This window comes from Delphinapterus leucas, chromosome 9 (genome assembly GCF_059928025.1).
Source record: "Delphinapterus leucas isolate spDelLeu-1000000601 "Yukka" chromosome 9, BTC_Dleu_Yukka2, whole genome shotgun sequence".
Classification (NCBI taxonomy): domain Eukaryota; kingdom Metazoa; phylum Chordata; class Mammalia; order Artiodactyla; family Monodontidae; genus Delphinapterus; species Delphinapterus leucas.
Window position 1 is genome coordinate 93291 of NC_143137.1, and position 121896 is coordinate 215186.

Consider the following 121896-nt stretch of genomic DNA (forward strand, 5'->3'; position numbering starts at 1 on the left):
AACAAGACAAGTCCACCCAGCACAAGACAGAGTGAGGAAGCCCAACCTTCCAGCAGGGCTGCCGTCAGCTCCTCATAAGCCACTTCTTGTCACTAGGGTGTTGGTAGCTTAGGGCTTAAAGATTTGCCCTGAGTATACTACTTTTATTTTGATATGAATATCTAGAAATTTTTAAGACCCAACAGAATGAGGCTAGAAGGGATGGAATTTCAGATACCATCTCAGAAAATGCACTTAGTAAGAAATCTTACATCTGCCATCAGTACTCAGGCATGCAAGTAGATGGTTATTCTCACTCTACAAACAGCAACTAAAATCGTTTATGGAGCCTCCATGAGGCTGAGGGAGTCACTGTAGGTCTGGCAAAATCAGCCCTACCCACATGCAAGTACACAGGTTCATTACTCTACCAAGTGGAATTTTAAAATTTATCCATGTTCCTGCTCCTGTACAGCAGTAAAACACTCAAATGATGATACTGTAAGTGTTCAACCTAACAGTAGGTGCGATAGCATCCTGTTGTTGGAATACAGATCATAAATACACGATGACAGACTGAACTCCTGGCCTCACACCGCCACCTCCCTCAGTGCGCAAGCTCTCTGCCATGGGACTCTGCAGTTCCTTCCATTAGAGGCAGGTGTACTGTCTCCACATTGATGTTAGGCTTGGCCCGTGCCTTGCACTGGCCAGGAGGACTCTGCAGCAGAGGTGATCTTACCAGAAGCTTGACATGGGGCTCATCCTCCCATGTCTCTGCTGACCCAGCCAGCTGATGGGTGGGGTAAGAGACAGGTAGAGCAGACCCGGACCCACCTGTAACTTGGAACCAACTAAACAGCCCAGATCTATTGACTTTCAGTCAATAACATGCTAAGGGAAGTGAATGACTGCTGTTTCAAACAGCAAGTGCTAACTGATAAAAATGCATAGAAGTTATTGGTGGTTCTCCATGGAGTGTACAATTACTGAAGATTGTTTTCTTCATTGTCTTTTCTGTGTTTCCTAAATATGCTGCACTTACATCAATAAATAAGATGTTGCTGTGATCTCCACCGGCCTTAAGTGACTTGGAACTGAGACGGGCACTGAAAAACGTTAGAGGTTTTCCCTGTGCTATTTCCCAAGGGCCCTGCTGTATTCCCAGAAGACAACCTTTGAAAACATGTGCAGTAACAGACATTTTTACTATTTCCACATTTGTACTATTTTCTCAGATTCGAGAGCCACAGTCATAAATTAGATGCATTGTTTTAAGTCCAAAACTTGTACCCACCATTAACTGTTGAACTTTGATTCCAAGAAGTATTTTTAGTGCTTACTTAAGAGGTAGAGGGGCATGTAGAGGAGGTCTTTCAGAGAAAGGCTGGAACCCCAATACAGATTTTCAAAAAGACCCCAGGTTTAAACTTGACGTTTCATGTAATTTACTGTCTTTCTAAACACCAGCAGCAGTTAAAATGTAATTACAAAGAACTACACATATAATCCTAATAAAAATATGAGCTCTCGAGAAAAAAAATCTAACAGATTATGTGCAAAATTCTTATGGAGAAAGTGATATAATTTAATTAAGTTCATTAAAAAGACCTTAATAGAAAATGCACCATGTTCATGGGTAGGAAGGCAATATTATTAACATTTTCCATAAAAATTAATTATAAATTTAATTCAATACCAATCAAAATCCCAAGAGGGTTTCTTTGGTGGTCTTTAGTGAGTCAATTCTAAAATGTATATGAAAGAACAGAAGAGCAAGTATAGTTAAGACAAATGCCTCCTAAGGTTAAAAATCTCACCACATGCAAGAATGTTGCATAAAGTCCTAGAGAATCACTTCAATGTGTACATTTCCTAACCTTGAAAAGTCAGCATGAGGTAATTTGATCCAAATACTATCAGTAACTTAATCCCACTCCCACCTTGATTAGAAGCAGGAAACCCCATGTGTTAAGTCCTACATTCTGTTTGCATTTACCGGCAGGATAGCTGGGACTCAGAGGACAGCTATCACTACAAATGTGAAGGACCGTCATGTGGAAGAATCCCATCCCCAGAATCCTGGAGTGAGGAAGACTTTTCTAACTATCAGAGTTTACAACAACTGAGGTGCAGCCTGTGCAGAAGAAGGCTGCCTGCCACAGACAACGTCTCATCCTCCCTCCATCCATTCACTAAACAACCCATTCAACAACTGCTCATTAAACACCTGCTGTGCACTGATGTAAACCATGTAAATACACTACAGAACAAAACAGACATGGTCTCCACACACGCAACTCACAGTCTACTGGTGAAGACAGCAGTATAAAGAAACAAACAGACACTGATCACATTCTGTAATTGTGTGCATATGTAATTACATATGCACATAGTTATATACATTATTTTAGACTTATATATAATTTATAATGTGAAATATATAATTAAATTAAATATATACTTAAATAATTAAATATATAATTGCATATATATAATTATTATATGGCATATAATAATTGTAAAATATATATAATTAAAAACATGAAAAATATCTCCGTGAAACCAACAGAACACAGTGAGAGTGGGTAATGAACTGGGGCCCTATTAGGGAGGATGTTCAGGAGAAGAGTGACTAATGTGCGAGGGAGGTGACCTTCTGGCGGCGGGCAGTCCCTGGGCAGAGGAAAGAGCATGAATAAAGCAAGGAAAGAGCTGGGAATTCTCAAGGAAAGGAGAGAAGGCCAGTGTGGCTTGAGCTCAGTGGGCAAAGGGAAAGTGGCAGAAGAGGAGGCTGAAGAGGACATACACGGCCTCACAGGCTGCAACCATCAGCTTATTACTCTGAGAGTAAAGGGAAACCACTGAAAGGGTTAGGCAGATAACAGTGCTGTCTGAGTTTTGTGGGCTACAGCTGGAGGGTAGATTTAGAACTGGGCAGGAGTAGTAGCAAGAAGACAGGCTCTTATCATTGTCCTTGGGAAACAGTGATGCCCTGGCTCCGTGAAGACATGACGGTGCCTGGTTCCATCGTGGTGGCAACTGAGGCGAAGGGCAGGGAATATAATGGCGATAAATGTAAGAGGGACAAGTCAGAATGCCTGGCTGGTGGCTTGACTGTCTGTTTTGAACAACTGGGATATACTGTTGTACCATTCGTCTTGCGTCTATTGTTTGTCGACTACTGCGTTACTTTCCAGGCACAGTGCTGAGGTTACAGTGATTAGTGAGATCAATACACAACAGTAAGGTGCTCCTGGTGGATATTAGAAAGGAAAACCATGTGACAGCTCGGGAGATGCCCTAGAGTATCTAGGATGAAGTGAGATGTGCTGTGGAGCCACTTGCAGGCTGTAAATAGTAATGGAAGATGGCATGGTTATGTTATGATTACGGTTCTACCACCTGATTCTCCTGAAATCTTACAATGAAGGGTTACCTTTCTCTTTTTTTTTGGCTCTTCCAGTTATTTATTTATTTATTTTTGTTTTTTGGTTATCTATTTTAAATATAGCACTGTGTGTACATGTCAATCCCAAACTCCCAGTCTATCCCTCCCCACCACCCTTCCCCACTGGTAGCCATAAGTTCATTCTCTAAGTCTGTGAGTCTGTTTTGGTTTTGTAGATAAGTTCATTTGTATCACTTTTTTAAAGATTCTGCATATAAGTGATATCACATGATATTTGTCTTTTTCTGTCTGACTTACTTCACTTAGTACGATAATCTCCAGGTCCATCCATGTTGCTCCAAGTGGCATTATTTCATTTTTTTATGGCTGAGTAGTATTCCATTGTATATATGTACCACATCTTCTTTACCCATTCATCTGTCGATGGACTTTTAGGTTGCTTCCATGTCTTACCTATTGTAAACAGTGCTGCAATGAACATCGGGGTGCATGTATAATTTTGAATGAAGTTTTTATCTGGATATATGGCCAGGAATGGGATTGCTGGATCACATGGTAGCTCTGTTTTTAGTTTTTTAAGAAACCTCCATACTGATCTCCATAGTGGCTGCACCAGTTTATGTTCCCACCAACAGTGCAGGAGGGTCCCATGAAGGGTTACCCTTAATTAACACCGAAACGCAGGGAATTTCTCTGGGCTGCTTCTGCCTTCCTCAGACCATCTCCCACTCCTCGGCCTCCCAGCTACCTTTCAATCAAACTTATTAATATGGAAGCTGATAAATGGCTTAAGGTATTATTCTTTCTTGGAGTTCATGGATTTGAAATATGAATTTTTAAACACAAAATATCTTAAAGTTCAAAAGGAACAAATTTATAATAATCGATAACAGTATAATTTCAGAATGTGCATTACTAGTACATGTATTTGGAGAAGGTCCTGGGGATTATTTTCTAAATATACCTTAGCTAATGCCCTCATTGTGTGCATACCTGCCCCAGGTACATAGTAGAAGCCCTAAAAAGAAGCAGACTTGCTAGGAAACGGGTGCAGAGTGACTCCACAACAAAGAAATGAGGGCTCTGAGCCCCTGGTTCCCCCAAAGTCACTGTCGGCTGCTGGTAACACCTAAACTCACACTCCAAGATACCTCAGTACCTGGGCATTGCAGGAGGGAGAAAGCGGAGCTAATAGGAGGAAAGGTCCAGAGAATGGAAAGTTTATGATCATAAAAAAGCAATTTTGGGGCTTCCCTGGTGGCGCAGTGGTTGGGAGTCCGCCTGCCAATGCAGGGGACGCGGGTTCGTGCCCCGGTCCGGGAAGATCCCACATGCCGCGGAGCGGCTGGGCCCGTGAGCCATGGCCGCTGGGCCTGCGCGTCCGGAGCCTGTGCTCCGCAACGGGAGAGGCCACAACAGTGAGAGGTCCGCGTACCGCAAAAAAAAAAAAAGTGAGTTATGTAAGGAGCTGACCTCAAAATAGTAAGGTAGTTCATTACACAGTGTTTGGGGCTTGTTGACATCAGTGGGCGAGGAAGCACGTGTGCTGAGGAAGAGAAGAGACACATTGGTTCCTCTTTAGAAGCTCCGTTAAGAAGCCGAGGAGGAAGAGCTTGAAGGCAGCTAGGCTGAGAGTACATTTGAGAATGTTTTACACTTGTTTGATGTCTTATTTATTCCCCCTGGGATGTAAATTATTTGAGAACATTAACAGCCTGAGGTAAAGAGCTAAGAGAGAAAGAAACGCTGACGCCTCAAGAGAGAAGAATAAAATGAAAATGATGCCAGTAGGCAGGGGAGGTTATGGAAAAGTCAAGATTCCCGAACGAGCTCTGCACACCCCCATCCTCCACGGGCCTCTGAGAGACTTGCTCATCAGCCAACTGTAAACCCTGGGAGTTTACAGCCCTTTTGAGAATTGTAAAAATGGGGAAACTTGGAAAATGGAAAGAACTGTAAAAATTGCTGTGCTTCCAAGTTTGGTATCTGTGACCTCTTTCATGTTTACCATTGCTCATGAGATGGTACGGGTTAGCATAGGTAAATAGCAATTCATATATTAATCTGGTTTGCCTGGAAAAATTGAAAAGTCAGTGAGAACTTTATGAAAATCCTCCTATTTCAAAACCAAATCAGAGACTTCCCTGGTCCAGTGGTAAAGAATCTGCCTTCCAATGCAGGGGACGTAGGTTTGATCCCTGGTCAGGGAACTAAGATCCCATATGCCACGGAGCAACTAAGCCCGTGCACCACAACCGTTGAGTTCACGAGCTTCAACTAGAGAGAAGCCCGCGCACCACAACGAAAGATCCTGCATGTTTCAACAAAGATCCCGCATGCTGCAACTAAGACCCGATGCAGCGAAAAACATAAATAAAATAAATTTTTTAAAAAAGCAAATCAATACTTGCTCTATGTGTCCCTTTTTAGGGGATGGCAGCTTGGACACCCTCTACCACAGAAAGTCGACAAAGAAGGGGATGTGGTTGGAAGATACAGTGGAGGCAATACTGAAAGAACATCAGGATCTAAACTACAACCCAGGTTAGTCTCCTTCTGAATCTAGTTGGCTGAACAGCCCTTGCATTTCATTCAATTTTCCTATAACATAAATTTGTCAGGCCGTCTGTTCTCATTTTATTTCAGCGCATATGGCTTAAATAGAAATAGGATTCTCCTTTTTTTCTACATTTCCATCTAAATGAAATTCTATTTTTATTCAGGTGAAAATTCATTGGTGATCAGAGTATGTCTGTTCTAAAGATAGAGTTCATTGCCTAGCGATTCCTTAGGTGGCCTCACCTCGGAGTGGAGCCTTCAGCCGCTATGCATGTGCGACAGTGGGTTTCTGCTGCGGGGCTCTGAGCCATCCAGTGCTACTCCTGAGGCAGACTTCATGGGTCGTTTCATTTTAACAACTGGAAAACAAGAGGTCCTGATTAACAAAACAAAATATTGGGACCACCTGCTTCGTTAAATTTATGTTAACATTGTCTCTATTTTCTGATTCAGCTGTACAGTTTTCCTTTCAGCAAACATGCTTTCTGTTTGCTATACAACATTGTATGGGGGATTCTCTGGTGGCGCAGTGGTTAAGAATCCACCTGCCAATGCAGGGGACACGGGTTCAAGCCCTGGTCCGGGAAGATCTCACATGCCGCAGAGCAGCTAAGCCCGTGTGCCACAACTACTGAGCCTGCGCTCTAGAGCCCACGAGCCACAACTATTGAAGCCCGCGCAACTACAGCCCGTGCTCCGCAACAGAAGCCACCGCAATGAGAAACCCGCGCACCGCAAGGAAGAGTAGCCCCTGCTCGCCACAACTAGAATAAGCCCACGCCCAGCAACGAAGACCCAACACAGCCGAAAATAAACAAATAAAATCTATATTTAAAAAATCGCACATATAGTCAACAATAACGTCTTGTGCACTTAAAATTTTCTTAAGAGGGTAAGTCTCATGCTAAGTATTCTTACCGCAATAAAATTTAAAACTTTAAATGTTATTTTTTTCAACTCAACAGGAATTTCTACCCTTCTCTGGCTTTAAATTTTTTCAGAGTAAACTCAGGAGCAACACATAGTTTTAGCTTTTTTTTTTTTTATGTTCTCAAATCTAAATTTTTAACTCCATCCTATGAAAGTGAGATTTTGTACAATATCTTAATATGACAATTTCTTTAGTTAAGAAACAAGACCTTATTATCATCATTATTAATTTTATAAAATCACTAGGTTTCCTTATCTGCAAGTGAACATGCATTTGTTTGGCGATTCCATGACGAGTGCCTTAAAGAAAAGCAACTGAAATGTTATGCCAGATTGGTAGGAAAGAAGAGTTACTTAAATATAAACTGTGCCTTTGGGGCCCATTATTCCTGCAGTATTTTCTATTTTACAAGCTCCATAGAATGCCGAGATGTGAAAGTGGCTGAAATGGGTTAACACAGGCTGAGGTCACTGTCCTCTCATTGTCCTGCAAAAGCCCTGATGCTTCCTACCCTCCAGGAAGCATCAGCATAGGTGTACGTGTGCGGAATAGGTAATTGGACCGCAGGAGATGTTTCAATATTGGGGGGAAATCTATTGGTCCTCCCAAATCCCAATATTACTTATTAAAATAGTTTTTTGGTTAATGACACATAGCCTAATGACCACAACTTACATTTATTCAATTTACTCTGTGCCAGACAAGTTAAAGTTCTTTCACAAGTTCTGACTTATTAGTTCTAGTTGAATAGGTAGAGTCCTGATGACACAGAGTTCTCAAGTGTAGAGACGGAGACAAGGGCAGAGGTCTTTCATGCTCTGCATGAAAAATGAGAGAAATGTAGAGAGACCTGAGGTGTTGGGACTGGATGGTGGGAGCGGCCGGGGAGATGAAGATGGCGCCCTGTGGGGCAGTGCAGACACAAAGCTCAGCAAAGGGTTTTTCACTCTCCACCTGTGAAATCAGGTTTATTTATGTTAATGGAATGATCTCAAGGTCTTGTTGGGGGGTGCACCTCGTGCTCACAAGGACCAGAAGTCACCTGTTGTCCAAGGAAGCTGGAGTGGCAGATGGTGGACCACTTTGAGTTTTAAATGCTCTGGGCTCTTTACTGTGCATCTCATATAATAAGCACCTAACAATTATATGCAGATTGAATAAATAAAAAGTAAACAAATCTATGAAAAGACTTAGGAAAATGTACATCAAAACATTGCAGATACAATCCCTGAAAGATAGAAATGTAGACAGTTTTAATTTTCTTTGAGTCTACCAAGTTTTCTACAATGAGCGTTTATTATTTTCATGATTAGGAAAAAAAAAGATTTAAAAACAGCATCAACAACAAACTCATCAAGTGAAAGTAGCATCAGGGTAAGAAATGATGGCAGACAGGGGGACAGAGGAGGCACCGAGCACACCAGACTCTTGAGCACAGGTGTCCTGGGTGTGCGGGGCTCTCAGGGCAGAAACTCGGTGCTGCGAGGTGACTGCTCCTGGCCAGGTGCAGCTGCTGGGCACTTGAAAATGCAGATGTGCTGTACGTGCAAATTACACACCAGGCTTCAAAGAAAAAATGTAAAGTATTTTATTATGATAATTCCATGCATTTATGGCTTCTTTAATTCTCTCTGCATGTTTTGTAGTTTTCACTATACAAGTCTTTCACCTCCTTGATTAATTCCTAAGTATTTTATTCTTTTTGATGCTACTGTAAATGGATTACTTTGTAATTTCCTTTTCAGATTGTTCATGGTTACTGTATAGAAATGTAACTGATTTTTGTATGTTGACTTTGTGTCCTGCTACTTTGTCGAGTTCATTAATTCGAACATGGGTTTTTTTGGTGGAATCTTTAGGATTTTCTACATATAACATCATATCATCTGTGAACAGAGATAATTCATTTCTTTTTTTTATTTTCTTTTTTTTATATATATAGCAGGTTCTTATCAGTTATCTGTTTTATATATATTAGTGTATACATGTCGATCCCAATCTCCCAATTCATCCCACCACCACCACCACCCCAGCCACTTTCCCCCCTTGCTGTCCATACGTTTGTTCTCTACATCTGTGTCTCTATTTCTGTCTTGCACACCAGTTCATCTGTACCATTTTTCTAGATTCCACATATATGCGTTAATATACGATATTTGTTTTTTTCTTTCTGATTTACTTCACTCTGTATGACAGTCTCTAGGTCCATCCATGTCTCTACAAATGACCCAGTTTTGTTCCTTTTTATGGCTGAGTAATATTCCATTGTATATATGTACCACACCTTCTTTATCCATTCATCTGTCGATGGCCAGTTACGTTGCTTCCATGACCTGGCTTATTGTAAACAGTGCTGCAATGAACGTTGGGGTGCATGTGTCTTTTTGAATTATGGTTTTCTCTGGATATATGCCCAGTAGTGGGATTGCTGGGTCATATGGTAATTCTATTTTTAGTTTTTTTAAGGAACCTCCATACTGTTCTCCATAGTGGCTGTATCAACTTACATTCCCACCAACAGAACAAGAGCGTTCCCTTTTCTCCACACCCTCTCCAGCATTTGTTGTTTGTAGATTCTCTGATGATGCCCATTCTATCCTGTGTGAGGTGATACCTCATTGTAGTTCTGATTTGCATTTCTCTAATAATTAGTGATGTTGAGCAGCTTTTCATGTGCCTCTTGCCCATCTGTATGTTTTCTTTGGAGAAATGTCTATTTAGGTCTTCTGCCCATTTTTTGACTGGGTTTTTTTTTTTTTATATTGAGCTGCATGAGCTGTTTATATATTTTGGAGATTAATCCTTTGTCCCTTGATTAGTTTGCAAATATTTTCTCCCACTCTGAGGGCTGTCTTTTTGTCTTGTTTATAGTTTCCTTTGCTGTGCAAAAGCTTTTACGTTTCATTAGGTCCCATTTGGTTATATTTGATTTTATTTCCATTACTCTAGGAGGTGGGTCAAAAAAGATCTTGCTGTGATTTATGTCAAAGAGTGTTCTGCCTATGTTTTCCACTAAGAGTTTTATAGTGTCCGGTCTTACATTTAGGTCTTTAATCCATTTTGAGTTTATTTTTGTGTATGGTGTTAGCGAGTGTTCTAATTTCATTCTTTTACATGTAGCTGTCCAGTTTTCCCAGCACCACTTATTGAAGAGACTGTCTTTTCTCCATTGTATACCTTTGCATCCTTTGTCATAGATTAGTTGACCATAGGTGCGTTGGTTTATCTCTGGGCTTTCTATCCTGTTCCATTGACCTATATTTCTGTTTTTGTGCCAGTACCATATTGTCTTGATGACTGTAGCTTAGTCTGTAAGCTTAGACTGTAGTATAGTCTGAAGTCAGGGAGTCTCATTCCTTCAGCTCCGTTTTTTCACTCAAGATTGCTTTGGCTATTCAGGGTCTTTTGTGTCTCCATACAAATTTTAAGATTTGTTGTTCTAGTTCTGTAAAAAACGCCATTGATAATTTGACAGGGATTGCATTGAATCTATAGATTGCTTTGGGTAGTATAGCCATTTTCACAATATTGATTCTTCCAATCAAGAACATGGTATATCTCTCCATCTATTTGTGTCATCTTTGATTTCTTTCATCAGCGTCTTATAGTTTTCTGAGTACAGGTCTTTTACCACCTTAGGTAGGTTTATTCCTAGGTATTTTATTGGTTTTGTTGCAATGGTGAATGGGATTGTTTCCTTAATTTCTCTTTCTGATCTTTTGTTGTTAGTGTATAGGAATGCAAGATATTTCCATGCATTAATTTTGTATCCTGCAACTTTACCAAATTCATTGATTAGCTCTAGTAGTTTTCTGGTGGCATCTTTAGGATTATCCATGTATCGTATCATGTCATCTGCAAACAGTGACAGTTTTACTTCTTCTTTCCCAGAAAAAGTAAAAGAAAATCTTTTAGGATTTTCCACATATAACATTATATCATCTGCAAACAGAGATAATTTATTTCTTCCTTTCCAGTTTGGATGCCTTTTTTTTCTCCCCCCCTTGTATAATTGCTGTGGCTAGAACTTCCAGTACCGTTTTCCTCACACGTTCTTTTCTTGACTTTTTTCACGTCTTCTTTTAGTTCTTTGAGCACCTTTAAGGCAGTTGTTTTAAAGTCTTTTTCTGGTGTATCTGCCATCAGGTAAAGGTACAGTACATTCAGGGATGGTTTCTGTTGAATTTTTTTCCCTTTGAATGAACCATACTTTCTTGTTTCTTTGTATGTCTTGTGATTATTTTGTTGAAAATTAATTTGAATCTAATAATCTTGTAACTCTGGAAATCAGATTGTTTTCCCCTTCCCTAAGGTTTGCTTTTTTTGTTACTGTTTTTGTATATTGCTTTTGTTTGGTTTGCTTTGGTTGTTATAGGCTGTCTCAGTGCCAAAGATCAGCCTGAGGTGTAAACGTAAGATGTTCTCAGGTCTCTTCTGAGCCTGCACCTTTCCCAGGCATGTGTGGTCACTTTCTAACTTACCCTGTATATGCAATTGTTTTTGAATGTCCTAGTCTTAATGTCTGGCTCCCAAAAAGTGAAAAAGAGAAAACTGCTCAAGCCTTCAATAGGCCCAAGATAGTTACATCAGACAGATTCTGCCAGTTCAGCTGTGGTCTAGGTGGGGGACAGCCTCCTGCTGCTCCTGCTTCACCAGTTTCCTGGAACCCCCCTGCAGTCAGCTCTGATGCTTTCTGCCTTTCCAGGAACTTGTTCATTTCACCCGAGTTATCAGTTGCTCTTAGTACTTCCTTGTACCGCCTTTCATTTCATGAGGTCAGTAGTGATGTCCCCTCTTTCATTCTTGGTTTCAGTAACTGGAGTCATCTTTCTTATTCCCCTAGTCAGTCTAGCTAAAGGCTTGTCATATTGATATTTTCAAAGAACTGACTTTTTGGTGTCACTGCCGTTTCTATTGTTGTCCTATTTTCCATTTCACCTGGTACTGCCTTAATCTCTGTCATTTCTTTCCTTCTGCTTCCTTTGGGTTTATTTTCTCTTATTTTCCCAGTGCCTAATGGTGAAAGTCAAAGTTATTGATCTAAGATCCTTCTTCTTTTTTAATATAGACATTTAGAGCTATAAACTTCCTTCTAAGAAGCATTTTAGCGGCGTCTCATAAATTTTGGTATCTTGTGTTTTCATTTCCATTAATCTCAAAGTATTTCCGAATTAACCCTCTGACTTCTTTCTTGATCCATTGGTTATTTAGAAGTGTGCTGTTTCATTTCCACACATTTGTGTGTTTCCCAAATTTCCTTCTGTTAATGATTTCTAATTTGATTCTGTTGTGGTTGGCAAAGATACTTTGTATAATTCAATACTTTTAAATCTATTGAGGCTTGGTTTGTGGCTGAGCATATGGTCTATCCTGGAGAATGTTCCATGTTCTCTTGAGAAGAATGTGTATTCTGCCGAGGTAAGGTGGAGTGTCTTGAAGATGCTACTAGGACCCATTGATTTACATTGTTGTTCAAGTCGTCTGTTTCCTTGTTGATCTTCTGCCCAGGAATTCTGTCTAGTATTTAATGTGGAATTCTGAAGTTTCCAACTATTATCCTTGAATTGTCTATTTCCCCCTTTAATTCTAACAGTTTTTGTTTCATGTATGTTTGGAGACATGTTGCTAGGTGCATATATGTTATAATATCTTCCTGGCTGGTTGACATTTTTATCATTATGCAACATCCCTTTTTAATCTCTAGTAACTAGTTTTGTTTGTTTTAAAGTTTATTTCATCTAATATTAGTGTAGCTACTCCAGCTCTTTTATGTTTGTTCTTTGCCTGGTATGTTTTTTCCCATTCTTTTACTCCCAATTTGTTTGTATTTTTCAATCTAATGTGTGTTCTTTTGGACAGTACATAATTGGATCTTGTTTGGTTTTTTTTTAATCTAATCTGACAAATTTTGCCTTTCAACTGGATTATTTAATCAATTCAGTTTGAATGCTGTCATAATATTGTTGAACTGACATATGCCATTTTGTTTTTTGTTTTTATATGTTTCATACTTTGTGTTCAAGTATTCCTCCCTTATTGCCTTCTTTGCATTTAGAGAATATAGTGTAACATTTAAATTCTTTTTATTATTTTTAAATATAATTTTTGTGTTATCGTCTTAGTGTTTGCTCTAGAGCTTACAGAATACATCTTAACTCATCGAAATCTACTTCAGATTTATACTAATTTACTCCAACGATGTATAGAAACTTTATTCCTATTTAGCTCCTTTCCCTCCCCTTTTTGTGATATTACTGTTATATATGTTCCAAGTCCAATGATACATTTTATTAATTATTGCTTTATATAATCTTATGTCTTTTATCAAAGCTAAGAAAAGAAAGGAGCATAAGTATGCATTTGTAGCATCTGTCATACTAACCTTTTTAATTAATTCTTTTTGGTTTTCTTAAGTTATTTCTGTGGATTTGAGTTAGTCTGGTGTCATTTCCTTACTCCAATGCACTTTGTTCCCTCCCAGTCCATTGTACAGTTATTGGCCAATATATTACATTTCAGTATGTTATTGGCCCCCAAATTTATTATATACATATTGTTTTATGCAATTATTTTTAATCAGTCAAAAGAAAAATGGAGAAGAAACGTGCAGCGTTGCTGTATTTTGTAATTGGCTACATAATGATCTTTTCTGGTGTCCCTTTCATGTGTGCATGGATTTGAATTACTGTTTTGTGTCCCTTGTTTTCAGCCTGAAGAACTTACTTCTTGCAGGCAGGTGTTCTAGCAAAAAAGTCCCTCAGTTTTTCTTTATCCAACAAGGTCCTTGTCCTGACTTTATTTTGAAAGATAGTTTTGCTGGACTTTTTTTTAGTTTCCACACTTTGAATATGCCATTTTGCCTCCTCTGACCTCAACTGTTTCGGATGAGAAGTCAGCTGTTAATCTGAATGTTTTGGGATGAGTCGGCTTTCTCTCGCTGCTTTCAAGCTTGTGGCTGTCTTCAGCTGTCAACATTTCAGCCATGATGTATCTATTTGTGGATTTCTTGGCTTTTACGCTTCTTTTCCTTTAATTTTTTTGATGGGTAGATTGTTTTCCTCATGTTTGGGAGGTTACCAGTTATCGTTTCTTTGAAGAGTTTTTCATTTTCTTTCTCTTTTCCTCAATTACCTCCTTTGCACATATGTTGTGCACCTAATGGAGCCTCGAATTTGTCTTCAGTTTCCCCCCTCTGTTCTGCAGTGTGTGATCTCTACTGATCTTTCTTGAAGTGTGCTGATTCTTTCTTCTGCCAGCTCAGATCTACTGTTGAGCCTCTCTAGTGAAGGTCTGATTTTGCTTATTGTCATTTTCATCTCCAGAATTTTTACTTTATTCTTTTCAATAATTTCTCTCTTTATTAATATTCATATCCTCTGTTTAATGAGACACTGTCCTCCGACTTGCCTTGAGTTCTGTAGGCATTTAGTTCTTTGAACATCTTTATTATCGCTGCGTTGAAGTCTCTGCTAAGTCTACCATTTGGGACCCTTCAAAGGCAGTTTCTCTTGCCTGCTTTTCTCCCTGTTTATGGATCACACTTTCTTGTTTCTTTGCATATCTCAGAATTTTTGGTTAAAAACAGGATATTTCAGATAATACATTGTAGCAACTCTGGATACTGATTTTCCCTCCCTGGTGTTGTTGTTTGCTTGGTTGTTTATTTGTTTAGTGCCTTGGCTGACCCAGTTCTCTGAAGTCTATCTCCCCACCAGTTTGCCCCGCTGATATCAGGTGCAACCTCTAATATCTCCAACCAGATTTTCCCCTCATTTATTTTTATTTCTTCTAGTCTGGCTACCTAAGTTTCACCTCTGGGTCAGCACAAGTCACTTTTTTTTTGTCAAAGGCCGTGTTTAAGCCCCCTTAGGGAGATTTTTCACCCTTTAACATGCTATGTGTGTGGGGCTTGGAAGCAGCTAACACAGCTCAGAAAGTTTACCTTCTTTACCTCCTATTCATCCAGACAGCGGTAGCTTGTGCTTTCCCTTTCTGACCTCTCCTGAGAGACACTGCATGAGGCTTGAATACAGTCTTTCTGCTGCCAGGGTTGACTCACTATTACTTACAGGCCTGGCTCCCTAGGAGTTACCACTGGGTCAGAACAGCTTACTGTTTGCAAAGTTTTGGTCACAAGTCCCTTGTGCCTGTGTGACTTTGCCATGCGTTGATGGCCTGTGTGTGGCTGGGAAGTGTTTTCAAGTCTGCTGTTCTTGAGGTGTGCACAGCCTCATCAATGCCCAGAACTGATGTGAGCCCAGCAGAGCCCTTGCTGTCCCTGGTTGTCTCCACGAAACTTCTGGCTGCTCTGCCACTTTGCTTACAGCGTGGAGCTACCAGCCCTCTTCTTAGTTTCTCTCTACCAAGATGTCTATAATTGTTGACAAGGCGCTTGGGCAAGGGGCTCCCGGTGAAGTCAGGCCATCGCGCAGGCTGCAGAGCTCCTCCAGGTTATGTCCTGCCTTCCTTCTGCACCACTGCCGCAGAGTGGTGTGGGGAGGGGGCCCTCTTCTCCTGGAGTGACACCCCTGCTCTACAAGTGGGTGCCAAGAGGGGAGAGGGGGCAGCCCTGATCTTCTTGCTTGGTTGCCCTCCCAGCATGGAGTCTCTGCCCTCGAGTGGGCTGGGGTGCAGATCATGGGGCTCAGCTGCTGGGGAAGAGCTTCCCTCCTACAGACGGGAACTGAGGAGAGGAGAGACTGGTCCCTTCGGCTGCACCTGCTTCGGCCACGTGGTACAGGGGGAGGATGAGAAATGGCGGCAGCTCGTCCTTCCTAGGATGAAACCACAGCCCCAGCCCGGGAGCTGGAGGAGAGGGAGCCCATGTGCTCAGCTGAATCTGCCCAGGATGAAGCCTCTGCAACGCAGAGCCTGGGGGACGGGAGGAATCGGCCTGGTCGTGGCTCAGATGTCTCTACATTAACATGGTAAGAAGCAGGCGGAGAAGTTTTAAATCATCGTGGCCAATGCCAGTTGAGGCTCAATCAGAAATCATGATATTAAGTCACTATAGACGCTTGTACCTCAGCAGCGAGTGCTTTTGCAGAGCTTTAGTCTCAATTTCCTAAGCAGATGAGAGTTTTCGACAGGCCCCCCAAGAGGCAAGAGGAAACATGCAGGGCAGGGTGGGCTTCCCTCTGGGACAGCCCAAGGCCCCCAGGCAGCTCGGTGTGCACAGGAGTCCCAGACAGCTCGGACAGGAAAGGCAACAGAGCCAGAAGTCACGATGACCTGCTCAAAACTGTGCCCACAATTGACTCGAATAAATCAAGAGTCTCCTGCATTCCTGGATGAAAAATCTGCAAACTTTAAGAAGGTAGAATTTCTTCTGTCTGGAAAATAAAATCATAAATCCTGGTCAGGCAGGTCAGTCCACCCACAGGAAGTTCAGAAGCACTTTCTCTGGCTTGGTGTGTAGGAGTTTCTGGCTTAGATGAGGCACCCAGTAACATACTGCTTTTCAGGGAACATGGAAACTAGCAGGGCCCAGGCCCCTTGTTGTATTAATGAGGCCCAGAGAGGTGAAATGATTTGCTGATGATCCCCCAGGCGTGGGGGCCAGTTCCAGCTGCAGTCCCTCTCTCTGATAGAGGAGCTTGAGGACACAGCATCCCTCCAGCAGCAACTGGGCCAACAGGCTTGAAAGTGGAGACGTCTGCTCTCCAGCAGAGACTGTGTTGGACTCAGGAGGGCTGGTTGGTAAAAGAGGCTTTCCAAGATTAAAGTGAAATTTTAAAGCTTAACACATTAGCAAGTCTAGCCTCTCCCATCTCCACTTACTTTCTTCCTTCAGCTTTAATTTTTTAAAACTCACTCCTTTGGGTTAAAGCCCTGGAAGCTGGTGTGAAAAGCCAAAAGCAGGTCACCTGAGTGGCTTGCCATTGTGACCACCATCAACAGCTTGATGTTTAATACTTTGTTGGATTGAAGCTTGCCCAGTTGAGGAACGTTTGGGAAAAGGCTCAGTGTGAGGAAGACCCAGGCTGGTCAGTCCACATGGGAGCCCCCGGGCAGGTGGGGAGGACGCAGGTGGGGAGATAGACCAGGGCCGTTAACAGAAGCCAGACCACCACGAGCAACTGCTAACTCCTGCCAGGTCCTTACTCTGTGCCTGGCACCGTTCTTATTTATGTTTCATCTTATTTAGTCTTCACAGCAACCTATGTCAGTGATATTATTATTATCTTCATTTTGCAGCCCAGTACCTCTACTGCCTTGCACACAGTGATAGCATTGGGATAAACTCAGGTTACGTTCTGGGTCAAAAGCTATGCTCCGCTCCACTGCCAAAGCAAAGCAAACACGATGATTTTCCCTAACACCATCTCCATGGATTATTGTCTCCCTGGGGTAATCTTTATAAATGACTCTCAATGACATCCCAAGTTACATCCAATGCCATAGGAAAGGCAAGGTGAAGGAGTATTTGACAACGTGCAAATCCATCTCCACCACTAGAAAAGTATACCTAAGTACCAGGCTTAGCATCAGATCCCTGGTTTCATTTAGTAAAGGGTATGGAGCTTTATATGTTCCCTCAAAGTTTATTCCAGGGTGTGACAATGTCAGTTTTGAAATAGGCAACGGTAAATCTCCCAGGGCCAACAACTGCATCTCTACAGTTTCCAGCCACCCAAACATCTTCTGGAAATTGGCCTGAAAGATGTAAACTTCAGAGCAGTTTCTTGTATTTCCTGGTCTTTTGCCGTTGCTCCGGCTCCCTGCCAGACCTCCTGCGATGAGGGCTGTGGTCTACACACAGCAGGTTTTTGTGGACTGAACTGAATTCTGGCTGTAAGAGTAAATAGAAAAATTTTTTGAAGTGTTGCTCTCTCCTGGAAATAAATAAAACTTGAGCTTTGGAGGTCTTCACGGAGTCCTAACGGCTTCACCTTGTTGTGCGAAGCACTGGGGACGGTGTGTGGAAGGAAGACCCTGAGAGAAGCGGCAGACGCGCCCTACACCCCCCACACACACCCCGTAAATGAGACATTCAGGAAAGGACTTCATTTGCGCCAAAATCTCTTAATTTTTTACATCAGGAGTAGGGAGATATTGCCTGAAATACCTGAGTAATTATCTCCACTTCATTTTAGTTTTAAACCACAAATTTGTGACTTAAGAAAAAGTGACAAAGGTAAAAAGAGGTTTTTTTGTTTTGTTTTGGTTTTCACGTGGGCCATTTTTAATGTCTTTATTGAATCTGTTACAATACATCTTCTGTTTTATGTTTGGGTTTTTTGGCCCCGAGGCATGTGGGATCTTAGCTCCCCGACTAGGGATCGAACCCGCACCCCCTGCATTGGAAGGTGAAGTCCGCACCACTGGACCGCCAGGGAAGTCCCAAAGGGAGTTTATTTTTATTTTCAGCTGTAACTTAGAAGCAATTCTGATGTCTGAGCACAGGGTGCATTGGAAATTCTTTCACGACCTCAGCATCCCCATCTCCAGGATATGTCCACCTCAGGCAACCCCAAGCCTCCACCTGGGACCTGGGGCAGGGGGAGCCCCAGTGGCACGTGAGAACTGGAGGAGAAAGGCCTTGGCATTGGTGTCCCTTGGATGGGACAACCCTGGGGCCTCTCCCAGTCATCCACAGTGATACTCCGCTTATTAATGACCTTCTCCTCCCCATGGCCCCACCAGTGACTTGGGGGCCACCTCCCAAATAAACCACTTGCTCAGAGTTAGCTGCAGAGTCATTTGTGACATAGAGAAAAAGCTATAATTTCCTACTGATGGAACCAAGAAGGGCATTGTTAAGAAACAGTGCCTGCTATTTGCTTCAAGAACTGTTTTTGATTGGCTTTTGTAGTATTTTCACTGTCTCTCAAAGCCATGTGAATGTAAAAAAAAATTAAAATATTCTTAAAATCCAACTAACTGGCTGAAAAGTATGCAAAAAGTTAAATGTTAGAGTCCTCAGTCCTTCTCCAAGTGGACTTGAGTGGACGCCATGATCTGGGCAATGAAGCCACTTCCCTGTGACGATAAAAATTGCTGCTTCAGGGGCTTCCCTGGTGTCGCAGTGATTGAGAGTCCGCCTGCCGATGCAGGGGACACGGGTTCGTGACCCAGTCCGGGAAGATTCCACATGCCACGGAGCGGCTAGGCCCGTGAGCCATGGCCGCTGAGCCTGCACGTCCGGAGCCTGTGCTCCGCAACGGGAGAGGCTGCAACAGTGAGAGGCCCGCATACCACAAAAAAAAAAAAAAAGAATTGCTGCTTCAAATTTCTGGAAAAAAGCACATAAAATGAGCAAATCGTAAGTACATAAGTCAATGAATTTTACACACACATACAACCCCATGTATCCAACCCTCAGATCAACATATAGAACCTTTCTGACACCCTCGCCACTCATGACTCTGACCTCTATCACCATAGTTAGGATCTTCTGTTCTCAAACCTGGTATCGTTGGGCTCACCCTTTCTAGACTCTTGTGTCTGGTTTCCTTCCCTTTCTGGTTTTCCTTTACTGAAAATTCTTAGGGCGATAAGCTGACAATGAGCTGTCCTGTGCCTAAATGATCACAGATGCTGAGCCACTGAGTCCCATCCACGAGAGTTTGCATGAAAATGACACATACAGGGCTCAGCCTGGTCCTACAGCTGTAGAGTCCTTGGTCCTGTCATCTGCGTGACTGCGGTGGGTCACGTGGACATGCAGGCACAGGTTCTGCCTTGTTGAAAGTTCACAGTTCGTGGCTACTGCACTTCACCTACAGACACGAGCTGGGCATCCAGGTGCCCCCCGCTCCCCTCCCGTCCCTTCTGTCTTCTCAGAAAACAGCCTCGACTCCCATTTCCATAGCACCGTGCTGTCCAAATGCAGCCCCATCATGATTTGATTTGTTCCCGTGGTGGCCTTTGAGACAGATGATGGGCATGACACGGCTGATCTCCATGATGAAGCCGAGTCAGAAGAAGAGCAGGTTCCTGGCCAACGTGAGGCTGCGGGGCCTGGAGGCAGGGCTGCGGAAGGGCCATGTCTCTAACCCTGGCAGCTCTTCCCTGCCCCACGCGTCACCAGGTGGCACCCACTCCTCCGGGCACCGCCTACCAGGTCACAAGCAACGGAGCCCCGATGCCACCTCCCCTGCTGCTCAGGGGCTGGGAGAGGCCCCAGGTAGGAGAGGCCACGTGGAGAGACAGGGAGGCGGACACACGAGTGAGAAGCCGCGTGAGGAGTGGCTCCTCCGGCCTCAGCCAAGAGGGTCAGACAGCGGCCCCGTCCTTCCTGCACTCCTGACCCAGAGTCATGTGCAAAAGAAAACGGGTGTTTTAGCCCCCTAAGTTTTGCAATAGCTTGTTACAGAGCAATAAGTAACCAAAACACACCCTGGTGGGGAGGGGTGCTGCCCACCTACGTGCTCTTCTGAGCACCTGATGCAGCAGGGAGCAAACACCCAACCACTGATTTCATCCCAGAAAAGGCACTAAGATCTCTGCCTGGGGCTCAGCGACATCGTGTCTTCTGCGCTCTTCCCGTCTCGTCTTCAGTGACGTAAACCTCAGGAGTGGACACCGTGGAAGCTGAGAGGGGCCTCTGGTCAGGCAGCTGTGGGCTCTGTCAGCTCCTCCAGCAAAGTGAAGACAGAGGCTTGAGCCTCCTTCCTTAGGAACAGCCGTGCACGTGTGCAGTGAAGGGCTTGGTAAATGACACCCTGGTAACCAATGGCTCTAATTACGAGCGGGTGAGTCTTCTCTTTTAAGGACTTCTAGCTTGAGGCCTAAGGATAACATCCCTGGGGCTGCATCTGAATCGGAGGCTGACCGGAAGCCTTCAAGGAAGGTGCTGGGTTTGTGGTCCCCGCTCACCTGGAGGCCCTGTGTTTGAGGCCCGAGCAGGACCCCTCCCTGAGGATCAGGTGAGGAGAGGGATCATCTGTCAAGTTCCTTTTGCAGCTGCAAGATGTTCGACATCACTAGGACCTGTTTCGGCTACTTCTGCAGAACAAATCACTTCACAACTTAGTGCCTTCAAACAAGCACTTTATTTTGCTTTTACACAAATCTGGGGAGCCAGGAATTTGGCAAGAACGTGGCTGTGCCGTTTTCACTTGGGGCCTTTCACGTAGTTGTGGCCCAATGTCAGCAGAGGCCGCAGTTGTCCAAGAGCCCTGGGGCAGGACACCCAGGGGGGCGGGGAGCTCACTTCTGGGAGCACGGCTGGGCACGGAGCAGAGACCCTCACCCACACGGGTAACTCCTCACACAGCCTCCCACACTGGCTCCCCCACTGAGTGTCCCAGGAGAACCAGGTGGAAACCATGGTGACCCAGCTTTTAAAAAGTGAAAAATTCAGAGTTTATTTTTAAGGGCAAATTGGAAGACTATATAAAAATACAGTGAATAAAATAAATTTAAAGAGCAAAATATTTCATGAACTTTAACTTCAAAAATAAGTTACAATTTCATTGGTTATTAAATTTACTGTGAAATTATTTCTTCTTGTGTGGAGCTTTGCCAAGCTCATCCAGACCTGCCGGAGGTGCGTCACTTTGCTGGGCTATAACTGCCTGGGGTGCAGAGGGAGGGCAGACGAGAGCAGAAGCGAAGGGGCCAGGTGGGCTTGGTCACTACAGGGTGATTCTGAGTATTACTAAGGAAGGAACAGAGAGGAAGGAATGCCAGCATGGGAAATGGCTCCAGAGAAGTTGTGCCGGGTGGGAGTTCACTACTTTTACTTGGACTGAGCAGAGGGTCGGAGTGAGAAGGTAACAAAAATGTGTAGTGTAGTGGAGAAGTCAGGAGAAGAGGGAAGAGGCCAGCTCTTGGCACTGAGCCATGTGGCTTTGGGGAAACACTCAAGGAAGAGCCAGCAGGGCTCCCCAACCCCCGTCCCTCCACCATCACCACACCGACCCCGTGAGTCCCCAGCCTTGGTCTCCAGCTCGAGACATGGCACTTTATTTTTCTATTTTCCTAGGAATTAAATTCTAAGAAGATGGCATTAAAATTGCATTTTCAAACGAGCATTTCATAAACAGAACTGTAAGGAAATGGGAAATTAAAAGAAACATTTTCTTATTCAAAGGGAAGAGAATGAGAGCAGTGAAACTGCATTAATAAAGGTCACATGGGCCTGTTTCTCATGGATTCTTCAATCTCTTTAATTTGTCCTAACTTACTCTGATTCCCTGTCCAGAAATTAAGGGCTTGCTACAAGCCTTCTGGGTGACTATACACTTTGGCAGTGAAATAGATAATTAAAACTATATATATAGTGCTTCCCTGGTGGCGCAGTGGTTGAGAGTCCGCCTGCCGATGCAGGGGACACGGGTTCGTGCCCCGGTCTGGGAAGATCCCACGTGCCGCGGAGCGGCTGGGCCCGTGAGCCATGGCCGCTGAGCCTGCGCGTCCGGAGCCTGTGCTCGGCAACGGGAGAGGCCACAACAGTGAGAGGCCCGCGTACCGCAAAAAAACAAACAAAAATAACTATATATATATATATATATATATATTCCTTTTCCACCCAAAAAACAAAGAAAGAAAACGGGTCTACAGTATCTGCATCAGTGGCTGGCCTGGGCCTTGTCTCCAGCTGCGCAAGTCATGCGGCTTCTAAACGATAATGACCGTTTCTGGATAACTGAGGTTTTCTTCTTCAACGAACAAGCAAGGGCCCGAGCGTGGAGCCGGGGAACCCTCTCTGCTCCAGGATGAGGCGAGGTCGGCGGCGCGGTGGGCAGCGCGGGGTCCCTCCGCCCCAGCCCGCCTGCTGGCTGCGCAGGCCGGATGCAGCTCCCCACCCCGGGCCGGGCTTCACTCCGGTCCGTGAAGGGCAGAGGCTCAGCTGGTGCCAAGTTAAATCGCCAGGTCCTCCTTTCTGAACCCCAGAAACGAGGGGCCTCAGGAGGAGGAAGCATGAGGCAGACGTTAGTTACAGCCCGAAAATCAGACGCTGGGCCTCCACATCGGGCTCGCCTACCTCCCTTTTGTTTCCTTGTCACTGAAACGGGGCCACTGAGGTGGGGCTGAGGGCGTTTCCTAAGACAGTCACCGAAAGTGCCTCACAGTAAATACTAGCTGCGGGCCTCTCGGGCGGGGCCAAGGACGGAGCCCTCCCTCGGGAGGGGCCGCCCCCGCCCGGCTCCAGCATCTCCCAGAAGCCGGAGCCGGACTGAACGCCAGCCCTGGGCGCCCGAGGCCTCTCCCTTCTTCCTGCCCTGACAGAGGCTGGTCATCCAGCGCCGTCCTGCCCTCCGGGCTTGGCCCCCAAATCCTTGCAACGTGCGTGGCCTTCCAAGAAGGTTCGACCAGCGGGTCACAGACAGCCACGGCCTAAGAGGCGGCCTGGGAGGCTGCAAGGCCGCTAAGCATCCCCGCCTGCGGGTGAGGCAGGCAGCCCTGCAGCAGGCCGCCCTCCGCCGGCCCCGGGCTGCACACCAGGGCTATCAACACCCTGGTGGTGCCGAGAAAACACCAGCTGCTGCGGAACCCGCGGGTACGCTTACCCGGTGACGACATCACGACGTCCGCCGGTCGCACACAAGCCGGTTACAGCCACCCACACGCAGTGCGGAAATCGCCTTCCGCGGTCTTCCACGCAGGCGGAGGCGGGCGATGAACCGTCCTGCCCGCATCGTGCCTCTCGGTCTCCTCTTCCGGTTCCCAGCGTTCTCGTACTTTACAAGCTGCAGAGAGAGCGCACTGCAGAAAGAAACAAAGCAGGATGTGAACCTCTGAGAGATGAACACCTTAAAGCAGTCAGCTGAAGTGCTCTCAGTTACAACAAGGCCCGTTCTCAGGAGAGGCGTGGGTTGCTTTGTGGGTTTAACGCAGCTTCGTTTTCTGCAGTCACATCACGTCCAACTTGGTTGTTGACTCATAAAGGCATTTGAGTTAAAGCTCAGTGTTTACTTCATGTATAATCATCTGAGTTCTCTGTGACGGGCTGGTTGAGTTTACCGGAACAAAGCACAAGGACCGCACAGCTTTTCCTGTCTCCCAGCAGACGGTAAACCCTCCGAGGCCCGTGACAAGTCTCCAGTTCTCAGGGTTGTTTCTCCTCAAAGGTCGAGCGCTGCCTTGCATGCACTGGGCTGGTTGCTAACCAGGTGGACATTCAGGTTTTCTAAATTGCATGATCCTCCGAAGATGGGCTGGGGGCAGAAAGTTGCCCATCAATATGCAGCAAATACTGCAATTGAAGGCTGGACCCTCACCGTGGGGGGTGGCAGAAATGCGGGCCACGGCCCGCCCCTGATGGCTTTTCAACCCAGCTGAGAGGGGCGGACCTAAAGCAATCAGACAGCTGCGCAGATCGGCGTGTGATTAACTGTCAAAATGAGTGGGACAGACTCCAGCCATCATCTCTGCTGGACGGTCAGTCAGACCAGGTCCTAGCAGTGTTCTCCTTGCTGCCTTGCAGCTTCTGCACAGCTATATGGGGCGGTGAGATGGGACAGTGATGGGAGGGGGACAGCGGAGCCCCTGGGTTCTGGAAATGCTCTTGATCTGGTTCCCCAGCTGTTTACATACGCAAAACTCGTCAGCTGGACACTTGTGCGTTGTGCCCGTAGCTGTGTGTGATTTATGCCTCAATTTTTAAAAGTAAAGAGGGGAATGGTGTTTTTAAAGTACGGCCACGTGCACCATTTAGTTCATTCTGGAAACTTGTATATTCCTGCCACACAAAAGCCTTGCTGGCACCTGTCAGTATCCCCGGGGAAGTGACTGGCCACTGCCATACTCTTTCTCTCAGGTGAAGGGCTGACACCAGATTGCAGGTTGTAGGTCACGTCGCACAGTGAGGGTAAGACCCTGCTTTGATAACAGGCTGCTTTCTCTGCTTCCAGGTGTGAAAACAGCCCTGAGCTTTTGTCTTTTAAAGATGCATAGTAAAATAAATTATAGTAAAGGAAATTTTTTCCAGCTTTGAAAGCAAAGAAGGTAAAAAGCCTCATTCTGTTCCATTAAAGACTTTAAATAAATAAGAAAATGCAGCTGAATCTAATTTTAAGTATTGGTTTAGCTCGCTTCCAGAGTGTTGGAGGTATTCAGAATAACCTATGAGCCTGTCTACCAGCTCACTGTACAAGTGGGAAGGCTTATGTCCAAGAGGTAAAATGATGATACCATGGTCACGTGGCAGGACCGAGACAAAATTCCTGGATTCCAAGGCCCTTTTTTCTCAGCTACCACAGCTTGCTTAGGGATTGGGCAGCTTTGTCCTTAGTGAGAGGGAAGCTCTAAGTAGCCACTAGCAGTACGAGGTCTCGGGAAAGCCCTATGTAGCTGTGGACAGTGACTGAGAAAATATTCTGTGTTCAGCGCATGACTCGCAGGACCCTCTCCCCTCCCTTTGCCAAAGTGCATCTGGAATTATGGAAAGGACCTTATAACAGGAATTAGAGAATAGGAAAAAAGACTAAACAACAGAAAATATACAGCAATATTTTAATGAAAGGAAGTAGGACCAAACTTTCTGATATTTTTATTAATACCTCTGGTTTTGTGTGTAAAAGGAGTCAGGGGTGGAGAACCATTAGGCAAGAACATCCTGCACTTTCATGTGGTACTTCAGATGCTCCTGGGGGAACATTTGTAACCATCCAAAGGGGCCTTGAGTCATTAATTACCCTCCACTCTTCACTTTAGAAGCAAACTTTTAAATTTAGTCCCATTTGCCAGTTTACTCCCCAGAGTCTCATTTCTGCTGAATATGCTGTTAAAAACATTTCTTTTTTTCGTCTTCCTTTAAACTTACTCATGTTCTTCTCTTCTCCCTAAAAAAAGACGGAAACAAGTCATTCGAAAGGCAGCACCATCTCTCAGATCCTGCGCGTGTGAGGTCTGTCCACGCCGCGGTCAGAGCTGCCCCTGTGAAAGAAACACCAGACGGGGCCCTTCTCAAAACCTTCCAGCCCTTTGCCCATGGGGCTCATCAAATCCCACCCCGCGGTGTGGCCCCCGGGTCCTCCAGATCTGCTCTCCGGTCCCAGCCCCATGCTCCGCCGCCCCCGGCCCTTCACTGCCCAGTCCCTCATCTCTGCCCTCCCCATCTCTCCCTTTTCTCCTTCTGGCCCTCCTCTCTGGACCTGTCACCCCGTCGGTGCCCTCTGGGTACCCCCACCTGTCTCCCCGCCAGCCAGCTCTAAGGGAAGGACCCCGCTCTTGCACAAAGCAGACACGTGACAAGCCAAGGCTCCGCCATGGACGTGGATGGAGTGATGAGCATCCCCCCTCCCCACCCCCCAGGGCCCTGCAGCAGGGCGCTCGCTGCCCAGGCTTCTCCTCTCAGAGAGGAAGGGTCTGAGTTACCAATTCATGTTAGACATGGGTGCTTTAACATCTGTCACCTGTGCCCCAAGGCCGGGGCCTGGCGTAGACCACAGCTTCTCCTCGCAAGAGCTGCCGGCTATGCCTCTGCAGGTCCCACCCAGCCTGGTGAGGGAAAGCTGGCACGGGAGACACTCCCCTGGGCCCCCTCGTGCCCAGCTCCCCGCTCTGTTGGGTGAGGACCCCAGCCTGGCCTGGCACTGAACTCTGCTTAGATGGGTGGAGGGTCTCCATTTTTCCCTCAGCAAGGAAAAACAAGATTACTTGCCAAGCCTGGGGGTCGGGGCAGCCTCTCCTGTAGCAGGGACCCTGGAGCTGAGAAGGGAGGAAGGCGAGGTGCTCACCTGGGGCTCGGTGGGACCTCAGATGGCCCAGTCAGAAGGAGCAGCTGTTAGGCGAGCAGTGGAGAAGGGGGTGAGGGTAGGGAGGGGCCAGATCACCTGTGGCCTTAAAGGTACGGTGACTGTGGAATAAGTGCAAACCAGGACAGGTCTGAGAATGCAAGGGGCACTGGTAATGGTGGTGCTGGGGCAGCGGGAGGGGCAGGCATGGGCTCAGCTTGTGGTGCCGAAAGGCGTGTAGGTGGGCAGTGTAGAAGTGTGCTGGGCTGGGAGGTGTCGTGCGTGGTCACTGTGCATTTTGAAAGTGGGTTTGGCGGGTGTTCAGCAGCGCCTGTGTCTGCAGACCTCCCCCCGCCCTCCGCCCCATCCCTGCAAGGAGCTCATCATCAGGGCTGTCCTTCGAGCTCTGCAGGGACTCCGGTCTCACGCGCTCTCCTGTCATGGCCCCGACCACCTGCGTGCCCTGCGCGGTGCCTCCCCCGGGTCACACCATCAGCACCTCTCACGGTGGCTTCGGGTAAGGTCCCCGCGTCACTAGAGCTTAGCTTTCTAACCCGATGATGAGTTTCCGTCGAAGGCTGTGCCTCTGCAGTGGCTTTGTTGACGGTTTTGGAGGGTAGGTCTTTACGGTGAGGAACTGTTCGCTACATCTCAGGGTGCTGTGCCCCGGCCTCACTGCGCTGAGGCTCACAAGCCCCGCCCTTGCTGCACACAGCCTGGCGGGGACGGCTCCACCCGAGACAGCCAGTGGTCTGGGGCCTGCGCCCCCTCCCTCACAGTTCGTCATCCTGGCGGCCAGCGAAAGCGAATCTGCCTCCCAGGTGGACCCTAGAGCTGGGGCTGAGGAAGAGGGTGCGGGGAGGACGGTCGGCGCGCAGGGCAAGTTCTGCCTGTCAGGACGTCAGCTTCGGAAAGGCTGCCCCGCCCCCGACCCAGCGTCCTGGGTAGAAGCGGCCCTGAGCCCTCGCCGGTCCCTTTACAGAAATATGTGTGACTCAGGCACCGGAGACGCTAACCGCCACGGAGAGGCTTGTGAAAGAAGAGCTGAGGAGATGACAGCTTAACGTGGAAGCAGCTGCCTCGTGTGGCCGTGACCGGCAGGCAGGAGAGGCCCTCGGAGCCCCCGGGGCCCCTCTGACGGCTGACCAGCCTAGGCAGCTCGGGCGCGAGCAGGCAGCTGCGGGGCAGTCACGGCACCGTTCGGGGTCATTTAGAGCAAGAGGTGACAAGCACACGTCCAGACTGCAGAGCCTGCGTGGGGAAACCAAAGAGACTTAGAAGGTGCGTTGGAAGCTTTGCTCTGCTCTCCCCCTTCCCTCCCGCTGGGAGCGATGCACAGTCTGCGCTAAGTCCTGAGGATTCGACCAAACGGAGTCAGTGGAGCGGATGCAAAGGGCACTGTTCAGTCGAGGTCCCTACACTCTCCAGGCTCTTAATCTTCAGCTTTTTTCTTTAATTCATCAGCTCTGGAAAGTCAGCCTGCCATGTAAAACGTTAAAGCTACAACTACCAAGGCTTTCCTGGTCTTAAAAAAGTACAGAATATCTCATCGCTTTGTCACTTAATCTGCTCATTGGTCAATCAGTTGGTCCGTTTTCTCTGAACTTAACCAAATGTTGAGTAAATGTTGGAGTCCATCTGATTTATACTCTGGAAAGCACTTTGAAAGGTAATCCAGTACATTTATGAAAATATCGTGCTATATTCCACCCACCTCTGGCTTCCATAGGCTTCCAGTTTCTAATTCGGGGTGTGGGGAGCTTGGAAGCCATTGCTCCTGCCTGCATAGCAAGAAAGAGCTGAACAACCTGGACATCAAAAACTCATCTTAGACACATCAGAAAATTGAGGTCAGAGGGCAAACCACTGCCCCCCCCCCCCAGACGAGAGACAGACCTGCTGGTACAGAGAACCACAGCTAACCAGACAAAAGCTCAGGTGCAGACACCTTCGTGGGAACCAGGGCTGGGGTGGGAAAACCTAATCTGTAATTTATTAATTGATGAAGGTTCACTGTGGACAAAGTTGAGAGTTAAAAACTCCAGTGGGGGCCCGGTACCAGGGGGGCCTCACACTTTTGTGACTTTTAACTTCAGCAGTGGACCAGGTGCTCACAGTGAAAATCCCTTCGTGCTTCCAGCAGCAGGTGGAAAGAAGGAATCATTTTTCAGTACTCCAGAGCACCCTGTTCCTAACAAGGCCTGCCTCTGGGGGAGCTGGTTAACCAGAGCCTGACCTACCTGCAGGCAGGGAAATACTCAACTCCAGCCCCCTCTGGCCGCCCCATCCTGCTTAAGGGGAAGAAGAAAACTGAGAAACACTTGTGAAGTTCAGTCCAGGGACGTGGGCTTCTGTAAAGACTGAGGCCTCTCACAGGCCTGTAAGCCCCCTCCCCACACCTCACCTCTGCGTCATCAGTAGGACCCCTGTACAACAGCGGGGAAGTACACGGAAAGACCTGCACACCTCAGACCTTTTTAAAAAAAGAGATCTCTAAGGAAAACCAGAGACAGCAGAGGAGGAGAAAACCAAGGGCACAAGAGGAAATTTTAGCCTCCAATACCTACAGCTATAGCAAACAGTAAACATAGCCCAACTTCTAGCCAGATGATCCTAAAAGCTAACACCAAAGACCAGTTTACCTTAGTTGTTTTTTTGTTATTTTGGGTTTTTTTGCGGTACTTGGAACTCTCACTGTTGTGGCCTCTGCTGTTGCGGAGCGGACGCACAGGCTCAGCAGCTATGGCTCACGGGCCCAGCCGCTCCGCGGCATGTGGGATCCTCCCGGACCGGGGCACGAACCCGTGTCCCCTGCATCGGCAGGCGGACTCCCAACCACTGTGCCACCAGGGAAGCCCTACCTTAGTTTTTTAACCAAGTACATCATGTCCAACTTTTAACCAAAAAATTACAGGACAAACTATAAGACAAAACTCAAAGTTTGAAGAGGCAAAGTAAGCGTCACTGGAATTATCAAACGTGGAAATTAAGACAACTGTGATTAATATGCTAAGGACTCTAAGAGAGAAGAAGACAACATGCAAGAACACACAGGTAATACGAGCAGAGCGTGGAAATTCTGTGAAAGAATCAAAAGGAAAGTCTGGAGAATGAAACACCATTAACAGAAATGAGTGTCTTTGATGGGCTCATCAGTAGCCTGGACGTGGCTGAAAAGGGATCAGCGAGCTTGACGAAATGCCCATAACAATGTCCCCAGCCGAAATGCAATGAAGAAAAAGAACGAAGGAGATGGAACAGAAGCTCCAAGGACTGCGGGGCAATTACAGAATGTGTAACATGCACATGACGGGAAGAGCAGAAGAGGAAGAAAAGGAAAGAGAGAAATGAACAGGAAATATTTGAAGCAGTTAGGACTGAGAATTTTTCAAAACTAATGATGGACACCAGAGATCCAGGAAGCTCAAGAACAGCAAGCAGAGTGTGTACCAAGAACGTCTGCACACAGACTTATCACATTCAATTGCAGAAAATCAGAGACAAAGAAAAAATCTTGAAAGGAGCCACAGGCAAAAACTCTCTTACATATAGAGCAGCAAAGACAAGAATTACACCTGACACATCTTCAGAAACCATGCAAGGGAAAAAGCTTCCATTGTGGACTCAAATCAAGATGGCAGAGTAGGAGGACACGGAACTCGCCTCCCCTTACAAACACACCAAAAATGCATCTATGTGTGGAACAATTCTCCGTAAAAACTAACTGGAAACCGTACAACCAAGGCTGCAAGAAAGATCCTCACGGAATCAGGTAGGAAGGGAAGAGAAGCGATCAGGCCAGGACCTATGCCCCTAGAGAGGCTCAGAGGGAAGGGCAATTACTCAGGCAGAGACCCTCCCTGGGGCATGAGCAGATCAAGCCACATATTGAGCACCTCAGTCCTGGGGTCCGACTAAGGAAAGACAGCCCCCTTGGCTGGTTGGAAGACCAGTGGGACAAACGGGAGGGCTGTGGGAAGCCTGGACTCTTGTGAGGAGCTTGTGGGGGGCGGGGGACATATGAGTGCTGGCTCCTGAAGCTGGGGCCGGGGGGGTGGGCAGAGAGGGTGGGTTGAAACAGTGGCTAGCTGACTGCCCAGGCGCGTGCCCCAGCCCGAGCCCAGCAAACACTCCAGCACCGCTTGCCTCACATGGCAGTTCCACACAGCAAGGGCCGCCATGACCAAGGAAGAAGCCTGGCTGAAAGATGCAGGGGAAGCTCAAACCCTATGCAGCGTCTGGGCAGGAAGGGCACAGCCATTGCTGGTGTTGGCACAGGCTGTGACCAGAAGCAGACCAGATCAGTGGGCAGACCGCCACAGCCCATGCCCAGACCCTCGCGGAAAACCCACAGCAGCCCCTCTTGCTCCAGCACTGCCCACCCTGGGCTCCCCTCTGGTGCCAGTGCTGGGAGGGGGAAGAGCATACATTTAAAGGAAACTGAGCCAGCTCAGACCTGAACCTCAGGGCTCCTATGCCAGCAACCTGGAACCTGACCCTAGCCCTGATAGAGTGGCGATGCCCCTGAGCAGAGGGAGAACGCTGCCTCACAGCTGGCCCCAGCCCTAGCCCCTCCTCTCCAGCCCCACCTCCTACCAAGGGGACAGCTGCCAGCACACCCTGAGGAAAGACATGACGTGTTCACATCAAATCCAGCTCTCCCACCGAAGCCACTGGGCACACGCAGACTCTATAGGGATGCTCCCACATAAGGACACCCTTCAAGACTGCCAGAGGAAACTGTTTCGCCTAATTTCATAGAGAGAGAAAGATAAGCAAAATGAGAAGAGAGAGGAATTTGCCTCTACTGAAAGGAAAAGAAAAAAACTCTGAAGAAACAACAAATGAAACAGAAATAAACAATTTACTAGATAAAGAATTCAAAGCATTAGTAAGAAGAATGTTAACTGAATTAGGGAAAAGACTAGATAAACACAGTGAGAATTTTAACAGGAACTAGAAAATATTGGGTTGGCCAAAATGTTTGTTCGAGCTTTTCCATAAGATGTTAAAACCCAAACGAACTTTTTAGCTAACACAATATTAAAAAGAACCAATCAGAAGTGAGGAATACAATAACTGAAATGAAAAACACACTAGAAGGAATGAACAGCAGATTGGGTGATACAGAAGACCATATAAGTGATCTGGAAGAGAGAATAATGAAAATCCCACAATCAGAACAGCAGAAAGAAAAACAAGTTTTAAAAAATTAAAAGTTTAAGGGATCATTGGGATAGTATCAAGCATACCAAAGTTCACATTATAGGGGTCCCAGAAGGAGAAGAAAGAAGGAGGTCAAAAATTTATCTAGTGAAATTATGGCTGGAACCTTCCCAAGCTGGAAGGAGGAAACAAATATCCAGGTACAGGAAGCACAGAGGGTCCCAAACAAGATGAACCAAAACAGACCCACACCAAGACATATCATAATTAAAATGGCAAAAGTTAAAGAGAGAATTCTAAAGGCAGCAAGAGAAAAACAAAGAGATATACAAAGGCACCCCCATAAGGCTATCAGCTGATTTTTCTGCAGAAACTTTGCAGCCAGAAGGGAGTGGCGTGATATACTTAAAGTGCTGAAAGGGAAAAATCTGCAGCCTAGGATACTCTACCCAGCATGATTATCATTTAGAAAGGAAGGAGAGATAAAGAACTTTTCAGACAATAAAAAATCTAAAAGATTTCATCAATACCAAATCTATCCTGAGAGAAATGTTAAAGAGTCTTCTCTACGTGGAAAAGAAAAGGCTATAGGAAGAAGTGTCTACAGGAAAGGAAAAATCCCACCAGTAAAGGCAAGTATATAGTAAAGGCTGAGAATCAACCACTTAAATAAGTTAGTATGAAGATCAAAAGACAAAAAAATGTAAAATCAAGAATAAATACAGGGACTTCCCTGGTGGTCCAGTGGCTAAGGCTCCATGCTCCCAATGAAGGGGGCCTAGGTTTGACCCCTGGTCAGGGAACTAGATCCCACATGCATGCCGCAACTAAAAGCTCACATGCCGCAACTAAGAGTTCACATGCTGCAACAGAATCCTGCACGCAGCAATGAAGATACCACGTGCCACAATTAAGACCCGATGCAGCCAAATAAATTAAAAAATAATAATAATAACTATAAACTGTAAAGGGATAAACATGAAGATGTATAAAATGACATCAAAAACACAAAGTGTGGGGGAAGGGAGTAAAATATATAGAACTTTCAGAATGTGTTTGAACTTAAAGGATGACCTGTTTAAAACAAATAGTTATAGGTCAGGATATATGAACCCCATGATAACCACAAATCAAAAACCTATAATAGATACACAAAAACAAGACAGAAAGGAACACAAGCATACCACTTCACCACCAAACCACAAGAATAAAAACAAAAAAAGAAGAAAAGAAAAGGGAAAAACAAAAACAACTAGAAAACAACTAACAAAATGGTAATAAGCATATACCTAGAAATAATTACTTTAAATGTTGTCAACTTAAAAAAAATGCACAACGTGAGAGGTGCGAGTTAAGTATTATTTGGGGCAAAATGAGGACTGCAGCCCGGAAGACAGCATCCCAGATAGCTCTGAGAAACCGCTCCAAAGTGGCAGGGGGAAGGTCAGTATATACGTGATTTTGGTGAAGGGGGAATACATGCAATCAAGCACATATTTTTTACAGAACATTTCTGTTAGTCTCGTGCAGGTTACTGCTAGTCACGAGGACCAGGCATCACCATGAAGGATTTTAGTGCTTTTCTAGATATGAGGAGATACAAGAACTGGGCTCATAAAATTGGCTCCTGAAAATATCTAACTATCTGAAGGCCTGTTCTGCCAGTTTTTCCCAAGCACAGAGGGCCTCCTTTCAGCTGTCCACGCTGAGCTCCTTTCGGGGGTGTTGGAAGTCAGCAGCTGCAGCAGCTCACGATTTAATCCTTGTAGATGAAGGGGGCAAATGCCAATGGAAAATGCCAGTTTGCAGTTGACAATGTCAATGGACTAAATGCACAAATCAAAAGAGATAGGGTGGCTTATTGGATAATTATTAGAGAAATGCAAGTCAAAACTAAAACGAGGTACCATCTCACACCAGTCAGAATGGCCATCATCAAAAAGTCTACAAGTAATAAGTGCTGGAGACTGTGTGGAGAAAAGGGAACCCTCCTACACTGCTGGTGGGAATGTAAACTGGTGCAGCCATTATGGGGAACAGTATGGAGGTCCCTTAAAAAACTAAAAATAGAACTATTGTATGATCCAGCAATTCTCCTCCTGGGCATATATCCAAAGAAAATGAAAACACTAATTCGAAAAGATACAAGCACCCCAATCTTCATAGTAGCATTATTTACAATAGCCAAGATATGAAAGCAACCTAAGTGCCCATCAACAGATGAATGGATAAAGAAGATGTGGTATATATATGCAATGGACTATTACTCAGTTATAAAAAAAAATGAAATTCTGCCATTTATAACAACATTGATGGACCTGGAGGGTATTATGCTTAGTGAAATATGTCAGACAGAGAAAGACAAATATCATATAATATCACTTATATGTGGAACCTAAAAAAGTAAAGCAAATGAATTAAAAAAAAAAAAAACAGAAACAGACTCACAGAGATAGAGAACAAACTAGTGGTTACCAGTGGGGAAAGGGAAGTGGGGAGGGGCAATATAGGGGTGGGGATTAGGAGACACAAACTACTAGGTATAAATTATGATAAGCAACAAAGATATATTGTACAGCACAGGGAAATATAGCAATTATTTTGTAATAACTTTAAATGAAGTATAATTTATAAAAATATTGAATCACTATATTGTACACCTGAAACTAATATGATATTTTAACTATACTTCAATTACAAGAAGAAACCATGCAAGCAAAAAGAAAGTAGAGGGAAATATTTAAAGTTTTGAAAGAAAAAAAACCCCCATCAATCTAGAATTCTGTTTCCAGCAAATTAACTTTCAAAAGTAAAGGAGAAATAAAGACTTTCTCAGACAAGCAAAATTGAGGGGGTTTGTTGGAAAGAGTCCTGCCTTGCAAGAAATGTTAAAATAAATTCTTCAGAAAAAAGACAAATTATAGGTTAGAAATCTGAATCTCCATAAAGAAAAGAATAGTGTTAAAGAAGGAACAACTGAAGGTAAAATAAAATCTTTTAATTATTTTTATTTCTAATTGATCTAACAGGTAACAATTTGCTCAAAATAGTAAAAGAAACAGTGTATTTTGTTATAGCTGATGGATGAGTAAATTGAATGACAAATTATAAAGGACAGAAGGATTTATGTGGGATACTTCGTTATAAGGTACTTGTGTTATTTTTGGTTTACTGTTGGGTTTTTTTATATATATATAACTTTGTGAAATAAAACTTACTCAGAAGGACACTTCTATACTTTAACAGTTTCCCCCAAAAGACTTGTTAAAATTTCAAAGTGTTAGAACCAGAGTAGGGCTTGAGAGGTTGTCTTGGCCAACTTTCTTATTTTACAGATGGAGACTCCCAGGCCTGAGAGAGAAGGGCCACACAGTAATGCCAGTCCCCATCTGGGATGCAAACCCAAAGCTCTTGACTTCAGTGAGTTTTCTTTCCCTGTGTTTTGACCGTCTTGTGGTTACACCTATGCAGGGATGTGTCCTCTTTCATAATATAGCATTATTTGAAAGTGGACTTGAATAGTTGTAAATGTACATTAATATACTCAGGGCTATCACTAAAAAGTAATTTTTAAAATGTATAATTGACATGCTAAGAGAGGATAAAATGAAACCACATAAAATGCTAAAATAAAACCAGAGAAGAAGAGCGTGGAAGACCAAAAAACAAAAACAAAAAAAACACCCAAAAAAGGCAAGGAATAGAAAACAGTAACAAAAATGGTAGATTAACCCAACTATATCAATAACCACTTTAAATATCAATGATCTTAATATACACCAATTAGAAGGCAGAGATTGCCAGAGTTGATTAAAAAACAAGGCCCAACTATAGGTTGTGTACAAGAAACTCCCTGGTGGCACAATGCTTAAGAATCCGCCTGCCAATGATGGGTTCAAGCTCTCGTCCGGGTAGACCCCCCGGGTAGACCTCAGAGCAGCTAAGCCCGTGTGCCACAACTACTGAGCCTGCGCTGTAGAGTCCGTGAGCCACAATGACTGAAGCCCGCGCGCCTAGATCCCGTGCTCCGCAACAAGAGAAGCCACTGCAGTGAGAAGCCTGCGCACCGCAACAAAGAGCAGCCCCTGCTTGCCGCAACCAGAGAAAGCCCATGTGCAGCAATGAAGACCCAACGCAGCCAAAAATAAATAAATAAATAAATTTAAAATAAATAAATACATAAAGATACAGCTAGATTAAAAGGAAAAGAAAGGAGAAAGATACATCTTGCTAACACTAATCAAAAGAAAGTTTGAGTAGTTATTTTAATTTCAGACAAAGCAGACTTCAGAGCATGGAAAATTATCAAGAATAAAGAGGGGCATTACATAGTCATTAAAGGGTAAATTCTGAGAGAATATATAACAATCCTGAATGTGTATGTGCATAGCAACAAACCACCAAAATACATCAGGCAAAAACTGATAGAACTGCAAGGCGAAGTAGCTGAATCTGCTATTTCTGTTGGACTTCAATACTCCTCAGTGAGTGGTTGGCAGATCAAGCAGGCAGGTAATCAGCAGAGACATAGTTGAACTGAACAACACCATCCATCAACTGGATCTAATTGACATTTATAGAATATGCCATTCAACAACAGCAGAATACACATTCTTCTCCAGGTTACCTGGAACATTCACCAAGATAGATCACATTCTGGGCCATAAAACACACTTTAACAAATTTAAAATAATAGAAATCATACAATGTGTGCTCTCAGACCACAGTGAAATTAAACTAGAAGTCAGTAACAAAAAGATAGTTGGAAAACCCCCAAATCTGGGGAGATTAAACAACATACTTCTAAATAACATGTGGATCTAACAGAAGTTTTGTGAGAAATTTAAAAATATTTTGACCTAAACGAACATAAAATCCAACTAATGAAGTTTTCAAGATACAGAGAAAACAGTGCTTAGAGGGAAATTTACAGCATTGAATGCATACATTAGAAAAGAAGAAAGCTCTAAAACCGGTCATCTAAGCCTGCACTTTAGGAAACTGGAAAAAGAAGTGCAAATTAAACCCAAAATAAGCACAAGAAAATAAATATAAAATTTAGAGCAAAAATGAAAGAAATGGAATACAGGAAATTGATAGAAAAAAATCAATGAAACCCCAATGCTTTTTTTTTGCAAAGATCAATAAAATTGATAAACTTCTAGGCAAGTTAACTCTGTGAGTTAACTAAGGAGAGAAGACACAAATTACTAATATCAGAAATGAAAGGGGTGCTATCATTATTGATTCCATGGACATTAAAAGGATAACAAATATTATGAACAACTCTGTGCCCACAAGTTCGATAACTTAGATGAGATTAACCAGTTTCTATCAAAACTCATATAAAGAGAAATGGATAGGGCTTCCCTGGTGGCGCAGCGGTTGAGAGTCCGCCTGCCGATGCAGGAGACACGGGTTTGTGCCCCGGTCCGGGAAAATCCCACGTGCCGCGGAGCGGCTGGGCCCGTGAGCCATGGCCGCTGAGCCTGCGTGTCCGGAGCCTGTGCTCCGCAACGGGAGAGGCCACAACAGTGAGAGGCCCACGTATCGCAAAAAAAAAAAAAAAAAGAGAGAGAGAAATGGATAATCTGAATAGGTCTATAACTATTAAAGAAATTGAATCAATAATTAATACCCTTCCAATACAAAAGCACCAGGTCCAAATGGATTGATTGGTAAATTCTACCTATCATTTAAGGAAGACAGTATACAAATATTCTACAATCTCTTCCAGAAAATAGAAGTAGAGGAAATATTGCTAACTCATTCTATGAGGCCATCATTACCCTAATAACAAAACTAGACAAAGACATCGTAAGTAAAGAGAATTACAGACTAATATCGCTCATGAACACAAATGCAAAAATATTCAACAAAATATTAGCAAATCAAATTCAACAGTGTATAAAAAGAATTATGCACCACAAACAAATGAGATTTATTCCAGGTATGCAAAGCTGGTTCAACATTTGAAAATCAATTAATATAACCTTTCACATCAACAGGCCAAAGTAGAAAAATTATATTCTCACATAAAGTAGATGCCGAAAAAGCATTTAACAAACCCAACTCCCATTCATGATGAAAACTCTTAATGAAGTAGGAATTGAGGATATCTTCCTCAATTTAATAAAGAATATCTAGGAAAAAAATAAAAACCTACAGCTAATATTATACTTAATGGTCAGAAACTAGATGCTTTCTTGCTAAGATCAGAAAAAAGGTAAGGATGTCCCCTCTCACCACTCTTATTTAACATCATACTGGAAGTCCTAGCTAATGCAACAAGACAAGAAAAGGCATACAGATTAGGAATGAGGAAATAAAACTGTCTTTTTCACAAGTGACATCATTGTCTATGTAGAAAATCCCAAAGAACCAACAAGAAGAAAAGATCACTTGAAACCAATAAGTGATTACAGCAAAGTTACAGGAAAGAAGCTTAGTATATAGAAGTCAATTGCTTTCTTATATACCAGTAACAAACAATTGAGACTTGAAATTAAAAACACAAAATACCAGTAACATTAGCACAAAAAATCTTGAACTACTTAGATATAAATCTGTAAATCAAACAAAATATGTAAAAGATTATATATAAGGAAAACTACTGAATTCGGATGAATGAAACCAAAGGAGAACTAAATATCAACAAATGGAGTGATATCCTATGTCCCTGGGTAGAAAGACTCAATATTGTCAAAATGTCAGTTCTTCCCCACTTGATCTGTAGATTCACTGCAATCCCAATTTAAATCCCAGCAAATTATTTTGTGGATATGGACAAACCGATTCTAACATGTATATGGAGAAGCAAAAGACCCAGAATAGCCAACACAATACTGAAAGAGAAGAACCAAATCAGAGGACTAATGCCACCAGACTTCACAACTTACGATAAAGCTACAGTAATCAAGACCAGATGATATTGACAAATAATTATCAAATAGATCAGTGGAACAGAATAGAGAACCCAGAAATAGACCCTCACAAACACAGTCAACTGATCTTTGACAGAGGAGCAAAAGCAATTCATGTTAGTCTTTTCAGCAAATGTTGCTCGAACAACTGGACATCCACGTGCAAAATAGTGATTCTAGACACAAATCTTATACCTTTCACAAAAATTAACTCAAAATGGATCATAGACCTAAATGTAAAATGCAAATCTATAAACTCCTAGGAGATAACATAGGAGAAAATCTTGGTGACCTTGGGTTTGGTGATGACTTTTTAGATGTAACACCAAAAGCACAATTCAGGAAAGAAAAAATTGGTAAGTGGAACTTTATTAAAATTAAAAACTTCTGCTCTGAGAAAGACACTGTTAAGAAAATGAGAAGATAAGCCACAGACTAGGAGACAATATTTACAAACCACTTATCTGATAAAAGACTAGAATCCAAAACGTACAAAAAATTCTTAAAACTCAGCAATAAGAAAACAAATGACACAATTTTTAGAAATCAGTAAAAGATCTGAATAAACATTTCACCAAATTAGATAGACAGATAGCAAATAAGCATATGAAAAAATGTTCCACCTCATATGTCATCAGGGAAATGCAAATTAAAAGAATGAGACGCCACTATACAAACATTAGAATGTCCAAAATCCAGAGCACTGACACCACTAACTGCGGGCGAGGATGTGGGGCAGCCGGAACTCTCATCCACTGCTGGTGGGAACGCAAAGCGGTGCAGCCACTTTTGAAGTTTGGCAGGTCCTTACAAAACTAAACGTACTCTTTAGGGCTTCCCTGGTGGCGCAGTGGTTGAGAGTCTGCTTGCCGATGCGGGGGCTGCAGGTTCGTGCCCCGGTCTGGGAGGATCCCGCATGCCGCGGAGCGGCTGGGCCCGTGAGCCATGGCCGCTGAGCCTGCGCGTCCGGAGCCTGTGCTCCGCTACGTGAGAGGCCCGCGTACCGGAAAAAAACAACAACTAAACGTACTCTTACCATACGATCCCGTGGTTACACCCCCTAGGTTTTACCCACCCAAATGAATTGAAAACTTTTGTCCACGTAAAAACATGGTCACAAATGTTTTTAGCAGCTTTATCTTTTTTTTTTTTTTTTTGCAGTATAATCTACAATGTTGTGTTTGTTTCTGGTGTACAGCACAGTGATTCAGTTATACATACATATATATATTCTTTTTCATATTCTTTTCCATTATATTGATAGTTTATTACAAGATATTGACTATAGTTCCCTATGCTATACTATAGGACTTTGTTGTTTATCTTAGCAGCTTTATTCACAATTGGAAGAAACCCAGACGTCCTTCAGTAGGGGAGTGGATAAATAGACTGTGGTCCATCCAGATACTAGAATATTATTCAGTGCTAAAAAATAAATGAGCTGTGAAGCCTCCAAAAGACATGGAGAAAACTTAAATGTATTTTATTAAGTGTAAGTAGCCAATGTGAAAAGGCAACACGCTGAGTCCAGCTTCATGCCATTGTGGAAAAGGCAAACCTATGGCGACGGTAACCACAGACTTTAGTTAATCATAACATTGGCTCATCAGTTTTAACAACGTGCCATGGTAGAGCACGATGTTAATAAAGGGAAAATGTGTGTGGAAGGGTGAGGGATATGGGAACTCGGTACTTTCCACTCAGTTTTACTGTGAACATGTAATGCTCTAAAAAATAAAGTCTATTTACAAAACCACAACTTGCCAGATGCGTGTCATACACCACCTTGCTTCCTTTCCTCTTGGGAACCCCTGAGGACAGGTCTCTCTCCAGATGCCTCTGAAGGCCTGCGGGCCGCAGGCCTGAGAGTTAATGTAACAGACCTCGGGACAGCTCAGCCAGTTATGTCAGTGTTCAAGCCCAAAGGCCAACACAGTTATGATCAAGTCCCCCACATCCAAGCTGAGGGGCTAGACCATCAACAGCGTATTGCCAGGGGCGTGAGCCCGAGGGTCTGTGAGCTCCAGTTCGGGACCCACCTCCAGGCTGGTTAGAGAAGGCCCTGGCGGGGGGGATTCTCGGCAGCAAGTGTCCACTGGGCTCAGCACCTCCCTTCTCCATAAAGGTGCTGGGGGCACTTTCCCGCCCTCAAACCAAGTGGAGGGGCCTCGAGATCCATTTGGGGAGCTCGGCCTGAGTCCTCTGCGGGCGGAAGGGGTGGCTCTGACTCTGGCCTGGGGGTCATAAGGAGAGGCCACAGCTGGCGGGCTGCCTAGCTGCCGCAGCCCGCTTCTCGTTTGGCAAAGCAAAGGATACGCTTTTCTTCTCATTAGCCAGATGCCGGCACCGGGGACCATCTGAAAGTCTTCTCCTGAGAGGACTGTCTGGGGAGGGAGGCTGATCCCGACGGAAGGGAAACTTCTGGGGGCAGCAGGCATCCTAAGAGGCGTCCTCCCTCTGCATTGAGGGGCTGCAGGACGCTGGGTCAGGAGAGGCCTGAGGAACTCACAAAAGCAACCCCAGCTGTACCAGTAAGTAGGGCGTTCTGACGCCTCCCACCCTCCCTCTGACCCTGGAGGACGCCCAGCCTGCGGCAGTGGAGGGGGCAGAGGAGAGATGCCCCACCTCACGCTCACACCGCTGTCCACAGCTCCTAACCACAGTTTCAGGGCCTGCTGCAGGACTGGGTTGTGGGGAGAGACTTTTCACCTTTAAGGAAGTCAAGAGCTTTGCCATCCCTGGGCTTTTTCATGTCTGGAAGAAAGACTATCACTAGAAAAGGGCCCAGGACCACTGGGATCTTGCAGGGATGCAGCTGTAAGGGAGCTTTGCCCTAATGAATCCGTCTCACTGGACAGGTCGGTTAGAGTTGAAAACAGAAGGGGCTGGAAACCACACAGGGCAGATGAGCAGGTCAAGCGGGTTGCTGACCTGTCCTGAGGCCAGAGCCCGGGCTCGGCCTGTGAGTGCCGAGGCGGGCACAGAGCAGCAGTGGGCCAAGAGGGGCCCATCCCCAAGGCAGCACTTCACATCTGTATACTTTAAAAACTGTTTGTGAAGGCTTTCCATGGCTGGTATTTGATTTTATCTTCATAATCATCTTGAGAAGTAGGCCAAGCACGTATTAGGAATTCTGCTCCGTGGCCTGGGCATCTAATTCAGTCTTATGTGACAAGCACACGTGGGACACCAGCTCGGTGCCACAGTGTAGCGCGAGTGCTGGGGCCACCGAGGGGCCAGGATGCCCTGTGCCTATAGGAACCAGGACACAGCCAAAGAAGACATGCTCTAAGTTTTCTTCCAGGAACCCACGAGGCACAAGGCCAGAGTCCAAGCTCAGAAGAGTGCTCCCCCGACCGCCTGCACATCCCCCCAGTCACAGCTGTGAGTGGGCAAAGGACTTAAAGCTCCAACTCCCCTGTCTCTTTTAGGGGGAGGAAGAAGTAAATTTTTCATTGAAGTCTGGTCTCCCAGCTTTCAAAAGACACGGAAAGAGGGACACAGGCAAATGCTGCGTTTCTTCATAGGTACAAGTTAAAGATGTACCTGGGGGTTGTGGGCATGTCCCCTCCCTCCAAGCTGATGTGGTCCCAGAATTACTCATCCAGACAGAGCAGAGGAACCAGGCGAACCTCAGAGAGTCATGTGAGGCTTCCGTCCTCTTTTGGACAAAGTATAAAGTCCCAGCATGGCATTTATTTCTGAAGCGATTTCACTCTCTCCTGATCACGAAGGCCCAAGGCTTCTCTCACTGAATCCATAGGTTTCCAGGCTTCTGACATGTGGGGTCAGCTTCCACCATCAGAGATTTGGTTCTCTCCCCTCAAAGCTCAGCCTGGAAACCCGGGGAAGCCGCAGGTGTGGGAGCGGAGAGGGGCGAGGGTGTCCAGGCAGGAGGGTGAGGAGGGCAACTGACAAGTGCCTCACAGGGTCCGCCCCACCTGGGGCCTCAGAACACAGGCAGGCAGGTGCTGGTGTCCAGGGCCGCGTGGTCCAGGTCAGAAGAGGCCGCAGGAGCAGGAGACAGAAGTGGGGTCCTTGTGACCAGAGAGGCGGCAGGGACCCACGCTTCCGCAGGCATCAGCACAGCACAGCCAGGGGGCTGCCACACCTTAGGGGGCCAGTGACAGAGGTCCAGAGACAAGACCACCAGTCCCACCACATCAGGCGCCCACAGAGGAGCCCTTCTCCCAGAAGCCCTGAGTACACACAGACCACACTCCCTGCAAGGGGAAGTGGAAAAATTCTTGGAAGAATGGCCATTTACCCAAAAGAAACAGAGTAACCTTTAGTTGACAAATATAAGTACCATCCATCCTAACATCCATTCCGAACAAGGAAAGAACAGTCAGACTATAAAGAACCTTGTGCTGTGCATTCACAGTGTTTAAAAATTTCTACTCTCATATAATCCAGATTTTGCTCTCCACTGAGTGAAGATTGTCTTTCAGGGCCCCAGGCCGCCGGAGTTGACCATCTTTCTTACTCTGATGCTCCCAGCACAATCCTTGTCCCTTGGGCTTCTGTCCAGGTGCTCCATCTGATTGAGATGCCTTCTCCCTCCATTCTGATCTCTCACTCTTAACCATTTTTCAGTCCCATTTAGACATTCACTCCACCAAGCTCCTCCCAGGAAAAATGGACTTCTCCTCCCCCTCCCCTCCCCTTCCTCCTCCCCCTCCCCTCCCCTTCCTCCTCCCCCTCCCCTCCCCCTCCTCCCCTCCCCCTCCCCCTCCTCTCCCTTCCCCTCCTCCTCCTCTCCCTCCTCCTCCTCCCCCTCCACCCCCCCTCCTCCCTACCCCCTCCCCTCCTCCCCACCCATTTGCCTGTATCTTGTTCTTACCACACTTTTTCTCGCAATCACACACCCCCATCTGCTGGACTAGAGCACAGTATTTACACACACATAAAGAATCTAGATTCTCACTGCAACCTGACCCTCGAGGTGAGGAGCAGGTATCGCCACTCTCATTTACACAGGCACTTGGCTCAAAGTTCATTGCTTGTCCGGCTTCAAATAGTGAGTAAAAGAAATATTTGTCAAATTGGATCCAGAGTCAATAAGCTTCCAGATCCCAAGCTGCATACCCAGAGTCCAGATCTCAGCCCGAGTCCAAATCCTGTCTCTACTACTGTTCCCCACCAGACAGAAAGACAGACGATAGGTGATAGATAGATGATTAATGGCTGATAGAGAGATGACAGACAAAGTTATTGATGGATCTATTGGGGGATGAGTGTGGTCAGAGAGAATACAAATGACAAAGCCAGTGAGGTAAAACTTTAATAGCTGAATCTAAATAAAGGGTGAAAAGATGTCCTTTGTCCTAGTCTTACTTTTCTGTTAGTTTGAAATTATTTTCAAATAAAAAGTTAAAACCACAACAAAATTTCCTGTTTTATTTTTCATTTCCAGCGCTTCTCCTTGTGCTGGATAACAACTGGCTTTTACGCCACACTATCCTTCCGGAAGTTCCAAGGCAGGTGTGGGATGAGGCCGGGTCCAAGGCCCCTGCAGCCAGCGCCACCCATGGCCCACCTCTGCAGCAGGGGGAGACACGGGCAGGACTGAAGACCAGCCACCGCGCCAAGTCTGCCCCCACCAAGATGCACTCCACGCGTCTTTTTCTAAGTTTTCGGTTGCCCCAACCAACTCCAGTGGCTTCCAAGGCAGCCCACATGCTCTTCCTGCCACCTTCTTGGGGGTCTTTAGGTTGTTTAACAAGGACACAAGTAAGGGCCGGTCTCTGACCCCAAAGTGGGTCCCTCCCGAGTCGCTCTCCCGTCCACCTCTTCCTCCGAGTTGTGCTGGCCCAGCACGCCCCCCTGTGCGCAACCCTCACCCGCTACTGAACTGTCGGGGGGAGCGAGCCCAGCACGGAGGTTACGAGCCCAGCACGGGGGTTACGAGGGAGGGGCCAGGGGCACGGGGAGGGGGATACCGACGGGGGGGCGGTAAGGGAGCGGGGCGGGACGTGGGGCGGATACCCGGCGCCGGGACGGAAGGGAGCTCGGGGGCGTGTGGCGCGGGGAGCGCGGGGCGGGGACGGGGTACCGCGGGGGCGGAGCGGCAGCCTCGGGGCACAACCCGGGCAGGGGACTTGTCGGCAGCCGCTGGGCGCCGCGCAAGGACCTCGGGAGGCGGGAGCTGCGTCGCTGCGCACGGGCTGCCCGGCCCAGGTCCGTGCCGCGGAGCCGGGATGAGGGCGCCCGCGCTGCTGCCGCCCGCGCTGCTGACCTGCTGCGGCTGGCTGCTCGCCCCAGTGAGTGCGACCCCAGCCCCGCCCGCCCTGCCCTGCGCGCCGCCCTCCCCGGAGGGAGCGCCCCCGCGCCCGGCTGCGCTGCGCTCCCGAGTCCCGCTGCGGGCTGGGCTGGGGGCGCGGGGAGCGGGGCTGGTCTCGGGGTCCCCACCCACCCGCCGGGCTCGTGGGAGGGAGCAGGGCCGCCGGGGACGCTCTGGACCCTCCCCGCCGAGCGCGAAGAACCGAGCTCCCCGCCTGGCCGGGTTGGAGACGGGCTGGGAGGATGCGTTTGCTGTGTCCCCTCCGCCGTCCCGGGTTCGCTGGGAATAAGATCCAGTTTCTTGCTCGACGCCCTTCCCAGCGGAGCGGGTCCGGCCGCGTCCTTCCGGAGGTTGTGGCCGGCGAGGACGGTTCGCGGGTCCAGGGACGCCCGAGTCCGGTGGTGGGTAGGGCTTGGTCACCTCCGCAGGCCTCACGTTTCCGAGGGAAATTGCAGTTAGCTTTGTCTTTAACTACTTCCCCTTCCGTCTCCTAGTACTGTTGCTGCTTTTTGTCTTGCTTCAGTGTGTGTCAGGGAGACGCGATGTAGCTACAGAAAGTTGATTTTTTTAATCATTATTTAAGAGCACCGGAAGAAACGATATGCTGAATAGAAATTTGTTAAATGAGTGTATTTGTAGATTATTTAATTCTCAGCAATTCTTCCTTTTATTTGAAGACCATTGAAAAAAAACCACAAAAACTGTGAACCCTATTTCTTGCTTCCCTCTATGACAGACTGGAGTCAGTGTTGGCGTGTGTACACATTCGCACTTTATATCGCGGCCAGATCACTGTCTGTATTGACTCATATCCCCCTTAAGGTTGTGGAGGCAAGGATGGAGCTATTTAGAGAAAGTTGTCTTTGCTGAGGATCTTTCGGGTTCCAGGAGGGCATGAACCTAGCCCACCTCTCAGGGTTGCCAAACTCCCTTGTCTAGTGTGAAGGCAAACCAAGTCTTTCCTCCCTCAGAGGGATGCTGTGAGGATAAGAACCTCCCTACTGATTTTAGTGCTTTGAAAGAGCTAGTTAAAAGTACCAGGAATTATTACGGTTAATGCTGCTTTAACGTCTAGGATGTCCCCAAATAAGTCATTGCTGTGCATATTCCAAGAATGTCAGATATCATGGTGTCTTTTAATACCTTAACAGAAATCTATTTTTCTTTTTAAGGCAAAATAATTTCCCTAATTCTGAAATTTAAGCTGTTGACTTGTTCAGGTGTGAAAAATACAGCCTGAAACCAGGAGTTTGTACAGTGGTGGCTGCCCAGTGATGAGCCGGGGGTGGGGGGGGACCAAAGCTTCAGGTCTTTTTAAAAATGAGGGTAAATGTGGCAAAAGTATTCAGCATCAAGTTTCTTCTCTTAATTTTGTTAGGAAATGTTATTCCTGGTTACAATTCTGTTGACTTATTTCAATAGTAGGATAATTAAACATAGATGGCCATAATATATGCAAGAGTATGGTTTTCTTTAGTAAGAAGTTTGTTCTTACATGAGAGCGAGGGGCGGGGCACAGCTCCAGCCTACAGCGTATTTGTGGGCAGTGGGAGGTGGCAAAAAAAAAAAAAGAGAAAGTTGGACCTTTGTGAAAATAGAGACCAGAGAATATTATCTTCCAAGACTGAAGCAGTATGTGGCTTTGTCTTTTGCCCACGTTGATGGACAATGTTGTTCACCGTTTGTGTCACATCTTTAGTTCCCGTGATGGAGCCTGACGGGAAGTCCCCCACGTCTTGCTCAGTGGAAACCTCGGTGCTGTGACTCTCACCCAGGCCTCTCCCTACTCACCCCTTATCTTTTTGAAAAGCTCCTTCACACCAAATTCTAAAGTTCAGTTTTGAATGTGACCTGCAGCCTCTAAAAATAAAGTTATCCTATTAGGGCTTTCCAGGGAATGCAGAGCCTGGCCTTAGATGAAGCACGCTGGCGTCTGGGGTTGTGTGCAGTCATTGAGAATGGGCTTAGGAGTAAACATGTATTTTTTTTTTTTAAACATCTTTAGTAAACATGTATTTACTTTGATTAAATCAAGGGCTATGAAGTGGAGGACTCGAATATTGAAAGATTATTGGATTAAAGAGCTCTATTGCCACCAAATTAGTACTAACAACATAAAATGTATTACGTTAGTAAGTTTGTTTTCCTGTCCAGAAAAAAAATTCTATCAGGTTTTATATTTGTTTACTAATTCCTTTACAAAGTAAATAGTGAAGCTTTTTTTCAAATAACCATGCCAAAATATGAATGTGATTGCTTTTAAATGAGTGTTAGTTTGGAAGCAGTTTAGAACTGTGAAGTTTTGAGGGCTTTTATGTAGAAATTTTACTTGACTTCCCCATTATAGTGGAATTTTCAGTTATTTCTATTTCTTTTAACCTTGAGCAGGTGAACAGCATTCACCCAGAATGCCGATTTCATCTGGAAATACAGGAGGAAGAAACAAGATGTGCAGAGATTCTAAGGGCTCAAACAGAAACATTCAAAGGTAAGGCAGATCCCTGGCGAGTGAGACTGTGCCCCGGATGGTGTGCATGAGCTGACATGCAAGTAGCCTGCACCTCACTCGGAAAACTGGTGTTTAAGGTCACCTGTGTGTTTTAAAAAAAGTCTGCTTCCACTGTTTTTTAATGAACTGCTGGCAAAACTCATAGCATTGTGAGTAATGGGCAGCGGGGTGTGTTTGGGGCGGGGGGATCATTCACACAAACCTTTTAAAAGAAAGCCTCACCCTTAACAGTGATAGTTTCCATGGTCTGAGATAATAGCAGCAGTTACTAAAGTAATTTAATGGGCGTTGTTACACTTTGCAAAAGCAACTCCATTTTCCATGGAATGAGTATTCGTGCAATTTCTTGCATTTAAAATTCTTAAGTTACATCACAGATGATTTTGACCCAGTTAAGAATGGTGGGAATTTATCAGAAATCAAACAGGAAAATGAGACTTTTGCTGTCCTGGAGGACAGACCGGTTATGAGTACAGTGGGCTTGCAGACTTTACTTCTCTACGTCCCAGAAGCAATGCCAGGACAACGTGCCCTCACCTGGGCACCATCTCGTATCTGTAAACTTTGAAGGCTCTGGGATAACATCCAGATCATAAACAATAGCAAAAACCTCTTGTCCTTCCGTTTTCTTTTTCTCTGTTCTGTGTCATCATTTTGTTCTCCTCAAGAAAAAAAAATTAAAATCAGAGTATAGCCATGTGTTCAAAGTCTGGTGTCCTGCGGAGGCCTCAGATGGGAGTCACAGACATGGGCGTGTTCAGACCTGTGCTGCCCAGTAGAAGCAGGGTGCAAGCCTCACAGGTGATCTTGAACTTTCTAGTAGCCACGTTAAAATAAGTGAAAAGAAACGTGATTTTAATTTTTAAAATATATTTTATTTATCCAGATATATCTGAATCATGATCATTTTAACTTGTAATCAATATAAAACATTGATGAGAAATTTTACTTTTTTTTTTTTTTTTTTTGCGGTACGCGGGCCTCTCATTGTTGTGGCCTCTCCTGTTGCGGAGCACAGCCTCTGGACGCGCAGGCCCAGCGGCCATGGCTTACGGGCCCAGCTGCTCCGCGGCATGTGGGATCCTCCCGGACTGGGGCACGAACCCGTGTCCCCTGCCTCGGCAGGCGGACTCTCAACCACTACGCCACCAGGGAAGCCCAAATTTTACTTTTTTGTACATTAAGTCTTGGAAACTCAGTGTGCATTTTGCACTCACGGTGCGTCACAATTCGGACCACACATTTCAGGTATTCATAGGTGACCAGCAGCTCTGGTGTGCCCCTTCCTGTGCCCCTGGAGCCTCCACTCCCTCGGCTGAAAAATGAAGACTCTGGCCGTAGGGTTCCTTCCAGCCTTCAAGACCTGTGATTCTGCAGTGCACACGAGATCCCGAGAGCCGTGTGTTCCAAAAGGTCTGCTCGAACTCTGTCCAGAGGAAGGCAAGCAAGGTGGCTCAAACATGGCCTGAGGATCTACCCTGTACAAAGCCACGTGTGACCACTAGCCAGCTACTAGGATCCATGAGGCCAGGTCTTGCCAACCAGGGTCTCAGGACAAGACAGTTGTCATGGCCACTGAGGTCTGTTCCCTCAGAGAAATTTAAGAGACTTAGGGGAGCTAAATGCCGAGAGGAGACAGGCTGAAACCCTTGGGAGCACCTAGCCGGTGGCAGGGACCAGGTCCAGTCAGAACAGCACACTGTCCACGAGGCCTCCTGAATGGGGGGTGGCACTGTCTGCCACATCCGCAGTGGGTGACCCTTGGCCTCTGTTGGGAGACTCCCGGGGGGGGGGCCTCTGCCCCCTCACGCCATTATTGGGCAGTCTAGTTGTTGGGCTCTGAGGCTGCCCATAAGCGGCGTCTGCGCACTGGCATGAATTGGGGGCAGCCGTGAACAGAACCCCTTCTTCACGTGGGGCATCTGCGGGCACTGAGCAGGCTCACAGCTCTGCTTCCTCTTCCCGGGGCTGAGTACCTCCAGTTCCTACAGCTGTCACCGGACACACTGCCGGGCCCTCGGCCACAGGCTCCGGACACATGCAGACACTCTCGGAGCAGGAAGGGAGGAGAACTTTCCCACTGACATAATGGAAGGCAGACTGAATTGTAGTCAGTTGATGACTGTTGATAAATCCTCTGCCCACAGCCCACCTGTCCCTCACGTTCACCTGGGGACTGCTCCCCTCCCCTCGCCCCTCTCATAACTGCTGTTTTGGGGGAAATCTCCCGAAGTACCATCTTAGTGTTTCTTTCTTGTCACTCTTCACTTCCCATGCTCACCAAGAACATTTTGTTAACAAGACAAAACTGGCACAGCAGGCGGCAGGGAACACTTAACTTTTAAGGAATGGAGTTTGGCCGTGACTTTCCCTTGGAGGAGACGCCCTCGCGCTGGGTCAGGGTTGACCGGGCATCGGGTGCAGCACCTGCACGTTTGTGTCCACAACTCACCTTGACAGACGTGGCACCTGGGGGAACAGGGCGAGTCCAAGGAGGCTAGTTCTGTCCATTGTGCAGTAGGGTGTGTGGTCCTTGATCAGGTTTCTTTAATAAAAGGACTCTTCATCTCTGGTTGGCTCCGGTAGATGGAGTGCGGCCTTAATTAGCTCAAAACAGTGTCCGTTTAGTTCTGCTCCTTCCAAGGGCTCGGGTCTGTCCCTGTTCCCTGGCCAGCGGTGCCCAAGTGTGAGCCATGGCGTGTGGCCGGGCAGGGTGACGTTTGGCCTCGGGGATGTGGGGAATGTCCCTCACCACCTACTTCTTGCTCTGGAGAAATGCAAGCGCCGAATTGCCCAGCTTCCTATTTTCACAGGACGTCAGAAATGCAAACTCTAGGTAAAATGTTCCAGTTCTTAAAGTTTGCAACGAGTACTATTTAAAAAGTTCCTCAGGAGCAGGCAGACCTCCTGTGTGGTCGCTGCCTGAGCTGCCAGGTAGCTCTCTGCGTGGCAGCTGGGCCAGGCGGGCCCCAGTTGGGGAGCCCCTCGTGGTGCAAGATGGGCCGGGACGTTTAAAACACTCAACAGGGCTCCCTCGCAGGCCCTGCTGCCTGGTTCAGCGTTCCTCAGGGTGAGCTGTGTGTGACCCACACAGACGTGCTGGACAGTGGACGGCACAGCCTGTGAAGATCTTGGCATCAGCTTGAGCAGAAAGAACGTCTTAGGTAAAGGCCATAAAACATCTCCCCTGTTTGGAGCCATAGGGAAAGGTGTCATTCACTCTTTGCAATGACAAGTATCAGTCCTTGGACATTTTCTTATATTGAAGGCTCTTATTTTAATAATACCTCGACAGCAAAAATACCTGCCCCTGAGCCCTTTCACCTTTGACCCGTGGCAAGAGCTTGCGGATGGCAGCCGCCCTCGGGAAAGAGGTGGCGCCACGGTAGCCGGCCTGGTGCCCTCGGCTTTCTGTAGAAAGGCAACTCGTGTTCTAAATTCCCGTTTTTCTTTTTGCTCTTTGAAATCTGCATGGCTCGAATACCAAGGATATAAATAGTACTGAGTTACCAGAACGAAGATACTATAGATGAAGCGAGCTGGGAGCTTAGTGAAGACCTTGCAGCTGGATGGGGTGCGGGCGATTCCAGGGCCAACAATGTGCACCTGCTTCACGAAATTGAAAGTGAGATGAGATATTGAGGGTCTGTAGGAGCTACAAGCAATGGGTGTGAAAGAGCACCAAAGACGCAAGAAAACGAGTTTTCAGTTCTCCTGAGATAATTTGTATAAGTCTAACAAGGAATTCTTTTTATTACATGTTGAATCCAAATTCAAACAAACCAACACATAAATCTAGACAAAACCAATTTTAATTCTAAACCCCTTTAAGGGATTCACTTTGTAAAAAAGAAAAGCTTAGGAGGTATTTAGAGCTTTGTGAGTTAATACTGATTCATCGCTAAGACTAACTTAATCCTGCCAATGAGGCAGTCAGGCCACGGATGCCTGAGAATATAGCTCAAGGCAGCCCTGTCCCCGCAAGGGCGGGGGGGGGGGGGGTGCTGACCGCGGTGGTAAGCAGTGACTCAGCTCTCCAGCTCTGCCCGGTGTTCCTGCCTGTGCGTGGGTCACATGGGAACTTTCCTGTGACTTCACATCATTTTTGCCCGGATCGGGGCGGGGAGGGGGCGCGGTGGTGGTGTTGGTGGAGGAATGTGACCTATATTTCGGAAGGACAAGGAGGTACCCATGTTTCTTGACAGCTCCACAGTCTGGGCCAGGTCCTGAAGGACCCACGGTCCTGGGCCATGGCTGAGGTGGGTATGACAGTGAACATTAGCTCAAGACCGGGGCCCCGGGAGGTGCTAGACTAAAGAACTTACTTTTCTCTGACGTTTCTCAAACAAAGAATACTGGACTAACTTTGATCCACTTGTCAAGGAGCTGTGGCGGGTATGGATACTGCCCCCTTCAGGCTAACAAGTTACCCTGCCACGGTTTCCCGGATGCCCTCAGAAGGCATGGGCCCTGTCAGACAGCATCATCAGAGGGAACCTGCTCCTGGCAGCGCGGGCAGTGTGGGCGCCACGTTCCCACTCCTGTGGGTTCCCTTTTCCCCAAGCACCTCAGGACCTGTGTGGAGAGGCCCATGGTGCGTTTTTGTCCTGGCTGAGGAGCCTGAACTTGGGAGACCCCAGCGTCACAAGGAGGCTGCTGGTGTCCTGCCCAAACTTCGCTCCAGAGAAAGATGCATTCTTGGTTATTGAGATCAGCCTGAGGGCCGCACTCTCTGTCTGCCAAGGCTGTTGCTCTACAGACGTCCTCAAAAAGAGTCCGGAGCAAAGCTGCCAGTGCCTTTTCCCAAGACACGTCCATGCAGTGTCCCCAGCTCCAGGAGGGCGACTCTCAGTAGGCGTGGACGTCCTGCTTCTCTTCTCCAGGGCGTGCTGTGGCCTCTGGGCCATAACTCCCCACTCTGTGCTGTTGGTCCCTCTACGGCGTTGTCCACTGTCCTTGCAGCCGCAAGTTCCTGCACAGCACTTGGCACTTAAAAAGGTGTCAAATAAGCTTTTGCTGAACAAATTAATGAAAAACTTCATATTAAAAATTGTGATATATGCACATAGAAAAAGTGCCATACATACACAGCATGTGTGTCCATCCCTCTTAGAATTCACGTGTGCACAGTGTATGTGCATCCCTCCCCATTTCACTGTGCAGATGGAAGCCAGCTCTGGTCTGTACTTTGTTTTTCTTTTTTTTTTTTTTAACTTTAGCAATGTATTTGGCAACCGTTCTGAATTGGTTTATACTTTCCTTTTAAGAGCTATGTAGTATTCTAACAGATTTCCTTAGTCTGTCCCAGGCTCCTGGACTTTTAGGTAGCTTACAAGCAGTACTCTAGTGACTGCATTTCTTCATGACAGTAAAATATTTCATCAGCAGTTGAGGGTTGACTTCAAGCCACTATGCATGAAATCAGAACGTCCTTCTCATATGATTAAATAACATCATTTTAAGAGACTTGCTTATTTCTGTGATCGTTGTGTCACACAGAATATAATTAATTACATCCCACTTTTCATCTCGTCTTTCCTTCCTACATCTCTTTGTCACAGAGGAAACTAGGCAGCTTCATGAGCGTGTTCTCTTCAGAAAGTCCCGTGGGGGAGTGACCCTTGTCTGCAACTCTTCTCTGACCCCCCGCCCCGCCCCCGCACCGAGGCAGCGCTGCCTCTGGCCCAAGGGCAGGTGGTGGTTGCCCCTCTCCCTGACGAGCGTCTGTTCCTGGTCCTTAGCTGACCTGCGAGTGGGACTTGTGAGCAGACTTCCCTCCATCTCACCTCCTTACATCCATGTGGGTCAGAGGGCGCCTGCTGCCCTTCTGAGGTCAGCGTGATGTGAGGCCCATCATTCCCTTTCATTTTTCTCTCTGATGTAGTACGTTCTTGTTCTCATCCAAATAGCTCTTTGAGCTGATAAGGCAAACAGCCTGATCTGTTTTTTCCCTTAGGGTGGGTCTTTTTGTATGCAATTTCTTCTAACTTCTAAACTCAGTAAGATCAGCTACCAGCCTTGGATATTTAAATAATAATTACGTATTGGTTTGATTTTCTGAAAGTAATGGCTTTAACTTTACTTTTTATAGGAAACAAATCTCGCTGAAAAAAATTCTACTCTGAGTTAAACTTTTATGCTTAAACTCATGAAAGGAATCATGCGCGAGAAGTCAATTACTAGCAGGTAGAGCATCAGCACACCTGGAAGCCACAGGTGAGGAGGCTGTAACCCGTGCTCTGCTGGGTCACAGGAAGGAGCTTTGTGCCACTTGGCATTGCTGCTGTTGGGGACCAAGCTACTTCTCCCACGCATCTTTCTAAGGTGCTGGTGGCCCCAAGACACAGCTCAGCCAGCTGCTCGCAGCCGCCTCCCCCGCGAGCACCTCTCCGCCTTCCATGCCCCCACTTAGTGTCACGCAGGCCGCGTCCTGAAAAGGTCCCGTCACTCTTCCCGCCGGTGGGGCTGGTTCTGAGGCTGCGGCTCCCCCTCCAGAGGAGCCTGCAGTGCAGTTTCCAGCCTGTTGAGTGGTTTCCTGTCGTCCACTGTCTCACATCCTGTGATGTGAAAGCGCAGGGTCCCTTTCTGGGGTGGAAGAGCCTGCTGGAGGCTCCTCGGCACACTGCACTTCAGTCACAAGTGGCCAGTGAAGCCGCTGTCCCTGCTGCAGCCCCCGCCGTCTGGCGCTGGCTCATGGGCGCATGACTGGTGCTGCCACGATGGGGGCAGAGTTACACGTGTCAGCCACGCGCCCCCCCAGGTTCCCGGGGCTTCAGTTGTGCATGTTTTGGTTGCTTGGGCCGGTCGCAGCCCTTCCCGGGCACCCATTCACTTGCGAGTTTTTGTAGAGTTTTCTGGGTCAAGCATCCATTCCAGTGGTTGTCTCTGAGCCCTCGTAGCTAGGCCTGTTCTTGGGGGGTCGCCTTGGATCATGGAGTGGACTGTCATTGCTGGAGCCTTGGCTGGCTCTGTCGTTCACTGGTTTTTCCAGCATGTTCTTATTGAGCAGATACCAGGCTAGAAGGGTGACGAGAAATTGGGCAGGACACGTCATCCCCTCTGGGAACTCCAAATCAAGCCCCCGATGGCGATGCACAGGGCGGGAGCAGGGATAACGGGGCTTCGAGCCAAAGGACTGAAGGGTTTCTGGGGGGAAATCGGAGAATCTGAACATGGAATAACGTCAGTCTACTCTGAACGAGAAACTGACAGTGACAGAAAAATGGCTAAGGGCTTATTTTATCTTTACTTGGAGATTAAGGCAGAAAAAAGGTGAGTGGGGAAACTACCAAGAAGAATGGAAGCTTTTTGATCATAATCTAATTGGTGATCGGTACTTTGGTAATTGACTATATATACTTGCTGTGTGTTCGGGGACGGTGGTCTCGGCTTCCACGTGTGTCCTGTGCTCGGCCCTGGAGTGGTTCACTCCATGCAGCCCTGTTCCACCTGCAGCTGATCACCACCACCCAACCCCAGCCGCCACCTGGCCAAGACCCCCGGCCTCCTTGGCCTCTGCCCCTGGCGTGGCTTCCTCGTGATGATGAGCGCATCCTCTTGTACTCCAGGGTAGGGGCCCATCTTGGTACTCCTCAGCCTCTTGGCACCAAGGCATCTGCCAAGGACCCTCCTGTCCGGCGTCTGTTGACCCAGGAGCAGACATACGGACCCTTCCTGGTGCCCAGGACGGAGGGAAGACTCCAAGTGTCCACTCTCAGGACAAGGACAGGAGATGTCCACAGAGCAGGCGTTGGGGGGGTCCCAATCTTGATGCTGGAAGGTGGTCGTCAGCCCATCAAGGTGAGGAAATGGGAGTGGACTTTCCAGTCTCTCATCCAAGCTGGTGGCAGAGCCCAGCTCCCTGGACCCTAAGTCAAGCGCTCTTTTCACAAAGCCATACTTGGCATCTTAGAAAGAGAGGCATGCTTTAGATGAAGGTCTTCCTCTCTAAAGCCTGCTTCAAAGGTGAGGGGCCTCCTCTGAACCGCCATGGCTACAGGGAGATTGGCCTCATGTCCATCTAATTGTCTGCACCTTCCACTGAAGCTTCCCCTTGGGGTGAGGATCCCCACCAGTTCACTCACTTTGTGACATCAGCCCCTTCTCTCCTCCGGCCCACGGCGAGGGCTTTGGGGCAGCACGTTCATTTGGTGAGTCCTCCTTGACTTCCTGGCCGTCAGCTTCCTCATGACACGCCTGGTTCTCTGTGTATCAACAGGAACCGTCAGAGGCGGCCGGGGTTCAGCTGCAGGCGGAGGCCCCGCAGTGCAGGACGTTGAATCAGGGCCCAGAGCGCCCCAGATGTCTGCACCTTACACATCGCCCGGGCTGTGACCTGCCCTGGGTAGGGCTCCCGCAGCTCAAGAACTGACACTTTCAAGGCACCTCTTATCCACCCCAGAGAAGGGTTACTACTGCTTTGCAAGCAGTCTCTGACTTCTTACAGCTACTTCCTTCTCTGCAAGGGAAGGACTGAGGCCTGTGTGAGGGGACACTGAGGGTGAGGCCAGGCCTCCTGGCTGCCCACTGGGCCCCGGCGACAAGGACAGCACGTGCCTCCTGTGTCCCCCTGGCAAGCGCTGTCGCTCTGCTCCTGTGTGGCCCCGTGCAAGGCACCCAAGCTCACCAAGTTCGGGGGGGTGGGGAGCGTTTGCTCCTGGGGCTTGTTGCAGAGCTTGGAGCTGGTGGGCTGGCCGCGCGGGCAGGTAGGAGAGGTGTGTGTCGGCACCCAGAGCAGCCGGGTCCAGCCACCGGGAGGGCTGGGGGCGCACACACGGGATGTGTGGGTGAAGGAAGGAGCACAGCGTTGACCCGCAGCCTGGAGCTGGCCCCAGGGGCATTCTGAAAAGCGCGCTGTCTGCTATGAGCTGTTTTGGGACGGTTCACGGAGCAGACACTTCTGAGAGGAGCTGGGGGGGGCCTCGCAGGCGGGTCACGTTTCAGGTGGAGGTGACGCAGGCGTGCTCCACGGCAGAGGACGGGAGGCTGGCGGAGCAGAGGCCAGGCCGCAGGGAGAGGGTGGCTGAGAAGGTGCCGCGGCCACATGGTGGTGGGGGCACAGGAGCGCAGGAGAAAGGAAAGCACACAGGAGGAGCTGGGGCCTGGGGAGGGCGCCTTCGGGGCTGTGGTGAGCAGAGGCCGCTTCTGGGGAGCCTAAGCAGAGGCAGAAGGAAGGGCTGGGAGGGAGGCTGGAGCCTGCTCACCAGTGGGACCATTTGGGGCAGCAGGTCCTGGAGGCAGGGGGAGTGGCCAAGGGCGGACCTGAGGGGCTCGGCCCAGAAGGAGGGGGAGGGAGGGGCCTGAGCGCCCGGCACAGCTCCCGGGGTGGACGGGGCTGGAGGGGCCAGCAGGATGGCACCCAGGGCACTGAGCTGTGGACGTGCCAGGGGCCCCTGGCCCCCAGCCCTCGCACAGAGCCTGGGAGGATGGTCCCACACGAGGCCGGTCTCGGCCAGGAGCTGTGGACGCCGCAGCCAGGCGTCCTGCCCTGGGGGCACGCGCAGCTGTGTGGCTGCTGTACTGTATGAGGGCGATCTGGCTTCGCGCTGGTAGATGGGTGTCCCGGCTCGATCCCAAGACATCGCCCAAGTCCTGCTCATGAATCCACGCAAGATTACCCTGGGAATCCAGTCCCAGGACTCCCCACGCATCCAGTCCCAGCCTGTCAGCTGAGTCCAGACGTCCCCTCTCGGACGCGGCTCGGCTCTGCTTGCCAGGGAGCTCATGTGGCACCACCAACAATGCCCCAAGTGGTCACAGACGTTGGAGGGCAGGTTGCTGAGAATTTGTACAAAAGACAACAGCAGGCATCTCGATGGTGAAAGGCACAGCATCCGCAAAAACGTACCCCCATCAGTTTTCCCAAACTGACCCCTTAGCAGGACCTCCCCGGGACTCCCGAGGGCCCCTGTTGTACGGATGTCGGAAGAGAGGCGTGAAGGTGCTGGGCCCACCTCGGAGGGATCTGCAGTCAGTCCTCGGGCAGCCGTGCTGGCCGGGACCCCGACCGCAGGCACTAGGTTCACCCAGTTTGGAGGACATTTTGATGTTTGGGGTTTATTGGATTCAGCGTATTCTTTAGACAGGTTCAAACTGGATCTCCGGATGTTCCTTTGAAAAACTCTTTTGTTCAGTTAACAGCTTTGGTTAGTTCTGGGTTTTGAGTCTTGGTTTAACGTTAGTTCAAGTCCCAAAATACGACTCCAACTAATGGAATCCATCTGAACTGAAGTTAAACTTTGCTACTTCCATATTCAAAGTTCCAAAGTGATTTGATTGAGGTGCCATCTGGTGGCATTGTCCCCCCAGATGGTCTTTCCCAGGCCTTGGTTCATAGGTCGCCTCTAGCCCACCAAGGGTGGGATCATTGTAGCACCCTAGTTAGAATATTGAGGTGTCCAGGAGTTGTCTGAAGAATGAGTTCCCGGTAAAATACTCCTTGCAGCCCTCTAAAGGCACTTGGAGTTGGAGCTCTGTCGTGGCGCCTGGGTTTGCCCCTGTGTAAAATCCAGGCTCTCATACAGGGGGCCTAGGGAGCAGCATGGCCCTGGGCCTCGGTCCACACCCGAAGGCTTGACCTGCTGTGTGGACTCAGTTACAAGCAGGGGGATGTTGAAGAGCCAGCCCGCCTTGGTGCCGTGGTCGGCTTGTGAACTTGCAGTGTTCCTGCTGCAGGAAGACCTGGTGAGGCCCTCCTGGCCCAGGTGCCTCCATCAGGTACCTCGGGCAGCCTCAGACCAGTGGGCGCTTGGTGAACATTTGTTGGAGAGACGAATGCTCGTCACTGCAAGTTTTAAGAGAGCATGGCTGCAGCTGGTCCAAACACTGTGCCGAGTCATGAAGAAAGGATAGTCTGCTGTTTGGAAGATGAATTGTTCCATCTCTGTCTGCACGGGCAGGGGTTTGTTATCAAGCGCCCTGAGCTTGTTCTGTAAGTTGCTTTTGAGTCCTGATTGCAGCAGCTCCCCTCCCAGCACGTGGCCGGATTTCACCTGCACTGACTGTCTCTGAGAAGCGCACAGCCCAGACATAGGCTGTGATTAGTTCTGGTGGGTTGTCACTCGGGCGTTTCCCCTCAAAAGGCTCCTTTCCACTCTGCTTCTGCCACTAGCAAGTACTGTCATCATGCCTGACTGCAGCATTACTAGAAAGGCGTTTGGCTCGGTACCCAGCATGGATGTAGCTCTCCTTATCTCACTACATGTATTTTAGGAATAAATGATGTAGATATGCATCCTTAGAGCAACAGAAAGAGAGACTCCTCCATTTGGTAGAGTTTGATCATCACTGTTAGTGGAGAGATTAGCTGGACTCTGTAGGACGCAGAGAAACAGGATATTTGTAATTGGACCCCTGAACAGGAAGCATCAAAGGTGCCCAAAGAGCAAATCCAAAGCTGAGGGCGGGGCTGATGGGGATGTGGGCCAGTGTTGCAGAGCTTCCAGGTCCAGGGCAGGGTTCGCAGCGATCGCGTCACCATCCACAGGGCTGGGGGTCTGGACCCGCTCAGCATCATGTCTGCTTCCGCGGTGAGCGCTGAGACGCCAGGATGCAGCAGGTGGAACAGCGGGGCTCCCTGTGCCGCCGCTGCGGGGATAACGTCCACATCTCGACCCTGCCAACCCTGAGGTCAGGAAACAGACCCCCGGGGTCCTTCTTGGGCTGTATGGCCAGCTCACACCGCTGGAGAACAGGGACTTGAGTGTCCAGGAATGGGAGTATTTGGAGGGGTGGTCTCGGCAGAAAGTCAAAGCAAGGTGATGGTGAGGATATGGCGAGATTTCTGCCGGCCATGACTGCAGCTGCCCTTTGAAGGATCCAAACGCAGGACCAGGGCTGAGAGTAGAAGTTGCACACAGCCCCATTTTGGCCGTGGGGCATAGGACAAATTTGACAGTGACCGGAGGCCCCCAGGGGATGGCTGCTCATGGCCGCGCTGCTCTCGCGGCCCTGGGAGAAGTGAGAGGGTCGGGGCCGCCCCGGGCCACCTCTGTGGCCTTTTGAATGCGGGGCGCCCACTGGTCTGGGAAAGCACGTTTGTTGGTCAGAGTCCTCCTGGCCCCGGGGGCCTCAAAGACTGGCTTGTGTACTTACCTGCAGAAAACAGTAACTCACGTCCCCCTCCATAAGCCTGAAGCAGGGCCCTCAGACAGGCAGGCGGGCAGGAGGCAGCCTGTCCGGTGATTCGGGTCAGAAAAAATGGCTGGGTTCACAGAGAAGCACCCTTTTAAAAAAGGATTTTTCCCAACTCAGTTGGTGAGCCTGTCCATCAAGTTTTCAGTCCTTTAAAGTGATACTAGGCATGGGGGCGCTGGGAACAGGAGATGGATCAATGGCTTCGAGGGCCACAGTGAAGATAATTCCTCTCTTTAGAACTGTTAAAGCAGAGTTTTAGCGCTCAGAGGATCCATGGAAATCTCCTGGATCAGCACGGTCCCCTTACGGGAGGAGAGGCAGGCGGCTGCCTGAATGTCAGCATTCTGGTGCCCGTTATGGCCCTCAACATCCCATTATGCTGTTTGGTCACTGCTTAAAAGTGACTCCAGAATCTTGAAAATGAAATTCTTTTTTCCCTTTGCAGTTGGCAGGTGGTCTGTGGGGCTGCTGGGCTTTCCCAGGCTTTCCCACCTCCTGGCTTTCGTGCCCTGTGGATGATTCACGCTTGGTCAGCCGGTATTTAAGGTCCAAAATGTCAGCTTTTATAATTCTAACCATTCTTTACACGTATTAATTAGCGTTCTCTTGAAAGAAGAGCTTTTCCTCATCATTTGGGGAAGAACTACAGTTCCTTCTGAAAGAGTGGGATAAAAGTCCAAGCACCTTGGGGGCACCTATTAAGTACTTAATAACTAGAATTCTGATCAGACAATTATTTCATCACTGCTATTTATAGCACAAGTAAAGTGGGTGTTGGAACATGTAGCCATTAAAAAAGATGGCACACGTCACAAATGACATGAAAAATACGAGATGTATATTGTTAAGTGAGAAAGCAAGGAATACTCCAGCATATAGGATATCCTGTGTTTTTGAGAAGAACATACGTGACGTCTCTGTGTATGTGGTGTATGGGCAGGTGTATAGGATGTCATCGGGCCCTGTAGGGGCAGGAGCCAGATGCCCATGAGGGGCCAGGAGGAGGCTGCTAGGAGGGGGTGTTTCCCCAACACTCTCAGCATGGAAGGCAAAGGGGGCGGGGGCAGGACTGTTTGGGGAGAGGGTTTCTTTGGGGAGAGTCCTTGGAATGCTCTGTGATGTCTGCTCTCCTGTTGAGGGGAGGGAGGTCCCCCACCGGTGAGAGGACTTTCATGTTGCTGGGGGACACAGGGATGAGAGGTGGCTGGCAGCCGTCTTGGTGCAGCTGGGCAGAGAGGTCCACTGGGCCTCTAGTTGTCCTCTACTCAGGAGGACAGCCACCAGGGCGAGGACCAAGAGGGGTCAGGGGCCACAGCTGGGGGGAGGCGGCCCCTGGTCCATGGGAGAGGAGGTGCTGGCTTCCACCACGAGCACCTGTGCCAAGACCCCTGAGTGCCTCCAAGCCCCCTGGAGCCCCGAAAACCACCACCAGCAGATCTGAGCCCCAGTCTGCCCTTCACTCCCGCTAGCCTGAAATAAGTCAGGTGGAGAAGGCATGTTAACTAAGCAGACCAGGCTGTGCCTTAGACCAGAGTGGTCAGAAACACGAGGGGCCTCACCTGAGTTTCCTGCAGGACAGAGACTGTACCCTGAGCCAGTGGGAAGGGCCCAGCTCCACCTGCAGCACAGACGTCTCTCCAGGTAGTCCATAAACATGAGCGGGTTCACCCGCCGCTGCAGGCTGCACACGGGCTCGCAGCACAGGCCACACCTCCTCGTGCCTGGACTGACGTGCTGTGTGATTGCACGGTCCAGGGCGTGTGCTGCTTTCGTAATTTAAGATCGCACGCCTGGAAGAGTCTGTCAAATTTTAAGGGTGTCTCAGTGAGGGGTTCATATTGTCCCTTAGGTACTGAGAAGTCCTTAGTGGACAGAGGCTGGTGTAACAGGATGTGGCGAAGGCTCTGATGTGCATGTAATGGGTCTCAAGACCTTGGGGGGTCACTGAGCCTCTTTAGGTGTGGACCCCTGCTGTGAAGCAGCATGTTTGCCGAGAGCCAGAAGGTCCTTCCCGACTCTGAAGTTCTGCGGTCCTTTTTTTTTTTTTTAACTTATTTTATTTTATTTTTTTATTTTTGGCTACGTTGGGTCTTTGTTGCTGTGCACAGGCTTTCTCTAGTTGCGGTGAGCGGGGGCTACCCTTCGTTGCGGTGCACAGGCTCTAGGCGCACAGGCTCAGTAGTTGTGGCGCATGGGCTTAGTTGCTCTGTGGCATGTGGGATCTTCCCAGACGAGGGCTCAAACCCGTGTCCCCTGCATTGGCAGGCGGATTCTTAACCACTGAGCCGCCAGGGAAGCTCCTCTGTGGTCTTTTGAATGACCCCCCAGCTGGCCCTCTGCCCCAAAGTTCTTGTTCACCAGGCAGAGCCCCGGCACTTATTTAAGGGGCTCACGAGGAGGATGACAGATGGAGTGAGGAAACGTGACATTGCTTCTTAAAGTGCTTTCTTCCTGTTCAGAGATGTCCAGCAGTTAGTGTGGCCTGAATCAGCGCAGACGGAAGCACAGGAAACAAGAGCAGCCCTGACAACAGCCCCTGCCCCCGAGGCACCGCCCAGCCGGCGCGTGGCCTCTGCGTCCTTGGCCCAGCAGTGCGCTCTCGGACCCCACAGCGGGGAGAGCAGCCCTCACCAGGGGCTCCAGGGTCAGGGGCCCCTTGGGGCCACACTCCACCCAGGAGGTGCAGGTGGGTCGGCGACGTTCCATGCTGCCCACCCCCAGGCCGGGCTCAGTGCTGCCAGGGACGGCCAAGGGCGAAAGCGGCCTGGCTGGGCTGGGTCCCCGCTGTATGTCTGTGCCCCACCCAGCCCGGCCCACAGCACAGAGGCGCTGTGGGCAGGGCTGGGGAGCCTCCGGAGCTCAGCCAAGCTCCGTTCAATGCCTCGTTTACTCGTCTGTGCGATGAGACTGGGGACACCCCGGGCCTGTGAGTTTGGGGGATGAAATGAGCTCATGAGGGCGGGACCCGGCCCCGCTGCTGCTGTCACTGCCCGTCCCGAGAGCAGTGCTTTCCTCAGTGGGCTCGCGGGATGCGCTGGTCATCGGCACTGCCTTCTGGGTCTGTGGAGGTGCTGGGGGCCGTCAGGTGGAGCGTCCAGGGACGCCCGGCCCTTCGGCGGCAGCGTGAGACCGGGAGTCACCCCGCCGGCCAGACAGTCCTCCCTGTGCCAAGCAGGCCCCTGATGAGCCGCCCGGTTGGCTCACCAGCACTCACCCGCCCTGCACGGGAGGAAGCCAGGCTTAGCGAGGTTGGGGCTGTGGCCTGGCGAGCTGTGGGCTCCGAGCCCACCCTCCTTCCCGTGCCAGATAGGGCGTGGCTGCCATGAGCCCCTGAGCGGTTCAGCACCACCGCAGGGACGGGGGTCAGCCTGGGTCTCTGGCGCAATGGCCTGGGGTGGGGCACGGGAACTTTCTAACAAGTCGGCAGGGGCTGCTGCTCTGGGGCCCCGTCAGCACCCGCACTCGTAATCCTTGAGGTCCCGTCTAGCACCTGCACCTCAGGACTGTGGGTCTTAGCCCTGGGTACACGTTGGAACCTCCAAGAATCTTAAAAACCGAGAAGTGCTGCCCGGGGGAATCAAACCAGAACCCTGGGTGTGGGTACTAACAGCGGGCCCCGGGGGCATGTAGGAAGGACCCGGGCACACCCTCCACTGCCGCTTGGCTGCCCCATCACCAGCCTGGGCTGAGGGGCACTGACCTGCCCTCTGACGGGGTTGTCCACGGGGCACACGAGGTGCTGCCGGTCAGGTGAGCCTTGGAGACCGCGTCGTTCTGGCCACGGCAAATTCTATACAAGGAGTGACCAGGGAGCAAGAAGTGCCATTTCTCTGCTTTCTCTCAAGCAAGGTTAAGACAATAAAAAGCAAATAAAAATCTCCGTAATGAAGGGACTTGGCCTGGAGGGTGTGCTCATCATGGCGGGGGAGGCCAGTCGAGCTGAGCTGACCCCAAGCTGAGGCCTCTGCGTGGCTCTTCCTGCCGTCGAGCAGCAGCCACTCTTCAGTGTCCCTCGCCGTCGCCCCTTGTGTCGTCTTCACACTGACACCCGCGCTCGGCCGCCTGCCCACCGGGGTCGGGGCCAGGAGACAGGAGAGGAGGTGATGGGCCCTTCTTCCCATCTCACTGCGCCTGTTCTCACCTGTTCACCGACACTGGCGTGGCTGAGGTACAGAAGCGCCTGGAAACAAGTAAACGGTGTCCAGTGCTGTGTCCACCATAACCAGGCGTTGAAAGTCCTCTGACGGGACTGGACTGGGCTTCCCTGGGGCTCCACTTTCATCACTGGGGGCAGAGGAAGTGGGATTGTGAGACCTCCACCCCAGGAGCTGCGGCTTGAGGGGTGTTTACCTGCCCGGTGATGAGGTCCCACCAGCCCATCCCAGAGAAGGACGGGTGGGCCAGGTCAGCACCTGCTGTCTGCGGGCTGGGGATCCAGTGACCAGCATGGCTCTGGCCTCGGAGCCCAAGAGCACTTCCTGGACTTCCCTGCAGCTTCTGATTCTGGAAGAAGCTTTGCCACTTATGACTTCAAATTTAAACTAAACTTTTGAATGGAAGGTGTTATTGGTAATGTTAGCTGTCACCTGGCCTCATATGTTAGTGCCAGAAACAGTTTTCTTTCTCCTTTTCCTTTGCCCATGCCTGCTCCTGCGGCACTTCCCGTGCTCCGTCTTGAGCAAGGTGACCCAGGGGACGAGGCCTCCCGCCACTGGATGCCCGGGTGCTGGTCCGTCCACCCTCTCCTCACAGGCCGGGCCGCAGGAGCGGAGACCCCTCCCTGGAGCTCCTGGTCACGGTGGGAAGCACCTCCATCACACTGTGGCCACCGTCGAGAGTCAAGCCTGCCTGGGTACCTCCGCTGTCCCACTGCTGTGCTGTCTCTCTCTGTGCGTCGGTGCTGGTAGGGGACTGGATTTCTCTCTTGGTAAAAATGTGGACAGATAGGAGCACGGCCACTGCTGGGGATGCCCCAGGAGCCTCACCCAGAGAGGGCGGGAGACCACGTCAGTCGTGGTCACAGCCTCGCCTGAGACATTAGCCCTGCATTCGCTGGACGAGTGCTCAGAGCCGTCTTAGTCTGCTTGCGCACCTGGACTCGGTTCATGCCTCTGGCTCTGTGTCCAGGGCTTTCGTCATAAAACACCTTGAACGTGGAAGACTGGAGTGGTAGGAGCACATCTCCCCAGGTGCCAGGAGGTCCCAGAGGGCCAGTGGGGACAGTGGTCTTCAGGGAAAGGGCAGTGACAGCAAGACGGGTTCTGGCCCCAACCTTGCTCTGCGAACCCATGAGCAGGAAACACAGTGTTTGTAAAAGCTCTGCCCTAGACGAAGTGTAACACCTAAGTAGTGACTCACCTGATTTTCTTGAAAACGAATTGCTGTTTATATCGTTGAAATAATGAGAAAATAAATCCGGGACTGAAAACAACACGTGTACCATCATCTGTGAGAGTATGACTTGCCCGGGGATATTTTGGAGAGAGAGTTGGTTTTTCGGGTACAAGTTTCTTTTCCATGGTGGTCGGTTCCTCCCCCTTCATAAGACTGCTTCAGGGGCTTCCCTGGTGGCGCAGTGGTTGAGAGTCTGCCTGCCGATGCAGAGGACACGGGTTCGTGCCCCGGTCCGGGAGGATCCCACATGCCGCGGAGCGGCTGGGCCCATGAGCCATGGCCGCTGAGCCTGCGCGTCCGGAGCTTGTGCTCTGCAACGGGAGAGGCCACAGCAGTGAGAGGCCCACGTACCGCAAAAAAAAAAAAAAAAAAAAAAAAAAAAAAAGACTGCTTCGGGCCAGGTGAACTGCAGCTGTCTCCTCTGAGTTCCAGAACACAGGCACGTGTTCTAATAGCAGCCTTTCCTGAGCACAACTCATCCATGTCCCGAGTATGTTCCGTTCAAGTTGCCGTGAAGTTTAAAAAATTTCTGGAGGCTGCACCGTGCATAAGACCAGTTTTTCTGAACCTCTTGATCTAGAATGTTCCTTTCAGGGGACTAAGCTGCCCTCCCAAGAGGAACTTAGGAAGCCACCCCCGCCGGTTTACGCTGGGCTCCTGTGCGCGCTTTTCCTGCGAAGCCTGGCAGTTGGTTCACGGAGGCACCTCGGTCAGGCCCTGGTCGGGGCTCCTCCCTGGTCGGGGCTCCTCCGCCACCTCCTCTCTGCAGCTTCTGGGACACTTTGCCAAGTTTACAACGTGTCAGTGCCTCCCGAGTCTGTTACTCACCCAGGTGCTAAATTAAACAGTATGGAAGCTGAGGAGTACAAAAAAAAGCACTTGTTTCTGGGAAAATCAATTTGTGTGCTTTGGAAAAACTAACAAATTGAGTTGCTAAGCAGCCGTAGGGTTGGAGGTGAGCATGACGGCTAGGATCGAGTCTGGAAACCTAGCTTTGCGGGAGCCTAAGTCAGCCCACTTTCAGTGCTCTGAAGTTGGACATCACCAAGGACAGGTCAGAGTATGATTTACACAAGAAAAGCAAAGAGGAGCCCAGTCAATAAGCCCACTCGCAAAGGAAAGACTTTGGCTGTGTGTTCTATGTTGAAGTAATAGAAACACACTTTGTGTTTCAATCAATGGAAGATACTTAAGGTATTAAGCACCTACCGTGCTTTTCAGTTCCGCAAGCCACTGACCCCCACTTTGGATAAGAGACCTCCTCCTCCTTGTTTTGGGTTTTGAAAGACGGAGAAGATTTGTGTGATAAGTGATAAATAAATTTTTACCAAAAAATTCTCATTCTCATTTATAATTTATTCATAAAATATTTCAGGTAATTTATATGGCCATTTTTAGTTGAAAAACCATGACCTGAAGAAAGTTGCATCTGTTTGGGCTAATTTACCCCCAGCAATAGTTTATGTACAGTAATGATGGGTTTGTTATTTTCTCTCTTTGCTTTGTTTCTTGATAGTTTGTAGGAGTGGCTTTTTAGTTTTATTTTTTGCTCGTTTTAGCTACAGCTCGAGGGTGACGCTGTCCTGGGATGATGGAAATGTGTGTCTGAGCTGTGAGATGAGAGCCACCAGCCACATGTGGCTACTGAGCATTAGAAGTGTGGCCACTGCAGCTGAGGAGCTGAATTTTCAATTGCATTTAATTTCAGTCGATTTAGGCTTAAACGGTCACATGTGGTAACCACGTTGCGAAGTGCAGTTCTGGGGTTTTTTCTCTTCTTTATTTTAGCGAATCCGTTCAGTTCATTTTATCTATTGTTTTAGCTAAAGCGCTAATGTATCGTTGAAGCATGATGGTGACAGCAAGTGCCCAGTAGGGTCCTGGTTTGGGTTGTACACTGTGCTTAACCGTTTCTAATAATAGCTACTTCTTTTAACAAATGGTCTTTGCTACGTTAAGGCAGTCTCAGTATTTCGTTATTCTATTTAGAGCTTTTAAAAATTAGCAATGGCTGCTGAATTTCGTCAAGTAACTTTTCAGTCTATTGATGTGAACAAAATTTTCCTCTTTTCAGACTGAGCCTTGATTTTATTATCACCATCTCAAATATCTAGGTTGCTACGAGAGTGTAACAAAAATAAATTCTCACGCAGACCCTGCTTGCCTCACCCACGCCACTTTTTCTCATGCAGTCTGGGCTATTCAGCACTTTTCAAACAAGACTCCTCTCCCCAGTTTGTCTTGGGTCCAGCTGAACTCTGCTGGGAGTCACCCCTGCCTGGCGGCTCTCTCCCCTTTCTCCAAGCTGCGCCCCCCCGCCGCCCCGCCTGCCGAGTCCCTTCACGGTTGTGGTTTACGTTATGATGACCACAGTTGACCCTGTAACAGCCCCAGGCTCCTTTCCGGTGTAGCTCTATGTCATTCCTGGAACTATAAGTTAGTTTTCCACCTCTCTATCAATAATTAGCATCAAACTTTGTACCAGAACAATGGCAAGACACTCTCGCGATGATCTAGTACACAGGGTGGTCACCAACTGCTGTTCTCGGAGCCACTCCTGTGCCCTCCATCCCATGCCAGGCGGCCTGGTTGGTCCAGGGCTCCCTGGTGCTCCTCCAGCAGAGCTTCCAGAAACACCCAGCAGGGCAGGGAAGTCTGGAGTTCTCAGAGTTCAGAATTCAAACTCGATGTGATTCTCCCAAACGTAGGCCACCTGTGCCCTTTAAGGGCACCCCCATTGCTCACCTCCTGCGGGCTGGGCTGCCGCCCCCTTTGCTCCATCTGAATCTTTAACACACATACATGCTGTCTGTCTTCAGTTTTATGACATCTCTAGGAACTGCCATTTCAAATTTCTCAACTGCCATTTTCATGAGACTTGGGAAATGGAGCGAGAAGCTCATATGTCCCCAGATGTCTGTCTCTTGCCCTCATCGCGTAGGCACATCCCTCCTTACCACCCTGCTCATCCGTACACTCCCAGGTCTGCAGGCTGCACTGCCCACCGGCCGGAGGTGTGTTTCTAGTGATGTCTTTGTCCTTGATGATGTGTCCTAAGTAATTTTTCAAAAAGCAACGTTTTCTTTAAATATGTAAGAATGTTAATATAGTATGAATTTATGTACTCAATCTTCGGTAGGTAATTCAGTTTTTAGGATGAATGTATTTTCATTTTATTTTAAAAAGCCTTTAGAAAGTATTTTCATGGTTTTTTTGTTTGTGTTTTTAGCCGCACCGCGCGGCATGCAGGATCTTAGTTCCCCAACCAGGAAACGAACCCAATCCCCCTGCAGTGGAAGTGCGGAGTCTTAACCACTGGACCACCAGGGAAGTCCCTATTTTCATCTCTTTTTTTGCAAAACTTGGTTTGTAGCCAACTTTTCATTACCTCTGTTCTTAGAAGTAAAACATTCCCGTGGTCAAACCAAAAATGCATAACTCCATTGATGTGTTTGCGCAGTTATCGTACAGGTGTGGGTGGCGTGTCAGAGAGCAGAACTGTCGTTTCTTTCTTTGTTTTAATTGAGGCTAGCACCCTGCTCCTCCAATACTGAAGTTTAAATGAAGTATAAAAGTTTAGAGGTCACAAAATACAGTAGAAACACCTTGGACTTGTGATAAAAATTTCCTGGGTTCACTTACTGTCTGTTTAATGTTGAGAGGCCCCTGGACCATTCAGACCTCAGTGCTCTTTGTCAGTGAGACGATTAATACAGTGTTGGTGTGAATTACTGTCGTGGGGTGGTTATTAAACCAAATAAGAGATCTGAAAAGTGTTTTAAGCTATAACATAATGCAAATTAAGTTTTGATAACTCCATGAGGGTAACCTAAGATTTCACCGCTAATATGTCGTCTTGACTGCTGAAATCAACTAAATCTTTTCAAATATTTAAATTTGCAAATTGTCCTTGAAGTCAGAATCCATAAACGCACAAGTATATGTGCATCTAGGGGACCCTAACCTCCAAGACTTACACAATACTCAGTGTTGCCCATTTTATCACATGGGGGGTGGGCGGGAAGCACTTCAGCAGGAAAAAGTAATGATTCTACTACAATTCGAAAGTGCGCAGTGCATGCTGGGTTCCTCAGAAACGTTCTACCGCAGATCTGCTTATTCCTCCAAAGCTGATTACAATGAACCCATGCCAAGTATATTCTCAATAATATCGTGGTGTGAGTTTCACAGAAAAAATAATTTGCAAGACAATTATCTAATTAACAGGCTTTCTATTTGAAAAGCTTCTGAGCAGATCCGGCGCCACCACCCTGGGCACCCCACACGTGGCCTGAGGGTGCTGCCCTTGTGCTGGGCAGAGGGCCCTGCTCACCCCCGTCTCCCCTCCAGCCTGCAGCGGCGTCTGGGACAACATCACGTGCTGGCTCCCCGCGGATGTCGGCGAGACTGTCACGGTGCCCTGTCCAAAACTGTTCAGCAACTTTTATAGCAAACCAGGTACTGTCGTCTGTGTTGTTTCTGAGCCGTGCCGGGGGGAGGGGTGCATACGAGGGGCCGGCTTCTCCATGGAGGCACAAGAAGCAGGGCGTCAGTTTCCTTGGCCCAGTGAGTCAGGGAGCAGCTGTGCTGAGCTGGCCTTAGAGACTGGGAGCACAGAAGGCTTCCTGCCAGGTCGTCCACCCTACAGCACACACGGTGGGGCGGACAGGAGACCCTGGGCAGGAGCCAGACACAGGCGCCCAGCGCAGGCGAGGGGCCGCAGCACCAGGCAGGGAGAGAATAGAAACACCTGCCGCACTTGGGCACCCGTAACCCCCAGAGAGCGTCCTCCAGGGTGTCCCTTCTCGGCCGGGAACGCACGTTCTGCTTCACGGGAATCCTCTCCTTTCCTGGACCGACTCTCTGGGTTCTCAGCCCCACCCTTGACCCGGCCCCCTGTCACCTGAACACCTGCAGTCGCATAGCTTCCAGCCTCAGAAGGTGCTGACCGAGATGCGCCGACCCCTCCTTCCAGGGCTTGCTCTGCACACAGGCCCAGGAAACCCAGATGTTCGAGAAATAGACCCGTTTTTTATAAAAAGTTGTAAGTGGGAAATTGGGGGGTGTCTCTACACATCAGTGCGTGTTGTCATGGCAACCAGCACGTTGCTCTGCTGTCCCTGTGCGGGTGAGCCCTGGGGCCCACGCGAGGCCCCTGAGCCGGGCTAGGAAAGGGGGTGTGAACAGGCGGGTGGGAGACTCTACTTCTGTGGGAGGGGAGAGCTGGGGGACTGGGCACAGTTCCGAGAGCAGGTCTTTGCAAGGGACAGTAGCAAACCATCAGGTGGAGGAGGGCCAGGTTCCAGGACTCGGAGGTTTATTCTGAGGAATTGGAACCTTAGGGCATCATGGATGCCGTCAAGTATTAGTGTTCTCTCAGCTGGGGAGAAGGCGCCTATGCTCTGCGTCCAGCAACGACACAGCCAGGAGCCCGTGCCCTCGGCCAGGCAGCCCAGTTCTGAGTTCTGCTCCCCGTCTTCTCCAGAAGCCACGTGGCCAGTCCCCAGAGGGCTGCGAGGGCCCTGGCCCGCCATGGGAGCACATCTGGTGGACCGGCCACAACCTGGAGCCTGCCCATCACTCCTGTCTCGGCCCAAGCCAGGACCCTCCTGACAGGGTCTGAGCCCAGGTGGCCGTGCTCAGGGCCAGACGTGTGACTGTGGCCTTTTCAGGACAGTCACACTCAAACACGCACTTAAGGACTGAGGACAGGAGTGTGCAATCAGCTTTAGGGAGCTGGGCTGGGGCTACCTACACCACTGTGCTGAGGCCCCAACACTGCAGCTAAATTGGGGACACAGTGGGGAGAGGCATGGAGATTGCGGGGGTCCTCACAACAGGTGACCAGACTTCTGAGTCCTAAGCTGTGCCCCACTTTCGTTCTCAGGTCCCTCTCTCACCTCCCCTCACCCTCTCCCTGAGCTTCCCCTCACTTCCCTGCCCTCACCCCCCGCCCTCTCTCCCTCACCTCCCACACCCTTCTCCCTGAGCTCCTTGGCCCCGCTCTCACCCCTTTGTCCATCTCTCTCCCCCGATGCCTCTCTCACATCCGTGACCCATCCCTCACCTCCCTGCCCCTCTCTCATCTCACCTCCCTGACCCCTCCATCACCTCCCCAGCCCCTCTCTTTACTTGACCATCTCAGGCATTTCCTGGAAGCCCACCGTCCACTTTTGCCCAAGGTTCCACTGAGGAGTGTGAAGCCAGAGGCAAGATGACAGCCCTGTGGGCGAATCTCGACTTCGTAGGATGAGGTTTATTGAAATGTCGTCTTTAGTGTTTGCCGTATTATAAGTGAGGAATGGCTAGCTCAGCACTCCTTGCCCTTCCACAGAGCTTAGGGTACAGGTCCCAGGAGCAGGTAGGTAGCAGGTGTGCTGTGCAGGTGAGGAGCTGACTGCCCAGGTCTGAAATGGGCACCTAGCTTGTAATCTGGTAGCTTTGGGCAGGTGACCCAGCTTCTTTAAGCCTCAGGTTTCTCACCTGTAAAATGGGATCATCAAAGGGCCTCCTCATGTAGCTGTCAGGATTGCATGAATTAAATACGGAAGAGCCGGGAGGAGCCGGTGAGCCCTACGCTGCCGACACCACTGTTGTTCTTGTCCTTTCTTGTTCCCGACTCTGACGGGCAGGTCATTCCCTTCTGTGGGCCTCGGTCTCCCTTCTGTAACGTGGGGCAGGGGAGCCAGACCTCAGCAACCTTGCCCCTTTCAGGTCTCTGTCTGGCCCACAGCACTGCAGTCCCTGTGCCCGAGCTGCCCTCAGGCCCCCCGGGAGCTGGAGCAGGAGGTTTCGGGTCTGGAATCGGAGGACCCAGGGGACGGCGGTGTTGGAGTGAGGCTGGGCCGGGAGAGCCCAGGTGCTCTTTTCCAGGGGCTTTGCTGAAGCCGACCCAACCCACTTCCTCTCCAGCGGGTTGGGGTCTGGACTCCCCCGGCCTCTCTCCCCACGGGGAGCAGAGTGGCTTATGCTTATCTCCTCCCCAGGGCGGACTCACCGCACTCTTGGTCCCACCTGATTCATCAGCCAGAGCAGGTGAACCGCTGCGCTGCCCTGGGGTAGAAGAAATGAGGGATTTTTAAGCACAAAACTCAGTTGTTACTGACCCTCAGAGCCTCACTTTTCCATCTATAAAATGGGAACAGTGATGCCACCAAGTGTGCAAATAAAAAGAGATGGTGTGAGGAAACGTTTGCTATTCTGAAAGCCCTGGGCCTGTGGTCCCAGCAGGAAGCAGAGACAGCAGGGCCAAAGTCGCCGCGCCAGCCTGGGTCCGAGCTCCCGAAGCCCACCCAGCAGGTCCATCCCCTTCCCCTCACCACCCTGTGTGTCATCTGCTAAAGACGCCTCTTCCTGTGCACGGGACCCTGCATTGCTGAGTCTGACGTGCACGTTAGGTTCCTAGGAGCAAACAGTGGGGCTGTAAAATCAAAGCTGTCTATTTCATGCCACGCGAACCTGACGTCCACGGCCTTTCCTGCAACCACAGCGGCCAGTGGTGCCTGCCCTGGCTGCTCTGGTCACTGTGCCTCGGGGCCGCGAGGTGAGGACTGGCCCAGGGGAGCAGGAAAGCGCAGGGCAGAGCAGGGCAGAACGGCCAGGGTCTGCCCACGACGCCTCTCAGTGGACGGAACAGCCTGTTCGCTTCCACCCCGCTCCGTAGTGAGTAGAACACACCGGCACCTCTGTCCCATCATAATTGCCCCGGACATTGCGCCCGTGCTTTGGCGCCGAATCCGCTCCCTCCAGCCGCCGAGGCCCCGGGGATGCAGGGGCCGCTGCCCAGGCTTCGTGGGCGAGGATGCCAAAGAGGGGGACGCACCCTGAGCAGGTGCCCCGGGTTCAGGCCCGGGCCCCTAGCCAGCCCCGAGGGAGAGGGAGCCTCTCAAGCCAGCGTAGGTGCAGGCGGGGGCCCTGGCCACCAGGCCAGTCCTGACGTGCAGATCAGACACCTAGCCTTTACCTTCCAGGAAACATAAGCAAGAACTGCACCAGGGACGGGTGGTCAGAGACGTTCCCGGATTTCATGGACGCGTGCGGCTACAATGACCCCGAGGCTGAGAGCAAGGTAAGGGCTGCGCGGGCCTCCCTTTCTGGTCGTTTTTCCGAGGTGCCTGGTAAACCGCGACCATTTGCTGCTCCAAGCCTAACTCAGGTGTTCTTTCACTTCTGGCCAAATCCCGCCAGTGAGGTCCCTGGTTTCAGTTCAGCCACCCAGCCTTTGGAATTATGTGCTGGTTCCGTAGTCTTGGAGCTGGGAAAGGCTGGTTTTCTCCACCTGCTGTGGTGTATCTGGAAGGTGACACCGAGAGTGGCTCTACCTGCCGAACTGAGCTTAGCCAGTGTCCCTTCTGCCATGAGGGTTTCTTTGTTCCCTTTAGGGTGTTGCCACCCGTGGGCTGTCGAGAAGCCACGTGGTTGTTCTCTTAGCCCTGACCCGGCAGCGGGGATGGAACCAAACTTGGAGCATGTCTGCAGACTTAGAGCCCGCGTTGCTGGTGTGGGCTGCCCAGGCTCAGCTGGCCGCTGGTGCCTCTCTCAGGCCGTGGTGGAGACTCGGTGTGGGGCAGGCATACTGTGAGGAGAACCTTTCTCCGGGAATGCGGTCCTTTAAGCGGTGGGCACCCTCAGCCCGGCACCCGCACCCGGCCGTGCCCCGTGGTGGGGTCTGTTTTGTTTGCCACCGGGAATTCAGGTCAGTGTCTCCCCTTGAAGCCCATCGCTCGCCCTGTGACCCCGTGTGGACGGGTAAGGGCCTTGGGAGCCGGGAGCCGGGCTGTTTCAGACGTGCTCCCTGACGACGGGTGTGAGGCCCTGGGGAGTGCCTGCCCCCGACGCCTGAGCCCACACGGTGCGGGCAGACCGTGTCTGTGCCGCCGAGGCCCATCTCCTGCCCCCCGCCCATGCCACCTCACCTCCGCTGTCCCTGGGTCCTGCCCCCAAGTGAGGCCCTTAGGGATGTGGCTGTCCCATCACTTTTCTTGGGTAACGGAGGGGCTTTCTTTGCTCTCCTTACTAAGAGTTACAATTTAAAGCCTGTTCTTTTCCTACTAAATTAGTAAACCTAGGAAAGGAAGTTCATTGTATTTTAGCTGGTATCCCTCTAACTGGATGACAAGTGACCTGTCACCAGTGGTCAGTGAGGGTAATCATGGTGGTGCAGCTCTGAGCCCTGCGTCATGTGCTTCTTACTGATGGACGTGGTATATATTTAACGTACACGATGTGATGTTCTCACATGTATACAATATGAGATGATCCCCCAGTCCATCGCCTCACAGATTCCCTTTGCTTTTATATATATATATATATATATATATATATATATAAATTTTATTTATTTATTTTTGGCTGCGTTGGGTCTTTGTTGCTGGGCACGGGCTTTTGCTAGTTGCGGCAAACGGGGGCTACTCTTCACTGCGGCGCACGGGCTCCTCATGGCGGTGGCTTCTCTTGTTGTGGAGCATGGGCTCTATGTGCGAGGTCTTCAGTAGTTGTGGCGCACAGGCTTAGTTGCTCCGCAGCATGTGGGATCTTCCAGGACCAGGGCTTGAACCCGTGTCCCCTGCATTGACAGGCGGATCCTTAACCACTATGCTACCAGGGAAGCCCCTCAGTTTGCTTTTGGTGAGACACAGAACCTATTCATCTTATCACTGCAGGTTTGTGCTTGTTGACCGATGCCCCCGCATTTGCCCACCCCTCATCTCATTTAGTCTGGGTGACAACCCACTTTACAGATGGAGAAACTGAGGTTTAGAGAAATGATGTGATGTGGCCAAGGGCCCCGCCATTCTGATGAGAGCCAGCCTCTTTGACCCCCTCCTCAGGGACCGCTTCTGGGCCCCCTGCTCTCCCTACACAGGTGGAAGCAACAGCAATGGTCCTGGGACACACCTGGGCGGGCAGCCAGGCCAGGGCTGTGCTGACCCTTCCCAGCCATTGTCCCCCCCCCACCAGTGGACTTGTGCCCCTGGGGCATTCTGCACGAACCCCTTTTGTTCTACAGGATCCCACAGAGAAGGCCCAGCCTTTCCCCATGGGCGTGGCCAAGAGGCAGGTCTCGCGGGGCCCCCATGACAGCAGCACAAATGGTGAAGCCCCCCCCAACGCTGGGCCCGAGGCTTGGGCAGCATTTAGCCTCTCCCGCCGTCAGCCGTTCCCCACCCCCACCCCACTCCCTGGAGGATGGGGGTAAATGCCACTGCCCACGTGCTTGCCGGTGGCCGGGTGCACAGCCAGGTCAGAGGCCACTCGTGGAATCAGGGTCCGAGCACGTTTTCATTGGACAGTGAGGGGATCTCAGGTTCCAGACTCGTAGCAAACTGCTGTTCAGCTACTTAAATGTGTCCAAACCAGGAAGCCGTCCTATTGGTGTCTAAGAATAAGACCTTAACTCGTGTAGAATTTAACCCTAGTTTCAGGGCTGTTTCCGTAGAGAAAAGCGTCCCAGGCCCTGTTCTGAAGACCCTGAACTCTGACCAGGGGTGATGACAGCCCCACGGTGGCCGGGACCCTGTCACGTCCCACCTGCCTCCCAGGTGGCCCTGCAGGACGGGGGCAGCAGCTGGAGAGTGTCCAGACTTCTGTAGGGGTGGACGGGGTGGGGCCTCAGCAGCCACCTTCCATCACCCACGTCTCCTTCTACCTCGGCAGCCAGCCCAGCGTTCGCAACTCCGAGGCCTCAGGACACACGTCAGGGCGAGGAACACAGCGTCCTGAGGCCTCGCCAGCAGCATTTATTCAGAGCCTGTACTTGTTCCACAAGTAAACATTTCCCGGAACCGCAACGTTCCGACTCTGGCCTTGGGTTACAGAGAGCCCAAGGTGGTTGTAAAGGACATCATCGTGGGAACCATGTCAGCTCAGAGCCCACGAGGACAGAGCACCTGTGATCTCCTAATGCTTTTCTGTCCAGTGCCAAGAGCTATTTTTCTTCTCAATTAAACATTTCAGAGATTCTGCAGTTATCATGAATGCATATTCTCTGCCAATGGATTAGAAACTCAAAATATTTTAACATGCGAAGGTGAAGAGAATAATGGCACAAGACCAAAATGAAAAATGTTCTCCCCGATTGCAGCTTCCACTGCTCTCACACTTTGAATTCTCGGTTGTTTAAGGAGTCGCTTGGAAGATGAAAACCGCAGCCCGGAGTGAGGCCGGGACGGTCTTCCCCGGGGGGAGGGAGGGAGCGGCCCCTCGATCCACGGGGCCTCCTGCTTCCACGTCATTCTTCATCTCATCAGCCACTCTCTTTCTTCCCAGTTTTACGATTTTAATTGGATTTCCTGTGCTCGTGCAGCCAAACTCTGCCCTGGGCGCTGTGTGTGCAACCTTTGTTGGTTTCAAAATTAATTAAATTCAAGGGAAAAAATTAGCTTCCACAAAAGCCACATACAGTGAGGGAACTGAGAGACAAAGCAGTTGGGAATGGGAGTCCCGTGAAGGAAAAAAGAGTTTGAAGACCCCAGAGGACCCCTTGGACGACGCGGGAGCCGTGATTGCGAAGCTGCTCCTCGTTTGGACCATGGGAGCCCGCAGAGTCATGGAGGGGGGGTGGCGGTGGCACAGGCCTGCGTGTCCTGGTGCAGTGAAACCCTGACGCCAGCCAGGCTCGGCTCGGGGCGCCCCGTCACCACATCCCGCTTTCCATAAAGCAATGTCTCCCCAGTCTGTGTCGCTCTCCCAGCAAAACCTGCCTCAGGTGTGCACATCTTCGTCTTAGGCCTTTTTTCTTTCAATCCTTGGATAAAGGGTTTAATCCCATTAAGAGGCTTTCAGGACCCCCTGCCAACCCCAGACCCACGGGGGCCACACCGGCAGCTCCTCTCCCCCTTTTGCCTTGTCCCAGCCTGCTGAAGCCTGCGGGGAGAGCAGGGCAGCCGGAGACCACGAGCCCCTCTTGCTGCCCCCACCCTTATCATGGGAGCCTACGGGTCTCCCGAGCCGAAGAGGCTTTCCTGGCATCAAGGTCTCAGCCTCAGGCGGGCGGTCGTTCCACCTGGTGCCGTCTGCCTGGTCACCTGCCCCCCCCAGGCCCCCGACCCATCATGCCCCAGACCCGGGGACTCTCCTGACCCAGTGGCTCCTACTGGGGCCCATCGGGTGGACCCTGGTATCCTGACCTCCTTCCTCCACCGACGGCTGTCTGGAGGCTTCTGGTCAGAGCACTCCCTGGCCAGCCTCCCTGCCTCAGTGTGCCACCCGCTGCCCAGTGTTCCCGTCTCTCTGATCTCCCAGGGATGCTGAGAGTTGGCAAAACATGAAAAGCGCTAGAAATGAGCACCCATGACAAGTCTCGTGGGCCCAGGGTGGTCTCCTTTTCCCTGTTATTGGGAGTCTCCCAGATGAATCTAGAAGGACCCCAGGGCTGTCCCCACTCCATGGCCACCACCCGCGACTCAGTCACCACATAAGATTCTGCACCCGGCCTGCTGCTGCGCCGCCCTGCCGAAGAACAGCAGCGTCAGTGACACGCAGGCACCCTGTGCTGGGTGGACACACCAAGCAAAGTGGTCCATACGTCTCCTGCATTATATATTTGCTACTATAGTTCTTAAATAAAGAGCACTTCTGCTAAATTTAGCCAAGAGAACTGTTTGGCATTTCAGCCTTCCCATGCTCCGAGTGCACACATCTCCTCCACGTTCTGCCATATTTCCGTGCTCCGAGTGAACACATCTCCTCCACGTTCTGCCATATTCCCGTGCTCCGAGTGCACACATTTCCTCCACATTCTGCCATATTCCCGTGCTCCGAGTGAACACATCTTCTCCACGTTCTGCCATATTCCCGTGCCGAGTGGACACATCTCCTCCACGTTCTGCCATATTCCCGTGCCGAGTGGACACATCTCCTCCACGTTCTGCCATATTCCCGTGCTCCGAGTGGACACATCTCTTCCACGTTCTGCCATACTTTCCTAAAAATAGTCTTGCAGTCTCTTCTCCGCTTTCAGACCATTGCAGTAACTCTTTGCCACTGACCGCTAACGTCACCTCCCCAAGGGTCCCCATCCCTGGCGTGCTCAGTCCTTCCATGTCAGGCACCCTCGAGCTCTCACTCCCAGGCCCTGCAGGACCCCTGATGTACCCATGTCAGAGGACGGTCGGGCGGGGACATGCTGAGCAGCCTGTGGGAGGTGGAGGCCAGGACTGGAGCACCTGGAGGTGCAGGAGGGCCTCACACTCGCTTCCGTTACGGTGGCCGATTGCGTCCCGCTTCCGAACAAGCACCAAGGGTGGTAGCTTCGCTTCATTCTACATCAAAGGGCGGGAAGGAGCTTCGCCGTGGCTTTCAGGGGCACGTGAGGGCCACACTCCCGCGTGGACAACTCGTCGAACGATGGCGAAAATCCATTTTCCTCTGACCCGTCCGCACCAACAAAGGAGCGCTTTCCACAGTGACTGAAGACAGGGGCGGGTTGGGTCAGCGGCAGCAAGGCAGGCAGGGCAGGACCTGGGGGTTCAGGACGGGGGAAGCGGTGCCAGCGGGACTGGGCGGCAGCTGTAACCAGCACTACATACCATGCCGCCCGCTGACGGTCCAGGCAGAGATCTGACCGCCAGCAGAAGCGTGATCAGAACATTCGCGAGACAGACGCGATTACTAGCCAGTTTCACCTGAACCTGTAAGCGTGATGCTTAACACTTGCCCGATAGAGAAGTGAGTCTTTCCAAGGCCAAAGGAGAACCAGGGCGAGGGAGAGGAGGTTAGCCAGGACATCTGCAGAAGCGGGGTAGGTGCCTGGCTCCGGGAGGTTCTCCTACAAGAAAGGAGAGGAGGGCACAGAAATTAGGGTCGAATAATGGAGAAGAAGCTCAGGAGCGCGTAGGAAGCAATGCAGGTGTCCAGGGAAGTACAGAGAAACAACCCGCCTTCGGGGAGGAGATGCAGGGTGCCTGCGAGGCAGGCAGCCCCAGCCTTGCAGGGGTGAGGGGCCGAGCCGGGAGCCCACCCCACTGCAGACACCAGGCCGTTTCTGTAAGACAACCAAGGAGGCCAGCCGTGTCCACAGCGCCGGGGCATCAGGCAGGACTCGGGGCTGGGGCCCCGGCACAGCGCTGGGGGCACCAGGCCGGTCTCAGCCAGGAACAGGTCTCTGAGGAAGGGTCCGATCTCCCTGATGACCCCCTCTTCATTGGGCTTGTACATGACAGCCTTGCCTGGGGGAAACAGACATTTGGGGCCCAGGCAGCTGGCAGTCGGCGAAGCTGGGCGCACCGGCCGTCCCAGCCAGGCGCTTGAGGTGGGGACGGGAGGGAAGGCACCATTTCTGGGGCAGGTTGGGGGCAACCAGGACATTCACTGGGCGATCCGGTCAGTTTCTCCATGTGACGTACAAGTTCAGGACTAAAAGTTTGTGGTCCGAAGAGATAATTGAAGAAAATATGGCAATTAGCAATATTTGCTTTACTGGGTACTCGCAATCTCTGTTAAAGACCTAGAAAAAAGAAGACAGAGTTTTGGAAAGGTTCACCTACCAATTGTCAAGTTGACACTACCTGTCACATGGGTGTAATTTGGGGAATTCGAGCGGCTGGACATGGGCCTGGAGAGGCCGCAAGCCAGGAAATGTGCTGATGAAGGACAAACAGTGGCCTCGTTACTGCAGGTTCCCTTTAACAGTTTGCCTATATTTTCTACTTTCTCAAAAATCAGCAAATACTTAACTCTTGTGTTCAAATAAAATCAAATTTTAGGTCCCCCCCAAATCACTTAAATTTATGCTGTTTGACAAATCATTTCTCAGTGACATTTGCTTCCCACCAGGGACCCTGACAGGACAGCGAGGAAATTTCCCTCTGTCGTGCGTTTCCTGAAACCTGTTTTGAAGCGATGTAGTAGCCGGGTTGGTGCAGGGGAGCCGACTGGCTGGGGCGCCCTGCAGCCTCCGCGATCAGTGCGCGGGTGCGCGGCGGGCGTGAACGCGGACATGGCGCCCGAGCTGCACACATGCACCTCCTCAGCTCGTGAACGGCGAGGCCGTCCTTCCTAAAGGGGCGTGTGCTGTGACGTAGCCTCAGCACCGGTACCAGACCTGGGAGCTTTCGAGTTTTACACAGCTGTCATCTAACCCGCCGTCTGGGTCCCAGGACGGCTCTCAGGGCATGTCTGCCAGCACAGGCGGCACTGGCGCACGTGACCCAGCCTCTTCCCACCCCTCAGCCTTGCTCTGTCTTTCATGTGTCGTGTTTGGAGAACATCGGCCTCGACCTCACAGACGTCACAGGCTCTCGGAGGGGTTTGTCTGATGTTTCTAGAATCAGATGCGGGTTATCTGCCAAAGGTGAGGACGCTTGGTAGCAAAACAAAGGCTCCCAATCCCTCTGTCGGTCGCCTTTTCTTTATCATAAACTCTGCTGTAAATAGGTCTCAGTGGGAGAAACTGCTCCAGAATATCTGGATGTTTCTTTGCCTCAGAAACATCGTATTTGGGTTTTTAAAAGAAAATCCATTTTCCTTTAACACGTTCACACCAGCAAAGGAGTGCTCCCCGTAGCGACTGAAAAGAGGGGCTCTTTGCCAGCCGGTCACACAGCCCTGGCGACTGTGCCAACAGCTCCAGCCCTGCATCCCCAGCGCCACCTCCTCTGAGATGTCACCGCCGGGCCCACGGCCAGAGCTGCCAGGTGCCCTGCTCCCAGCTACACAGCAGTGCAGCTTCCATGGGAAATCAGCCCTGTGGCGAGTGGGCGTCAGTCACGATGAGCATCCGGACGCCCCCCTCTCCTGCCCCTCCACGAAGCATCAGACACCTTCCCGACATCTCCGCTCGTCCTCAGGAGAGAGGTGATCTCGGGAACAAGGAGAGCAGTGTCACCTGTGTGTCACCCAGACTGGCTGTGCCGGGTGCCTGGTCGCTTCCGCCCGGGGCAGTGCTGTCCAGCGCCCTCTGACCTGAGAGCCCAGCGCCCCCCTGGGGTCGGTCCGCTTCCTCAGACGGCCCTGAGGGCTGCAGCGGGACTGGAGGAGGCCCCAGAGCGAAGCCAGCGTGCTTGCGTCTCCCCTTTGGGTTCCTGCAGTGCCTCTGACCGCCCACAGACTGAAGGGGGCGCCGCCGTCAGCAGGAGCCCTGCCCGTCCGCCTGTCCTTGCGTCCACCCGTCCCCTCACCCTCCACCGCAGCGCTGGTCAGGGCCGCGCGGGCGGCGGGAACCACGCTGAGCATAGGGGTGGGGGACCCCAGGTCCTCTGCGAAGCAGACTGTGTACAAAGGAGGCTTGACTCAGGAGGACTCGGGTCGTTGGGCTTAATAACCTTGAAGACCTCTTTCGTCATAAAAATGGTTTTCATTGTAAAATCAAACCCAGTCACATGAGTCACTTAGGGGCATTTACTAAGAGTGTTTACAAGCTCTTTACATGGATTATCTCGTTTAATCCCCCGACAAGTCCATGAGGTAATGGGCTGGTTTTCATCATCCTTTTATGGTTGAGGGAAACTAATCCCCAGTCTCATCAGTGAATAGAATTTAAACCACAAGCCCCAGAGTCCTCACGCCCCTGTTCGCTGTGGATTTTACTCTGGGTTGCGTTAGACCAGCTTGATGATACCACGGTCTGTGCTTTGGTGTGGAGCACCTTTTCATTTGCCTGTTTGCCATCCGGTCTGTTCTGTGGCGAGGTGCCTGTTAAGGTTTTTGGCCCATTTTAAATTGGGTTGTTTGTCTTCTTATTGTTGAGTATTAAGAGTTCTTTGTATGTTTTTGGGTTTTTTGTGGGTTTTTTGCGGTACACGGGCCTCTCACTGTTGTGGCCTCTCCCGTTGCGGAGCACAGGCTCCGGACGCACAGGCTCAGCGGCCATGGCTCACGGGCCCAGCCGCTCCGCGGCATGTGGGATCCTCCCGGACCGGGGCACGAACCTGCGTCCCCTGCATCGGCAGGCGGACTCAACCACTGCGCCACCAGGGAAGCCCTCTTCGTATGTTTTGAATAACAATCCTTATCAGATGTAACTTCTGCAGACATTTTCTCCCAGTCTGTGGCTTGTCTTCTCATCCTCTGCATTCCTTTCACAGGGCAGAATTTTTTAATTTTATTGAAGTCCACCTTATCAATGATTTCTTTCATGAATGGTGGTGCCTTCAGTGCTGTATTTTAAAAAGCATCGTCAACTCAAGGTCATCTAGGTTTTCTCCTATGTTATCTTCTAGGAGTTTCATAGTTTTGCACTTTACATTTAGGTCTATGACCCATTTTGAGTTAATTTTTGTAAACGTGTAAGGTCTGTGTCTAGGTTCATTTTTTGCGTGTGGATCCAGTTGTCCCAGCAACACGTGTTGAAAAGACTGTCTTTGCCCCATTGTATTACCTTTGCTTCTTTGTCAGAGACCAGTGACTATTTACATGAGTCTGTTTCTTTGCTCTATTCTGTTCGTTGACGTGCTTGTCTGTCCTTTCAGCCACACCAGTGTCTTCATTCCTGCAGCTTAACAGTCAGTCTCATGACTCTGCTCTGGGAACCCCCAGCTCCTGCTGCCGCCTGTCCCCCCACTGTCCTGGGGCAGCTGTTTGTCCTGTGGACCCAAGGAGGTGGTTGATGCTCCAGTCCTTTCAGAGTTCTACTCATTGTTAGGATGCAGTGGTGACGTCCACGCTCCTTACATGCAGAACCGACCAATTCCTCTTAAAGGAAGAAAGCTGAAACAGACAAGTAACGTTCCCCAGGGAGGGCGCCCTCTGAGGGAGGGGACACTGGGGTACGGGTGGACTCTCAGCCCTGCACCTTGGTGGCCTCGTGTTCTTAAACTGACCTGTCACCCCCAGACTCAGGTCCCCCATCTGTATAAGGGGAACGTGGCAAAAATACTCCATCTGCTGCTTCACAGGCCGTTGGGAGAAGTGAATGAATTAACTTTTGTGTTATATTTTGTAAATTGCAAAGCACCCAGCACTATTAGGTTATCATTACAGCCTCCTAAGCAGAATAAGTGGGTCTTAAAAGATATTTGCCAACGACTTTCAGGCAGAAAAATTCAACTCATAACATTGTTGCAAATGTGACAGTGAGCCTCACTCATCCTGAATCTGAGATGGTGCCTGAGTCTGGGGAGTAGCTTTGATGACCTGCGTGCGCTTTGGACCACATTCCCATGAAAACAGGCTGTCATTTCTGCTGGTCTCTAAAACATCTGCTTTAAAACAAAGAAGCCTCAGCCTTGCATTTTTCAGGTGAGAACAGGCACCTCCTTGCACCCGAGACAGAGGCTGTCCCTTGGCCCTGGCGAAGGCTGCTGGTCCAGGGGCTCCGAGGTCCTTCCGCAGCCCTGCTCCAAAGCCGCCACGAGAAAAGGCCCCGGACTGGCCGCTCCACTCGGCACGCTCTGCTGAGTGAAGCAGACGCTGCCCGCTCGGCCCTCTGCCTGCTGCCACACAGGACATGGCGTGTGTGGGCCCCTGCAGCGCCTTCTCGGAGGAGCCCAAAGACCTGGCCAAGGAAGCAGAGCTGAGGTGCTGCCCTGGGAAGCCAGGGAGCCGGGGAGAAGCAGAGTGAGCATCACCCGTGACTAATGTCTCCACGGAGAGCCCAGACGACCCTGCCGCACCGGCCAGCGACGTTGCCCGGGTCCCCAGCACTTGGCACATCTCCTCCGGGCCACCCGCCCATCCATGCTGCCCTTCAGCTACTAGGTGCCCCTGCTCATGCCTCAGCCACTCGCTCTGAGTTCAGAGTAAGAAACGCGGGTCAGCATTTTTCGGGGTCTGTGTTGGTCTTATTTACCCAACAAGACCTACATACCCTGGAGACAGGGGCTGTGCCTGCTGTTCCAGGGGGACCCGTCCTTAGACAGATGCCGGGGAGCAATGGTGGTTTCACTCGCGTTCCCTCGGCCCTTCGTGCGAAGGTTAATCGTTACTAAAAGGTCTGGGAGGAGCCACTGTTTCCCAGACAGTGATGCACGTGGCATCAGCAGGTTCAGAAGAGGACACGTCAGGGTGTTTCATGTCAGCCGAAGAGTGAGGCGTCGGGCCAGGCAAGGTTCTAATCAGAAAGTTTCCTGAATCAGGAACCTCTGGTCTAGCCAAGGGGCTTTCAACTTTTTTAAACTAAAATCCACAGTTAGAAATGCATTTCACACTGTGACCCAACACAAACATTTCACAAAGCCACATTTTCTGTGCTACCTTCTTTAAATGTTGGTTGTTACCTAGGAAATTGATTGCATGGCCCACTACTGAGTTATAAATAGGGTCATCGTATAAAAGGTCAGCCAAACCTGGCCTCTCAAGAGAAAAAGGGGAGCTATTAATAGTCACTCCGGGACAGCAGACATAAACCAGGCCTGGCCCAGGCAAGCGAAGGCTTCAGTCGCCTAGTTATGACTCAGTGTTTGGAAACACTGGCCGGCCCGCAGTGTTCCTTGAGGAGGGCTATGCGTGTAGCTCCAGGGCGATGTATGATTATGGAAAGTTAGAGCTGGAAGACGACTTGCACGTCACCCGGTCCCACACACTTGCTGGGGACTAGGAAGCCACCCTGGGTGACAGCCAGTGGGTAAGGGCCGCCATCTCCTCCCAGGCAGGACCCCCAACGGAAGGCTCAGAGTGGCGGGTCCTGTGTTTGCCCACCGCAGGCCCCTCAGAAGCGCTGAGACAGGGGAGCATTCCTGACCTGTTTTCCTCGCTGCCGGATCATGTGATGATGGCGACACATATTCAACTACTTTTTTACAAGTAAATCCAGTCTCAAACTTGCGATTGTAACGTGTGACTGTTTGAGAACATCTTCCCTGGTAAAACCTTGCGGTGACAGGAATCCTGGTACGTGTGCATCCGGTGTCAGTGGGGGGCTCATGCCGAAGCCCTGGAAATGTGTCCCCCGGCTGCCCCTCGGGCGTCCCACTGGCGACATTCTCAGGCCCACCAGTGCGGACCGGTGTTCGTGGACACCTGTCATTTAATCATCTTCGGGGGCAAGTGCCCCCCACCCAGGTTGTCTTCTGCTCTCCACACTGAGTGAGGCCACAAGCCCAGGAATCGTCCTGTGGGCCTCACGCTTAAACAGTATGAGGACTTTCTGTAAGAAAAAGAATACAACCTTAAATATAAAAGTGAATGTTTATTTAGGATAAGAAAGGAGATGGCAGGTTCCTTTTCATGGACCTCAAGCATAGTGGATGCCCAAAATACTTACAAAGAAAAGAGTTAAAAACTGCAGAGTGTCCTACATGTTCTTTGATCACCTTTTGTCAGCTTAAGGAAAACAAGCCCTTATAGATGTCTAGTCCTAAGACTTCTATAAACTCATAAAGCTCATAAGAATGAGTGTTGGGAGGATGTCATCCTATCATCCTGATAGTGTCAAAAATGAATATTAAATTCGCCAGACATTTGGAATAAATCTTTTGTGTATCAAAAAATTATCACAATGGAACATTTAAATAAGTTCCCCACCCTGACAGGGAGCAGCACATTCTAATCTCAAAGAAGTTACGAGGGGAGAGTGAGCCCTGGACTCACTGCGTTTCCCCCAAGGACTTGCGCCTTTAGTTCTGTTTTGTGAAGTTTGTGGTGCAGATTATGGATGTTACAGGTGGTAAAGAAAATAGGTATTTTCCCCCTTAGGGACTTGATAGTAATTTTACTAGGAACTGAAGACTGAAGGCCCTGTTACAAACCCGTGAACAGCGGACTGTTCTCGTGTGGTGCGTGCGTAACTTGTTCCCGTTTCTGCCCCTCTGATCGCACGTGCACTAGTGTGAGCAGGAAAGGGGGGACCTTCCAAGAGGAGCACACGAGCAGTACACCACCCCCGTCTCTTCCCCGTTTTTACGTATTTACTGCAAAATTACCATTGTACTTAACGTACACTCTGCTTGTTTTGTTTTATAAAATATATCATGAACATTTTCTTAAATCAGTCAGTATCCTTCGAAAACAAGGTTTTTAAGGGCAGTGTGATATTCTATTTTATGAATATGCTGAATTTACTCAATTGTTCACAAATTAGGTTTTGTCTAATATCTCGTTATTTTAATCAATAAACAAACCTGTGCACAAATCTCAAATTCCTGGTTAAAGGATGTGAAGTAAGACAAGGATATTTTTCATCTTTTTAATTATACTGTCAAACGGCTTTCCAAAAAATGTGCCAGTGCACGTTTCCACTAGGAACAGATGTGATGCCCATTTAGCTAATACCTTCACCAGCAGTTTCATATTTTTTCAGTTATCACCAATTTTATAAAACAAACAAAAATGCTCTCTTATTATTTTAGTTGCACCTGGTTCACTGCTGATGGGCTCAGGCTTTTCCTGGTCATGATTAACTTGTTTGCTTTGCCAGCTCCCCTGCTGAGGTGTCTTCCTTCCCATCTACCAGGCTTTCCCGAGAATCTGTCGCGACAGGTGTGCCTTCCTCCAAGTTGGGTTTTCTTGTTATGCTGCCCAGTATGGAAACTCTGAGCTGAGACATCCAGGTAGAGCGTTCCTGAACTGGTAGCATTGGGGAGCCTGACAGATGCAAACACGGGTTCTTCTGGAAGAAAATCCTTGCCCAGGCCTCCCAAATTCCCATAGATCAACCCCAAAGATGAGCTCACACCTAAATGTACAAACTACACAAAGAACCAGTCAGCAGATGACGAACAGTGAAATTACATCCTCGAAACTGGAGACAATGGATTCATCTGGCAAAGAATACAAATAAGTGCGTTTAAAATGTTTTGTTAGGGCTTCCCTGGTGGCGCAGTGGTTAAGAATCTGCCTGCCAATGCAGGGGACACGGGTTCAAGCTCTGGTCCAGGAAGATCCCACATGCCGTGGAGCAACTAAGCCCGTGCACCACAACTACTGAGCCTGTGCTCTAGAGCTCATGAGCCATAACTGCTGAGCTTGCAAGCCACAACTGCTGAAGCCCACACACCTAGAGCCTGTGCTCTGCAACAAGAGAAGCCACTGCAATGAGAAGCCCAGGCACTGCAACAAAGAGTAACCCCTGCTCGCCACAACTAGAGAAAACCTGTGCACAGTGACAAAGACCCAACACAGCCAAAAATAAAAACAAAATAAATAAATTTATTTTTTAAAAAAAGAGGAAATTGAAAATAACCAAAAATGAGATACTCTAAAAAGTACCTGATCTGGGGGAAAAAATAGACCTTAAAAAAAAAAAAGAAAATTAAAACATACAGAAATCTGTTGCATTTCTTTACAGTAACAATGAAATATCGGAAAGGGAAAGTAAAAAAAAGATCCCTTTAAAAATTGCATCAAAAAGAAAAACATACTGAGAAATAAGCCTGACCAAGGAGTTAAAAGACTTAAATGCTGAAAACTATAAAACATTGATAAAGGAAATTACAGATGATTTTAAAAATGGAAAGCTATCCCATACTCTTGGATTGGAAGAATTATTATTGTTGAAATGGCATACTACCCAAAGCAATCTACAGATTTAATGCCATCCCTATCAAATTTCCCATGACATTTTTCATAGAACTAGAACAAGTAACCCTAAAAATTATATGGAAGCATAAAAGACCCAGAATTGCCAAAGCAATCTTGAGGAAAAAGCACAAAGGGGAGGCATAACCCTCCCAGACTTCAGATGATGCTACAAAGCTACAGTAATCAAAACAGCATTGTATTGGCACAAAAACAGACACATGGATCGATGAAACAGAACAGAGAGCACAAAAATAAACCCACACACCTACAGTCAATTAATCTTCGGTAAAGGAGGCAAGAATATACAACGGAGAAAAGACAGTCTCTTCAGCAAGTAGTGTTGGGAAAGCTGGACAGCTGCATGTAAATCAATGAAGTCAGAACACTCCCTCACACCATACATAAAAATAAACTCAAAATAGCTTAAAGACTTAAATATAAGACGGGACACCATAAACCTCCTAGAAGAGAACATAGGCAAAACATTCTGTCACATAAATCAAAGCAGTGTTTTCTTAGGTCAGTCTCCCAAGGCAATAGAAATAAAAGCAAAAATAAACGAGTGGGACTTACTCAAGTTTATAAACTTTTGCACAGCAAAGGAAACCATAAACAAAATGAAGAGACAACCTACGGAATGGGAGCAAATATTTGCAAAAAAAGCGCCCAGCAAAGGCTTACTTTCTAAAATATACTAACAGCTCATACAACTCAATAACAACAAAAAAACTCCAAACAACCCAATCAAAAAATGGGCAGGGACTTCCCTGGTGGCACAGTGGTTAAGAATCCGCCTGCCAATGCAGGGGAAATGGGTTCGAGCCCTGGTCCGGGAAGGTCCCCCATGCCACAGAGTAACTAAGCCCGTGTGCCACAACTACTGATCCTATGCTCTAGAGTTCATGAGCCACAACTACTGAGCCCCTGTGCCACAGCTACTGAAGCCCACGTGCCTAGAGCCCATGCTCCACAACAAGAGAAGCCACCACAATGAGAAGCCCGTACATCACAACAAAGAGTAGCCCCTGCTCGCCACAACTAGAGGAAGCCCATGCGCAGCAATGAAGACCCAACATAGCCAAAAATTAATTAATTAATTAATTAAAAAAAAAAAACGGGCAGAAGACCTAAATAGACATTTCTCCGACGAAGACATACAGATGGCCAATAGGCGTATGAAAATATGCTCAACATTGCTAATTATCAAAGAAATGCAAATCAAAACTACAATGAGGTATCACCTCACACTGGTCAGAATGGTCATCATTAAAAAAAAATCTACAAATAATAAATGCTAGAGAAGGTGTGGAGAAAAGGGAGCCCTCCTACGCTGTTGGTAGGAATGTAAATTGATACAGCCACTATGGTAAACAGTATGGAGGTTCCTTAAAAAACTAAAAATAGAATTACCATACAATCCAGCAATCCCACTCCTGGGCATATATCCAAAGAAAACTATAATTTGAAAAGATACATGCACCCCTATGTTCATAGCAGCACTGTTTACAATAGCCAGGACATGGAAGCAACCTAAATGTCCATCGACAGATGAATGGATCAAGAAGATGTGGTACATATATACAATGGAATATTACTCAGCCATAAAAAGAATGAAATAATGCCATTTGCAGCAACATGGATGGACCTAGAGATTCTCATACTAAGTGAAGTAAATCAGACAGAGAAAGACAAATATCGTATGATATCACTTATATGTGGAATATAAAATATGATACAGATGAACTTATTTACAAAACAGAAACAGACTCGCAGACATAGGAAACAAACTTATGGTTACCAAAGGGCAAAGTGGGGGAGGGATAAATTAGGAGTTTGGGACTAAGATATGCACACTGCTATATGTAAAATAGATAAACAAGATCCTACTGTGTAGCACAGGGAACTATATTCTGTATCTTATAATAACCTATAATGGGAAAGCATCTGAAAAAGAAAATATACGTGTGTGTGTGTGTGTGTACACACACACACACACACACACATATATAACTGAATCACTTTGCTGTACACCTGAAACTAACACAACATTGTAAATCAACCTTAATTTAAAAAAATGAAAATCAAGTAGGTATATCAAACAGCAAATCAGATACAGATGAAAAGAGAATTCTGGAACAGGGAAGGTAGATCCAAAGAAACTGCCCGGATGCAGCAGAGGGACGAGGGGATGGGAAATAGAGCAGTTTCTGGGCATCAGGTGGTGGCCCAGCATCAATCTGATCACAGTCTCAGCAGGAGAAACGGAGACCCCGACCACCGCAAGCACCGTGAATAAAAGAAAATGCACAGCCAGGCCACTGTGATGAAACTAGAACACACCAAATTGCGGAGAATCTTAAAGACAGACTGCGCGGACGCAGCCGCCTCCCAAGTGGGGGCCTCGTCCGTACCCAGAACCCACCCGCTGAGCTGCTGCTCAGAATTGAAAGAGAAACAAAACCCGATGGGTCCACAACCAGCAGACCCCCACTAAACGTGCGTAGGGAGTGTGCTTCAGGGGAAAGAAGAAACCAGAAGGAAGAACTGAGAATCAAGAAAAATGTAAGAAAAAAAGGTAAACATGGGGAAACCCAGCAAAGACAATGTAAAGCAATACTAAAGGGCGGGCAGCTAAAAACAGGCGGAAGCGGCGCAGGACAGCAAGCAGCGCAGACACACGCGTGAAGGTGTAAAGGCTCACGGGGGGGCGGGGTCAAGCCTCGGGGTCGGCAGCGGGCCCCCCGCAGTTTTACTCAATTGCCGGTTAGGTTCTGGCGTCTGTCTGCAGGTGCGTGTGCGGTCATCACGTTGTTTTCTGTGCTTTCAGTGGGTTTGAAATAATTTCATTTTCCAACTGTTTAACCTGAACTGTTGCCACAGGTGACGCGGTGGCAGCTGCCCCAAACACCCCAGTCCTGCCTGTAATCCTGCGTCAGGAGGCGAACAGGAGAGGGACAGAACCTGAAATCAGGGTTTCCAAGGACGGTTCAGAAGCCCAGCTCGCCCTCTGCTTTCTGCCCTGCAGGCTGGAAGCCACGAAGCGACAAATCCCACGCGCCGACCTGCGAGGCCTCAGACGGGGTCGCTCGAGGCAGGATTTGCTGTTTCTTCACACTTGGCTCCGCAGTCTTCACTGCCTTAAGACACAGATCACACCAGGAATTCACTGGGGGCGGAAGAACGCACCCTGCGGGAGGCAGGCGGCAGCCCCTACGTAGGGCGGTGTCTTCCTGGTCCAGACCCGCTTGGTTCTAGCGGGAGCTGGCAGGGTGGCCTCGGGGAAGACCGCAGGGCTGGGCCAGCGCCCACCTCAGCGGGCTGCTCGCTCCTGGAGGTTAAGACGGGCTCAGTGGTTTTCCTCTCTCCCACCCGGAAGGCTGAGCGCGTCCAACCTGCTGCTTCGGGGCGGCGCCTCGAGGCCTCCTCCGAATGTGGTCCCCACGTCCTTGCTTCCTTTGCTTCCCCAGGCGGCTCCCTCCATGCAGGTTTGCTTTATGGAAACCATCCCAGGTTGTTCACAATGAATTATAGGGGAACAGGTTGGTGTTTTAGAGTGCCATTTTGGGCTCAGGATGGAGGTGGAACTCCAAGACAAGGCTGCCTCGTGGGTTCCAGCATCAGCAGCCCATAGCCCGACCTGAAGGGAACGCACGGTGGGATCAGGAACCCGGCCCGTTGTCCAATGCCGGCCACCAGCAGCTTACAGATGCACTTTCCTCTCTTTCAGATCACGTTTTATATTCTGGTGAAGGCCATTTACACCCTGGGCTACAGTGTCTCTCTGATTTCCCTTACAACCGGAAGCATAATTCTTTGCCTCTTCAGGTAAGTGGCAGAAATGAGCAATCCTGCCAAAAACGTGAGACAGGAAATCATCCATTTAAGCCGTCTAGGCCCATCAGAGGAGGGCAGAAACCACTAGCTCCAAGTCCTCCTCTGTGCTGAGCCAACCAAACTCCCTGGGAAAATGCCAGCATGAAATATGATGCTAATGTTGACATTTGTATTTAAATACTCTGCATTGCTCATATGAGGAGACAGTACTGACCATGGATAAGAATGCAGTTCAGGGGCTTCCCTGGTGGCGCAGTGGTTGGGAGTCTGCCTGCCGATGCAGGGGACACGGGTTCGTGCCCCGGTCCGGGAAGATCCCACATGCCGCGGAGCGGCTGGGCCCGTGAGCCATGGCCGCTGAGCCTGTGCGTCTGAAGCCTGTGCTCCGCAACGGGGGAGGCCGCAACAGTGAGAGGACCGCGTACCGCAAAAAAAAAGAATGCAACTCAACTGTTATTTACTAAACAGCAATATGCAAATGCTTTGAAAATACAGAGGCACCCTGGCCTTCCCCTCCCACTCAGAAGCACCCACATCTGGGCCTCACAGTGGGTGCTGTGTTAAGAGACACTGTCATTTGTTCAGGAGCATGAGGACAGGTTCAAATCCTGGGTCAGTCTCTTAGCAGCTGTGTGACCTTGGACAAATTGCTTAACCTCTCTGTGCGTCTACATGGAGGCTGATGGAGCCTACATGGCATGTGGGAGGTGCTCTCTGAATGGCGCCTGTTTTTCCCCTGCTCCTGGACCCTCCTAGGTCTGTGCTAGGTCTCTGGGAGTTAATGACAGACGTTGTGTGGCTGGTGGTCAGGGTTCAAGGATGGAGGTCGATGCTTCTATCTGGGAAAAGGTTCTAGTTTTTAGGATTAAATCTGTCTTAAGCATCACTAGCCTTAAGTAAAATGGGTGATATCCAGCTTATTTTAACAGGGTTTTGATCACCTGTCAAAAAATAATCTGTAGAGAACAGAGAGCATTATTTGGGGTCTCAGGAATTGCAATTCGAGAAACACAGGCTCAGGTAAAGCTGAGAGGGTTCCAGGGAAGAGAAGGAGTCGGGGCTTGTAAAGGCAAAAGCCACAGGTTGTTAAAGTTGTCTGGCAAGAGTTAGGATTGGCTCTAATGCAAAAGGAAATATTGTCCTTAAGGGACAGGCTGTCACAAGTTGTTCAGGGGGTGGGGTCTGATATGTATCTGAGTTTCTGGAACACTGTGCAGACCTTCTGGACGCCTCGTCAGGACAGTGAGTGGTCAGAGCTCAGATCCCGTCTGGCTGAGACGTGGTGGCCTCAGGCTCCATCTGGAGGTTCTCTTGGCAACACCAACTCCACTTTTATTTTCCTCCCACACACCACATATCTTATTTCCTTTTGCTAAAATATAGTTCAAATGTTAGCCGGTCTTCATATAAAATCAGTGATATAACAAATGGAGTGTTTTTAGAACATTAGGAGGTCCATACTTGGAAGAAAACTGAGTGAGTGGAGGTGATGGAGCAGGTAGCGGAGATCTCAGCAGACGTTAAGTGGTGCTCCTCTAGTTTCAGGCATCTCGGCTGTGTGAGGTAGTTGATAATTCTCAGAAAGAATGAGGCAATGCCTTTAAACCAGAACTGCACTTTGAAAAGTGTGGGGAAGACCTATAACATTTTATATGATAAAAAAAGTTCTTAAAAAAACACTGGTATTATATTAATATTTGTTCTGCTATCTTCTGCATTTTATTGTACATTTTTAAATCTTGAAATTGTTAAATATAAAAAAGAAAGGAAACATTTAGGGAGGTAAGCCAGCACAGGGTAACTCGAATTAGAAAATTTTCAGTTTGTTATTAAGGAGCTCCCATGTTGAGCAATCCATATTCTTGACACAGCAATTTCCCTCAGGTTTGCACTTCATGATGTATTTAACAACTAGCCAGCAATAGCATTCTGGAATTATTGCAAATACGGTCATGATCCATTAAGAGAGTCTCAAATGCTTTTATGCATATCACAGTCTTCTTTACATGGACATCATTCTTCAGCTGCAGGTGACACTTCTTAGTTAGAAAAAGGACGTGTCTGCATTGGCTGTCATTCTGCTGGTTCAGTGTGTAATGATCCCAGGAAAAAGTGCCCAGAGCCCAGGGATGGAGTACAATCCCAGGCTCTGCCTTCAACTCGGGCACCCTTCCCACTTCCGTCTGCTGATGCCACCTCCCTGGAGAGCTGAGAGACTGAGTTAATTCTAAAATCCATGTTATACAAATAACACGCTCCATTGTCATGGTGATTACACCCAGGAAACAGAATTCTTTGCAGTCACCGAACATTTATTCTCCAAAATATAGCCCATAAGCTACAAAAGCATCAAGCAACCATGTTCTTTTTTTTTTTAAACATCTTTATTGGAGTATAATTGCTTTACAATGGTGTGTTGGTTTCTGCTGTATAACAAAGTGAATCAGCCATACATATACATATATCCCCATATCTCCTCCCTCTTGCATCTCCCTCCCACCCTCTCTACACCCATCTAGGTGGTCACAAAGCACTGAGCTGATCTTCCTGTGCTATGCAGCTGCTTCCCACTAGCTATCTATTTCACATTTGGTAGTGTATATATGTCCATGCCACTCTCTCACTTCATCCCAGCTTACCCTTACCCCTCCCCGCGTCCTCAAGTCCATTCTCTAGGTCTGTGTCTTTATTCCTGTCCTGCCCCTAGTTTCATCAGAAGCTTTTTTTTTTTTTTAGGTTCCATACAGTGTTTGTTTTTCTCTTTCTGACTTACTTCACTCTGTATGACAGACTCTAGGTCCATCCACCTCACTACAAACAACTCAATTTCGTGTCTTTTTATGGTTGAGTAATATTCCATTGTATATATGTGCCACACCTTTATCCATTCATTTGTCAATGGACACTTAGGTTCTTACTTTACAGTGGAGAAATGGAACATCTCATTTCTTCATCTCTTTCTTTCCCGAAGGGCATGCAGACTTGGGTATCAAACGCGGGGCCTAGTTCTGTGTGGGAGTCATGGGTGGTCACTGTTGCTGGCATCCTCGAGTGCGGCCCGTGGTCCAGGCGCTGACGAGGCAGCCCCGGTCCTCACAGCCCCAGGAACAGCCGCAGTAATCGCTAACACACTGTACCATGCATTCCATAGGGGCTTGTTAATTTGGTCCTTACGACACCTCCACCAGGTAAGTGCTGTCACGTCCCAGCTTTACCAGTTAGAGGAGGAGGCCTCGGAGGTGCCATGTGTCCCAGGCTGCTGAGCGGATGAGCGCAGGGCCCCAATCCACCACCACCTTCACCCCGTTCGCCTTCGGGAGTCCATTCATGCCACCATCAGGGGGCGGATTCCAGCCTGGCTCATCTGGAGACACACTTTCAGTTACATCCATCATCCGTTAGATCTGTACCTGGAAGTGAAACTTTAAATGTGTGGTGAAGGCGTCGCTGAGAGACCCGGCAACATGACTCGTTTGGACAGCTTGCTGACCTGGAGGGGCTGTGCTCACCTGGGGGACAGCAACGAACCCCAGCCCCACTCAGTGGAGAGACATGGGGAGAGGGAAAGGGAAGAGGAGTGGAGAAAAGAAGAAAAGAAAGAAAAGGGTTGGGAGAGATGAGAGCTCCCAGCACGAGGAGCACACGAGGCCGAGGCAGCGTCGAGCCTGCAGCCGTCGGACCATAGCGCAGGGTCACTGAGCTTCAGAACTGCTCCTGTGTCGTATTTAATGTCGTCATTACCGAGGTCCGGGGTCATGCTGAATACACAGAAATAGACTTTTCTGAGTAAAGTGTGCATGCAGGGACGTGGGCAGGGCTCCACATGCAGCGTGATGCTTGTCCCCAGGGAGCACAGCGCCCAGGTCGCCATCCAGCACGGTTAGCACCAGGAGCCGATCTCCAGGCCGCTGCGTGTCCGTCACCACCCACTTCCCAGAAGGTGACCGCTATTCAGAGTTTTGCCTATTTTAGAATCTTACAGAAGGAACGCCCCAGTCTCCCCAGTTCAGCGTTTTGCAGGGAGGTTCATCCGAATTGTTGCGTGCGGTTATCCTGTTCTTTTTTATTGCTGTGTGAAGATAACACAACTCATTTCTTCGTTCAGTGTCCACGGAGACGTGGGTGCCTCTCGGTTTGGGGCGACCACAAGCAGGGCTGCTGTGGACATTCTTGTGAGTTCTCTCCTGCACGCACGTACACAGTTCTTCAGATGTGCGTGTGTGTGTGTGCACACTTATATTCACATTTATTTTACGTTTATATGTCTCTCCTGTCATAGGCCATGCACAGGTGTAGTCTCTCCAGGTACTGCACATGCTCACCTGCCTTGCGGAGATTCCTTCCACTCCACCTCCCACCCCCATTGTCTATAATAATATAGAATTGTGTTTTTAATATGCATTTCCCTGGTGAATAATGATATAATGTGTTTGGAAACTTTTTTTTCTGCAGGACCATTTCAAGTGTTTGCTCATTTTTCTATTCAGCTGTCTCTCTTTTTTTAAGTTAATTTTTAGGAGTCCTGTAAGAGCAGCCTTTCGTCAGATATGGGTATCACAGACTTTATCTCTAGCACTGTGGTTCGACTTTACACCCCCCTAATGAGTCTTTTGATCAGCAAAAGTTCTTCATTTTAATGAAGCCTATTGACCATCTGTCTTTATAGTCAGAGCTTCCTGAGCCTGTTTAAAATATCTCTGGCATGTTCTTCTTTGTTATCATCTAGAAATTTTTATTATTTTAACTTCTCATGTATAGGTTTATGATCCACTGGTGATTTATTTTTGTGTATGGTGTGAGGTAGGGGTTAAGGTTCATTCGCTTTCTCTGTATTCAGTTTCTCCAGGACCATTACCTGGAAAGCCCACCTGTGCCAGTGCGTTGCAAAGGCATCTTTGTGACTGTGTATCAAGGGACTGGATGCCCTGCTCTGTCCTATTTCCCTCTTTATCTATCACGTGCCGTTTTTACATTGCTGTTGTTGCTGTGCCTTTATAATAAGCCCTGACTTCCAGCAGTGTAAATCTGTCAGCTCTTCTTTCTCACTAGGAAGAGGTTGGTCATCTGCACTTACGTGTGAATTGTTTTAATCAGCTTGTCAGTAGCCATTAAAAAAACTCTCCTGGGATTTCATCTTGGATTGCATTGAATCCGTAGATCAGCCTGGATAGACTGGACATCTTTACAGTTTTTAATCATCCAACCAGTGATTATAGTAGATCCTTCCATTGGTTTGGGCCTTCTTAATTTCTTTCAATAATATTCTGTGGTTCTCTGAGTAAACATCATGGACGTCTTTTGATGGTCATGCTGAGGTATTTGTTTATGCTGTTGTATATATTTGTGTACACATAACGTTTAGAAAAGGAATTGACATTGATATATTGATCTTGCTTCAGCAGACTTGCCAAACTTATTTATGAATTTTATAATTATTCTGTAAACTCATCTGGATTCTTCTTATATGCAACTCAAGTTTCTGTGAAGCACAGTGTGAATAGAAGTGATGACAGAGGACTACCTTTTCTTATTTTTGAGCTCAGAGTGAAAGTTCTCAATATTTCACTTGTAAGCGTGACGTTTGCTGCAGACACTTTGAAGGTACTCTTTACCAGATTAAGAGCATTCCTTTCAATTCCCAGTTTTCTGAGTTTTTAATCACAAATGGATGCCGAATTTATGATGATTTTTCTGCGTATATTGAGATGAGCAGATGGTTTTTATCATTTGTTCATTTAATGTGAAAAAATACATAAGTAGATTTTCTGATATTAAATCTACCTTTCGTTCCTAAAATTAACCCTAGTTGGTTGTGATATATTATCCTTTTACTATATAACTGGGTTTAGTTTACGAGTGTCTTGTTGAGGATTTTTGTGTCTACAGTCATGAATTTGATATAATTTTCCTTTCTCGTAAGATAGGCTTTGATATGACAGTTGTGCTGGTCCATAGGTGAATAAGAAAGTGCCCCCCTTTCCTATTCTGTGGAATAGCGTGGGTTAGATAAGGTGCTATTTCTTCCGTAGCGTTTGTGGAATTCACCAGTGAAGCCATCTGGGCGGAGAGTTGTCATGTGGGAAGGTTTTCTCTTAAGGTTCAAGTTTTTAAAACAGACATATGACAATTCAGATTCTCTGTCTCTCCTATGTTAGTTATACGTTGTATTTTTCAAGGAATCTGTTCATTTCACCTACATTTCTATATCTCTTATTATATTTTTCACTTATGTAAGAGCTATACTTATATCTCCTTTCTCATTCCTGGTATTGGTCATTTTTATTTTCCTTCTTTGTATCTTGATGAATCTTACTGTATAAAGCTTTATCAGTTTTATCAGTGTTTTCCAAGAACCAACTTTGGACTTTAATTTTCTCCCCTGTATGCTTATTTATTAATTTACTGACTTGTGCTCTTACCTTTATTGTTTCCTTCCTTCTGCGTTCTCTGGTTTCTATTTGGTATGCGTTTTCTAGCTTCTTAAGTTAGGTGTATGTTCAGCCTTCCTTTGTTTAAAATGCGTTTATTTATACCTACGCATTTCCCTCTCAGACCTGCTTTAGTTCCATCTTTTACATTTAAATATGTGTTTTCCATTATCATTGAGTTCTAATTTTTCTAAACTCTTTTTTTAAATTATTTTTTAACTCATAGGCTACAGAAAACTATAGATTAATTTCTAAGCTGAATAGAAAATTAGTAACAAGTTGGATTGTGGCTTAATTCATGGTAATCTGGCTTAATTCATGGTAATCGGAGAGCATACCACATGAATTAAATCCTCTACAATTTGTTGAGACTTGATTTATGACTCAGAATGTGGTCTGTTTTAGTAAAAGTTTCATTTTCATTTGAAGACAATATAATTTCCACAGTTATTGGTTTGTATGCTACATGTCATTTACATAATTTTGTCGATCATGTTATTTAAATATTCTAAATTTTACTGTTTGTTTTAACTACTTGTTCTATCAGTTACTGACAGACATGTATTTAAGTTTCCAACTGTAATTGTGGACTTGTCTATTTCTTCTTTTATTTCTTTCACTGTTTGCTTTATATATTTTAAGGTTATGTTATTGGGGCATACCCATTTAATGTTTTATTTTCCTATTAAACTGTCCACGTTTAGTAATGTCCCTTGATTTTAAAAAAAATCTACTTTTATATTAATGTAGTTATATTAGCTTTCTTTTATTTGATATTTGCAAGATATATTTTCTGTGCTTTTACTTTGAACTTCCCTGTTTTATATTTAATTTGAGTGTTTTACAAGCTCCATTTATTTTTTTTTACAAGCTCCATTTAATTGAGATTTGCTTTTTATTTCCAGTCTATTTTTATTTTTACATACAGTATTTTACACTCACATTTAGACTAGTTACTGACAACTTGGAGTTTCAATCCATCTTCTATCTCTTTGCTTTCAATTGTCTCAGCTGCTTCATTGCTCCTGCACTCACTTCGTGTTTCTTTTTAAATTGTCAAGTATTTTTATTATTCCAATTTTCCCCTTTCAGATTGTTAGTTATATATTCTATTATTCTTCTTCTGGTTTTCACCCCATATTAACAACATGCATCCTTGTCTCATAGGTGTTAACCTCCAGTTCCTATTTTTACTGCTTCCCAGTCAACTCAAGACTTCACAGCATTTTACAAGTACCACAAGGCATGATTACGGTTGTTGTCTGGAAGTCAGTGTTTATTTACAGTTGCCTGTCTGTCTGTCCTGGTGCTCTTCATTCCTCCTTCAATTTTCATGTTTCCATCCAGGATCATTTTCCTCCTGCCTGAAGATCTCCTTTTAGTGTTTCCTTCGGCACAGGCCTCCCAGGAGTGAATTCTCATGATTTTTGATTGCCTGAGATCATCTTAATTTTGCCTTTTTTTTTTTTTTTTTTTTGCGATACACGGGCCTCTCATTGCTGTGGCCTCTCCCGTTGCGGAGCACAGGCTCCGGACGCGCAGGTTCAGCGGCCATGGCTCACGGGCCCAGCCGCTCCGCGGCCTGTGGGACCTTCCCGGACCAGGGCACGAACCCGCGTCCCCTGCATCGGCAGGCGGACTCCCGACTGCTGCGCCACCAGGGAAGCCCTGCCTTCATTTTTGAGGATATTCTTGATAGTATTGAATTTTTTGTTGGCAGTTGTTTTCTTTCCTCACATTAAAGATGTGCATCATTAGTTCTTTTGAAAAAGTCAGCTGCCAGTCTCACCATTATTCCACTGAAGGATGAGTCTTTCTCTGGGTGCTTTGAAGACTTTTTTCTTTGTCTTTGGTTTTTAGCAGTTATACTATCATGGGCTTTAGTGTGGTTTTCTTTGTAATCCTCCTTCTTGGAGTTAGTGGAATTTCTTTAATCTGTTATTGTATTTTATCAATTTCAAAAATTCTTGGCTAGTATCTCTTCAAATATTGCTTCTACTTTATCCTCTCTCCTCTCCTTCTGAAGCTCCATTTTCAAGTATGTTTAACATTTTCATCATTTCCCATATATTTCCTATTTCTTTATATTTTACATTATTTTGTTTCTCTCTATTTTCGTCTAGACATATTCTACTGATCTATTTTCCAACTTATAATACTCTGATTTACAGTGTCTACTCTAATGTTAGACCCAGCTATTTAATTCTTTATTTCAGGGTTATTTTTTAAGTTTTCAATTTTCCATTTGATTTTTACAATTAATTCCATCCTCTAATAAGGTTCTCCATATCTTCACCAACTTTCTTGGCTATATTAATCAGAGTAATTTTACAGTCCATGTCTTAAAATGCCAGTGCCTGGATCTCCTTCTGTTCTCTGTTTATTTTTGTTTTTGTTTTTTCCTTTTTAACTGTATTTGATCACTTGGTACTGTTTATAGCATACTTATTAATTTATTGAAATTATATATAATTAAATTGTAGAGACTTTAGATGATCTCTTACTACAGAGAGGATTTAATTTTTCTAGCAAGATGGGCAGACCAGCCTGAGCCAGGCAGGGATTGAGTTGACTTGAGGCTGTATTTCAGGCTCTGTGAAGGCTGTTTTGTCATTATTCCTACGTCATAGCCTTTTAGGGGTTTCAGATGAAGGCCTGGGAATCTTTCTACTCATCCAACACATGAACACCTTAGGAAATGGAAAAAGGAAAGGAAAACCTCAGTAGATAACTGCGTGCTGAATTTTGGGCTCTCTGTGTTTTCCTTTTCTCCAGAATCATTGCTCCTGGAATCTGTTAACTTGAAAGCCCTTAACTTCCTTTGTTGTCCATTCCGTCCAGTGACGATGTTATAAGCTCTGGGCCCCTGTTCTCTAATTGGCTGCTGTGCCCTGAGACATAGGTTAACCAACAGCCCAGGAGACGAGAGGAGGTGGGTGCCCAAAGAGCCTCAGTGCCTCCCTCCTCACCAGCACCCTGTCCTTCGAGTCCTAGCTGCTTCCGCTGCTCTCCAAGTAGATAATTTTTTAAATCACATTGACCCCCTAGTGGGAGGGAAGTCAGATAAGCTTCCCTTCGTAGCCACAGGTGGAAGTCTATTTTAGTATACATTTTTTAATGTTCTTCAAAAATTGTAAACTTTACTTAACCCTAAAGAGTTAATGTTTAACAACGTTGGAAGTGCATCTGTGTGGAACAGCTTGTTTCTCAAAGACTCCAAACAATTAAAAGTCAGAGTTAAAGCAAATATCCAATTAAGTCTTCTCCAAAGCAGAATTTAAGTGTTGTAAAATAACTATAAGCAAAATGTTCTGAGCATTTTTTAGAGAAGCAAAATATCACATAAAGTTAAGTTCAGAGACAGGTCCTTTGATGTGGGTCTTGCCGGAAATTTGCTGCAAAGATGGGTGGTCTGCACATCTGTGAAGTGGGGGCATGCCACTGCAGGCTCGACTGAGCACGGCTTTGCTTTATACTTTTATGCTGAACTCCTGTTTCTAGGACTCTGATCTAAGGCGCTAAGTCAGAAATAAGGGAAAAGGTTTATGCACAAAAATATTTATCATAATGCAAAGCTGTAAACATCTTAAATATACAATACGGAATAGTTAAATAAATGATTAACTTCCATAAAAAAAGAAGCCTTAAGATTAAAGCCACACAGGCAGCTATGAAAGTGTGCCCCAAATCAGTGTTTGATTATCTATTTCCTCTCCCTTCCCATCCCCCTCCAATTCCCCTCCAATTCCCTTCTGTCCCCATCCATGCCTCGCCCTCTCCCCCATCACCCTCTCCCCACCATTCTACTCCCCTCTCCCCTCCCACCACCGCCTCCCCCCTCCGCAGAAAGCTGCATTGCACCAGGAACTACATCCACCTGAACCTGTTCCTCTCCTTCATCCTGCGGGCCATCTCGGTGTTGGTCAAGGACGACGTTCTGTACTCCAGCTCAGGGACTCTGCACTGCCCTGACCAGCCGTCCTCCTGGGTAAGGCTGTCCCTGTGGGCGGGGTCCTCTCATGGGGGGCGGCTGCCTGTGTGAACTCCAGCCCCACCGACCTCCCTCCCCACCGCCCATCCCTTTACTCCATTCCCACTTGGCATCGGGAAGAAGTCCCAGAGCCGGTGGTCCCCGTCAGAGCGCGGGAGCGGGCCTGAGCTCGGAGCAGGCCCACGGTGGCCAGAGACACAAGGTGGGCACGTGGGCACTGCCCGGTGGGAGGTCACAGCCGGAGTGCTGACCTCAGGCAGAGCCGGCCTCCCAAGAGGCCGCTGCTCCAAAGCACCAGCGGCAGCTCGAGCCGGATGTTCCTGGCACGGGTGGGCACGCACGACGCTATTTTCTCCGCACATGTCCGGGATTCTGAGCAGTAGATACTTCCCCTGACTGCTGGGTGGAAATCACCTGCGTGGTGAGTGCGTCCCCCGCAGCTGGGAGCGCAGTGCGCCCGTGACCCACGGGCCCAGCTCTTTGCAAGAGGATGAATCACCTTAATTGTTAGTTTCTGCAGTGCAGGCTTGGCTTGTGGTGGACATTAGTGGGCCTTTAAGGCATAGTTGAGTTTAGTGCGTTTATATTGAGCTCCTCTGAGATCAAGTCCTTCTACCCAGTCTTCCGACACCCAATCGCACCCTCCACCTGGGTTCTACACGTCACCCTAGTCCTGGTCACAGCTCTTCCACACTAGCCGGAATGCTGTTCTCCACCCGCATCCCAAGCGGATGGATTCATGTGCTGGCACCGTTGCTCTGGACTGAGCAGATTTGAGTCAATGTCGTTTTCACATAGTAAAGCCTGTATCACACCGAAGAACTTCAGCTGCTTCTTAGGTCTGCAGGTGCAATAAATATCAATATACTCCTGGGATAATCTTGACCAGGAGGCATGTGGACTGAATATAATAAAGAAATTAGCAACAAGATCCTCCACCTGGCAAGTCCCAGCCGCAGGTGGAAGTGCGGCCCCTGGGCTCTCGTCCCTAGATCGAGCCTCCGCTGCACAGCTTGGGGTGCACCCGCAGGCCTGGAGCAGGGGTGCCTGGCTGTCCTCCCGCTGAGGAGCCTTTGGTCCCGTCTCTGTGTCTCAAAGCTCTGCTCGAAGCAGCGCTCCGTACTTAGGTCTTCATTAAAGGACGTAGTGACCCTGACGGACCCACAGACAGCAGGCCCTTGACCTGGAGCGGTGCTCTCAACTTTCTCCTGCTCTGTAGACGGAGGATCTGGCTGAGGGACGGGCAGCAACAGGGGCCTGGGTGTCCCTGCCCTGAGTCCCACCTGCCTAGGGGTAAGCTCGGAGGCCCTGAGCTCTGCAGTGAGGCTGAAGCATCTGAACAGGGATGCACCCGGCCCAAAGCTGAATGCTGACCAGCTGCTTGCTGTCCCGGGTGGATCGGGGGGAGGTGGAGAGCCAGAGACAAGGGCTGGAGGCTGGGCTGGGGGTCTGCACATTGCAGAGGGTCCTGGGCCCACTGAGCTGCCATGTAGGCCCACAGCCCGGGCCAGAATGGCAGAGGGGGCAGGAGAAGGGGAAGTGAGAAGAGCCCATCAACACACACAGGTGCACAAGTGCACACACATGCAGAACACATGCACACAGAGGTGCACAGGCACGCAGAAACACACAGGCATGCGTACGCTCACACAGAGACACAGGGGCACAGACCCAGGCACACACACACCCTTCAGACTCTGTCCCATCACGAGTTTGGCTCCGTCCCTGGAAAAGCCCTCAGGGGCTTTGCATGGTGCTGGGGGAGCCCATGTCCTCAAGTGTGGAGCAGCTGTGGACACAGGACGAGTGAAACTGCACACGTGGACATCACCATGGCCATCGCCTCTGCCGCTCACTGCGCACTGAGGGCTCCAGGCATGAGACCCACAGAGGCACCGAGGCCCATATCCCCAGCCCTGCAGCTGTCATCTTCACATGTTTAAACAAAATATCCTGTTGACTTGCTCTTAGCCAGCACCTACAGATGCTGTAAGTCTCCCCAGCACTCTAGGGAAATGCCATCTGGCCCCGTAGAGCCTGAGAGGACACGTATTTCCAGGTGTGACACCTGATTTTGCCTTTGACAACCCTCGTGGTAGGTGCTGTTTTCTCGTCCTTTTCAAGGAGTTGGGCCTCAAAGAAGCCAGTGTCTTTATTGGATCAAAATGTGGACTGGGAGACAGAACCCCTGCCTCTGTCCCCACCTAGGCCAGCCTGCACATGTGTGGGCGCCTCGTTCGCTGCACTTGTTGGTCTGGGTTTGATCTAAACCTGTGGAAACCGTGCTCCAGTCTAGAGAAAATGAGCGCCCAGAGGGCCACCTGAAGCCGACCGTCAGGACCCCCACGGACAGTGGAGATCGGCCCCCTGGACATCTGGCCGTGTGCAGTGACGGAGGCTCTGAGACAGGGGACGGGGCTGGCTGAGACCCTGCTGGGGTCTGTGCGGGGCGCTGTCCCGGCCGCATGGCCATCGGCCTCTCCACACCAAAGAAGACGAGGTCAGCCGACAGCCCGTCAACCCCCAAAACCTCCTGTCCTCAGAGTGTGTTGATGGTGGATGAGCAACAGGAAAGAAATGCAGACATGGCGTTTTAAACATTTTATCAAGAAAATGGAATTGGAATCATCTTAAACACGCTGTGTCCTCTTTCCTCCTCCAACAGGATATCCTGGAAATCCTCTGAGTCTAGCGGTGTCTCAGGGTCTGCTTTGAATCTACCGTGCAGGTCTGACATAATCTGCGCGACCGTCCCACCAATACCAGGCACACCCTGTTTTTGTATCTTCTGTCCCCACAAGCGTCAGTGTACGTGTATCTCCGTGCACCAGTGCTCTCAACTCGGTCAGGTGGGTCTGGAGAGAGACTGGAGGGACCAAAGGGCACATGTGTTTACATTGCAACAGATAAGCTTCCAGAGGCAGAGATGCCACAGGTGCTACGGGTGCAGGACGTGCCCTCCTGCGCGGCCAGCAGGGCGCACCACAGGATCCCTCCACCCGTGGGTGTGGAGCTCTTCCCTCCTCGACACCCAGCACGCGCCTCTGTCACATCCCAACGAGGTCTTGGGTCGCTTCTCCTGTCTCCACAGCAGTGTTGTCACGTGCGTCTTTCCACTTACGGCGGCCCAGCCCCGATGTCCAGTGGGCCGCCTCCACATGCAGACCCCCTCCCTGCCCTCAGCATCAGTAAACCGTAACCACCTTAGAAAGAGACGGAACCACACTCCACTTAGGCAAGAGAGACCTGGTGTGAGGTAAGAGGCTGGAGCGTCCTGGAGAGGATGGAGCCGCTGTGAGTCAAAGCACCTCATGACCCCGGGGAGCCAGCTTGAGAGGCTGCCGTGCATTGCCTGCAACTCTGTCCACCCCATACACGTGTATGAGTGTGTCCACATATATGGAAGTACATCCACCCATCCATCCACATACACATATTAGGGGAGGCGGCTGCAAAGATATAGAAGAAGAATAGAAGTAAAAGTACTGTTCTTTTTTTCAGCTCACTTATATAAGCTTAGTGATTTAAAGCCTCAATTTCATGTTTGCTCATGACGTGGAAATACCTGATATGTTTACTTATATGAAGGTCTGAGAGATTAAAAATGCATTTACTTTATGTAATACATAATTTTTCCCTTTCAAAACTCCTGGGGAAATAATTTATTTGGTGGGTTTCTCTTGTTTATTCCTTTATTTTTCCATCTCTTGTTAAGAGTGCACAGTGAGGAAGAACAGAGGAGAAAAAGTGGAAGTGAGTGGAGGGTAAGGATGCAGCGAGGAGAGGGGGATGTAGGGAGGAGAGGGGGATGCAGGGAGGAGAGGGGATGCAGGGAGGAGAGGGGATGCAGGGAGGAGAGGGGATGCAGGGAGGAGAGGAGGATGCAGGAGGAGAGGGGGATGCAGGGTGGATGAGGATGCAGGGAGGAGACGGGGATGCAGGGAGGAGAGGGGGATGCAGGAGGAGAGGGGGATGCAGGGAGGAGGGGGGATGCAGGGAGGAGGGGGGTCAGGAGGAAGGAGAGGGGTGTCAGGAGGAAGGAGAGGGAGGTCAGCCAAGCGTGCCAGGCCCCACATGGTCACTCTCAAAGTTACATGTCACCCTCAGGGACACTGTGTGCATCTGCCTGGGCCCCATGCTACCCTCCAGCGAGTTCCAGGGCCTCACCTGAACAGGCTCACAGCTCCAGGCGGCACCTCTGTGTTGGGTGTCCACGTGCCTCGTGCAGCATGGGCTCGCGTTGGGACCAGGAGCCGGTTGCCTGCCCCGAAAGTCCTCATCCAAACGCAGTGTGCTCTCTCACTCTGTCTGGCATCCAGGTGGGCTGCAAGCTGAGCCTGGTCTTCTTCCAGTACTGCATCATGGCCAACTTCTACTGGCTCCTGGTGGAGGGGCTGTACCTCCACACCCTCCTGGTGGCCATCTTCTCCCCCAGCCGGCACTTTGTGGCCTATCTCCTGATTGGATGGGGTAAGGACTCCCCCCGACAGTCCGCTGCCACCCCCAAACCCCCCAGGTTCCTGATTGCTGTCCTCTCTGACCTATAAATGCAGGTGCTTTCAGCTCAGAAAAATGCTGTGCCGCCCCTGTAGGAAGAGCTTTTCTAGAGCCAACAGCTTAGTATTTCTGGGAGCCAGGACTTGATTTAAAACTGCTCTGACTCTCATTCCTGGGGCAAACCCTGATGGTGGGCAAGTCAGAAGGAAGAGGCCTGGGAGGAGAAGAAGCAGGGAGACCATCCATCACGAGGTCCCACTAACGTGCCCATCAGCAGGGCTGTGTGTCAACTGCGGGACCCCCACCTTCACAGCGAGGGACTCCCCTTCAGGTCTTTGCCAAGTCTGAACACAGCGTCCCCAGCACGTTGACACCGATACCCAGAAACACAGAGATGTGTTTCAGGACCGTGAAGCCTTCAGACACATACTCAGTTATCGTCACTGCTTAGTAAGCCATGAGCATAAGCCTGTATGTATTTATGAAGAGTTTCCACTTGATCTTTTCATCGGAAGGCCCTTGTCCTTGACCATCAGGCTAATGAAAGCTCCCACGTGTGCCCCTGCTGGGCTGGTCCAAGTAACCAGCACGGGGTTGTGGTCACCAGGTGTCTTTCTGCAGGCATCCCCACCGTCTGCACAGGTGCGTGGACTGCGGCCAGGCTTTCACTAGAAGACACAGGGTGAGTGCCATGCCTGTAAAGAGAGATCAAGCAGCACTGAGGTCCTGGCATCACTGGTCTTGGGAAACCAGAGAGAAGCTTCGTATCTGGTCAAAGGCAGCCTTTGGACACGGATGGGGAGGACGTTGAACTGCATGGGGAGGAACACGGGTTGGAGTGCTTGGAGAAGAGCCAAGGGACAGGTGGGGCTGAGCTGGGCCTGGCAGCGGACCTGAGGTTGGGGTCAACCAGGCAGAGACGGAGCAGCCAGCCCAGCGAGGAGGCCGGGTTGAGAGGCCAGCTGGGGCGCAGCTCTCTGAGGTAGCGCGGTTGGACCAGGGCCCAGAGCACTTCTGCTTCGTGTGCACAGTGAGCCAGACTGTGGCCCAGACCCAAGCACCAAGAGCTCCCACCACCGGCGCTGTGCCTCATGCAGGACCCAGGGTCTACCAGTTGTCCACTACCAGTAACAAACCACCCAAAGCTGGGAGTTCACATAGTCCCGGTTGATTTGGTGTGTTTCTGTCCCTGGAACTTGGGGCGGTTCTCCTGGCCTCAGCCTGGCTCACTCACACGCCACAGGCACCTGCAGGGGCAGCCAGGGCCATGGGTCTAGGCAGCGTACGCTGGGTTCCAAGGACTCCACATCCTGCTGTCAACCAGCTAGGACCCAGGACGAGGGTGGGTCTCTGCCCCTGCTGGGAAGGGGTGTGGGTAACAGAGTGAGCTGGAGGCATTTTACAAGCCGCCCACCCCAGCTTCCTGCTGGAGAGAGCGCGTGGCAGTCAGGAGGGACCACCTAAGGAGCCGCGTGAGTGAGAGGGTTCATGGTCGGGGGCGCTTTGTTTCGCAAGCCCCCGGGGAAAGGGTGAGTCTGCAGTGTGCTTATCCTCCTGTGCTTGGTTTGTAGATGGAATTGGTGGTAACGTGATTTTCCTTCTCTTTTTTCAACAGTTGCTGGGATACCAATGACCACAGTGTTCCCTGGTGGGTTATACGAACACCAATTTTACTTTCTATTATAGTAAGTCATTTCTGTATTGAAACTTGAGTTGCCTGCCGGGTTGCACACTTGGGCAGAGAGCGAGCCCACAGTCTGGTAGTAACTATAAAGGGCCCGTTCTACTAGGTCTTCTGAGACAAGTACCCTGAGGCTGAGCTCTTGCATGGTGGGCTTGGCCCACCTTCAGGATGAATTCTCAGTGAAGCGGAGGGCGAGAAAGAGACAGTCCTCCAGGGGAACCTCGGGGTGGGGTGGGGGTCAGAGTCAGGTCCCCCAGGTGTGCAGCCTTAGAGCAGAACTGGATTCCCACCTGCGGATTTCACGTCTCAAAATTAATTTTCTCAACTCAGCTGCCGCGCCCTGGGGTCGGAATGTATGTGATGCAGCAGAGAGACACTGTCTGGCTCTGACTCAGGGGGGTGGGGCAGGGAAGAGCAGAACTAGGGGGCAGGGTCCTGGTGCTTCTGAAACAGCGGTGCCTGGAGCCCCGTTTAGGGCGGGGCTGAGCCACACACATCCCGGCCACACCACCTCCCTTGCAGGGGGACTTCACACACAAACGTGTCGTCTCTTTTTCGTGCAGGTCAATTTCATCCTTTTTGTTAGTATTATACGAATTTTACTGCAGAAGTTGACATCCCCATATGTCGGCGGCAATGACCAGTCACAGTACAAGTGAGTATTTGTTTAGATCCAGCTCTGAGCCACCCTCACCAACCTCAGGCAGCCTGGAAACTTTGAGTATATGTGTGGAGAGCAGAAAAACTGGGGTGCAAGGACCCTGCAAATGACCCCAGCTTTTCTCCTTTAGTTGCAGGAGTGTGCTCTTGGCCACTTTACAGGGACCCCCGGAGATGGACTGTCTTGTCCAAAGGCCAGCGTTGCCATGGCAATTTTTCAAGCCGTGTTCCTCTCCTTCATTCCAGCGTGGATGTCCTCTAGATAGCAGCTTATTGAAGTGTTCTGCCTGCTCTCCTGTTTTGTAATCTGACTTTTCTCTCCTTGGCCACACGTTGTTTGTATTTTATATTTAGTTCTTTCTTCCGCATCAGACCACAGGGTCCAGGAGACACCTCATGTCGCACCTTGTACTTAATAATAACTCAAGTGATGTTGTTGCCTGGATGATAACATGAACATGGCTGTCATCATCTCCCTCATGGGGAAGAGCAGTTAAGTAAATCACTCACCATCATCCAGCTAATTAACGAGGGTCTGAGAACTCTGTAAAGGAACTTGAGGGTCATGTAAATTTCTATCAAGAATTTATAAAGAAAAGATAAAGCCCACAACTCGAGTATAAAATAAAGCTAGTTTAGTGTGGAGTGGTTGGTCCAGCTGATAGGAGCCTTGGATGCAGGCAGGTTGGGGTTGGAATTGCAGCTGCAGAAGCTGCGTGACCCTGGGTGGGTTACCTGACTGCCCCTGCAGGGTGGGCCCCCCCTCAGCTGTCTCCTTCCCTCCCCTCCTTTAGACAGCAGGGTGGACCTGGGGAGGCAGGTGGCAGCCCCTGTGGTCAGCAGCCCAGTGCTGGGTTATGTACCAGCTGGAGGCCTGGGAGAGGTAACTGCACTGCTCTGCCTCGGTTTCCTCACCTGTGAAGTGGAAATAATAATAGTACCTGTCACAAGCTTATAAGGACTGATAGGGTTAATATTCAAAAGACGTTTAGTGGCTGGCACCAGTAAAGTGTTGCGATAGAGTTTGGTAAACATATACATGCAACTGTGCCCTGAGGTGTGACAGTCTCTGCCCAGCCCACATTAGAGGTCAGGCCTAGAGATAGGGTTCCACGTCAGACCACAAAGGATAAAGTGGTTTCAGCCAAACCTTCCAAGTAGCATTTTTACTGCTCAGGTGAGAAGCCGGGCTGTTTCCTGGACTCACCCCATGCCTGCAGCTCAGGCTGCCCTTCAAACTGAACTTTCAGTTTCTGCACGTCTTATTCAGGGCCACGCTGACCTTCCCTTTGGGCTCTTTGGGAGTGTTCCTAAGTGGATCTTAGAGATGGATGCTTTTATTTTGGAAACAAAATAAAGCGGGGATGATAGAATCTGTTCTTCTTCCAGGATGACAAAAAGGCAGAGTACATCTTTTCTGTGTATCTGTCTCGTAACAGTAGTGGCAGATCTCCAGGCACAGGGCCCCAGGGGTCCAGCTTCTAAATCCCTTTTCTAGAGACTAGCACAACAGCAAATTCCAGATGGATCAATAGTGAGAATCCAGGCAGATTCTCTCTAACATTTAACTAAAGGGCAGCTCCCTGCAGAATCCCAGCCTTCACTCACTGGGCTGGCAGAGACCCGAGGTAGTGAAGGCAGCAAGTGCACCGTTGGTGTTGCAAAGTCAAATGTTCAAAGCTGCACGTGGCGGCAGCTGGGTGGTCAGTGAGGCCTTCCCTGCCCACCAAGGCCCAGGGCATGCTCACACCTGGTGCAGAGCGGCTGGGATTCAGAGTTTGTGCAGATTGCCCAGTACAGAGGAAATCTTGTTGTAAGTGCCACAGTGCCTCAAAAATACGTAAAGCAAAGGGTGACTTTTTTCCAAGTGTGGGCTGGGGTCCACCAAGCAGAGGAGATGCGGGAGGAACACGGAGGTGCCTCCCGCCTCAGTTCCCACAGCTCAGAGTTGCCAGGATGAGGCAGGTTGTTGGAGCGGCTGCTGGTTGCTGGGGTCACCCAGGGGCCTGGACATGCACACGTACCACCTGGGGGCCCAGGCCCCTGCATTCCTGACCAGCCCCCCAGTGATCCCAAAGCTCCTGATCCTTAGAACATGCTGGGCTTGCTACACCAAATGTGGCCAGGTTGAGTCACCTGGGAAGATGCTGGGCCACCTGCAGAGACCTGATTTAATTGGATGAGGGGCAGCCTGGACTTGAAGAGGTTGAAAAGCCCCCCAGATGATTCTCATGTGCAGCCGTGAGAGTCAGAAGTGGTTTATAGAAGTGGTCCTCAAAGTGGGGTTCCAGGCAGCAGCCTCAGCATCTCTGGGCACCTGATAGAAGAATTCTCAGGTCTGCGTTTTAACATGACCTCCAGGTCGTTCTGGTGCAGGTGGGGCCTGAGAGCCCTGACTTAAAGAATGTGACCTGTACCTGCTCGGGGGGGGGGGGGGGGGGGGAGTGGGAGGGGCTTCGAAGGCGGGGGGTGGGGGAGGATTGAGGTCAGGTATTTTATTTTCAACACCAATGCAGTGAGAAGAAAATCTGCTCTTTGATTAGGGAGGGTAAGAGCTCTTTGAAAGGCAGAGAAATTAGATCTGGTCCAGATTCCCCGATTCCTCAGACTCTGTGCGATCCAGAGCAGGGTCGCCTGCCAGGACCTATAAACAGCCGTCTGTGGGAACACTTTCTGTCACGCTTGTGCTCAGGGGGCCACCCCTGCTGCGTCTGCTCTTTTGATCTGAAAGTAAAACTTGCCCCCATCCTCCAAAGGCTGGGGATGGGTCTCGGCTATTAAAGCCAGTGGCACACGGGGCCGTCAGACCCGCTCAAAGCAATGTCATCCTTGGCAAACTCGTCAGGATTTCTTGGAAGAGCTTTGCTGCTTTATGAGGCAAAGTGGTGGCCATCATCGCGTTTGCACACTCAGTCCCTACGGGGTGGGGTGGTGTCAAAGCTAAGGGGCCCCTGGGCTGGCCAGCAGGCGGCCGTCGGGTCACCTCGGGAGCTCGGGCCCCCCCCCTGTGGTGCAGGAGGCTCACGAAGTCCACCCTGCTGCTCATCCCTCTCTTTGGAGTCCACTACATGCTGTTCGCCGTGTTTCCCATCGGCATCTCCTCCAAGTACCAGATACTCTTCGAACTGTGCATCGGATCCTTCCAGGTGCGTGGGAAGGGGCTGGGCGTCCCGGGGAGGGGAGGGTGTGAGTGAGCTCTGACCCACCGCCCTTCTCGCTTGCTTGCAGGGCCTGGTGGTGGCGGTCCTCTACTGCTTTCTGAACAGTGAAGTAAGTCCTTTGACCTCCTCGGGAAGCACAGGTTCTCGGCTTGTGAGGGAGTCCCTGAAACGCCCCTGAAACCCCTGGGGAGGGCCCGCCCTGCTGTGGGGGTCAGTGCCATTGCCCGGCGCCCGCGGCGCTCGGCTCCGTCTTCCCGCACACCTCGACCGCCCCCGCCGACCCGCAGCGTCCCAGAGCCTGTCCGCAGGCGAGCGCCCGGCCAGCCCCGCCATCAAGCCCCGCCCCCAGGCGGCCGCGCCCCCGGCCGGCCGCGCCCCCAGCCAGCCCACACCCCCGGCGGCCGCTCCCCGCCCACCCGCCCGCCGTTTTCCCTCTGCCGCGACCCGCATATACCCTCGCCTCACCTGGGCGGCGGCTCCCTCTCCAGCGGCTCGCCCGGCGCCTCGCGCGTCTTCCTTGTCGCCCCGCGCGGTCCTCAGGGTCCCCTCCCTCCATCGCTTTCCTCGCCTCTTTCGGGGCTGCCAAGCGGGAGCGCCAGCCAGCATCGGCGGCGGGAGTAGCAGGAAACTCCAGGCCGAGGAAAAGCGCCGGCTCTGCTCTGTAAACGTTTCCCATCCCTAAGCAGCACCTCCGTGCAGAGTGTCCTCAGATAGGGGAGGGGTCAGCCTGGAGACCCTTCCGCGCCCAGAACCCCGGCTCTGGACCGCGGGCGGCGGGGAGGCGGGCAGGGGACGCCTGGCTCCCAGCCGGCCCCGCCCCCTGCGCCGGGGCGTCCCAGGTCCCCCGTCCGGGCCCCACCCCGGCTGTGTCCAGCCCTCTCCGCTCCCCCGGCCGAGCCGGCGTCTGCTGCGTGCTCCGTGCCTCCCTGTCCCGTGTCGTCTGAGCGACTCCTGCACCTCCCTCCCCTCGTTCTTTCCGGACCCCCCTGACACCCCCGCCCCCCGGGAGCCAGGGAGCAGAACCAGGACTGTAGGGCAAAGCGCTGGGGCCCCGGCTTCCACGGGAGGTCTTTTCTGAAAAGGCGAATTAGCCCTCTCGGGTTCTGGGTGTAGCGGCCGCTGCCTCTGGATTGAAGCCTTGGGCTCCGTAGTCTGACCTCCTTTCTCTTGGTCCCTCGTCTGGTCCCGCATCCTTCTCCGCCTCTTCATTCCCAGGCCCGTCTGTCCCCGCCCCGCGCCCATGGATATCACACCCTCCACACCCAGAAAAGGGCCGAAGGGGAAGCGTTCATCCACGGGCATTCGCCCTAGGGGGAAGCTGGGGTCTCGGTTCCAGCTTGCCCACCGCCTGAGCCCCTCCTGCTCTCGCCCCCGCGCCAGGTGCAGAGCGAGCTGGGGAGGATGTGGCGGCCGACTCTGTGCCCCAGCCGGCCCTCCGGCCGGGACTGCAGGCTGCACAGCTTGTCCGGCTCGAGGAATGGCTCGGAGGGCACCCTGCAGGTCCCCCGCGGCTCCCGCGCCCTGTCCTTCCTGCAGACAGAGACCTCGGTCGTCTAGAGGTGCCTCCACACCGCAGCCCGAGCCCCCAGCCAGGGGTGCCTGGGGTGAATCAGCTCGGACCCACTGGAGCGGGCTTGGCTTATCCCACCCGTGGAACCGGCTTACCTTGTAACCGCCCGGGGTTTAAACCTAACGATTGTTACACTCCAGCATTTCGGTAGTTTTGTGCTTTATGTTGTTTGGCCGTGCAGACAGACCCATTTTCAAAGAGACCAGGAAAGATCAAGGTGGCAGTAGCCCAGGACTTGGGTCCAGCGACTGTGGAAGAAAACGGGGGATTTTCTGATCTCAATGCCTGTTCTCAGGGGGCACAGGCCTGGGCTGGGATGCTGGCCCTGAGTGACGTGGTCACCCTTACTCTGCATGACCTACATCGCCGGCCTCAGCCCCCAGGTCCCACAGGGCAGCCCCTTGTGTGCAGGAAACACAGGCGCCCGCTGAGGGCTTCCGTGGAACCCTCCCCCAAGCCCAGGTGGGCCCCGCCTGGCACAGTCATGCTCACACCACCATCCAGGCTCTTCTTTCTGTGCCGCTGCACTCGGTTCTCCAACCCCTTTATGATACTGGTCCCCTTTAACAATGAGGCCACAGAGTCTTCGTTCTGAGGCATCACAGACCTGAGCGCAAGTGCCAGCCATCGGGATGACTGGCTCCAGGGAGCGGGGCCTGGCAGGCAGGGCCAGTCGCGGGGCGGGGGGGGGCGGACGTCTGGGGACGGGGGGTTGGGCGCCACGAGGCCGTTGCCCTGCAGCGTCCCTCTGGGGTGTGCACCCAGGCCCCCTGTGAGAGGAGCCTGGTCAAAGAGTGGCAGCGTCCACCCGGAGCCCCCGGCAACCCGGCTCCCCAGCTCAGACGATTTGCTGCGACCAGATCTGCACGACCAACTGAAGAGCCAGCTCCCAGGGTGCCCGGGGCCGTTGGTGGAGCGCGGGAGTCAGATGTGCACCTGGACGTCCGTCAGCTGCCGGGAGCCAAGGCCGCGGGCCTGGAACGGGGAGGCCTGGCCTGACTGACAGCAGAGGGGAGAGTGAATATCACTCACTGTTAGCAGAGGAGGGGGTGACCAAATAAAATGTTGTAAACGTGTGTGGAATGTCCTCAAGCCGCCATGTGTGACCGCTTGAGTAAAACCCATTTCGTGTCTGTTCGCTGGGTGACCCTGACCAGCAAATGCTGAGGCCCCAGGATCTCAAACTGAGGACATTCGGAGAAAATCTTCCCGTGTCTAAAGCGGAGCCTGGATGGCATACGGGGTGGGAAGCAGGGCACGTGGCAGCTTGCGGCCTTTGCAAGCAGCCACCTTCCCCAGGGCACTTACGCCGCCTGCTTGGACGTGCTCCTTGCAGCATCCGGTCAGCGGTGGGGGTGATGCGCGGGGCGCCCGGCAGCCCTGCAAGGGTGGGGGGGGACACCTGCGGCTCCCAACACACCCACCCCACAGCTCCACAGCACCTGAGAACCTGCTAACTAGGGCCAGGGCTGAGCACATGCGTGCTCGCATATGTGCACGTATGTGTGTGTGCCTTCTGGGAGCTAACCCCTAACTGCATTTGTGCCACAGACAGATAAAATCTATTTCTAGTAAGCTCCATGTTCAACCAAACTGCTTCATTCCAAGAGGAATACCGCACACTGCTAAAGGTCAAGTTCTCCAGAAGCTGACTTAGAAATGAGCAGACGGACCAGCCTCCTGTGAGTTTCTGAGAGCCCCAGGTGCCAGGTGATGGTACGTTGTCAGCTGTCCACTGGTGGAAAGAGCTTCATGAGAATTTGCTTAAGGTAGGAATGTGTTGCATTCGCAAGGAAGGGAAGTGAATAGGTGATGTCGGGACCGGCAACAAGCACCTTCCTTTCTTAGCAAGAATGGCGTTTTTTCAATGGTGCTTTTTATCAGGTTTTCAGGTTAGAGAAATTATACAGAGGAGTTACCAAACCTCAGATATTATAGGCAGATATTACCCAGAAGGTGAAAAAGCTCTGAATTTCGCCCTCCATCTGGCTCTTACTGCTTGAGAAGCAAACATCAAGAGTGAATCATCTTGTTCCCAATAGTTTCCTCTACGTCTACGCAAACCTCTCCCTCCCTCCCTCCCTCCCGCACTTTCTTCTTTTTCTTCGTGGAAAGTAGGTCATATTGTATAGAAGTTTCTGCAACTTGCTTTTTTAGTTAAGACGGGCTGTGTGGATCTTGCCTGTCTGCACACAGATGTGCTTTACTTGTAACAGCTGCGTGATGTTCCATGGCACGGACGCGCTTGGTTTATTCCACACCCCCTGTTGATGAATGTTTGAGCGCTTCTGCATGTGCTGGAGCATCGCCACAGAACAATGTCCCAGAAGTGGGAATGGGTTCCGGGCCTGCGCTTTTGGCTCTGGGCGGGTACAGCCCTGGAAGACGTGGCCTCAGCGCCGCTCTCACCAAGCTGCGGTAGATACCAGCATCACTGGGGTTCCCATCTCTCTTCGCCCCAATCTGCTGTCTTTAGTCTTGGAGACAGTGAGCGTCTCTTCTTTACAGAAAGCTTTCTCTTTAGTTCTGAGCCTCAGCCTGACCCACGGACGTAGACGTCAGGTAGCCAGGCCCCTGCTTCTCCAGTCAGCTGCCCCACCTGAATGCAGGTCCTGCTGAAAGTTTACAGATTAACTTCCTTATTTGTGGAAATGGGGACGAGACTCCGCAGAGGTCGTGGGCGGTGTGTCATCATCACCTGTTTGCATCGCCGACCACCGGGCCCTGTAAGAGGCCCTGCTTAGCTTGGGGACGTCACAAAGGATTTAGGGCATCGTTTATACTGAAGAGTGTTCTTTGCAAGATGGAGAGAAAAGGGCCTGTCACTTCCATTATCTTCTCTAAAGGTTTAATGAGGAAAGTGGAGCAGGCACAGGCGGTGGGGGCCCCCACTCGTGACAGCAGTCCCACCTCCCCCTGCCCAGGGGCGTCCCGGACTGAGCCCTGGATAGCAGGCCTCAGCGCCAACGATGACCCCAGAGCTGTCACTGGGATCTTGGTTAAAGCTACTTATATTCATTATATTCAACCCCTGACACCGAAGGACCAACAGGGGGAAATAAACTATTGGAATATAATTACAAAATAATGAGGCCAAGTAGCACCAATTTCTCTCCTGGAGATTTAGGACTTTACAAATCCTTATATGCTGAATGCTATAGATAGAGCAAAGTATAAGAAGCAGCAAGTGAACTCAATACACCTGAAAAACACAAGCTTTCCTGGTTTTAATCATTATAATCATGAATCTAGAATATGCAAAATTTGTGATTTTCAAGTCATAACAAAAATAATTACAATTCATTCAGGTTTAAAGGCACACAATATACTAAATCCCCGTCATAAGGTGACTCATCACTCTGCAGACTTTCACATGCATGGGCACATGTGTTCTCCCAAACCTCTCAGCCTGCTGTGAAAACCCACGTACCATCTGTTCTGGGCTCTGTAGGAGCCCCATCTCTGTAAGTTTAGTCCCAGTCTCTGTGCGCGCATGAAACACACTCATGAATGCTGGACTAGGCGTTTCCGGAAGCAACCCGGCCGCCTCCCCGGGGCCTTTGGAAAGGGTTTTGGCTGGCTTCCCTCCCCACCCACAACCGAAGAGAGTCCCTCCTTGTCAGACAGGCTTAAGGCTGGGGGATGGAGAAGCTGAAGGAAGAGGAGGGGGGCGGAGAGCGTTTACTCTTGGGGGGGCAATGGCGCAACTTAACAGAGCAGCGCTGCAGACAGCACATCCGTGCGCAGAGCAGGGGTGCAGGGAAAGGGAGCTCGGGAGTTACTGAACCCACCAGGCGCCCACTGGTACAGAAGGTAGAGAGGGGGCTTCCCTGGTGGCGCAGTGGCTGAGAGTCCACCTGCTGATGCAGGGGACGCGGGTTTGTGCCCCAGTCCGGGAAGATCCCACATGCCGCGGAGCGGCTGGGCCTGTGAGCCATGGCCGCTGAACCTGCGTGTCCGGAGCCTGTGCTCCGCAACGGGAGAGGCCACAACAGTGAGAGGCCCACATACAGCAAAAAAAAAAAAAAGAAAGAAAGAAAGTAGAGAGGGACCCAAGTTACTTAAATTACCTTCGTGGACTTCACTGTGGCTCACGGTCCTCGACCGCAGCAGGTCTGCATTGTGTCTCCTTCTCCATCCCTCCATTTGTCCATCTGGCCGTCCATCTGGCCGTGAGACCATGCAGGGCTTTGCGGACAACAACGCCGAGAGCTCAGGAGGGGAAAGAAGGGTCACAGTGCAGGGCAGAGGCAGTGAGGGGCTTCAAGCCCACAGGAAGGAGAGGTGGCGGGTGGGGACAGCTGTGGCCTGAACACAAGGCTGTGAGGGCTCAGCAGCCCCACACCCTGTGCCCAACTGGCCACTGCTGAGAAAATCTGTGAGGCCGGAGCCAGGCTCGGTGCTCAAGAACCATGACTGGGTGTCCACTCTGTGACCACCAGCCGGGCAGTTGGAAAGCACATCCTGGGGCCACCTCTCCTGGCATTCACCTGCTGGCCCGTGCCCTTGCAGCGCTTGGAGCAGGGGTCAAAGCAGACTGTCGGTGATGGCACCGACCCCCACCCCACGTGGCCCCATGCCGCCCCCGGACCTTGGCTCCCAGCCTCGCCGGCCTGACGACAGCCTTGCAACGGCAGAGGGAGGCCACAGCCCAGGAGGGAGCGCCCTTGGCTGAGGCCACGGGGTAAACGGGCCGAGCTGGCCCAGGGCAGCCCCGCCCTCAGCAGCCCGCGGGCCGCAGCATGCCGGTCACTGCAAGCTGCCTAGGCTCTGTTTCAGGTGGGATATCCATAAAGCACCAGCCCCCCTGTGTGCCCAGCCCCTTGCTCTGGTCCCCAGGCCCCGCCCAGGGTGGAAACTCAGCAGGGAATGAGAAAGACAAGTGAGGGGGCCTTGAGCTTCTTCAGAGCCTGTGCAGGGTCCCCTTCGGGCAGACCTGAAATCTGATGATGTGAGTGGCCTCTGCCAAGCTGCCTCTACAATGTCCCAGCTGCTCCAGCAATGCCAGGGCTCAGGACGCAGGATGTCACCCTCCTCTGCAGCTTCGGGCAAATTTCTTGAATAATCTGGGCTTCAGCCATCTTCCCTGCAGAACAGGAGCGGGGGAGGAGAGGACGCGGGGCAGGTTCCCCTAAATGCCCCAGCGCCTCCACCTGCCCCGCCTGCTTCCAGGGCCCTCCCATCCCTGCTCACGCCCCCCGGCCCTGTCCCCACACTGACGAGGCCCCCGTGGAGACCAGTGGGCAGCTTGCCCACCAGACCAGCGAGGGCTAGACCAAGCCCGGCCTGTCCTGCCGGCGACACTCGAGGCTGCCTGGTAACTGAACCTGGGTCAGCGAGAGGGCTGCTGGGAGGCGTCACGTGCCCCCCCACTGATCCTGAAGGCACCATGGTGGGCCGTCAAGAGGGTGATCAGGAAAGGAGGACGTTCCCCACGGCACCTGCTCAGTCCCGGGTCAGGGGGCACCTTTATCCCTCGGAAGCGCAGGGTGACCCTGCGGCAGGCGGCCCCCAGGAGCGGGAGGGCAGGTGACCTCATGTCTCCGTCTGCCCACCTGGGGCTGGGGAAGCATCTCCGAGAATGTTTTCTAAATAATGTTTAAGAGCAAGTTGAAAGGATGCTTGTTTGCAAAATATACCAGAAGAGTGAATGGTGTCCCAGTGGCGTTTGACTGTGATGTCATCTGAGCAAAGTTCCCGATGGGCTGGGACTCACCCAAGCCTCGGCCCCCTCTACGCCCCCTCCGGATGGTGCAGGGGTCCAGGCCATCATGGGGGGGACGGCGTTTGCCCCCCGGCAGCCCCGTTCTGGCCCTTGGCTCTTAGAGGAGCCGGGATAGGACGGGTGCCCAAGCCCACTCCCTCCGTCATCCGGGGACCTCCCCCAGGCCCACCTCCCTCCAGCTGACCAGCAAGCGGCCAACGTAGGGAGCACTTCCTGACAGGCACGTGAGGGGCGCGCTCTGGCTCCTCCCACACGGGACGAGGACCGCTGTGCTCGTGCGCTGATGAGGTTCCCTCCGAGCCGCAGCCTGGGTGTGGGCGGACCGGCAGGCTGGGCCCCGAACCCACGCCCAGCCTCACGACCTCTGTGGGGACAGACTGTGTCCACTGTGGACGCCCTAGAACCAGCCTGATGCCAGTAAGAGCTAAATAAGTGTCAGCCAGTCCCGACTTCTTCTTGTGGCAGAAACTCCATCTCCCCACAAGGAGCTTCTAAGTAAGAAAAGTATCAACACTTAGAAAACTGACTAACAGAAACAGATAATCAATGGTCAAAAATTATAAAAGACAGAAAGGATGAGGAAAAGGTTACACTCCCCATAAGTAAAATAAAAAGCTGGATGCCGTTAATTGCCTATAAAAATGGCACTGTTCAGAGGTTACAGCTGTATTATGTGGTATGACATTACAAACTATATTTAGTGGCTTTATTATACCATAGTATTATCATAATACAATACAACTCATATCATGTAGCATGTTATTATTCCATATTTACTCTATAAACCTTAAAGATATTCTAACTTTAAAATGTTCATTTCATTTGGCCCAGTAATTCCATTTCTAGGAATTTTTCCAATTTAAGTATTCAGTTGTGCACACGATTTATGTGCAAGAATAGTCATCACGATGTTATTTATGATATCAATGTCAAAGAGAAACAATAGAAACATTCAGTCATTCCAGAGTGATTAGATGTTGAGACTGGACCACAGTGAGGAGACTGAGATGGAAGGCACAGGTGGGAAGCCTCACCAAGTCAGCCAGGAGCCGCTGGGTGCTCTTCAAGGAGGCCAAAATCCTGGGAAGGAAACAGCTGCATAATCTGAGAGGCCATCAGAGGCAGCCCTCAGGGATGGCCAGCCTGCAGTTCCCACCACCACGCACCCCTGCAGTAATTAACTCGATCAAGCAAACCATTAATAGTGCGACACAAATTGCATGGTCCAGTTACTCACCTAGCAAGGGTATTTAGGGATAAAGTTTACAACAGCCGTGTTTTGATCAAACAAACTGGGGAAAGGAAACGGCCAGCTCATCTCGCACAGGTGGGGTCACTTATAAAGCAGAGACAGGTGTGTCTTCCCTTATGGCTCAGTGTCTCTTCCTGAGATCCAAACTCAAATTTCCACTGGCACATCCGACATCATCCCCTGTACACCCACATCTTCTTCCCCTTCACGACGATGAAGGGTCGATTCATCAGGAAGACGTAATAGTCCTAAGTGTGCCAGCACCTGGGGACAGAGCTTCAGACACACGAGGCAATGGACAGAACAGAAGAAACAGACGCATCTATCGCCGTAACTGGAGATTTAAACACACTTCTCTGTGGCTGACAGAACAAGCCCGCCAAAAAGTCACTGATACAGAAAGTGTGGACAACATTAACCAAAAATGTCACCCAACTTGGCCTAATCGGCATATATAGAACATAGACACAGAGAGAACATATATATAACATACAAAACACATAGAGAACACGTGTGTAAAGAACGCACATAGAACGTGTCTACATGTGTAGAGCATATATACAGAACACATACATATGGAACATATATAGAACACGTCAGCCAACAACTGCAGACTGTGTATTTTTCAAGTGCACATGGAATGCTCACCAAATAGACCACGTGAAAGTCTAGACAAACTTCACAGAAATAAAACCATACAGAGCAGGTTCTCTGTACGAAATTAAGCTAGAAGTTGATAACAAAAGTTAACTAGAAAATATCCAGTATTAAAAGTTAAACAACACATGTCTAAATAGATCTGAGAAGAAATCACAAGGGAAATTATAAAATATTTTGAACTGAATGATAACAAAAATACAATGTATCAAAATTTGTAGGACTGAACTAAAGCAATCTTTGGCGGAAATTTTATAACTTGAAATACAGATAGAAAAAAAAGAAAATTAGGAAAATCAGTGACCTAAGCTTCTACTTCATGAGAAGAACAGATTAGCGTCTTCCTCCCAAACCGGTTTGTCCCCTTACACTTTCAAGCAGAAGCCCTGGAATCACCCCGTCCTCACAGCCAGGTCATCAGGGCGTCTCGTCGGCTCCACCCACCACCTACCCTACCCCATCCCCTCGTTTACTGTCTCATTTTGTGGGTGTTAACCCGCAGCTTCTTAGCTGGTCTCTCTGTGAACCTTCTCCCCCCATATTCTTCCCCAAACCAGCCGCAGGGTGACCTTCCTGAAGTGCAGCTCGGCTCACGCTGTGCCCACCAGCACCTTCCAGGGCCTTCACCCCCTTCGGGGGCTCTCGCCGTCATGAACACTCTAGTCCCGTTTTCCGCTGGACTCTAAGTCTCCTAGGACAAATGATGTCTTGGTCACCTCTGCACCCTCCAAACTGAGGCGTCACTGCAGAAAGCAGGCCCCTATTAACTTGCTCCCTGTTAATTTGCTGGTGGTGGCCGAGGCCGCATGCCGCCTACAGAAGTGTGTAGGGATCTGGCCCAAGTTAGAAGTCACCCCTCTCTGCCCATGTCATCAGGACTTGTAAACCTAGGAGGCAGATACTTTGGGACACAAAGAAACAAACGGGCCAAGGGTCTCCTGCCCCTTCTATTTCCAGTGAAGGGCAACGTCCAAAGGATTCCTAGACGTTGACCTGCCAGCTTTCTCTCTGCTTGGAAGTAGAAAACCTTAACTCAGTCACAGAATTCCTAGAGATTGGCCCTATTAGATCTTTCCAGGGAATAAAGATCCGGGGGACTCTTAAGCCAGTTCCTTATAAATCT

At 49.7% G+C, this 121896-nt stretch overlaps 1 protein-coding gene across 3 annotated transcripts; it reads left to right on the forward strand.

The window, feature by feature from the left end:
- Nucleotides 1-44692: 44692 nt before the first annotated feature.
- VIPR2 (vasoactive intestinal peptide receptor 2) lies at nt 44693-113281 on the forward strand. 3 transcript variants are annotated; one of them, XM_022576200.3, is made up of 13 exons: nt 44695-44861; nt 47270-47369; nt 69270-69377; nt 72890-72987; nt 91042-91139; nt 101423-101564; nt 105887-106037; nt 106686-106746; nt 107680-107749; nt 108312-108403; nt 111425-111554; nt 111637-111678; nt 112950-113281. In XM_022576200.3, exons 1-13 carry the CDS (start codon nt 44799-44801, stop codon nt 113124-113126), a joined length of 1332 nt encoding a protein of 443 aa, XP_022431908.1. In that variant the 5' UTR covers nt 44695-44798; the 3' UTR covers nt 113127-113281. The 3 variants fall into 3 exon arrangements, with proteins under 3 accessions (XP_022431928.1, XP_022431917.1, XP_022431908.1); XM_022576209.3 differs by lacking the exon at nt 69270-69377 and having other exon boundaries at nt 44694-44861; XM_022576220.3 differs by lacking the exons at nt 111425-111554; nt 111637-111678; nt 112950-113281 and adding an exon at nt 108540-110830 and having other exon boundaries at nt 44693-44861.
- Nucleotides 113282-121896: the final 8615 nt, after the last annotated feature.

Coding starts and splice junctions, on each gene's coding strand:
- VIPR2 (XM_022576200.3), top strand. CDS start 44,799: ATGAGGGCGCCCGCGCTGCTGCCGCCCGCGCTGCTGACCTGCTGCGGC. Junction 44,862..47,269: donor GCGGCTGGCTGCTCGCCCCA/GTGAGTGCGACC, acceptor AACCTTGAGCAG/GTGAACAGCATTCACCCAGA. Junction 72,988..91,041: donor ACCCCGAGGCTGAGAGCAAG/GTAAGGGCTGCG, acceptor CCTCTCTTTCAG/ATCACGTTTTATATTCTGGT.